A 144179-nucleotide genomic window follows, 5' to 3' on the forward strand; every position below is an offset into this window, starting at 1 on the left:
CGAATGAAAGCAATGTTTTTTTCGCGCTTTGCCCGATTAGACCGGTTTGCGCTGCATTTTGCGTTCGATCGAGAACGAATTTATGACGTAATTCCTAAAACTTTAAATCCCCCAATAAAAATCCTGGATCCGTCCTATTAAGGCTTTTTTTCCATACTCTAATAGTCTAATTAACCTCCCAAAATATCTTAATCTCGCGCGCAAGTTCCATAAATATCGCCAAAAACTGGCGTGCAGCGATTTTGTCATGAATTATTTCCGAAGCGCGTTTTTGAGATTTCCCGAATCCCGAAGCGCGCCAGGTATCGATTTAGCTCGCAACGTGTGCCGTGATTCAGACGAGCTGCCGTCGGCCAAGTAGCTCCAAAATAAGCAGCACTTTCCAATTTGGCAGGCGTCCGACGTGTTTCTCCCGGCGTTTCGCGAGCTGATTGGGGGAAATGGAGGATCACCTTTGCCTGCACGCTAATTGGCAGCCAAGTTTCGCGCAGAATTGCAAACTTTGTTGAAGGCAGGGCAGACAAACAAAGCGCTTTGCCGGAAACGCGCAGCGACAGCTACGTGACTTGCACCTAAACTGCCATAGTCACATTTAAACGAACACCACAATACAATAAATATTCCACCCGCCATTAACAAAATGACCTGATTGTGTTTACATTTTCAAAGCGACCTATTGTTTTCTATGAATTGACGATCATAGCTAAAAACAAGCAGTCTGTATTCTTTATAATTTATTGTTGACTTTCCAAGATTCCAACTGGGGGCTGTTATATGTTTTGTGGTTTTGCTCTTTACTTGTTGAACGAACTTCGTTTTAAGACTGACTTGTTTTACCAGTTATCGGGGGGCATTTATTAATTAACAAGTTTGCTACATAACTAGGCCAACATATTTTTGCTTTTGTATTAGAACTTAATTACGTAAGTTGGGGACTTGCAGATACGTTTCAAGTCAGGTGTCCCACTGTCGACCCTATGTTCATGACGGTATTGCTTTTTCATATATTAGTCAAAGCAGGATTTCGTGGTAAATACAATTCAAGTAACACTTAAAAGTTTAGAGTAAATTCACTTTGGAAGTAGCACATTATCTTAAACCAGAAGTGTTGGCATAAGTTTGAACTTTCTGACTTTTTGCCAATTTTTGCAAACTAGGCTACAGCCTGGAGATGCTTGGTAGAAATCAGATTAGACGAAAGCGTGTATTGACATACAAAAGCTTAATAAACTCTATAAATAACCCATGGTTATAATTCCTCTTCAGCAAGACTAACAAAACAAAACTAGAAAAAATCACATAACATCGGGATCTTGACCGAGCGGTGGCTGGGCTGGGGGTAATATGTGACCGCCTTTTCTCGAAAGAAGGCCAATTTCTTCTTTAAGTGCCTGCAAGGTAATAATAAAAAAATTAGACGAGACTTTTATTTAACAAATATAAAACTTTGTAAGACCGCTTACTCTTAGCTTGAACTTAACTGTATTTTTCCATTCAAACATTGTTGGTTTCAAACGGAAAGTTACATAGGTATATAAGGCCTAATACTGCTGCCGTCAGCAAAGTCAGGGTTAAAAGGTGGTACATTTATAATAAATAGACTGAGTTAAACCAGCTGTGAAGCAAACCCTTACCTGAATTTCTTGAGCTTGCAATTGAACGAGCTGAACCAATCGATGTTGCTCTCTTACCTCGCTTGTTTTCTTACCACTTTCTTCCAATTTCTAAGAAGCAGAATAGTATGATTGTTTTTTCAAGGTACAAAACAACAACAACATAAGGATTAATGTCACCAAAAAGCAAAATTAAATAATGTTTTGTTTTCATTTTCACTGTATAGATTTATGTTAGATATCCAAGGCAATAATTTTTAAACCATTGTTGGGAACAGGAAATGTACTACAAAGCTGCTTGTTTTGCGTGCTAACACAAATAATCTCAAAACGTAGATTTAATAGCCTAAGTAAGGGGTGTCCAACTCAAACTTGCCGACGTGCCAATTTTTATCTTATAACTTCTTCCTGTGTCAAAGTTTACCAACTACTTTTTTTTCTAATATTAAAAGCGCTTTTTATACAAAAAATAAAACAGTATAAAGTTATAATATCAGAAGTAATTGTTTGTTGTCGTAATTGCTGGGATTGTTTTATATTGTGAATAAACAATGACAATTTGCTATCTGACAAATTTGGCTTTTTTAACAAATGGGCTGTATTTTTGGGGGGGCTTGCGTGCCATTTTTTATTAGGTTGTGTGCCACATTTGGCACGCGTACCAAATGTTGGACTCCCCTTGGCTAAGTCATTGGTTCTCAACCTTTTGTGGGTGATGAACATTTTCATAGGCCATCAACAATTTGTGCCGTTGCTTACTTACAGAAAAAACGTCACGTAACGTCAGGCAGGTTTCAAAGTAATAATGGAAACTAACAATATGAGGTGAAATATTAAGGGGCAACTATAGGTTATGTATGCAGGCAACTATAGGTTATGTATGTGGGTTGGCGGCGCACCATAGTCTTCTGCCGGTGGTCCAGGTCCATCTCTAGGTTGTTGTTGTCGTTCATAAGCACGTTGAGTCGCTCCAGCCTTCGCGTGTTGTCTCTCGTCAGCTCCGTAATGCGGGACTTGAGGTTTTCGATGTGTTGCTGCGAGAAACATACGACGGGTTGGGTTGTTTGCCAATCACCATTTGTCAGTGTTGTGAGAAAGTAACTTCTATAGTACTTTTCACAGTATTGTAAACAAGTCAGTTTAAAATTAATCAAGTCCCATTCAAGTTTTTCGTAAACAAAACTTAAGTCAAAGTTTTTTCGAATAAAAGAAGTCAAGTCTTAGTACAATTCATCAGTTGCGCACGTCAGGTAATAATTAGAGAAAGTCATCTTCATAAAAGTAAAACTTTAAATTTTAAAACTGGTAACTTATTCCGATTATAAGCTCAAGTAAATAATATATAGCAAGCAAATTGCTCCAAGTGCAAAAATTAGGATAAATAACCCAATTATTATAAAAAAAATACTTAGAAAATACTTAATTTAAATAAAGAAAAATACTTAATTTAACCGAAGTGATTTGACCAAAGACTCAAGTCAAGTCATTTGTTCAAAAGACTTAAGTCAAGTCGAGTAGTTTTGCTCAAAGGACTTAAGAAAAGTTAAGTTATTTGAAAACATTGTCCTAAGTGCACAGTCATTAGAGCAACAACTTTTGAACAAACACCATGTTAAGTCCCATTTAAAGTCACCCTTCTATTCAAAGTCAACCTGTGCAAGTAAAGAACACTTCCAGCTCACGTCATTGAATTAAAACTGAGCGTTGAATAAAATTAACATAAAACTTAATTGTTTTCAAAAACAAATAGCAACAAAACATTTTTCATCTAAAAACTATGGTAAATACTTCCAATTTTAATGCAACATATTTAAACACCAAAAAAAGTAAATCAAGAAAGAGTTACGCCGTTTACACAAATAAAACTTAAGTTCTGGGTTTTTGCTTTAACGATCAAAATAAGAAACTCGTTAAAATAGCCTGAAGTCGATTGGGCTTGGCGTTATAGATATGTCGAACACATCAATTTATTTTTAAAGTGTAGGCTACACCCTAAAAGGGGCAGTATAGTTATTTTTTATTTTTTTATCGTGAAAAGTAAAATGGTATCTCACTATATTTTGGAAAGGAAGAATGGAATAGAAACTATAATATTGTTAATTCGCCATTCTGAATTTTTTTAAGTATTGATCGTAAAATAATAAACAGTGGTTCTTATATATATTAATACAGTGGTAACAAGATAAATGCACTAGTATAGCCAACTTCTCCAGTGACTTTACGGAATCATCGTTCGACGCACTTGTCAGATTAAAACCACGCACTATGGCGTTGCGACGCACAGTTTAAAAATCTCTATAACAATTCCCTTACCCGTGTCTGTATCAGGTGAGAAACCATCCCTAAATAGCTAGCGGCCCTTTTGTAACCACGGGAGTGTTTCTATCTGGAGTATTAATTTAAAATGGTCGATTCAAAAACGCTACGACGAGATTTGGAACTATCAGACTCATCGGTGTTTTCCTCTAAACAATTCAGTTCATAACTTGTATTGTTTTCTTACAATCAACTATAGGAAAATATAGGGCCCCTTTAATGTTACAAAGGGCCATTGATCCTTGATGAAACCGAGCATGTTATTGCTTTCTCCTGACAATAGGGGTTGGCGGTTTCTCGTGATTGCAAACTAAGACTGTGGCTTTCAGCAGCCCTTTGTATTACATTGCTGGGGCAAGCTATACTTAAAAATTTACAGACGTTTCAGCAACAACTCATGCCATCATCAGTGTAAAAGCAACACTTGTTTTTTTTGGCAGACAAAAGCTTAAAATCTGGAGCCAATGCCAACCATTTTTTGCTAGCGCCCGGTTAAAGGTTAAATTGGTGACGGTGCCACCTAATTTTGCGTTTTTTATACAGCGAGGTCACAGATATTTACTCAAATCTTCTTTCAATCGACCTCTTTTAGTAAGAATTTGTGTGTCTAAAATTTATTGAACCCTGCCCTTTTTCAAGTTTAACAAGCCAAGCTTCCCACCTGTAGCTTGGTGAGTCGGGAGGCGTTGCGGGATTCGTTGAGTCGAACTTGTTCCTTTAGTTCTTCCACGTTCTTGTTAACCGTCACCGAGTCGAGTTTGTCCAGGTCCACAACGCGGCCAAACTGCGGACAGAAGGCGACACGAGTTATAAGCGAATCTGACGTATTTCAACAACACATGTGAATATCACCGGGATATAAATGAATATCACTTGGATATCTTACACACGTTTATGCGAAATGTACAAGGGTATAATGTACATTGCACAATGTACATGTAGAAAATATGTCGAACATATAGTGGTTTAAAAAAGCCATGGTCAGTTCTTTTTACTTTTAAATCGAGGTGAAGTTTATTCATACTGAAAATATTTTGGGTGGTTGGTTAAACGCTTAACAGAACTGTTCATGTAGCCTTAAAAAATTAAAATCACACCACTTTGTCTCTTACTCATTGTGTGTCAGTCCAATTTGGCACGTAATAAAAGTCCGTGTCTCTTTTAGTAGCGCATAATGCTATCTGAACTTAAATATCGGATTGTAGGTGTGCTGGCAATGAAAACCTATAGCAGTTAATTTAGGTCGGTCCATAGCAGCGATTCCAATTGCCAAGTAAGCGCTAGGTTAGTTTATAGTCTGTTATACGCTTTCTAATTTAAATGTCGATGTAAATTTTAGTGTTATTTGTTCTACCACAAATAATTGCTCAACTCGTTTTTATTAGTGGACCAACATGCCTTTTTATAAAACTTTGCAAACTATGTTACAATAAAAAAATTAAAAAAAATCGGAAAAGAGGGTCCCAGGTAGCCATAATGTGCAAAGAGCCGTGTTTAGAAAATACGGAGGCATAAACACGCCACGCATATCTTTCACAGTTCGGTGTTAAATCCTATACGGGACGGAAAAAAATGCGGCGTGAAATCTTGCGCTTCTTACCTTAAGCAGCATGGCGTGCTCGCACTTTTCCTCCAGCTGCTCTATGCGCTCGTGCATCAGGCGTCCGCTCTTAATTAGGTGCACGTGCTGCTGACGAGCCTCCCTGCATTTACACAGCAGGTTATGAACTACCCTGGACAAGGTTATCAGAGCCGGATGAACAACGCGATTGTTTATTATGAGAGATTGTACCGACCAGGCTACACCTCGATTTAAAAAAAGCGTTTGCTCCTGCCTTTTACCGTCCTGTCACATTTCTCACCCCCTAAAGTCTAAACAGATTAGTAATTATATGTTTATTCACCATGTCAACTTTTTAAAATAGGACTTTTTCACCGCCCCTCTAGTTTAATGGTGCTGCCCCACACATGCTCGGTTAAGTGGCAACAGGCAAATGTATTCAATGGAAGAGCCATGTGCAGATATTACAAGTGCCACAGAGCCTCAAAATTATTTCAGTACAAAACGGTAAATATTGTTAGTTCAGCAAAAATAACAGAAATGTAATATAACAAAACGGTAATAATTAAAACAATAATAATAACGGTAATAACAAAATAACACGCACAATATTTATCAATATCAGACTTTTGTTTGATTTGCTAATCTCTGAAACCTTAGCAAAAAATTACATTGACTTGCTGTTAACTAACTTCTCGGATTCTATGTCTAGTGTTACGTCATAAACGAAATGCTGGCCTAAATAAAAAAAAAGAAAAAGAGAGAAACGTTCATAAACGGTATCTTGGTAGCTCTTACGATTTTTTTGAAATTTACATTTCGACTAGAAGAGCCACGAAAAACATGCCAGCGAGCCGCAGTTACCCCTGATATAAAGCGACACGCTACCTTTCGCAAAGTAAATTTTTTGACTCCTTTTTACAGTTGCGCTTCGAAAGTTTTTGGTCATTCGACGTAGTCGCTATAGTCATTCCAGTATTTATTTCTTCTGCCTTTTGTTATCACAAGGTGCTTTTTTAGCCTTGTCAAATTTATCTCAAAAATATTGATGGCTTTACAAGTCAAATTTTTTGTTGTAAAAAAAACATTCTTCCAAGGCTTTCTGTTATCCGTAAGGTTGAGGTACGACCACCAGAGAACCTAACTTAATCCGATCATGACAGAAGTGGGGATATTTTTTATTTGACAATTGTAACGTAAAACGTAAAAGTTCTTGCTTGCCCTGGTAAAACGCGATAGGCGCAGACTGCTTCGGGGGAGCATAAGCCAATATAGCATTAGGGTAGAAAATTTGGCACTGAGACGCAAGTGCGCCGCAACTTACTTGTACAACTTGCGCTGCTCGCTCTTTTCGTGCTGCAGCTCCTTGATGCGCCGCTGGAGGGCGGTAAGCGACGCGTTGGCGAACACGAGGCACTGGCTCAGGTCCGACGGGATCGTGGCGTTGTACACGTGCTCCACCTGGTGGAAGCGAAGCAGCACCACCACGTCCAGCTCGTTCAGCTTGCCCTGCTTCTCCACCTGTTGGTTAAGGGAAGCCGGTTAGTTTGGGCGCCATTTTGTGTCGAAATCGCAAAGCGTGTAAATTGATTGATTTGACTGAATCGCCTGGGCAAATAGTTTTTTAATGCACGACTAAAATGTTCTGCTTGAGAGCTATATATATTTATACCTCAGTAAAAATAATTTTAAACATATATATGTTCATTGCGAAGAGTTCAAAAGCGCTAAATTGCACACTTCATTGAATGATGGCGTATCAGTATAGATAAGAAAAACCTAATAACTAACGAACAACAATTGGCTTGAAATCTTTGATAGAATAAAAATCTTAAAGTAAAGCAGGGCTGCGGAGTCGGAGTCGGACTCGAGTAAGATCACGTAAAACTACCCGAGTCGCGAGTCCGACACGCGCATGCGCAGTACCAACTGTTTAAACTGGTATGGTCGCCAACTGGAAATTGTAAAGTGGAACAGCATATGGTGAAATATTTTCAAACCATGTATTGTGAGTGAATAAATTATAAGACCCCCTATAAGTGCATTGCTGAATATCCACGTTATTTTAGTTACGTAAATTGGCGGAATACAGGCTTTAGAGTCAGGGCCGGACTCGGGACTCGACGAAATCTCACATTTGACCGGAGTCGGACTCGGGTTATTTTTAACCGACTCCGCAGCCCTGAAACTGAGAAACTGCATGCTAGAGATTTAGAGCGGCACTTAACGGTAAATGTTATAACGCCAGTTTCAACAGGAATCAGTAGTCGTTATTAATTGAAAACGTTTTAATGAACTATTTTAAAACTTTTACTTGCCCTAACTGCAACGAATAAGTTCGTAAACTCGTAACACAAAATAAAAATGGTCATGACAACTGGTAAGTGATGTTTTACTAATAAAAAAACCCAATCATAATGGCATCTTGTATCAAAACGTCTGTTGCTTTCGAATTTAGGGAAATCAATTTTTCTAATAAATCAAGGCTTAATTACGCGTATTACAAAAAAGGTTCAATACGATAAGCAAAACATAAGACTCGCCTGGAATGCTTCTAGGTCGTCGAGCGCGTTCTTAAGCTGCGATTCCATGACCTTTGACTTCTTGTTCAGCGACTCAACGTCCTTTTTGAGTGCCTCGGCCAGTTTCTTCTCCTCTACGAGAGCTTCCTCCACGTCCAAACGCCGCTCGCGCAACACGAGGGTGGCGTCGTACAGTTGCTGAAAACAGCACCGTGTTACCTTGCCAGTTAATACTATCGACAGCAATTGGGATGACTTAGAGTATTTGTATTGTGACATAAATTTATCACGTCATCTCTAAAATTGCTTGCCTAGCCTGATCCACGCGAAGCAAAAATATTTTTAGGGGTCTGCGGTAAAAAAAGTCTAAGAACCCCTGCGATATACAAAAATGTTAAATTAAATAGAAGTCACCTGGTCGCATCCCGGAGGACACACAGAGTCGTCGAATCCTCCCTCCACTGAGTCGTCCTCGTCTTCCTCGCTCGACCAATCAGATTCGTCCGACGACGATTCGTCACTGTCCTCCTCGTCGCCCTCTGACGGAAAGTAAAATATTTAAAATTGCGACTAAACTTCTCGGCAAGAAAGTGTGTTAGGAAAACCTTGAAAGCGACAAACCGTATACTCTTTTTGTAACCATATATTTTTCTGGGCGGTTTGTATAGCCAGGTAAGTGGGATTACCGTCACCCTTAACCCGGCGAGTTAGGCAACAGTTTAAAACAAGGCTTGGCTTCCTTAACAGATAACTATGGCATTGAATTCATCGGGTAAGAAACTTCCCGACAGCAAGGATTTAAAACACAGAATTAAGAAAACATATTAGACTATTTTCCTTCGTAAAACCACTTCTAATCTTAATCAATTGATTGCTAATAAACAACGGTAGATCAAGTTTAAAATGTAACTTAACTTTGTAATACTCTGGTATTTCATTAAACTTAAATCGAGTACAAATCCATGTCGCACTAAAATCCTTTAAACAAATGGAGTTGACCAGGAACTAAATTATTCATTAGCTCATGATAGATTATCTAAGACTATAGATGTTATATATGTTTCTCTACATTATTTTGCTACAGATAGCTGCTTTTCTTGTTGACCGAGTTGTTTTTGAACGCAACGACTTGCCTTGGCCAAAGATTTGACTTGATAATTAAATTGACTGTTACATTTATAGGACTTGAACATGGATAGATGAATTGCCAGCAATAAGGTCATTTTTACTGCGCAATCTCATAGCAGTTAAATTGCAGCGAAAAATCACCTTTGGCGATCTTTTTCTTGGCTCGCTTGATCTTCTTCTTGAAGACCTTGTTGAGGAAGTCGGCGAACTTGTTGTTGTCGCCTAGTGACGTGGTGAAGGAGGCATAGAGCGCCTTCTCGCGGTCTAGAAGCCGATCAATGTCCCTCTTCTTCGACTCGAGCCGAACCTGCATCTCCGACACCTAAGTTCGAAAAAAAAACAGGTCGCTAAAGCATGTGATCTGAAAAAACAGTGTGGGAAACTCCTTCAAACTTGAAATTTCGCTTTAAAACGAGTTGTAAGAGTTTTATACGGAGGCAGCTTTTACTCATGCTTGGTCTACGTCTTGGCGACAAAACCACGGGGCGTTAGTATTAAGCAGTGGTTTACGAGCGACCAGCAAATTATTTAGCAGTAAATTACCTAATAAATTCCTATATAAGAATGATTTAACTTAGGACAAGACGACTTGACTTAAGTTCGATTGAGTGATTCGTTTCAAATGACTCGACTAGACGACAAAAAGCGAAACTACGCTAATTTAAGGTGGATTTAATGGATGATTTGACAAACTTGTTTTTTTAATTAATTAACATAAAATCGTGCGAATTCTGGGAAATTGCCCAACGTTATGGTTTTGGGCAAAATGACTCTGCCTAAAATACCTAGTGCTGTTTTGAATAATTGCTTAAAAAGCAATTCAAAGCAAAGTATTTTCAAGTAACTAAACACTGTCTTTTTGAATTTCCGTGTAACAATTCGATTACGACTTAGCATGGAAAGAAACTTACCCTTCCATTTATCTCGGTTAGCTCGTTTCTCTTGCCAGTCACTCGCCCAGAAAGATTTGTTTCGCGTTTCTCGTATTCCTTCAGCAGCAAAAGTTCCTCAAGCAAAGTGACTTGCCTGTGGTTGAACAAAATTATTTACTGTACTTATACGTTTGTGAAAATAAAGTGTCAAAATTTTGTCGACAATCAAAAACTACTGTACACGTGGTTTAAGTTTAAAACATACAACTATACCGAGTGACTCGACTTTGTATAGTTATAAACCAGGGGCTCTGAAACTGTGTGTCGCGACGCCCTGATGCATAGTTCAAATTAAAAGGGCGTCGCACAATATATCTGTATCGAAAGTTAACTGCAGTAATAAAATGCTTTCAGATATTATCATTCCCTGGTGTGATTATTTGAACTCATTATCACAAAACTATGCCAGTGGGAATTATGATTTAACAATTACATTTCCCTACTTTAATTCACTTCGACATGCCACAAAATATTGTAGGTACAACATGTTATAACGTATGTATATTGGCATTGGGTGTATAACTGTATATGGATAAAAACGCAAAGGTAATTTTGTTGCTAAAATGCAAATATACAAGTAAAGATGATGATCCTGCTAATAGGTAGTACAATGACTTTTAGCAAAAATCGTGGTTGACATTTGTCGTGAGAAATTGTGAGAAAACCCTTGCCTAATGTATTATTGGTATAGGCGATTAACAGGAATTACTACATTCGCAATTCGTAAATAAACCCAAAGTATTTTTTTTTGCTTTTTTTTGTACACAAATAGGTAAATGAAAATGATCGCGGGGTGCGACGCCAAATCATTAAACTTTTACAAGGACTCCACGATGAAAAAAGTTTAAGAACCACTGACCTATATACAGTGGGCTCAGTTCAATGAAACCCGGAACCAAATAAAACCAAGAGTCACCCCACCTAAGGTCGGCCATCTTCAGGTCGACGTCGATCTTCAGCTTGTCGTGACGTAGCAGACGCAGCTCGGCGTCGAATGACGTCATCTTTTCGGAGATGAGGCGCACCAAGCGGTCGCGTTGATAGCGTAGACGTACCTGGTCGATCTGGGACAGCTGGGACTCGAGGGTGGTCGGCGCTGAGGAGTCGGAACGGGCGAGCGCCTGGAGGAAGAAAAGCGAGAAGGTTGAGGACAGTGCTTTTTAACCGGGTGTACCACATTGATAGGGGAAAGTTGATGTCGACTGAAGTCTATCAGTTACTAGACAATAAACACAATGATGGTTACAAAAACCTTATTCAAATAAAATACAAAACAATGTTAACAAAACAGAATCAGTAATTGAACATCATTGCCAAACACTTAGACGTAACTAACAACATAAGCTCCTATCGCGACAAGTTAATAATACCAACTGCAGTAAGAACAAGTACAATGTCAAGGCACCATGTGCTCAGTGACCTTTGACCGCAAGTCATAGAATAATTACACATTTAAATAGGTCATAAAGCACTTACATCAAAATGCGCTTTAGCAAGCTCACTGTTAATCTTAACATTCTGGGGTGTACAAGATACCGCATTCCAATAAGCCTATGGTCAGGTATCATAATAAATAAAAATGTTATTACCAGACTGACTTGAGTGTACAATACATGACACATATATTCTATTTGTGACATCATAACCAAATATTTCTCTTGATAATTAATCTTTATTGTGAGGTACTAACTAGTTCTTCATAACGGTTAAAGGTTCTTTTTGCAGTACAACAGGGTTATGTTTTTATAAGTTCAGTGCGTTGAATAGACTGGGGTATAGAAGTTCTTCAGAAAACGTAAAAGGGTGTACTGTACTGTTCTAAAAAAGGTTGACAAGCACAGGAGTAAAGGATTTCCAATGGAACAACGTTTCAGAAAACTTATGGGTCCGATCTGATACTGAAGTCTTTATCAGTATGGAGGAATTTATTAACAACACGAAGGCTTAAACAAGTGGAAGCATATCTTAAATGAATTTTAAAACAACGTTATTAAAACAAAAACCAATAGTGTTAAGGCAACACCATTGCCAAACACTAACATATAACTAATAAGGCGAGATCCTATGGCGACAACGTAGTGACATCAACTGCTGTAAGGACAACTGCAATGTCAAGGCGCCATGTTTTCAATGTTCTCTAACTGTTTGACAGCAAGTAGTAGAATGCTTACACAATTAAATTGGTCATAATGCACGTACAACAACAGTTTGCCTTCTTTGGTGGACCAATTACGAAACCTGTCTTAGGACATTTTGACACTGTGCTTTTAGCTTGCACGCTATTTTGTTACAACAAATCGAAGGCATCTTAGACTTAAAAGATAGTCCAAAGTTCACCTTGTGCGTTTTGCTCCGGTCGCTGCTTGTGTAGCTGCTCGCGCTCTTGCGTCCTCCGCGCTTCAGATCCCTAACCGCTCCCGCTTCCTCCGGAGGAGGCGCCTGCAGAAGAAAACAGCAAGTTTATTATCTGATCCAAGACCAGCGCTATACCCTCAGTTAAACAAACAAACGTATATTCGAAAAAAGCTATCGACAAACTTGTAGGGTGATAGAAGAACGATTATTTCAAGTTAACATATGTTAACCAAGGTTACGCGCTGGGCTCACCTCGTCTCCGAATCCTCCGAAAAGTCCTCCGTCTCCCTTCCTCTTCTTCTGCGCCTCGGCGATCTCGCGTTCCTTCTCTTCTTCCTCGAAGCGCGCCAGCGTCTCGCGCGTGTACTCGTACTTCCTGCGCGAAATATGACGCAGTTTCCGGCAAATGACGTCATTTTCAAGGCCGTCAATCAAAGCAACAAAAAGTGCTGTTTTATAGCCGTAATTATTTTAGCTTTTTGACGCGGCCTTCCTAAAATTTAAACATCGCTTTCAATCAAGACAAAGCATTGGTACTTTTTTAAGGTTTTTAGAATAAACTGCATTATCAAGTTTTAAATGCAAAAAACTAATTAAAATTTTATTTTTGTTAGATATTTAAGGTTCTAATTATGATCTAAATACAGGATAAGTTTGCAAAAATAATGAGCATATCTCGACAAATACTTAAAAAGTCGGTAATAAAGATGTAGCATGTTCGTATTTGTGCTATGCGAAACCCGCGATGACAAAGTTTTTTTCGCATCTAATACAGGGGGACAGTTGTTACATAATTTCGGCTATTGGTCTCTAAATCCCAAAAAGTATAAAAAAGTATTAAAAAATGGCATCCGACCATAAGCTATTATTAATTTAAAACGGCGTAGGTTTAACTATTCAGACAGGTTTGTGATAAAAAAACATTAGATTCCTTTACGGTCAAATCGGTAAATCTTAACCGGAGCCCAGTAACCCAAGTTAAAGTTAACCCCAAAAGACCTACAGAAAAAAAATCCACCAACTTCCCCACTTTACTCACTTGTGCGGCTGCTCTTCTGGATGCGGGTTCGGGATGTTGGGAAGACGGATCCTATCCTCCTTGCCCATCCTGGTCTGGATGCCCTTGAGGTCCTGCGAGTAGCTCTTCATGGTTGTGATGAGGTCAAGCTTAGAGTCGCGAAGGTGCAACAGCTTCTGGTTGAACTCGGACTTGGCTCGATGGATCTAGAGAAAGACGTTGATAAACGATAAGGAAGCTTTGACTATAATTTGACTTCCATTGTGACAGGAAGATGTTAGAGCTATATTGGACCATAGTATGAAACTTTTCTGATTGATCTTCTGATTGACCCATAGTTGGTTTTAATTTTATTTTTTTAAAGAAAGAAGGGAAAACAATTGTTGTGGCTATGTGGATGCAACAGGCTTCCAGCTTCGTAGCATACGAAGCAAAAAATGTTGAACTGCTATTAACCATGATAACAGTACGAGTTCATATTGCGTTCCCAGTGATGTCAATTTTTCGGCATTTTTAATTGGTTATCCACAGTCAAATAAAAAAAAATTGTGCATTTTTTCACGATTTTAAATGTAAATTTTAAAGTCACAGCGAAAAAAAATAAGGGGAGTACGAACCAGGCCCTGAAGGATGAGGATCTGGTATCTCTTCTTCTCGGTGTCCATACGAAGATGCTCAGGCACCACGTAGTCGTCCGAGGTCTTGAGTTTGAAGTCGCCCATGTTGGCTTGCGCCTCCTTGATGGCGGCCACGTCCAGCGGGTCCTCGTACTTTTTGTCCGGTTTGCTCTTGTACAGGTTCTCCCACTGAGAAAAAGAGATAAAACAATGTTGAAAATAGTTGTTCAGAGCGAGGACCGGAAGGCAAAAAGCTCGACAATAATTGTAATATTTATTACAAATGTCTGACTATTTTTATGAACGCTTCGGAAAAATCTACCTTTCGTATCCTTATGTAATATAATACTGGAAATGAGCTAAGCGCATACCTTATTTTCCAATACCTTCACAGGGTTAACCCTTGATTGAAATTGATTTTTAAAGTTAATGGAATATTGCTCATTGAGGCCAACTTAATAGTTTTTTTTTCAAGGCGAGCGATATATATTTAAAAAACTGAACACCACCATTTTGGCGCATAAAATTGCCTTGGCGGTTTCAGCATACTAATTTGACAACAAATCGATCAGTTTAACAACAGGCCGCGGAACCAAAGGCAATTAAAATTCTTAACCTCTTTCTGTCGCTCAGCGTGTTTCTTCTTGGCCTCGTCCGCCTTCTTTATGGCTTTTGCCACCTTTTCAGCCTGCCTTCCGTGCAGGAGACTGGTTTTGGCCTTCAACTTGGTTTCCCCCAGGAACGACGCGTCATCATCTTTCTCTAAAAGCAACCGAAAAAGCTGTTAGTTTCTGTTTTCATTGCGTCCAGAGTTGTAAATACTAAGAGTCACGATGAGAGTGTTATAAATGGCAAGTATAGGCCTTCAGTTATTTGAAACAAAATGCTACATTAAACCCAAATTTTATCCGACTTGCTTTAAGCAAATATAAAAACCAATTCAAAACATTATCTGAATTGTACATTACTCAAACATGTGCGTGTAAAATCTTACAACATGTTTATCACTCGGAAAAGGGCCTGGAAAAGTTTTCGTAAACTAAAAGGGTTTAAAATGATGTTTAGTAAGTCCTGATAATGCCCATATGGGGTCTGTTTCCGGCCAAGAGCCAACGAATTATTTTCTTAGAGTTGGATACAAAAACAACGCTCATATTTTTATGTTTGATTGTAAGGTAAAATAAAAACGTGGTGACTCTGGTTTGCTTGTGTATATCTTTCTATGTCAAACCTATGGCAATTAAGTTTTGTCTCTCGGTTAGTACTCCGCTGACGCGTATATTACCAAGCAAAATTCTGAAAAAATCTGAAAAAATACAGTACACCTTTCTTTTAGGAAATTTAAGCGGTAACGTCTGACCTTGATTTTTAAGTTTCTCTTGTATACACTAAAATGTACAACTTGTTTTAAGTTTTTTCAGCATTTTTAAGTTAGATTAATAATGCACTAAAATCTCACCAATTATTTTTGATAAAATTAAAAAATGGAATGCCATGATTTTTTTTAGATTCACATTTCACCAGGGTAACTGAAAAATTCTGTTTAAAGTAGGGTAACTGGTATAAACGGAAATTAAATTAGAACAAGGGCAAGCGATTTACAAAAGATAATAAATGCAGAATTAGCGACATATCGCAGAGCTATAGTCAACTAGAATTAAATAGCTATCGAAATCTGCTTAAATGAGACATACCCGTGCCGCGATCGGAGGCTAGTGACGCGCTGAGGCCATCCATGGCGCCCTGGAAGCCGTCTGAGGCTAGGCTGGCCGCCCTGACCCTCTGTTCGACCGTGTTCTTGAGGGCAAAGTACTCGTCGGGGAGCTTGGCCACCCGGTAGGTGGCGACGGTGTGCGTAGAATCGAAGGCGTGGACAACGACGCGGTCGCACTCGAGCTGGGACCTGAAGCGATTCTGTAAGGCAGAGAAATTGTAAGGCGATTGTATGAATGCATAACTAGTTTGGTAGGTGACCGTTGTTAGCGATTTAAATTTGGCTAATTAAGCACGTTAGGTAAAATAGTTAAGGCGATTGCATACCAAACGAGTTTTTCGGTCAGACATTTTAACATAGTCTTATAATGGTAGAATTGTGGGAAATTATAAAAGTTAGGTTCGGGGTATAAAATTTGATACTACATTAGTCAAGGGCTGCGGTGGAAAATTTTATGCTTTCATGTTAATTGGGGGAAAATGTTAGGGGTCCGGTTCGGAGTAATGCTTTGGCGTGTTTCAGGGGATAACATTGAAGTATTGTTAATATCCGATTTTCAAAGGTTTTGATGGTACGGAATTAGTTAGGGAGTTACTTATAACTTCTTCGATTAAAAATAGTGCTGCGACGAAAGCACTAAGGTTTGGATTTTGGGTAGCGAGCTTCGTTATGTTAGGTTATGGGGGTAAATTAGGGGTCAGGGTAAAAAATAGATTTCTGTTACGGGTTGGGTAAGGCAGTAAATGGCGTGAGGTTGTGCAAATGGGTGCAGTTTTAGCATGAGCGTTCATTGCATGGGGTAAACCGTAACTGCATCTTGTTCCATTCAATGTTGTAATAGCTTTTTTAAACTACTTTTTTGGTAACTAAAGTATTAATTCATAAAAAAAATTGTAGACTTTTTTAATACAACACCATTAACTTCCGGGTACTTTAAACCCCTAGTGAGGAATCCCCGTTTAAACCTGTGTTGAAGATTTTGAATTGAAGTTTAGCAATTGTGTTAGTTTGGGGGTCAAATTAGGGATTGGTTTAAAATATATTTTTTACAGGAGGGGTTAGGTAGTAAGTGGCGGGGCACATGGGTTAAGCATGACTCCTCATGTTTAAACCTGTAATTGAGAAACCCCTAGTTAGGGCATGTGTTAGAGCTTTACTAATGATAGGGATTGCTATTGGATTGGTTTGGGAGTCAAATTAGGGGTTAAGTTTTGCGGCACTAATGGGTTTACCTCGATCTTGCGATGCTGGAGGGCGAGCTTCTCTTTGTCCCACTGCATCTCGAGTCGGACGCGCTCGATCCGGTCGTGAGTTTGCTTCACCATCTTCTCCCTGATCGAAGGATCAAGCTCGAACACCTAAAGGAAAATAAGAAAGGTTAAAACAGAGCGAGATGTCGTCCCGTGCTACTAAAGCGCATCTGTTTGGCTTGCTGAATCACCTTATCTAAGAGAGTGTTTTTTAACCGCTGGTATAATAGTGCACTTCCTTCTTTAAACGCATACAGTATGATTTTATTGTGATTGGAACCTTTTCAAAAAACTAAAGAACCTATCAAACTTAAAGAAAGAAAATCGATCAACCCGTTTTTTCACAAGAATTTTGTAAGTAAAATTATTTTCGCTACTATAGCAATTTCAAGGGGGTCCGATATAACGTGCTTGATTTAAATTTCATTTTCTCATTTACAAAATTTTTCACTTAACAAACTACAACATTTTTCCGCCGCGTCAAGATAAATGTCTTAAATTTTCCAAAAAAATCAACAAAAACATTTTTAGAAAACTAATATGTTTTTCGCGTTTCTGTCAAAAAGTCTAATGTTATTCGCGGTGGTACAAACTATAAGAAGATGAAAAAAAAATTTTGAACAAAAAAATAGGTTTTCGCCGACCTCTCGCTTGAGCTGCACGTGCTCCGGCAGCTCGTCGTTCTTCCGGAGCAGCTCAAGGAAAGTCCTCCTCAACTTGTTGATCCTCCGTCGTTCAGCGAGCTTTTTCGCCTCGGCGTCTCGCATTTTTTTGTCCTGCTCCGCCTTTAGTTTGGCATCCTCGATGCTGTAAGCGTTCGGGTCGTCGATGTCGTCGATAAGGCGCTCTTCGGCCGAGCGTTTCTGGTGAAAAGAAGGGGTTTAAGATCGATGAAAAATGCTACGCGAAAAATGAAAAACGATTGTTATGGATCAGAGTTTCTCAACCTTGTTTTCGCGGCGACCCCAAATATTAAGCGTCAATATGACAACGAAGCTTCGGCGAGCCGAATCTCTTCGCTAAACATTTTACGAAACTATCATAAATAACTTCGAATTATATTAATTAATATACAACATTTATATTGCTTTCTCAATTTTCTGAAATTTTGAAGCAATCTTTCTCAGAACGAATCTTGATAATTCTAACATACAAATTTTGTCGGCGACCCAACCAAATCAAGGAGGCCACCCAATTTGGGGTCGCGAGTCATAGATTGTCAAACACTGTTGTAGAAGGTAAAGCGCTAGAGGAAGAGAGGCTTGGCAAAAGAAGAGTGGAACGTTTGAAAACATTTTAAGGAAATCAGACTCGCTAGACAAACTAGGCATTTGTACTTTGACTTGATGAAGCACGGTTGTGCGAAAGCTTGTCGAGAATTCAAAACAATTCGTCGGCATAATTACCCTAGCTTGATAATGAATTTCAAAGCCAAAAATTGTCGAGTGAATCGACATCTTTTGAAAAAGTTTGGATATCTTACTTGTAAAGATAATCGCCATCAAGATGATGTCGATTTACTCGACCTATGGCTTTGAGATTCACTATCAATCTGCATTGCACATCCGTACATAGTATACCTAAAAATCAAACCATGAGATACAGAACTTCAAACATAAAATCAGCTGGTCTTCTTTTAGAAGCAATCAAAACACAAGATGGTTCATGACGCCTTCGGAACACCGTTAGGATTGCTGTTCCATATCGAAAGTTGTACTCCACAAAATAATTGTTTAAAAAGGTAAAAAGTGGTTAATCCTGCCCTGGCTTTATCGCCCTCTTCCTAAATGCATTTTTTTCTAATTAAATCCTAGGTCCGCCACTAGGGTCGTGATTAATACAAGTTATAATAAGATCCTTATAACAACACGTTTAAACAACAGAATTGTCAGTTAAAATGTATCACGGCCCGCCGAGACCTTTCTGAGTTTGCCCTTGGACCGCCACTGGAAAACGTAGCTAACTCCTGGTTTAAATATTCAAAAACCTTATTTAAACTTTGAAAAAAAATCAATCACCTTTGGTGTGGGAAGTTTCGCTCTCTTTCCTTCCATGCTCTTGATGATTTCCTCGTGAGCAAGCGAGTGAAAGCCAAATACGTTGCCATCTCCTCCGCTGCTAAAAACGTATCCTCCGTCGTGGCTCTCTTTGATGTCCGTCACTTGGCCTGGAGTAAAAATTGTGGCTTAAAATAACATCAAAATAGGTTTAATCAAAAATATATATTTTTTTTTTGTTTTTTGAAACGTACAACGTTAGTTATAAATGTATTTTAAGGCTAAACTAAAAACTTTGGTAAAACTAATTAACAGACTGATTGATATCAGTTTGCTCTAAAAGTGTTGGTGCACTGGTTTGTTGCCATTCGTTAACACATATTTAAGAAAGAAAACATTGGGCCTTAAATGAAATTTCCAAATACAATATATTGTAATTCAAGTTATTCTTTAAATACTGATCGAGATAGCATTTGAATTAGTGTGAAGATCGACGGCAATTAATCTGCTGTAAAAAACATGCCTGAAAAATAAAAATAAAAACATTAAAAAACTGATTTGCTATATTTTAATTTGGTATCGCAGCTTGGCTACTGCTGATATAATGATGTTACAGACATTAATTATACTCTACAAACGAAACGATTCATTTGCAGTTCACGAAAAAAAAAATTTCACCATAACATTTGTAGCACTCCCATTAAAATCACTAAATTAAGTCGACAAAAGTAGATTCTATAGTCTATACGGAATAAACCTTTTAGGCGATTTGTTAAATCGCGTACGACGCCGAATAATGATTTTACAAAAGCGAACGGTTTTATATTAACCTTTTAGCAAAAGACGATGCCACTCACCATATTGGTTGTCGTGCATGTTCAGGTTCCAATGCGTGGCCAGCATGTCGAGGTCAAAGGGCATCTCGGGGTCAGCTTCGAGCGGGTAGACTCGGAGCAGCCCGTCCTTAAAGCCGACAAAGAGTTTGTGGCGATCGGATGAGAAACGCATGGTGGTGATGGGAACATCAGGTGAATCTGAGAATAATCAAACATTATTTTATACAACGAAACTGTTAGGTTCAAGATAGATGGCTGTTGCAATAAAACGTACAAGAAACTACGAATCCCATCAAATGGAAATTCGGTAAACCTTTCGAACGTATCACTATATCACTAATTGAAAGGTAATTTTAATAAAACTGAATAACTGAATTTGTCAGTGATTCTATTTACATTTACACTATGGTTGAAGTATAGTTAAGGTCGACATCAATGCAAGCCTATTTCACTTGAAACAAGTATCAGTAATTTTTTAAATACAACGTCGCGTAATAATTTTACGTGTCTTCTATGTGCAGAAGCAGTTTGTACGTCGACATTTAAAGATTTTATTTCAAAATTATTTATGCTAAACGTTTAACAAGCAATGCGCTAACTGCTGTACAGGTGTAATGTGCGAAAACAGCCCAGCTTATTTCTCAACAGGCTTTAATGTACAGAAGAGTATTGTGACACACTTGCAAGCCAGCTAAACAACGAAGAACCATATAAATAAGGATGTCCGACACTACACATTTTATATAGATACGGATAGTCGATATTTTTGACTAAAAGTCAATGACGCCTCACTATGTTAAAACAATCAAAATAGTCAAAATTGAAACATTAAATATAGCAAAATTGCGTTAAGAACCCAGTTATCTCCATTTCCTTTTTTGAAAGTTACCTTTATAATTTTATAATCGCTTTGCTAAACCGAAAATCATGGCTTAAATTATTCTATTAATTTGGTATCGCATCGGCATGGATGTCACCCTAGTATCGTATGAGTGCCGATACTATGCCACTGGGCATCAGTATGAACATTGAACACCGATCTGATACTATCGGACATCGCTTAACATCACATGAACTCGGTAAAAACTTTAAGGTAGTAAACCTACATTGGGGAAGACGAAATCTTAGAATGCTTAATACAATTTTTTAGAGACTGGTCTGATAATATCAGGCACAGAATACTTATTTAATATAATATTTATCCCATTTTACATGTTAAAATTACTTAAGGCTCAACTAAAAGTATATTTCAATATTATCAGACCAGTCTCTAAATAAATGTGTTAAGCATTCTATGAATTTGTCTTCCCCATTTTTAGTTTAACCAAGTTAAAGTATTCACCTCCGAGAACTCACCTTTGACCGGGATCGCCCGAACCGGCTCCGTCGGATCTCCGTCCACCTCGGACTTTCCCTCCTCCGGGAAGACGCACTCGTACAGATACCCGGCGTCGTACTCGCCCATGGATACCGCGAACCTCCCCGGCGTCAGGTAGAAGGCCTGGAGGACCGCGTTTGGCTCCGGGGGAATGAAGAGTGGTTCCTCCTCCTCCTCGTTGTCAGCTTCCGGATCCTCGTCCAAGAAGGCGGCCGCGTCTTCGTCGCTGATCTCCTCTCCTGCGAAGCAACAATGAGTGTTGTAAGGTTACAAATCAATTGTTAAGTACCTACACGGCAGGGTTTTTTTTAACTTTTTTCACCGCGGACCCCCTGCTTCGCATGGGCCAGTGTGGCAAGAAACTTTTGAGATGACGTCATAGATTCACGTCGTAATACAAAAAGACTACAAAAATCTGGTGTTTCCGGTCCAAAAAATGTAAAAGTGAAATAAAGTCAAACTCTATTCATTGTTTTTTTTTAAGCTTTACTCTTTTCTTTGAAAAATTGATTACTTAAATATACACTAATAGTTGAATTAGGCCTTCATGGACCCCCTAAAACTAGTTCACGTACCTCCAAGGGTTCCATGAACCCAAGTTTAAAAGCCCCTGCTATACAGTATTCATAACGTCAAAATCGTTTACAAAATTAACAAAACCGTAGTGAGCTTTTTTTAATTATCGTTAAGTTAATTACTTAATCAAAATTTTGTTTCGATTTGCATTAAAAACATATATGCAGTATTATATTTTCTTTAGAGAAATATGCGGTATACACAAACTGGCAGAAATAACCACGCAGGCCTGTTTTTCGCATTAGGTTCAGATCGAACTTTGTTTTTGCTTCAGATATTTGTACAACTGTGATATTTAAAATGTATTGACCAGTATTTACTGTGGCGATTTGAAATCAGCCTATTTCCTATTTCAAACAATATTAGCAGTTTATGTTAATTTTTTGCAATTCTTTTGACCTGTTTACTCATCAGTTTCCGTATAAAATAGCGTTTTTTTTTCTTGTGCATTTGTATCGCTGTCTGAAACAATTATAAAAGTTATACAAAAGCCCCGCAAAATGACAGATTTGTGTTTCAGCCGTCATCAGTAATACCAAAAACAAGAGACTGGCGACGCGCGAAGATATCAGTGCAATACTTTATACACTTAAAACAATGTATTCCTAATAGGTCAAATTAAACAAAAAAAAATTGAGAAAATTTATTAAACTGGTAACTTCAAAGGTCGAAATTTCTCATTTTTTAGGTCAATAAATAATCGCCCTAGTAATTACATGACTACAAGTAAAGTAAATATATATTTTTGTTTTTGGATCTTAATGTCAATCGCTAACAAACCGAAAAAACAATTGGCCTTTAAGACAACTAATCTGATTAAGAAACATATAGTTACTGAGCCACCCCTTAAGGCAAACTTTATTAAATTAAAGTTTAAGTGTAGTTTGTAATATTTTTCTCATATTTGGGGGATGTATCCCTTTTTACCTTTTTCTTTTCTCCGTTTGAGCTCCTTCACTCTCGCCTGTCTGCGTTTCTGTCTAGCGATTTCCTTTTTCTCGCGTTGTTCGTTGCGACGCAGCTGCGACTTGATGCTCTGAAACGTGTAGTACCTATAGGAAAAGCATCAACGTAAGGTGACATTTAAGAACCTTACGCATGTGGCGCGTGACAAAGGGTCACGTTTTTTCGGAACAACGGCTCATTTAATCCCGGAGTTTCTCCCGGACTTGTGATAAACAAAGTTAAAAGTGCGGAGAGTAGAATAACAGAGCAGCTGCCTCTGCTACTTTTACCTGATGGTTAGCGAGAGCTTTACTGTGCTTATCACGTTTGTATTTTTTTCAAAAAAAATTCTTCTTTATAAACAATACCCATTCAGGAACTGGATCTCTAATACGAACTTGAATATCAAAAAAAGAAAAATGGTCGATGATTGTACAGCTTTTATTTGGGCTGTTTGCAATAAATGTTGCCTTATGTCGCGACCCTAGTTTAAAAAAAGATTGATCAAATTCAGCCTTTTCGAATCGATTGTTGCAGAAAGAAAATTATACCCACAAGTATAGTATTTAACGCCACGCGCAAAAATACAAAATAAGAGCAAGCAACGAAAATACCGTTGCTTTCTATTAGAACCCATGAAGCCTAGCAAAGGTGTGGAAACAGACTTGATGAAAACATTAAACTCGAAGCGAGGCTCACCTCATGGGAACGTCGGACAATTTGTAGGTGTGAGTTGTGTCCACGGAGTTGAGGTTCGGGGCCGTTATTTCCACGACCTTGCCGTTGCTGCACGAAACCAAAAGTGTGGTGTCCGGCTGTCAAATAAAAACAACCAGTTATTGATAGAGTTAAATTAAAAGCGCAAGATGTGCCACGCTTGATTTTATATCAGCCTTTTGTCGTTACGCGTTTAGTATGGGGTTGTAATCCAGCCGAAGTTTCAAATGCTTTGAACAAATTTGAATTTGATTTTACCGAATTTCGCTTTTACTTTATCTTGGACATTGTTTATTTTAGAATCGCACATTAGAAACACTGATATTTAGGGTAAAATCATATCTATTTTTTTACTCAAGATTTGACAGTAAACGCATAACAAAATTGAGACAGATTGACCGTTAGAGCCAAGTCCAAGTAAAATAATTTCTGACAAGTAATAAGTCGTAGTCCAAGTCAGGAGCCTATTTCATCAAAATTGCATTTAATTTATTTTTTAAAATTGCACTTAAAACACCAGTTTTTAAATCGGAGTGATTTGCCAAATTGACTTACGACCAAAAGTCTCATTTGTGCATCATTTGTAGAAAACATAAAGTCAAGTTGAGTAATGTGTTTCCGAAAAAAAAAATAACGCATTTTAGATACAACACTCGTAACATGTCGGTTGTTAGAAACAATAAAATTAATTCCGAAGTAATGAACTTAAGCCACCAAATCGCCGCAGGACACCCAACCCCACTTTACTTTCAGATATGCTCGAGCATTCCACTCACGAAATCTGGCGGCGACCACTCGATGCCGGTCGCCTCTCCCGGGATTGAGACGAAACCGATTGGCTCGTACACGTCATCACCGACAGCGAAGAAGAACACCGTCCTGTCCTTGCTGCAGGTGGCCAGCAAACCGCCGCTGTTGTCGAACGCCATCGCCGTGATGGCAGACGAGTGCGGCTTCAAAGCCTGAATGAAGATTGGGAAAAGTGGAAGATTAAGGTTAGGTTGGTGTTGAGTGTTTTTTTTTTTACTTCTGGCGATTTTTTTTCCTTTGCGCTATAATAACGACGTAGGTACGTATAATAAAAATAAAAAAGAACCATTTATATTCAACATAATAACGTTCGTATTTTCTATCAAACCAGTCAAAAAAGATTTATGGTAAAAAAGTTCTACTAGTGCTCGTGTGAGATTGGCAGGTAACCAAATAACAGGCATTTTCGCCGATCGAAGACAATTTTTTTATTGTTTATTATGTTAGCTTGTGCAGTGTATTACACTGTTTGCAAAACGTATAACATTATTTAAAAAAATATGTTTTAAGAAATCCATACAAAAATGCAGTAATACGAAATTAAGTTTCCAAAATGAAGTCATTTCATAGCGTTCGAACAGCTTAAAATGGTTGATTATGGTCAGCATCCAATAGGCAACCAAGATAATATGAATGAGAAACTAACTAAGCAACCTGCTTTAGCATGAGCTCATTCGTGTCATCAACATGCCGAAGGTTGAGAATTCTCATGATGCCGTCGGAGAATCCAGTCAAGACTGTAGTGCCTTTGGGGTCGACCTAATTTCAACAAGTAAATATTGACAAAAGTTTTAGGTCGTAACTATTGATACAAAGTAAAACAAAAAAGGCGAGTTTAATTGGCAATGCTTGCAGCAATTACAGACAAATAAAATATAAAAAATATACTTTTTAATTCTGACTGTAAGTCCAAATAAACAGTAAAATACAGCAAAGCGAAACAAATATATGAATACAGCAAAGCAAAACAAGGAGCGATAAAAATTGGTTATGTGCCAACCTAATTTTTAGGAACTCTTTATTCTTAGGACCATAAATCCCGCTTCTTTTTTTCCGTTTGGCTTATAGAGATTTGTGTTGTCACTTTCCACAAGAGTAAGCCAAGTGAACCGCGCCTCATAAGGTCAAATATAAAGTTCAACTGTGAAAACCTATTTACCACTTTCGATTCAGCAAAAAAGACCTAATACCATTCCAAATACAATTTATCTAAATTGCGCTCGTTTCTTGTCCGGCTCTAATCAGGCGGCGTTCTGCTTAAAAAAACTCCCAAACAAGCAAAAACAACGTACTACTTGCGAGGGCCATAAGAGTGAAGTTCCCTTGCTGAGAACAGTGGGCGCGCTGTATTCGCACACCAGCTCCTTCGTCAGGTAGTCGTGGATCTGCACGCGACTGTCGCCCGTCGTCGCCATCAAGTGGCTGGAAGGAGAGGGCGCCACCCCTGCCACGCCCCCCGCGGTGAACGAATGGAGCTTCTCCGGTGGCTTGGTCTGTCAAGGCAAAATGGTTAACTTGAGCTGACTTTAAACACAGGCGGAAATATCTTTTTAGTGACAATCCAACCAAGGGGGCAGTTTAATGTATTTGACAATTTATTTGAATTTTTTTATAATTTAAATAGTCAATGGAATAGCCGATAATAATGATTGGTGTGTTGGTTCAGGGTTTGTTTGGTCGAATTTAAACAGCCTTTCAACACCGTTAAAGCGATATTTTTTGTTCCGCTTTTTTTTCAGTTTAGATTTTTCCGTTAGCTTATTGACATCGTTAATGCAAAGTTGGTCCACATAAAATACCCTTTAGATGTTAACCAATTAAGTTTTCAAAAATTGAGCCTTTGTTTGCAACACAGTTTCAACACGCGTTTTTTTAAAGTATAGGCGGTAAACATATTTAAGCTAACTTGCACTAAAACGCACGAAATATTCATGTGTACCGTGTGTGAGAAGGAAAGGTCCAACTTCCAAATGCCTCCGTTTGAATCCTGTGCGTACCAAATCGACGAGCCCTCCTCAAGTGTGGGATCGTCATCGGTGCTGGCCTGGACAAGAAACAGCTTAAAGACAGAAAACATTTACTTTCAGTATTTCATGTTAGTATAGGGAAGTCTTAAAAAAAAATTGATTGGCCTTTATAACGATACCTGTGCACTGTGCACTACGCAGGCAATTAAAGATGAAGCAATGATTAATTCAAAGTGCTAAGCGGCTATAAAACAGTCTGAAGTTGTGGATTTGCCGGGACCAACAGAATATTTTATAAAGGATGGCATACTATGTACATCATCGCCTAGGCCAGAATGATAAAGTTTAACTAATTACTTAGCGGTTTGCATTATGTTTGTAAACTGTTTCTTTATTGTATTATACTTAAGACAATAATTTATATTTTGATGGCCTGACAAGCATGCATGCACAGAAGCAATTTGGGGACGTCAAACACTTAAGTATGTCAAACACTTAAATTGGTGTCGCTTTGTGAAGTGACACCGTCAAAAAAATGCTCTTTTTCAAAACACTTGGTATGAAAATGAAATACAGTTTGAAATAAATCTATTCCAGAACAAAACCACGGAACTCATATAATATATGGCCGCAAAATCTTGCTTGATTAACTGTTACAGTGAGTGATCCAAACACAAACGTATAGATTTTAGACCTGGTTTATGAAGGGATAAACGACTGAATGATAATCGCGCAGTTTAACGCGTTATTTTACCGACCTTAACCATGCAAGTAAGCTGAACATCGTTCCCGACTTTAAGCTCGTTCATAGGTTCCAGTTCGAAGTGGTCGGAGTCGTCGGTCGTGTCGGCCGAGTCGATTGCCTCCATTTCCCAAACCTGCGTTCGACGCAAAACGAGGAAAACGCGAATACTAAAATATTTTTTTTGATTTATATAATTCTAGTCAAGGCCTGCTATAGTGCAGTGGTTCTCAACCTTTTTAGGCTTACGGACCGGTAAAATTTCAAAACAAGTTTTGCGGACCGGTGGACCTTCAAAAATCAAAATCAATCCAAAATGTAATTACGACAAAAGTATACGCAACTTAAAAGCAAAGAATGGAAACGTCAATTTAACAAGCAATTTGCTTCTGTCTTTTTGATATCATACGTGCTTTACGTGGTTCATTGAAATTTTTCACCTAGAACTGGTTTTAAAGCTTAAGACAAACGAGTTCTAGCCTACTAGAACACTTGCACCATTGTGACAAACAATGAACCATTAACTCTATGTTGCGTCACAATGTAGCAAATTATGGAACTGACGAAGTTCAACATTTGATGGACAAGCTTTTTTTTCCATCTTGCATTTTGCAACTAAGATATAAAATTGTAAAATATTTGGCGGACCGGCAGGAAAGTTGATGCGGATCAATTATATAAAAACAAATCTTGGATGCATTGGCGCAGTGGTAACTTTTTTGATAAAACAAACGCATTCAGACATTTCGAAGGTTTTGTAGAACATTAAATAACGTCTTACCCTAACGTAACCGTCTATTCCGATAGTGATTAATTCCCCCTCGTCGATCACAAGCTGCTGAATAGAACCGGTGTGGCAAGGCTTCTTTCCCTTTCGACAAATCTCGACCTGGTAACAAGTATCGCTGTGTTACTAGAGAGTGAGTATAAGATTATCGAAAAAATGCATTTATTTAAGGAGCCAACTTTAGATGACTGAAATACGCTAATGAATACTATTGTAAACAAGCCGCTTCTTGGCATTAAAATGAAAGCACAATGACTTACAAAGTTAATTAAAATTATAACAAAATGGGGGGTAATGACACTAGTCTATGTCAACACCGTGGCCTCCAACTCTTCCGGTAACGATACACAATGGATATATTGTCATAAATAGTGTCAGGCCAAAGTCCATATATTCATTAATTATATTGGATCGACAGCGATTCCACCCTAGTACCGGACGAGTACCGATAATGCCGGTCATCCTTATAGATGCAGCCTTGGTGTAAAAAGGACTCCAGCCATAAGACCAAGACATGAACAACATCAACGTCAGAATAAAACACTATTCGGAATAGGACCAAAACAGGACTAATACTTAATAGACGTATAATAAAGCATAAATCGGGTTAAATCCTAAACCCGTCGGAATGACTAATCCCGAACCCCAACGCTAGGTACATTACAAACTCCTCTAAAAATTTCAACCGTAACTCATTTTATAACCCCACAAATTAACCACCAATAAACTTAAAAAGGGTTAAACATCCTTTCAAACTAGGGCGCCCAAACGTCGATACCAAAACGGCCAATGCCAGACCGAGGGCCCCTTTCGTTATTTTGGCAATTTAGGTCTTATTCCGATGAATTTAGGACGTATTTTGACAGGTTTATGTCTTATTTAGTCGATTAAATTAATATTCTGCCGTGGATATTACTGCGTTTTCGGCTTTATTATATGCTATTTTTCTGCTTAAGGTATTTATTGTTGCTTTGTAGGTCTTGTTGTGTGTTCCCTTAGAAAAACAAGTTACCTTGATTAGGCCTCCGTCCCATAGCAGCATGCTGCCCCAATCCGAACCGGACAGAACTTTGCCGTCTGGAAGCTGGATGTAACCTTCGATGTCGGACAGCGCGGTTTTGCCGAACCTACCCAGCTCCCCCTTCAGCTTCAGGCCGGTGAAGGTGAACGCCATTTTCCAAAACCTTGGTGTTGAAAGAGGTTTCTCGTTGAAAGTAATAACACAAAGTTGTATGAATTTACATCGTGTCGTTTTTCGTGACCCTTTCCTGTTAACGGTGATATATAGGCTACAAAAGTAAGTAAGCCGCGTGAACAGCTTATGCAAGGCTTTTTGGCGTACTTTGTCAAAGTAAGTAAGCCGACGCTGTGCATCATATTTTTGTTGGGCAATACAGCATTTTTATGAAATACTTAAATATCAAAATCTTGAACAGATTGCTGATTTTACGCAAAGTAATAAAATTAAAGATAGTAATAAAACCTATTTACCTTGTACAGAATCGCTATACGTTAAAATGTTGGGCCATTTCAAGTTTTACGGTTTTATCTTTAAACAGTTGAACCCACTCTCAGCAAAACGAACCTTATGTGAGTGGTTCCGCATGACGTCAGTTGACCTTCCTGTTCCGGTGAGAAGGTCACGCGATAAACTTCTTGGGAGAAGGCCTGATAAATTTAAGTAAACCTTAAACTATTAATTTACGAATAAAACATTTTCATCTTGGGTGGAGATCTCACTGGAGGTGTTTATTTTTTTGCAGTTTAATCTATCTCTGGATAATGGTCAAAAGAATAACACAATGCAACGATTTGCCAAATAAGTCTGCTATACTATTGCGCTTGTCATTCAACAGACTAATATTACCTGGATAATATTGGGCACATGAAGTCCTAACTACAAAGCCTCAATTACGACAAGATGATATGGACAGATTTTATCATGAATAGAATATATCTCGTCTAGAATTCTACCACAGCGTTCAAACAATCATTAAATCAGCGCACATTATTTGGGATAGGGTGCGGCTTAGCGTTTGGGTGTGGGTGGGCCATGTATTATTATTTAATAATAATTAATAATGCTTAACCCACCCAAACCCAACGCTAACCAGCACCCTAACCGAAATAATACGTGTTGTGGTAAAATTCTAGACCAGCGCCCGGGGTCTTAATACGTCGTGCACTGCAATAAAATACATCATCATTAAATAAAAGTTGATGTAATTTTTATGATAACTTGGTAGTGTCAGTCATTAACAAAAATAAAGCTGTTTGTCAAGAGCTAGTAATAACTACCTTGGATCTCAGTTGAATCTTTTCTTTTTCCCAAGCCCAAACTGTGAGCAGATAATCAGGGTACGAACCCACTGAAGCCAGAAGATCCCCACTAGGATTGAAATCAACAAAAGAGTACGCCCTCTCAGTACCACCTAAATTTTTTAATTGCCATTTTAATCCTAACATGGTGTGGTAAAAACATTACAAGTGTTTATTTAATCTTTTATATTCCCAAGTTCTAATTTTAAATAAAAATTCAATGAAATTTAATTACACAATTGATAAATAATCAAAAGTTAAAGACTGTTGTGGGTTATGAATTGGAATTCACCCATTTTGTAAAAGATGAATTTACTTTTTTAAATGTAATTATTTTTAATCAAAAAAGTGTAAACTTGCCTTTCAATATTCTGTAAAGCTTCAAGGAAGGAAACTCATAGACAAGGATGTTAGGTTTTGTGCCCTTTTCTGCAACCGTAAAGTACTTGCCTGATGGGTGAACCTGCACAGTAAATTAAGAGAAATGATTAATTTCTGTAAAATTGATTTTTTTTCATTTAAGTGCATTTATAAATGCTAAGATGTCACATTATGATTTTAGTATTTAAATTAACTCACAGTAAGTGCACCAATTCCACCTCCACTGCAACTTCGTAGATAAGTATGTTCACCAGTCGCAAGATTCAAAAGATGAACCTACAAGATAATTAGGACATACATTACCAAATGGCATATGTTAGGATTTTATATATCTAAAAATGGCATAAAACATTTTTAAAACCCGAAAAAAATATAATTATGAAAAATTTCTTCAATACGGTTTTGACAAAGAGTGACATTTGAAGAGCAATTAAGAGCATAATTGTCATAATTCTCACCAAATTTCCAGCAGCATAAAGCAAAGTAGGGCCATTGAGCAAATGTAGGTTAGATCTTTTGCAGCAATCATAGCCGAATGAATGGTAAAACTGAAGCAGGTTGTTTGGAATGCCAGAATCCTCACTCACCACAGAGGATGATTGGTATTTCTAAACAACATGAGTAAAATGTACAGCTGAATTCAGCTGGTGTACAAACAGAAACGCTAAATTTCAGCCACGAGAAATTTGTAATGATTTCATACAACTTGACAAATATTAAAGTGTAAAGATATCTAAAAAACATGCATGCTTACTTCTAGCTCGTAATAGAAATCCTTTGCGGGGCCATCACCTTCTGCAACAAATTAAAGCTGATTATTTCAATGCATTAAAATAAAAATATAATAATCCCAATGTTATCATTTCTATACATACTATATCAAATTTTAAAATTTTTATTTTACAAATTAAATTCCTTTTTGACATTTTATTCAAAAACATGTGTAATCACATTGCAAATAAGACAAAAAAGATAACTGGTTTAAAAAACATTGTTACTGGGAATTGGGAAATAACATGCTAACTAACTTTATGTATATGGTGCAAAGCAGTTTTTTAGTATGATATAAAAAACAATTGATTTGTTAGTACATGCAAATTAAATGTAAAAACTCATCATGATTCAAGATTTTTTTTGAAGCTATACACTGCAAAAAATACTACAGCTAACACACTACAACATCAGTCCAATAATTTTTATATACGACATATAAAAACAGCAGGAGTAAATTCTTAAAGGTAGTCATATATCATAAAGGTGTGTTTATTTGGGTTAAATAAAATTAATTTCGGCTATTTTAATGTAATCCAGGTTTAGAAAAATGTAAGGAAAGCTTTGTATTGACTGATGTCCTGTTAAAGGTTTTTGCTAATTTTCTTATTTACGAACATCATCAAATCTCCAAAATTTTAAACTATTTTAAACCTAAAGAAAGGCACATGCATTAAAATAAAAATAAAACACATTTTGACTATTTTTATATGTTTTATGTCAATCAAACAGCAAGACAAATATACATAATGAAAAAGCATAATGAAATAAATTAGCAAGGTTAAACGTGGATGTAAAGTTAATGTTTTTCAAAATTAAAATAAGTTAAAAGTGAATAGATTAAAGACACACACGACATGCAATGAAACTAGCAAATTTGGCAATGCAAATGAAGTAGCAACACTTGAGACAAGCAACACACAGCTACTGCAAGCATGCTGTTACCCTCATCTGCCTTGGCTTTTTTCTCAGGGATGGGGGATTCAACAATTGGAGGCTGGATTGCAGCTTCCCCTTCAGGCTTCTCAGCATCCTTATCTACTTTTTCCACTTCATCTGCAATCTTTTCTCCCTCCTCTACATTGATTTCAGTTGTTTCAACATCGTTTTCTGTAGAAACTTGAGCATTTTCGTCAGGCTTCTGTTCATCTACTGATGTTGTGTTTTCTCCTCCTTGTTCCTCTTCTATGCCATCAATCTTTTCAGCACCTTCATCTACTTGTTCAGAAATTTCTGTGTCACCTTCGCCTTGCTTTTCCGAATCTCCCTCTTTCATGCTTTCCTGTCCTTGTTCAGGAGAGCTTGCGTTTACATCCTGGTCAGGAGATGATTCAGGTTCTTTTTCAACTAGTGGAGGATTTTCTTGATCTTCTGTCATTGGTTTTGATGGTTGCTCATCAGCCACTTCAGTGACAGTTTCTTCTTTGCCATCTTTCTCCCCTGGTTTCTCATCAACTACATTTGTTGATTCTGTGGTGATTTGCTCTGCTTGTGCTTCATCAGAGTTAACTTGGACATCATCACTTGCTTCTTTTTCTTTTGGAGCCTCTGTTTCTGATATTTCATTCGGAGTTTCTTTAACTTCAACATTTTCTTCATTTTCTTTGGCTATCTCCGGTGCTAGTGTATTATCAGGAGTAACTTTAACTTCAGTATTATCTTCATCTGGAGTCAGGTGGACTTCACTAGTTTCTTCTTTTTCCTTTTCTACCTCACCTGCATTGCTAACAGAATTATCAGTGTTTTTCAAAGATGACTCTTCTGTTATTTCATCAACAGATTTTTCAACAGGGGTTTGATTGGTTTCTGTTGCATCTGAATCTTTCAAGTTTTCTTTTGATTGGGTTGGTAATGCTTCACTTGAAGATATATCTTCTGTAGGGGTCACATCTTTCTCTTCTTCAACACTTGAAGAAGGTACAATGCTTTCAACAAGAGAGGCATCGGGAGCTGAAAGCTCTTCTGTTGTTGCTTGCTCTCCATCTTCAGTTGCACCATCCACAGAAGAAGACAGTAATTCAGCTTCGCCAATTTTCCCTTCACCATTGGCACTTTTAAGATCAGAATCATCATGATTTTCTTTTTCAGCTTGCTCCACAATTGCTGGTGTACTTTCAGACTCGCCTATTGTATCTGGCGCATCACTATTTTCATCCTTACCTTTTATTAGTTCGGCATCAGGTTGCTCCATTGCAGACATGGTATGGGATTTATTGTGATCAGCACCTGTAATGCATAGTTGAAAATTTAAGTTGTTGCATGTTGTGACAGTTGCAAAACATATTGATAGATAACACATTTTTTTTTTAAATGCAGCCTTTACATTTTACAATGATAAATTTTTTTGATGCAAAACAATTATTTGAAATACAAAGATGGATGAAGAATGTTTTACATGCACATATGCTTACATATAATAATGTTTGTATACATTGTTATAATATTGTTTTGTTTTTGCTTGTGAAATAATTTTTTTCTTTTTATATATGAGGCAAACATGTGAAGAAAAATATAGTGCACGAATAATTAAATGCTCAGCATTCTCTTAAATTAACATAAAACTTTGTGCACATAAATGCATATGAACGGTAAATTAGCAGCAGAGTTAGAACAAAAGCAAATGGGAGCACATTTATGTACGAAGCAAATATGTAGGAGGAAATGCACAAAACAACAGCATACAAAGCAGCATGGCAAATTTGATAAAATTACAAAAATGTGGTTTTATTTGTGGCAAATAATGTGCAGCAGTCTATATTTACAGGTGCTGAAATACAAAGTGCCTAATGAATAAATTTAAAAATAATTAATTTTTGAGAACACTAGAGCAGTGGTTGTCAAACTTTAGGTTCAGTACTCTAATACCATTTATCAGCCATTTAAATAAAATATGTTCTGCTAACTCTTAAAACATCCTTATTTTTCTGAGGGGGCCAAGGTTGAGAACCATCTGTAGACTCAGCTAGTCCAAAAAACATCAATCATAAATAATTTGTAGAGTGTAGTGGATAAATAGTTTTATCGAATATTTCACTTGAAACTTGAATATTGAACAAAAAATAGTTTTGCTTTCGTAGTTTAAAACTAAATGTCAAGCTTCAATATACGCACAACTTTTGATTATTAACAACTGTGATCTATGTACCTCAGTTGGAAGAGAAATGGTCTTGGTATACCTGGAAGTTGTGAGTTTTATTCACAGCAGAGTGAGTTGTTTTTCTAGGATTTTTGGTGAACATGTAAAGCTTTACGAATAGGTTTTTGGAGTTTGTGTACATAACAACTGTAAATTTTATATAACTAAAACTACATTTAATGTTTTTCTCTTCTGAGTTTGTACAAAGTGAAAATTGTATGCGACGAGTACAACAGACATCATGCAAGTGTAATGAATACATTTACAAATGGTTGAAGGTATAAAGTAATTATTGGCATAACAATACAAATATCATAACAAATGGATTTTTGAGTGTTTAATTAACATTTAAACCAGGGATGGGCAGTCTTTTTCTAGTTATAGGCCAAAACCAACCTCAAAATAGTCTCTGAGAACCGTAATAAGTTTTAACTGAAAAGTGTTCATTCAGATACAATGAGTTGGCGATACTTTGATTGTTGATAGTTCCAATCCAAGGTAGACATTACGCTTTTAGGCTGACAAAAAAAGCATGTGCCTAGTTAAAATTGTCAAAAAATATGAGAATTGGCCTCTTACCCAGTTCATAAAGGAGGTGGTAGGCCGGATGATATTCATTGGTGGGCCGGATTTAGCCTGCGGTCCGTGGGTTGCCCACCCCTGATTTAAACGGAGGTAGTGAAATTAAGCAACAAATACATTCACAAAAGATAGCAGAAAGTCATGCATAACATGCAAATAGTTTGGTTCCATTAAAGTAATACCACTCTGAATGAAAAGCTTTGACATCTCTGCAACAGCAGCACTCTCTCCTAAAGAGATAGGAACTGTGATGGTTTTAGTATTCGTCTCATCCCCTGATGTTGTTTTAACATCTTTCTCATTTGTAGATTTTGAATAAAGATTCCTTTCATTGAAAGGTGTTGAGTTGATGTGCTCCAAATTGCTTGGTGCCGATTTTTTATTGAACACAGTAACATGACTATCAACATTTGTGGCTTGACCTTGAGTTTCAACAACAGCTCCATAATATTGAACATTGGTTTGTGCTTTTTTCACATCTTCATTGAGTACAGGGCCTCCGATAACCAAGCTTTTATCTTCTGCAGAAAGGTTTGACACTGAAGAGTGACTTTCAGTGTCTTCATCATGCTTGTGCCGTTCTGCATACTGCTCCAACGCTGCCTTTTTGAGCAGATGAGTAGCCGACACAAGATTACGCTTGGGTTTTAAAGCTTTATCGGATAACTTATCTTTCTCTGACATTTCTAATAATCTCAAAGCAAGTCTTTAGACTAGAATATAACAATCTGTTTATAAATAAGCAAATACACTGAGTTTATTGGGTAATTGTGGCGTTGATTAGCTTTGTTATAGCATGACAATGTTGTAATTTTTGACGCTAAAGTTCACATACCTCTGGAAAGCATTTATTTAATATTTAGGTGCTGAATTACCTTTAAGTTTGGAATAACTACATAATGTTTACAAACTATATTTATCCTGCACAAACAAAAGTCAATTCTTTTATTTGTTAACAATTTTAAAAACATTGTATTTTAGTTGTGTTGTTACCTTTGCTGTGACAGATATAAGATTTTACAGATTTCTGTAACACGTGTTGTAAGTAACGTCAGCACAACAATTACTTATTTAAACGCTTGTTCCACGGCGCAGTACTGCACCGGATGACTTCGTCGCGTCACAGCTTATCGCATACTTCAGCGACGTCTAGATTTATTAATTTTAATCTATAGTCTTTTTATGTTATACTTTTAGTATATAAGATGACCAGCGCACTCTCGTTTTAATTATTAACCCCGATGAGGTCAGCTGGTATCTGCTGCCGAAACGTTGGTTTATACTTTGTTAACACCAGAAGAGCGATTTCTATCTATTGATATGTTGCCTGGTGGAGCTAACTCTATTTTAAATCACTTATTTTGTTTGTTAAATCATTGTCTTTGTAACTAGCTGCATTTTAAGAAGACAATAGTGCAAAGGCAATGATAAATAATATACTATAAGTCATAGGACATAGCTGTCAAGCTATGCTTTTCCATGTTTAACCTCTGATGGCCTTAATTTCACAAGATAATATATTTAAAATCCAACTTTTCAAAACCCCAACATATGATTCTCTCTTCTGGTATGTTGAACAGAAAACACCAAAATTTATAATATGTGTCAAAACAGCCTCATCCGGCACTTTATGCTTGCCTTTTTGGGACCACTAATATTCAGCTAATGCAAAAAACTATGAAACCTGTGCACATGGTAAAAATTTACATATTTAGTTAATATTTATATGAGGCAGTTTGCACTTTGCATTATTAGTAGTGTTTTTGACTGATTTTTAAACATTTACATAGGGTTCCTCTCCGGGAATATTTCAACGGGAAATTCCTGGGATTTCTCGCAAATTAACAATCCCGAATCCCGGGAAATTTTTTTTATAATCCCGGGTATGCGGCAACATAGCAAAACTTTAAAAAAGATTGTCGTTTTTGAGTAATATATAGAAAAAGTAGTACCAACCATGTTAAAGTCGTTGCTTGAGTTGCTTTATTCGCGCTTAAGAGCGGAAAAACTTAATTAAATTTATTCTACCAATAAAAATGCATGCGCTTTTTTATAAAATAAAAACAAATAAGAGTCCTGACTTTAATACAAGCAGGTCTTGTAAGATTGCAGAAGCAATGCAACAGAACATAAATGGGCGCTTCTTCCATTATGAACGTATAAATTATTAAAAAAAACAGTCCTCAAATACCGCATACCACAAGGCATATTATTTGGGTTAGGGCGCGGGTTAGCGTTTGGGTGAGGGTTGGTCAAGCATTATTATTAATAATAAACATAATAATACTTGACCAACCATTGCCCAAACACTAACCCAAACAATATGAGTTGTGGTATGCAGTATTTTTTTGTTTTGTTTTTTGCATAACTTTCCACGTACATAAGTGAAAGAACGTCCATAAATGAGCTTAATTAGATGTTTGGAGCTAAAATAAAAAAATTTCAAACGTCATAGTGACGTAATTTTATGTATAATTTTTTGTCGGGATCCCGGGATTCCCGGGTAGTTACATTAAATCCGGGAAAAAGAGGAAACCCTAGATTCACAGTCATGGGAGCATTTGGTATTTGATTAATTTAAATTATTGGTGCTTGTGTCAATGATGCAAAGCATACTTTTTCTATTCAGTAAATATTTTATTATGTCATGTTGCTTGGCCTTTGCCTTATTCAACACTACTCATATAAGGTTTTTGTGTAGACCAACTTTGGTGGCGACAGTCACAAAGCCATGCTCCCCTTGATATTTGCCTAGATTCTCCAGGTATCAAGCAATATACTTATCTTTTTTGCCCAATGTTTCCAGTAAACTCCAAACTAAATTTACCCAAACAACGAAAAAAAGAACATTTTAGTTGGGCATGAAATTTTGCACATCTAGGAACTTCATTACAAGTTTTCAAAATCCAACCAGTGCACATTTTTTAGCATGCATGACAAAACCTATTACTGAAGTGTAGGTTACTTTTTATTTATTTGCAATGCATTCTGTTTGCTATATGTTCAATACCACAATCGCATATATTATTTTCTTGAAAATATTATTTAGCAAATTTATTACGGTACTAAGAATGGAATACTAATTAATAAAGGGTAAAAAAAATTGTTACAGGAATGAAACTAGTTGTCAAAATTATAATTGCAAGAAAGCAGTTTCGATGAATAAATATAATGATAATACTTGACCCACCCAAACCAAACCAAAACTCGCAATAGATGCCAAATAATGTTAGAAATGCTATATAAACTGAAAAATAAGGGTAACACTAATTTACGGAATGATGAATGGTCGGAGTGGTCGGGACGCTCACTAATTTACGGAATGGTCGGAATTTACGGAATGGAATGAATAGGGCTGAAACTAATTTGATGAATGGTCGGAACTAATTTGATGAATGGTCGGAACGGAATGAACTGTCGGAATAGACTGAACTATCGGAATGGAATGAATGACGCTGAAGGAGCAGAATGAACTGTCGGAATGAAATGAACGAAGCTGTAAGAACAGAATAAACTGTCAGAATAGAATGAACTGTCGGAATGATATGAATGACGCTGTAGGAGCAGAATGAACTGTCGGATTGAAATGAACGAAGCTGTAGGAACAGAATGAACTGTCGAAATAGAAAACGAAACCCTAACCCTAAAAGCTTCGTTCATTTCATTCCGACAGTTCATTCCTAAACCTAACCCTAACAGCTTCGTTCATCTCATTCCGACAGTTCATTCTATTCCGACAGTTCATTCTGTTCCTACAGCTTCATTTATTTCATTCCGACAGTTCATTCTGTTCCTACAGCTTCATTCATTTCATTCCGACAGTTCAATCTGTTCCTACAGCTTCGTTCATTTCATTCCGACAGTTCATTCTGTTCCTACAGCTTCGTTCATTTTATTCCGACAGTTCATTCTGTTCCTACAGCTTCGTTCATTTCATTCTGACAGTTCATTCTGTTCCTACAGCTTCGTTCATTTCATTCCGACAGTTCATTCTTTTCCTACAGCTTCGTTCATTTCATTCCGACAGTTCATTCTGTTCCTACAGCTTCGTTTATTTCATTCCGACAGTTCATTCCGTTCCGACCATTCATCAAATTAGTTTCGGCCCTATTCATTCCATTCCGACAATTCCGACCATTCCGTAAATTAGTGAGCGTTCCGACCATTCCGACCATTCATCATTCCGTAAATTAGTGTTACCCAAAAATAATGATAGAAATGCTATAAACAATGAAAATGTGGTGAGATTGTTGACTAGCACCTGTATTTCAGAAGAAGGGGTCGATTAACGTATTTTTCGGGGGTTAAAGTAGCTTTAAAAAGTGGTTAAAAGAACCCACGGGATGATAAAAGTTAATTGACTTATGAAAACTTAAAACATTATGTTATGACCTATATTAATAGTCTGCTGCATTGATACTTACTTGTATACTGTATTATTTGACTTCAAGCAGTTTACGCAGTCAGAAACTAATATTGTTATATTAGAATTTATAACAAAACAGAAAACCTTTATATGATTATCAGTTTTTGTCTTTTTACTTTGTCTCTCCAAAACAAATCAGAGTTTCAAACCAGTGCCTATCGTTGCCATGACAAATCTCATTTATCCGAAGCGCTACAGTATATAAAAAAACAATTTATTTAAATATCAATAAACCAGAAATAACCAATATCGGCCTTTTAGTTAACAAACTTTATCAATAATAAATTTCAAAGCCAAAAAGGTCGAGTAGATCGACAGCATCTTTGATTAAGAACGTCCTGAAATTTATTATTATGCTACATTACAGATCCGTGCATAGTGTACCCAAACTTTATCAAACTTTCAAGATAAAACACGCAACATGACTTTTTAAGGCCGGAGAAAAACACTGAAGAATTCTATAAGGCATATTTAACAGCAAATAAGATAATAATATGTTTTGTTTATTGGGCGAGTTAATTGTAATGGCATGAGCTTTTTTTCATTTCGATTTTTTGTTTTACGCCAGACTTTTACGTGTAATCCGAGTTTATGCGTGCTTTTATATTCGGTGGATATCGCATTTCTTTCCTTGCAGAAGTATTTAATCTTAGCACGCCAAAAATCTCGCGAATGAAACTATTTGAGTTCCTAAACGACAGGGGCGCCCGCAGAAAATTTTCCAGGGGGGGCAATCAGGGGCGTAACCAGAAAATCAAAAAGGGGGTCCTGAATTTTTAACTTAGGGAATTCCCCTATTTTTCGTCTGACGTTTATAAATAATGACGTCATAAACAGTGACAGCATGACGCCATAGAATGGTGATTGCAAAACGTGAAAAGAAAACTAATCAGAAACAGCCAAATACGTCCAGTAAAAGCGACCACGTCCGTCGTCGACAATCCTGTCAGGCGCCAGCTGCGAAATCACGGTGTGCAATCGTTCACATTAAGCAAAAAAACAAACCAAGGCAGTGAAATATATGTGATTAATTGTGGTAGAATCACACATATTTCGACTATCAGCAGCGCACTTTTCAAGTTACATGAACGGAACGAGCGCTAAATTACAAGCACGTATTTCACCACCTGCAATACTAAAACAAAGTTTGTTTTTTTTCGGGTGTTATTATGCCACGATTAGCGCAACATCTGCGCCAAGTTGTGTGCAAAGTCAGCTAAATTACAAGCTGCGGTTGAGGGGAAATAAGTTGTGTCCATTGCACACTTAGCACGTGGTCTTAGAGTACAGTATGCTAAAAGAGCATAATTTTGCGTTAAACATCATTACTTAAAAATGGAGACTTTTAAACGCGCACGACACTCACCATTATACCTCCTTTTAAGAATCTGCTTCTGTTAAATGTCGATGTTACACCCACATCGGATATTAGCGCAGAGACCGAACAGCGAGGAACTTAGTGCGTATAACTCGACGTTTTTTAGCAACAAAAAAGGGAAGAAGGTTTGACTTAGCGTTGTCAACTGTCGCTCGATGACAAATACAAACAAAAAACGATAATATCGCTTACAAAAAGTGGGTAAGAACTCCCGCCCACCTGAATACGCCAATGGGGGCAATGGATATTGGATAATATTTTTAACCTTCATAAGTAATACATCTTATAACTAATACTAATAATCGCATTTGGAAATTCCAGGGGGGGGGGGGGGCCTTTATACGTTCGTGTTCAATTACCCTTCGGTGTAATTGATTATTATTTTGTTTTTTATTTCGATAGTCTTTTATTTGTTTTATTTTTTGTTCATCTTTAATTTATTTTTACTGTTATTTCATTTTCCTTTGTCATTTGAGGTTATATTTAATTTTTTTCTGTCGCATTTTCATATTACCTATCTATGATAGTATTTCGTTTATAATCTTGCTTAAAGTATTTCGCAAATATTGCTGTTGGAGCTTAGGTTGCGCTTTACGTTTAACAATTTTCTATTCAACCATTTCCAACTTTGTATCTTACGATTATGGTTTTCGCCCTGTAGTGAGTATTTTTTGTTCCCTTAATTGTGTTTGCGCTATATGCGTGCCGTGACGCCTTCAATTCTCTGGTTTTATAAAATAATTTTGTGTTGAAGTTTTTTAAATTTACGCAATTATGGCCTGACTTAACCTTGTACAATCACTCATTTTATGTATTTCACAATAAAGAAAAATGCCTATATTTTATTTAAAATTCAGTGAATCAGACAGGTCGATCGAGCCACTAATTGCGAAGTTGTTTTTAGGAGTCATTGATCATTTAAAAAACAAACAATTCAAGCTGACGTATCGCTATTCAATGTTTAACTAATTCTAACAAACTTTTTTTTAAGTTAACAAAATTTAAATGCAATATTGCAGTTGACTTACATTTAAAATGGTCAAACATAAATCTTTAAATACAAGAAGTGTTGCCTTACGTTTAAAAGGTCCTATCAACATGCAATTGAGTAGGGGTGCCCAAAACTTGACATTTTATTCGATAACCAATATCGTGGACGACAAGTATCACAATCCGATATCCAATGATGCCTTAACCATGACCATATAAGCAAAGTAGATAAAAATCATGAACATTGAAAAATATTTTTCCCGTTTTTTCGCTAAATTTAGTTACCTCCAGTTGTTAACTTATTTTTTTAGTAAATTTATTCCTTATTATAGGAAATCTATAGAATTGGAACTCAATTAAAAAATATATAATAATAAAAATAATTGCACGAAAGATAACATACATTACTTGATCTTCTCAATACAATTATCATCATCGGAAAAATTGTTTAATATGAAGTTATTTCTTTTACTGTATAACGTGCATTGGTACATTGTAAGTTGCACATTCAGCGATCGCCACATATCGCAAGTATGCCACATTGTGCGCACAATGTGCACGTTTCGGTTCGCTTACATATCGTAAGTGCACAATGTGCGTTATTTAAATAACTAACACATTTCATACAAAGCAATAGTGGCTATATCGTCATTTTAAGACGCTCATATTCAAATAGTAAATTTTCTAGACAAAATTAAAAAAAATAGTAGTGGCATAATCTCAAACTGCTAAGTTAACTAATACACTGTTTATGAAATTGTCAAGATTTTTAGTTTTTAAACATTTAAATTAAGACTTTATGCTTGGTTGAATCCGTTGGTTCAAATAACTTCTTAAAAACTAGAATTTAAATGAAGTGTTTATTCATAAGAAAAAATGATTTGCATGTAAATTAGAAATGCATTTCGATAAAAAATATTGCAGCAAAATTAACAAAATGAAGCAGTTTTGTACACATCACCACAGACAAAAAATTATATTAAAGGTTAAATTAATGTTTACACGAGAAAAGTTTTACACAAGAAGTGTTTTTTTCTTAATTCAAACGTTAAATTTAATTTGCAATGAACTACGTTGATTTAAAATATTAAGAGACATTTTAAAAAGAAATAACTTAATGAAATTTTTAGATTCAATCATGTGAATCAGAGAAGTGACCATCCTCCATCAATGACATGTTCTCCACCAGTGACAAATGACGACTACAGAACAATTATGAAGGACTATTATTTTTTTCAAAAACTTCATTTTATATATACAATTGCCGAAATAATATACACAAATACAGTAAGTTCGTTAATTCGAAAATACAAACCTCAAAGTTGAACAGCCAGAGCATACTTAGGTTTCAATAAAGTAGATAAAACCCGAGAATTTAACTAAATCAAATACTATAACTAAAACCTTAAAGGCAATTGACAATTTAAAAATAGTCAACAAAAGTAAACATTTTTGACAGAAGGGTGCATTTGTCCTACTTCTAAACAAATTAATAGTAAAATATAAAGCTATCTTTGGTTGTAAAACATTTGACTTACTTCATCACTTGCAAGGTAAACGGCGAGCTTGGCAACTTCTTCAGGTCGACCGAATCTTCCAGCGGGATTCCTTGCTTCAAACATCTTTCGTGCCTAAATTTTAACAAAATTAAAAACAAGATTTCAACAATGAAACTTGAGAACAAACCTCAACAGGGTCCATTTTTTTGTTACTTGATATCCTGTCATTAAGCGAAGGAGTGTCAATTGTTCCCGGCTGAATACAGTTGCATCTTATACCTTTGGTGACAAAATCGGCTGCAACTGATTTGGTCAGGCCCACCACTGCAGCCTTTGAAGTTTGGTAGACACAGCGAACGAGCACACCTACCATGAAGAATCAGTCAAAATTAGGTGTTTTTACAAATTAGTTACACCTGTCTAACAATCTGATGCCATCTGTTGTTTTTATTCAAAAGTTAAGAAACATTTTATTTTAAGTAAAAAAGTTACCAACCCACATTAAATAATCAATGAAATTTGAAAAAAAGTCATGTAATAGAAATAAGTAAAACAATTCAATGGAAAGTATTTCGCTTGTACATTTTAAAGTGGCCAGTCTGCCTACAATGAATGTTCAGGATTAAGCTTCAGCAGATAGTTAACCTTTGGTTTGTTACCTAATCTATTGGATGCAACAGAAGACATGTTTATGATGCTGCCTCCTCCAACATCAATCATCTTAGGCAGAATGGCTTTGGTCATGAGGTACATGCTTTTCACATTTACACTCATTGTGAGGTCCCAGTCCTTTTCTTCACAATCAAGAACAGTGCCATGATGCACAATGCTAAATTTGGGATAAGACAAAAACAATTATAAAAAAAAATCGTAAAATCAATTATAAAAAAAATCAAAATTAGCAAGGTAAACTGTTTTTGTCAACACCAAATCTTTGAAAAAAAAATTGTTTTTATAAGGTTTTAGACAATCACATCCATGTTAATGATTTAAGTTTGACCTTAGTAGTCTTATATTTAAAAACTTATAATAATTTAAATAATTAGTATTAATACGTTTAAATGATTCTTGTGTTTGCTAATATATATTGTAAAAGGAGGCACCTTGACTGGTAAACCTGCTGGTTGTATCGGTGCCTCCTGGCAGATTAAATAATCGTATTGCTTTTGTTGTTGTATCAGCGTTATGTGCCAAAATAATAAAAATTGAACTGAATTATATATAACAACATTTTTGAGTGATAAGACCAAAATGCATCATGTGCAAGACAGCCTGATGAAGACTTGGCTAGATGACATTTAGGGGGCCTGAGGGCACCAGTTAAAAAGCCTTGGTCATACAATGCAAGATTATCTTTTTTATGTTCATCTAAAACAAAATTTTAATTTGTTTTTATACACTGGCAGGTCTATGTGACTTTAAGTTATTCACTGGTGCTTAGTTTTCAACCTCACAAGTAAAACCAAGAATCCTATCAATACTTACCCGGCAACATTGAACAGAACGTCAACGCGTGGCAGAGAGGCGGCAAATTCCTGAATTCCCTCTTTATCTGTGACATCCAGCTTGTAGACGAATATCGATCCGGGAACCTCGATTTCTTTTAGCTTTTCAAAGTTAATGTCAGCGGCATGGACGATGGCGCCTTCCTCGGCGAAAGCAAGAGCCGACGCACGGCCCATGCCCTGCGCCGCCGCAGTAACAACGCAAATCTTGCCATCTAAACGACCCATTGCCCCAAGTTCTTCAAAAATGTGTAGATGTATAGGTTGTAAGAGTAGGTAAACTCGTGGTGCCGCTAGTGCTGCATTGAATTTTTATCCTACTGTTACAGGTCCAAATTACTCATTGCTAAATGGGTAAACATTAACCGGCAAATTGCATTTGTTATTCTCCACATCCACAGCCTAAGTAAACATTAACAGTCATTTTTTTCTCTAGCACAACGTCACGCATGATAGGTTTGGCCGAATATGATTATTAAAATAGAAATAAACGCAATGTTGTGAAGCAGTTACTCAGAAATAAATTTTACAAATAAAGTTTTGCGACTATTAGAAGTGTAAAGGTTTGTTTCAAATTGGAACCCTAGGCTATGCCCATTTAACTTTATATTGTACGGTTTTCCTTTATATTGTGCGGTTTTAAAACGCAAGTAAATTCTCGAATTTTTAGCGTTTTTCTACAATGTTTTAACCAGGGAGTCGATTCGTAACCGAACCGGAACTTTTTTAACCGGTTTTGGGCGCTGAACCGAATATTTTGAGTCGAACCGAAACTGAACTGTATATTTGGAAACAACTCTAACCTTAACCGAACCCGAACCCAATCAATAAAGCGCTCCGGTATATGTTTTTTATATTTGATTTACGCACCAGTATCTTTGGTTTGCCCAACGACATATATTGTTTCTATGTCGTTGGTTTGGCGAAAGTCCTACCACTATGACATCATAAAAGTGATAGTCCAACTGATTTGAGAGAAAATTGTGCAACAAAGAAAACGAATCACAAAGGTGGGCTGATTATTATCAGAAGCAGCTTTGTGGAAAGTATGTCAACAAAACCAGCTTAGTAAAGAAGAGATCGTTTTTTAAATCAGATGGGGACTCAATTAAACTAGATGCGGAACTCGAAACGAATAGCTTATTTTTACTAGTTTTGTATAATAATTAATAATATATTTACATTAAATCGTTTACCTGTAATTTGCATGTACGTGGGATAACGAAGAGTTTTTCGGGACTGGACTTTAATACCACAACATTTTCGTCCATGGGTTCATATTGTTAACATTAGTTGAGTTAGGGTGATAGTTAGCGTTTGGGTGGGTCTAGTATTAATATTGTATTTATTCTTACATATTTATGCCTTCCTTGCTATTTTAACTTTGGAAACTCGTGTCGTTACCGTACTGTTAATATAAATGTACCGGTAGTAGGATTCTAGACGAGCGCCAGCTTTTCCAATATGGGTAACATTCGATACTATTTACAAACTATGGTGCGCACCAGGTGTTTTTTAAGGTTTGGTTTGGGTGACCGTTAAGTAGTTTTAAGAGACCGCAAGTATTTCATTTAAATACCAAAAAGTTGCAAGTCCAAAATTTGGGAAACCGCTGGAGAAATTTTCGGTCCCCCAAAACACCTTAAAAATACACTGGTGCGCGCTATTGTCAATCAAATACGAAAGTATTTTAACTATAACAAGAGGAACAACAAGTCTGTTTGTAAATTGGGAGAATGTCAAGCTGCCATTAAAGGCAACCATACTTCTAACCTGGACAGAGATGTTAAATAAGAGATTTCATGGGAATGAGTACAAAGAATTGATTGAAAACAAAGAAAGCAAACAACAACAATCAGCAGATTCAGGTGGCTTCAACGGACCCCAAAAGAAACGTAAGCGTGAAAGTTCCATGAATTCTTACAACATAAATTACAGTTAAAATGGACGAACAAACCTTAGAGAGAGCATGTTTAGAACTGGTGACAGTGAATGGTCGACCCTTTAAATTAATGGACGACTCGGGGTTTCGAAATTTTTTAAACCCATTGCTAGGTGGTCTGCGTAGCAATTTTACTATAGATGCGGAAAATATACGTGAAAAAATCACTAAGCGAGCGAATGAAGTGCGAAATAACATAAAGCTTGAAGTAAAAGGCAAGCTGCTATCGTTAAAGGTAGTATGCAGCTACTTGTCAAGATAGGTCGGTATTGGGCATAAACCTGTAAATCGTGGCAGATGGCAAAATTCAACTACGTACTTTGGCCGTCAAAGAATTGAAAGAGAGTCACACAGCAATTTATTTGAAAAATGTAATAAACGACACCATTGAGAAGGATGGCATTTCAAACACCCAAATATACAGCATTCCTGCAGACAATGGTGCCAATATGTTAAAGTCTGTACGTTGTTCTCTGTACCTAGAGTCCTAGACCCAAGGTACAAAATGTTCCTTTCAGAAAGCGACAAAAGTTAATTGCGACTAAGCATTTGCAAAGAACGTGGGATCGTCTAAATCAGCGGTTCCCAAACTGGGGTCCGTACAGCAGTTTCAGAGGGTCCACAAGGAGAATTAGTCTTTTAAGTTTTTAAACATTAGTCTATGTTTTAAACATTATCTGTCATCTTTATTGTCTTTAGTTATTATGCCTTATTATTCGATCATATAGCGTGTTTTATGATGTCTATTGTGACATCCCAAAATTAACAAAAATAGTAATAACATTATTATTATTTCATCAATCACTTTCCTAGAGTTTGCTAAAGTCAATATCACGGTCGCGGCAGATGACCTATCGGCACATCTTCTTTGTATGGCAATTTATTTTAATAACCGTTTAGACATGACATAGGCTACGTATAGACGTCATGAGAATTAAGGGAATTTACCTGGTAAGTTCTATAAAAGTTGGCAGACAATAAATTATAGTACTGAAGTACTATATTTAGTAATCCTCGCAAAATAGTGACCGTATAAACTCCAGGAGACACCTGGAGATCGAATTTGTAAAAAAAAAACATTCAATTTTTTTGCTGGCGCACTTCCGTTAAAAAAAATACGCAAGCGCGAAAAATATTCCTCAGCCGGGAACTCTGCTGTTTAACATTGAAAGCGTTTTTAGTGCCGCATGTGCAATAATGTTGAACAGAACTGCTATGAACCCTTTAATACGGTTTATTTCGGCGAGGAAAAACTTGCGGCCCAAATATGTCTGTACGTCTCTTTGTTAACGACGACGGGTGTGAGGGTGACGATTATAGAGAGATCATGTATCTATTTCAAGTTTGCAGAAACACTACATAAACTTACTATGACACGATTTTGCACATTCTTAACTGGACAAGTTTTGAGTTAGTCGTTAAAGCAAACGTGTATAGGAGTGTTCGGCAAACTGTGGGCCGCAGAGCCATTTTTAGTGGGTCGCAAGGCACTTTTCAATAGTTTAGTGTTATCATGTAGTTGTGGGCTACGTGATAGCCGTACATTCGTTGCGCTTTGTTATAAAAGTGCATGTGGCTTATAATTTTTATATTTTCTCAGCGTGGTTCAGACCCACGTGCCAAATGATGTAAACGCAAAATTTTCGCGCTTCGCGCGTAGATTCTTTGTTTTATAGTATGATTTACATTATGGCATGGCAGTTTTGGGCATCACGGTCCCGTGTAATATTTCACTGAAAAAAACAAATATCCTGAATCCGCCACTGTTTTCGTAGTGGTTTTACTTATGGGCCTTCAATAGCTCTGAAAAGAGTAGTTTGGGCCGCGACAAAAACATTTGCCGACCACTGGTGTAACGCGATATGGATATTATTAATTAGTCATTATTATTAAGTTATTGTTTTCTAGCCATCTTATGTCGTTTGGCTAAACAAGCGCAGTGTGTAATTTCTTTGTCGATAATATTGAATATTTCTACCTTTTGAAACATATTCTATACGTTATTAAAACAAGGGTTTGTTGTTGACGTAAACATAGGCCTAGCCCCGAACCGGATCTTTATAAACCGGTTTAAAAGCTATTTTTGCCGAACCGAAACCAAACCCGGAACATATAGAATGTTCCGAACCCAAACCGCAAATGCTCGAGAGCGACTTTTAGCAATTCGCTAATTAAAAAAACAGCTAACGTGGTTGGGTCCACAAGTTTGTGCTAATCGCAGTATGACATATTAACGGTTATTTCCGACTAAACATATTTAGTTGAATGTGGTTTTAGTACCATTACCGATATTTTCCAAAATAGAGGAACACTTGACATTTGCAAACGTGGAGATTTTCAGGCAAAACTGACCTGCTTTTCTCCTCAATATTTTTTTAAAACATGTAGCTCATGGTTCACATTTACAATCAATAACACTTTGTAAATACGTTATGTAAATTTCGTTCAGTAAATTTTTTTTTTGCATTTTTGTATTGTTTTTTAATTGAACCTTACTTTTGTAATGTTCACTGATATCTCTGAGATAAACCATAAAAACACGCTTTGCACGGCATATCCATTTACTGTGAAATTTTGGCGATATTTTTTTTTGTGATTTTTGTCGGGGAGGAATTAATAGTTTTCGAATCTTTAGGGGAGGAATACGAAAAAAACTTTTAGAACCACTGGGCTATAGCTTCAACATTTTCTGCAAACAAACGAAACGGTTTTCTGCGCTTCAGGCGAACATGTGCCGCATTTGTAATACAGTCATCGTTTTGCTTGTAACACCAACTCGACTTTTAAGATACACGCGCTGTATGTCATTTATGCTCGTATTTTGTGATTTTACATGGTTTCCGTGTAGCTTAATATCTGTGCAATGACAACCAAAACTTTTTTGTCGACGTATTTTCCGCTGCGCCCGCATTTCACCTCGGTGTTAGTTGCACCTGTGTAGCAGTTTGGTCGACAGCTGAGGGTTGCTTGACGTAATTTGTCTGAGATTTGGTATTATATTTCTATACAGATACACTTTAGGCAAAAAGCAACGCGATCCGACCTAATACCAAATGACGTCATAACGATGATTAAGTAGGTTATTAATCGTAATATTTTTTAGGGTATTAGACTGAAAATCGCTTTAAAATTGGCAAACCTTTATCGTCCATTTTTAGAGTAATATTTTCTCAGACATTTAACTTTAAGTGGAAAGTGGAAATTCTCCGTTTAACCACAAAAGCGAATTTACACAGGTAAAGATAAATTGTACCGCTGGGTGGTCTTCTTCCAGACTTTTTGGCATAAACCTTATTTATTCCGTTTATCCTTGGAAAGTTATTGTTATTGTGAGGTTTTTTTTTTAGTCGACGCAACAAAGTGCGGCCGATAAGCACATTTTGTTTACGGTAACTGTGAAGGTTACTTGTATACTTTGTAAAAAACATAAAGCATTTTCTAGCGCAACAAAATGCTATATTTAAGGCAAAGGAAAAATGTTATGTAATTTTAAACTACATTTTCCAGCAACTGATAAGTTGTCCTATTTTTTGTACTTTACCATAGATATAACACTTTTACGTATTACTAGTTTTGGGTTAAAACACCATTTTCTGATATCATCAGCTATATGATATGACTTTAGTTAAGGTCGTTGTATACCTTTATTATATCAGCCGGACGGTATAAGGTTAACAATGTTTTTTTTCATGGTCGCAATTAAAACGGCTAATCACGTACCGACGTACATAATGTGGAAACAACGATGTTTTAGTTATACATTATGTGATTTGAAGGCTTGTTCTTTAGCAACTTCATTGACGGAAACAGGCTTACGATTGATTAGTGACGAATTTCACGTTCTGTTTTAGTACTATAGTCTTTACTTGGATGCATTGAACAGCACAAACAACAAAAAACACGGCAGTGTTAGTAAAACGTGGGTTCAGATAAAAGCCTTGACAGTCACAGTTTGGAAAACATTGACCCACAAAAAAAGCATTTTGGGGGATTTGCGCTTGAATTATGTGAGCTGTATAGCCTGTTATGTTAAAAGGTAAAAAATATACCCAATGCATAATTTCGAGTGATAGTCGAAATCATTGCGACATTATTGAAAGCAAAAGTGATGAGCTAAACGAAAGACTAAAATGGTCTGAACTGCCAAATTCCTATCGTTATAGGGTTGAAGGCATAGAATAGGCTAGATTTTTACTCCAAGTCTAACTAGTCTAAGATATAGATTAAGCAAAAAAAAAGAAAAACAGAAAGCACGGTGGTACGCATGTAGTTATGGTTTAATTTAAACATTGTTGCTGTAATTTTATTTAGAAAAGTGGATGGCACTATACTTGTAAACTACCTCGGGTATGTCAATCAACCTTAAAAAGCAACACGTGGACTTTGTGGATTTTGTTTGAAGAGCGAAAGTAAACACCGAGGATGAATTGACGTAGCACCGCCAAACGCATGGTGATATATGCTAAACTGCTTGGTCAACTACATGGTTAGGCGTTACAGAATTAGCAAGCAGTAATTTAATTTAACATAGAATCGCGAAGCATTTTATAAAACGACTGACTTAGAAAAGTACTAAAGAATATTTGCATCAATTCAAAGTAATGGTCGTCATTTATTTACAAGGACGAGATATTGTTCAGTAAACATGTAGTTTGGCATTTACTTGATTGATGAATTTTAGTGGTTTCAAAAGTCTTACGGCTTTAACGAAACACATCGCTTATTTGCGCAAAAAATCCCAACGTTTTATATTGCCTAACCGCCGCAAACAATAAAATCTTCTTTTAGTTTGTTGCGAATCTGCGCTACGCAAACGATTCGTTTCTAAACCTCTACCGACGGGTGGCCGGTACGCGGCTCGACGAAAGTTGCTTTTCCCTGCTCGGACCTTTTGTGAGGTACGAAAACGGAGGCTTCAAGTGTATGTGCTGCGAAGAGAACGACAAAGAAAGCGACAGCGCCCCTGCTGGTTTCATTAAAGACGATACAGGCTCGTTCGATTTTTCGACTTTGAGAAAGTTTCTATGTTTCAACGCGGAAGCCCACACCCTTTCCGACTACGTATGCTGCAAAACCTTGCGGGACCAGGTGAAAGGCTGCCTGGGTCTGCTGTAGCCGCGTTGTTGGTGCCTTCCGTTTAAATTTTATTTGTTACACTCGCGAAGGTGCGCTGTTTTGGTCATCAAGCGTTTATCACAAATATAAAATTAAAATTCATATTTAATAAAGCAAATATCGTGAAATCGTCGCAGGATGGGCTATGGACTTTAACAGCCGTGTAAAACAAAGGTACCGAGTCCCAAAGTCAAAATCAAACAAAAACATGAGAAGATTTACATAAGACCGAAAAAAGAAACGCCATATAGTCTACAATTAGCGCAAAAACTATATATGAAATAGTTTTTGCGCTAATTTTACTTAGTTTTTTCTTTGGCATTTTTTACTTGTTTTTCTTTGGCATTTTTATAGTTGTTTGTCGACAAAAATATCAACCAAGCATGTTAATAAGTTTTGCATAAACCCGAAAAAATAAATGATTTGTGTTCGACCGGTAGTCAGTAAAACATCAAAAACGTGTGGTGGGCGACGCTCGGTTAGAAGCCAGGAAATTTGCCGTTAACCCTGGCAACGCGTTATGTGTGAACTGGACGACGTTAGCCGTTAGACGCCAGACGCTAAACCAGTGTTCCTCAACTTTTTTCACCCCAGGGCGCACTTGTAAACCTTTCAAAACGTGGTGGCGCACCTGACGAGCGAGTCGACTACTAACTTTGCTTGGATATTTTGTTTGTTGCTGGCAGTTTTTATTGCTTTAGGTTCCTAATTTTATTATTTATAAAAAACCTGCGGAGTCGGTTAAAAATAACCCGACTCAAACTCCCGAGTCCGACTCCGGCCAAATGCGCGATTTCGTTAAATTCCAAGTCCGGCTGCCACCCTACAGCATTTATTTCACCCATTTACGTAACGAAATTAAGGTGTATTTTTAACAATCCCCTCAAATTATGTATCTCAGCCACCCACAAACCATTGATGGGAAATATCCACCATATGCTATTCCGTCTTTTCATTTTGCAGTTGGCGGCATTTTATCAGTTTTAAAATTGGTACTGCGCACGTCAGACTTGGGACTCAGGCAGTCCGACATCAGCAAAACAAATCGACTACGGTACGTCGAGTCCCAAATCCGACTCCACAGCCCTGCTATAAAATACGATGTTATCGATAAGACAGGCCTAAAAAAAATAAAATAGGTTTTTCATGTTGTAAATTATGAAAACACACGGTATGTTTGTGTGAGTTCGATGGAAACACAGAATAAGCCCCCAAAGCAACAATAACTAACTGGGAATAAATCCAAAATTTAACGAAATAGGACCTAAATGGACAAAATAACGTCCAAAACTGTAAAAAACAGGGTATAATAAGGTAAAGGGACATATTTTGGTGTTTTGGTTTATGGTTCAAATTATCAGGGTAGTTAGTGTTGAAGTTATGGGTGGTGTTCGGAGTTAAAAGTAAAAGATTGTAAAGGCTTTATTTTTGCAATTTAGGTCTTATTTTGATTTAAACGTTATTACGAGTATTAGGTATTAGTCCGATTTTGGTCTTATTCCGAACTGTTTTAAAGCCGAATTGATGTTGTTTTAATTGCGGTCTTATAGCGGAAACCCCGCTAGATATGTTGCAATAGTTCCTCTTTCTTTGTTAGCGAACAGCCAACATTAACGATTGGGTCTTCAATAAGGGCTACGAATCCAATCATATTGCTCAGTGTTTATTTACAGCAAATAGTGACTAGAGTTTATTTACAGACATACTTTATTAAAAAAAAAATCTGAATGGTCATTTTTTTGACGAATCATCTCCAAACAGCCTGGTTTAACTTTCCCTCTCCAAATTCCTATTTTTTTCAAGAAAAGCATTAAGTTTATCTGTGGATGATTGTTTTCAATTTGATTCTGCATTGACAATTTTAAACTATACAAATGTTGGAATATTTAATTAAATTTTTAAAATTGAAGTCCAGAATTGACCAACGCCATAATAAAACCCAATATGTTTTCGGTAGAAGATCTAAGTGGCCTAAATAACATCCTCATCCGCACGAAGTAAAAATAAAACGATTAGGCGCCGCCACCGCTTACATGGGCCATGTTTTTTAAACGGCGACGTTTGTAGACGCTGTTTTGACACTGGACTGTTGGTCCGATAGGGGTTTGGGTATGTTTAATATCTATTGGTCCTTTCTCGATGTAATTCCGAACTGTGTTTTATTCCAACGTTAATGTTAGTTTAATTTTGGTCTTATTGCTGGAATCCACTTTCAGTCGCAAATTCTAAAAATAGTACAGAATTTTTGTAACTTTTTTTCCCAATTTCTCGCGGCGCACCGGTTGAGAAACGCTGCGCTAGACGTTAACGCGGCTAGTGTAAACCAGCCTTAATGCAGTACTTCAAACAACAATATGTTGTTTAAATCAATGTATTTTAATATGTCAAAAAAATCGCCCTAGTAATTAGTTTAAATTGTTAGATATTATCGCGCTTGAGTAATGAGAAAATAAAGCCAGTTATAAGAAATAACCGCCAAATAAAGTGATAATACCTAAAAATATTATCATAAAGTTCATGTTTTCTTTTGCCTGTTTAACTTGTAATGCATTTGTTCTTCGCATGGAAGTAACACGTTAATATTTAGTAGTCAAAAAAGTAACATCCGGCGTCATATACCAAAGAAACCACACTAATAGCGACTCCAACCGGTGCATAAGGAGTTGCCATTATCAGACCCGTAGCTGCACAATCCATCCCACACATGAGGCATTCATTGAAATTTTCGTCTGGCCTAAACAAAATATGAGTATGCAACTAAACATTTTTTAAATTGAGTTAAACAGCACGACTTAATATTTAAACGAAACCATACAAAAGTATTCAAATTTTAACCTTATTTTCTTACTCCGTTTCTTGGTTGATAGAAAACTATAATAATTATTAAATTAATATTATTCAATCAATAAAACATTAGGCCACAAAAGCAGTTAGTTTCGAATTTAAATAGACAAACTTATAGTTATATAATGCAAATGTATGTGAATGTTCTTACTGGTTTTGTGTTGGTTCTTGATTTGCCTGTTGAGTTGATTGGATAAGCCCAAATGCACAATTTGTCGCACACCAAACGCAAGTTACTGGACCGATTGCATCAGTTACTACCGAGGCTGTTCTTCCTAAAACTGAAACAGAGTTAGCTGCCAGTGTTGCAGCTTTGGTGGTTTCAGCTGCAGTTTTGGTAATTTTAGCAGCATTGGCAGCAGTTTTTGTAGCCTTGACAGCTTTTGAAACCTTAGCTGCAGTTTGGGTTATCTTGGCAGTATTAGCCGCAGTTTGTGTGATCTTGGTAGCTTTTGAAACCTTACCGGCAGTTTGCATTATTTTAGCAGCATTAGCTGCTGTTCTGGTGGCCTTGGCAGCATTTGCAGCAGTTTTTGTGACTTTGGCAGCTTTAGAAACCTTAGCTACAGTTTGGGTTAGCTTAGCAGTCTTAGCTGCAGTTTGTGTAATCTTGGCAGCTTTTGATACCTTAGCTGTAGTTTGCATCATCTTAGCAGCACGGGCTGCAGTTCTGGTTGCCTTGGCACCTTTTGATACCTTTATTACAGTTTTGGTAACCTTGGCAGCATTAGCAGCAGTTTTTGTGGCCTTGGCAGCTTTTGAAACCCTAATTACATTTTTAGTAATCTTAGCAGCATTTGCAGCAGTTTTTGTGGCCTTGGCAGCTTTAGAAACCTTAGCTACAGTTTGGGTTATCTTGGCAGTATTAGCCGCAGTTTGTGTGATCTTGGTAGCTTTTGAAACCTTACCGGCAGTTTGCATTATTTTAGCAGCATTAGCTACAGTTCTGGTGGCCTTGGTAGCTTTCGAAACTTTCGCTGCGGTTTTGGTAAACTTGACAGCATTGGCAGTATTAGCTGCTGTTTTGGGGGTCTTGGCGGCTTTTGAAACCTTGGCTGCAATTTTGGTAAACTTGACAGTATTAGATGTTGTTTTTGAGGCCTTGGCGGCTTTTGAAACCTTACCTGCAGTTTGTGTAATCTTTTCAGCATTGGCTATGGTTTTGGTGGCCTTGACAGCCTTGGGAACTTTTGCTGCAGTTTTGGTAAACTTGGCAGCATTGAAAGCATTAGATGCTGTTTTTGAAGCCTTTGCGGCTTTTAAACCCTTAGCTCCAGTTTGTGTCATCTTGGCAGCCGTAACTTTCGCTGCAGTTTTTGTAAACATGGCAGCACTATCAGCGTTTGCTGCTGTTTTCGTGGCCTTAGCAACTTTTGAAACCTTAGCTGCATTTTGCGTACTCTTGGCAGCATAAGCAGCATTAGCTGTAGCTTTGGTGGTCTTGGCAGCGTTGTTGGGTTTTGAAACTCTATCGATAGTTTTGGAAACTGTCGCAGTTTTTGAAGCACTACCTCCGGTCGATCTTAAAACTTTGTCTGTCGACGTAGATTTTTCACAATGATCGCCGCCATAGTAAACTTCGGCGATATCCCAGGCTACTCCTAAGAAGTGAGAGAATAACGCCCTTCGTTTTGCATTAGTTTTCTCAGCCAGTGCCTTTTTTGTAAATCTGTTTTCAGTTTCCGTTTCTTTCTGCTCTAATGGAATGGCAGGCCCAGCCACCAAGACTTTGTCGCATTGATCTTTCGTTGTACTTGCTACAAAAAAGATTAAATCGTAAGTAGCTATACCTGATAGTCCAGGAGTTCTTAAACATGTTTTGGCCGCGCCACCCTTTATCGAGTTAATAAAACTCGCGCCTTTACCGTATTATGTTTTATAACACATAGATGCGCTTAAAATGTTAGACTGTGGAATTATATTGTTTTTAGATATACCTGGTTTGCTTTAGCAAAACGTAAATTAGAATCTGTAGCACATAAAAGTAGTTTGTTATGTGATGCGTTGCAGACAAATATTTATGCAAAAGACAAATAAATTATTAGGTAAAAATATATTTCAATCCAATCTGTTAAGTTGGTCGCCGCTAGGCCCTGAGGTTGCATTATTTTTGGGGATTTGATATCACAATGTTTAGTCATGCCTTGAAGTCAAAACTAATAAAAAACTACTGTTCTTATATAAACTCTAAAAAAAATATTTCTTATAGGCTGAAAATATATTTTGCCGCCATATGTTCGCCGGTAGGCCGCTGTCATGTGGTCTTAAATAGAAAGACAGAGTAACGTCGACTATACGCTCCACCTTAGGCGAGAAGCCGGGAGATAACATAAAAAGAAAGTCATGTGCTCCCAGACAGAAAAAAAAACTCTTTCTATGAGAGGAAGTCGTGCATCTCAAGCGAGCGTCGTCGCAAACAAGGTCACGTGTAAGCTACTTTTATCTTCAAGGTTTTTTTCCTACGACGCCGTTTGATAACAAGATGAACACGCTAACGTAAACACACATCCCAGTCGGAAATTTTTCCCCGTTTATCCCCGGGCCATCACGGAAAATATTTATATTAAGGTATATAACCCTGACAATAATCGGTGATATATGACATATTTTTCTGGGTTATTTCTGTCGAAGCTTCATAATCATCGGCGCTTCCCAGAATTTTGGTGATAAATGTGGTTTTCGTAACTTATTCGGCGATTACCATATTTTCTGGGAAAAATCGAACCTAACCACAAAGTTGTTTTTTTTTACTTTGTAGACTGGCCTTTTTTAACAGTTTCTTTGCTAAACCAAAATTTTAACCTATATCATACACATATGTAATAATGTTTTTGGGGTTACTATTTTTACTTGGGTATAAGTTAGCCGTTATAATCTTTATAGTTTTCTTGTTTAGGCAACATATTTAGCAAAGTTAAGAAGGTATATTTAGATATGCTGAAAAAAAAGATGTTAATTGATAAAATTTATTACATTAGTAAAGGTTAAGTTGCCTGAACACAAATCTTTTGGCAACAATACTGGCTAGGTTACCCGCTGATTCAACTTCGCGCCGACCTTTCCCCGCTCTGTCATTGCAATTTATTATATTGCGTTTCTTTTTATTTACGAACGGTGCGCATATTTTTAAACTCCAGACTTCCGATTGGCCGATATGCGGATGACATCACAATCGAGTTTGAACGTTTATTGTTAAGACAATTGAAATCACAAATCAGTTGAAAGCTATAGGGCAGCTGAGTGTTAGACTTTTTCGTCAGTTGTTGTTTTCTTTTTTTACCTGCCCTAAAATTTTTACCTTAGCCCTAAAGATCAGGTTAGCTATCAAATATATGTTTAGGATAGTGTAGGCTAAGCTATATTTGTAATTATATTTGAAGTTTTATATCAGAATAAAAAAATAAATTCATTGAATAAAATAACTTTTAGCAAGAACTAAATTTGTATCTAGACAAAGTAGGAAACAAGCTCCATTTTACATCTGACAAGTTTATTTCTGTGGCAGGTGCACATCCCAGATTTTTTACGCAATCTAAAGTCACATCTAAATATTTGTATTAAGTGAGCATAAAATCCTGACTAAATACCTGGAAATCTTAAAAAACTAAAGATATCGACATAAAGTGCCAATAAATGCCAACAACAACATGGCCTCTGGGATTAAAAGCTGATAGATGTTAAAGATTTTCCTAATTGGGGCGGCTGCTTATCAAAATTTGCAGGTAAGTTAGTTAAATATCATACTGTATAAGGCGCATGTGATTTTTATTTATTATTTCATATGTTGGGCTCTAATGTTTTGCCAATAGTTTTTTTTTAATTTTGTAAACGAATTATGTGTATTTTTGACTGATTTTAACTTAAAATAATTTTGCTTGTCAACAAATAATAATCGTCCTACTTATTAGTTACAAGCTATTTTTTAGGCGTTCTCCTGTTCATAGGTCACAAAGACCAAACTCTATCTGTTATCGACTACAAGGTGCAATAGACTGGGATGGTGGCATAGGTGCAAGAAGACAAGCCAATACCATTGCTAATAAAGAAAACACAGAACCTGTGATGACCACTCCCTGCGAATCAAGTCCGATATAGCTGAACCTGTGTTGACTGACTCTTCAGAATCTATATTTCTGACAGTGAATAAATCATACAAAAGGAACCTTCAGACAATTATTGATGTCTTTTTAAACTGCAGTTTGTTATTGCCTTGTACAGTTTCTATTTCTGTGTTTCTTTTTGTTTCTTTCCATATTTTTAACGTGCATGAATAAAAGCTCAATGTAAATTTACCCATGGTGTTTTGCAGATTTATAGTCGTAATTTGACAGGATGCCCAACCATATTTATACCTTATGGCCATAACTGGGCCATGTACCTGCCGGTGTTGAATTTCCGTGCTTACATAACCGATTTATCACTGAACATATGTAGTTGGCCCTTGCAAGGCGAGGGGATAAAACAGGCATGGCACATAAATAATTTTCCGACTGGGATCACATGTTATGACATTTATTGTTACCGAACATGTAGTGCAACGTTCCAAGTCAAGACTTAACTTTAAAACTTCTTGCAGTATGTTTTAAACACGAAAAAAATGAGGCAAGGGACATAGTTTGATTAAACATCAGAAAACCTACACAGAGATCGTAAAACAAACCATGCCAAGAATAATTTAATAGTGATTGTAATGTCTTTAACAGTAAGCAATTTTCAGGGTAAACAAAATTCAGGTAAACTTCGTACAAGATCGTGGTTATTGAAGGTAAAATTAATTTGCGTTGCCGTTCCTACTACATTAGTCCTTTACCAGTTAGAATTAAACTGGTAAATATTTGTTTGTTTGACCTGGGCAACGCCGTGTATTTTATCTAGTAACATACTAAAATGTAAAAAACGTTACCACAAAAGCTACAAAAATTGCGTTTATATATAGTAAAAGTTGGCAAAAGATAAAGTTTGGGGGACATGTACAGTGAATATAGTAAGTATTAAAACATATACAAACAAATGCAGCAGCCTATACTTACCCTCCGTAGGAAGAGCTGTAGTTGTTATAATCAACACTAACAAACTCAACTGTTTGGCGAATTCCATTGTAACATGCAGCCCTTGTGGGCATAAATTTACTCGCCGTCACACAAACTTCAGCACTGATTTTTTGAAATCACTGTTGCGGAAAATGGTGACGGTTACTTGATCGCGTACGCCCGAAATTTGCCTCGCGTACCCCTGGCTGTACGCTATTCACCCGATTTGATAATCCCTGACCTAAACCAATAAAGGCATTATTTCGCGATTGTAGCGTCATCTCAGAAAAAAGTTTTCATGACAGTCCAAACAGGACGCTTTTGCAGTCTACCATGTGCGGTTTACCTACAACAAATGAAGTAGGCTACCGGTAGTTTGTTTGTCACATTAAAATGTATAAATTGTCGCCCTTATTTTCGTAAGCCAGCTTTCATTTTGATATCAGAACTGCAAAGAAGACGTGCTAATCTCATTACACTTCCTTTATCTATTCTAAACTCATCGTTAAGATGAAGTTTATTTGAAGTGACGCCTCAAATTGTTATGTTAGCACAGCAAACCTGCATACAAGTAAATAACAGCTTTCGCTAGACTATATGCATGCTGTTCTTTAGATTCACAGCACATAAGTGTTATATTACTTGAAATAAATTCAAGTAGGTGCGCTGCTGTGCATAACGTTTTAATTTATTTTTTCGTTAAGGTAATTGTCACTATATTAAAGTTAGACGACATTAGACATAATCGAACATGCTGGGATATTGATGTACATTATATTTGTAATCTAGTTAACAGCGAAAAAGCCTACCTCGTCCTGCAATAATGTTAAGCTTATCTTACAGTCTGTTGTATATGACCAACTCGTTAGCTATATATAGGCTAGTACGCTCATAAGATATATGTAATGTATCCAAAAGAGAAAAAGGCAAACATAGCTTATGCCAACGAAACTAAAGTTTCGCTTGACGAATTCTGTTCGGCGTGCGTTACTGCCAGCTAACGGCATTACGTGACAAAATAAAGGCAACTTCAGATTGGTGTTTAAAAACGTGTTTTATTTAAAAGGTTTTATTATTGCGTCATACGACATACAATCGAATCGTTAGTTTGAGCCTTTTTATACCAACTCTAATGTAGTAAAATGAACAAACTTCCAAAATTGATAAGTATAAAAGGTAACAACGGATTGCGCTAGACGTTGAGGCGTAGCTAAGGGGGCGGTTGGGTACATACGTTCCCGGGCGCCAAGCGACAGGGGCGCAAAAATGCTTTAAACACGATGTTCGATTGAAATTTGAATTGTTTTTCAATATAAAGTAAGAAGGTATGATATGTTAATGCAATAGAAAATGTGATTAACACGGAGGAGGAGGGTGCGCCAATGTTATAGTTTGACCCCGGGCGCAAAATACTCTAGCTACAGACGTATGCATGATGTAATTTTAAATGTTGGGAAAATCATGCAATAAAACATGTTACTAATTGCCTTTAAAGTTAGGTTTGCAAAGTGTTTTTGCAACTGTATGAAGATGTAACATAAATTGAAAAGTGTATAGCCAATAGCCATCGCCGCCTTTGTTTTAGGGGAAATCGTTCTTATCTTTTGTTTTTAGGTTAGTTACTTAAAGTTGTATATTATTGCTAAACGATGTCTAATCCCATTGAACAGAATCTTGGTTTTCATTTGTTTATACTGTATAAAACAAATCGAAGGTTTAGGGCGCAATTCATCTATTAGGCCAGTAAACAAACTGATTGCAACAAAAGGCTATTTTGTTGATACAAGCCGAATAGTTAACTTTCAAACAACAGTACCCGGAAAAACATTACTTCCAAGGCGTCATTATGGCGTCAACCATACTTGCTATGGGCTTCAAAATTCCAAATAATTTTAAACGCTCGAGCTTGGTATCATATTAAAGAAAAAACAAATCTTACAAAAAGTTTCTTGGACCAAAACGATTAACAATTTAGTACATCATTGCGGCGTCATTAACAAAAAGTGCCATAACTTATTTTTTTCAATTTAAAGTAGGCACTTCATAGTGACCACATGCGGAAGCTACATCCCATAAGCGTAAAACATTAAGTTGGTAACTTATAACACAATGTATAATGTCTCGCAAAAGCGCGAAAAAAATATAACCACGCCTTTTTAAAACTATTATTCTTTTTACCTATAATTAAAAAAAATATATAAAAAAATAATATATAGTCCATGTGTAAACTTAACTAAGTTTTTTATACTGAAATCGAAACTGTCTATCAAACCAAATTGACAATGTTCAGTGATAACGGAGATATTGTTCCATTAAAATATATGACTATATGGTATGGAATATCCAGTTGTTACAACTGGACAGGTGGGGTTTGTGATATCTTTTACAGGGGATCCTGAAAATTTTTTAAGCATGACGTCACAAAATTATGGCATAACAAGATATCTTAAAACACGTAACCTAAATAATTGTAATGTGTATATTAATAGTTTATCGCTCTCCGCTTCAAAATAGCAGTTATGCTCATTTTTATTACTTAATACTACCCTGGTTCTGATATTAAATTAGTTTATAACAGAAGGTTATGCAGGGGCGCCCGCATAAAATTTTCCAGGGGCGGTGCAATCAGGAGCGTAACCAGAAAATCAAAAAGGGGGGGTCCTGAATTTTTAACTTAGGGAATTCCCATATTTTTCGTCTGACGTTAATGAATGATGACGTCATAAAACAGTGACAGTGTGACGTCATAGAATGGTGATTTCAAGACGTGATAAAAAAACTAATTAGAAACAGCCAAATACGTCCAGCAAAAGCGACCGCGTGCGTCGTCGACAATCCTGTCAGGCGCCAGCTGCGAAATCACAGAGTGCGATCTTTAACTTGGGGCGAGAAAAACAAACACCGTGAAATATGTTTGACTAATTGTGGTAGAATCACACATAATTCGCGACTATCAGTAGCGCAGTTTTCAAGGTCCATGAACGGAACGAGCGCTAAATTACAAGCACGTGTTTCACCACCTGCAATAGTAAACGAAGATCGTTTTTTCCGGGTGTTGCCACGATTAGCGCAACATCTGCGCCGAGCTGTGTGCCAAGTCAGCTAAATTATAAGCTGCGGTTGAGGGTAAATAAGTTGTGTCTATTGCACACTTAGCACGTGGTCTTACAGTATGCTTAAAGAGCATAATTTTGCGTTAACCATTATTACTTAAAAATGGAGACTTTGAAACGCGCACGGCAGTCACCATTATACCTTCTTTTAAGAATCTGCTTCAGTTAAACAAATGTCGATGTTACACCAATATCGGATATTAGCGCAGAAACCGAACAGCAAGGAACATACTGCGTATAACTTCCAGCGTTTACGGTCAACCAAACAAAAGACGAAAAACGGCGTTTTGCGCTCGATTTTGGTTTCGCATTAGATTAAGACGCGTGATCCAATTACTTAAAAAGCATGCCGCTTCAAACAGTTTGTTAAACCATGACAAAAACGAACAAAAAACGATAATATCACTTACAAAAGGGGATAAGAACTCCCGCACCCCTGGGGGCAATGGATAATGTATAATACTTTTAACAATGTATAATATATTTATATTTTTCCCCCTTGCAGCTTTAACCTAAACATACAAAAACTTTAACCCTTTTGTAACCCAAACCATTACTTTAAACCAATTTGTAACCATTACCCGACCCAAACCCCAAACAGGAGCAAACAATCCGGAACTAAAACAGCGGCGCCTCACGACACCTTGAACCAGGGTTTCTCAACCGTGGCCCTCGGCCCCCCTGGGGGGGCACGGAGCTGTAATTGGGGGGCCACGAGCATAAATTTGTAACAATGTCGTGGTTTTGCAAAACCGTGTCACTATTTTCAATTTTTTCAGTTGAACTCAAACTTGTAGTTTAAAATCTACTTTTTTCTTGTAACGCATTTTTTCTTACATTTTACTACCTGCTGTTCGTGAGATGTTTTGCAACAGTTGACCTCAAGCTGGCAATTATTTGTCTGTCGCCTAATAGCCAAACATTGTTACGTCACTTACAACCAACATTTGTGTTTTTCTAGTTTACTCCGTATTTCTTTGAAACGTTTAACCAGCATTTTAAATAGTTTGTAAACGACAAGTTAGAATGATAGCAAAACTAATACAAACAAGTTGAAGATTTTTTTCACAAAACGTCAAATAACGATATTACCAGTTTGGCTCGTAGAGATAGATTTGTTGTTGTTCCATTGATAAATTTTGTTGTAAAATTAATTGTGTTAAACTAAAGCCAGTTAAAGAGGACAAAGAATAGTTGAATTGCACATTCTTTTACATGTTTACTATTAAAAATACGTTTTTACAGAAAGCTTAAACAAGGTTTCGTGTTATCAAATGTCGAAAATTCGCAAATCTGCACTGCTCGCTGGTGATGCTAAATGCGTCATTACGACCCTAAAAACTTATAAATCACCGTGATAAAAGCATTCTCGAAGAAAGAATGATGCCGCCACAAATTCTAACTAATTTTTTTATAATCGAGGGGGGCCACGAGGATTAAAAGCCTTTCTAAGGGGGTCACGAGACATAAAAGGTTGAGAACCGCTGCCTTAAACTATATGGAGCCGAAATCTCGACACCAAAACAGCCGATTCGAGATGGGTGGCACCAATAGACCTATAGCCTCTTCCTACGTTTTGAGCGGTATTTAGTCCATTTAAGCACTGTTGCGAAAATATAGGACTTATGCCGATAAATTTGACTCTTATTTACACGTTTTTATGTTCTTGCTTCGCCGGTCTTATCTTGTGTTCCAACGTACTCGGATTCATACGAATGCGATAAGGCAGTGGTTCCTAGCATGTTGTAGTTACGAACTCCTTAAAATTATAAGACTGGACCAAAACAAAATAATCATGAAACTACTGTCACAAATTTAATTATTGTAACCCTTTGAAGCATAACTAATGTGTTAGGCTGCGGGAACTGCCGTCTGGGTCGACTACCCGTCGCCACGGTTTCCCCTCAGGAATAGGACATTGTGTAAATTTCGCAGCCTCGGTTTTCTCGGCGCTGCGTGATATCTTTGTGTCGATTTCGTTTGCTATTGCGTGGTGTCGTTTTGATATGATTCGTCGGGTGGATACCGAGAGAATCGGACGCATTTTGAGCACAGTTTGCAATCTCGTTGGTTAGAGACAAGCTGTAGCCTTATGCGAGCACTTGGTGTGCATGGTTATTCGCCGTATACTGATTATCGTTCTGTCCAATAAACGTCTTGCTCGAGAAAGTAAAGTCATTCCTATCCTTAGCAGCTACTTTGGGGATCGTGTCCCGATCTAGTCTGCGACAATTGGGGGCTCGTCCGGGATTTTAAACAAGGTTTGACTTAAGAGACCTCTTCAAGACGTGGTAGAAATGGACAAGATAGTCGAGGCAGGAAAGAGCATGGGACTCACAGGTGATGACCTGGTGAAGTTCGTGCAGCAGGCCGCAGAACGCGAAGAACGTCGCTTGGATCGCGAAGCAGCGGCCGAAGAAAGGCGGGCTAGAGAAGAGGCCGCCGCCGAAGAAATGCGGGCCAGAGAAGCTCGGAGAGAAAACGAGTTTCGGTTAGAAATGAATCGGTTGGAAGTTGAAATAGCTCAACTTCAGCATCGGAGCCCAGTCCTATTAAAGCTGGTCGAATTCAAGAAAATAGAAAATAGGCCGGATACTTCCGATGGTAGTCAAGAGAAGACTACAAAACAAAAGTGGGGAGATCGACAAGTCAAAGTGGACCAGCTAGCAGAAGCGTTTGAAGAGGTGTCTACCACAGGGATATGTGACACAAGGATGCGATACACAGACGCTTTGCATCCGTCGCTTGTCGCGAAAAATGTGATGAACAACAAAGAAATTACCGCGCCGGGCAAGGACAGTTCGGGAAGCTTGGCTGACGAGAAAGTGACCGAGAAGAGTTCTACTGAGGAAGGTCAGTTGTACATCGAGGCATTGGAAACGTCAAACGAAAGGTGTTCTAAAAACGCTCAGTTGTACAGCGAGACTTCGGAAGCGGAAAACGATAGGCGTTGTGATGACGCCCAGTTGTACAGCGAGGCTTCGGAAGCGGAAAACGAAAGGCGTTGTGATGACGCCCAGTTGTACAGCGAGGCTTCGGAAGCGGAAAACGAAAGTCGTTGTGATGACGACCAGTTGTACAGCGAGGCTTTAGAAGCGACAAACGAACGTAGGGTTGAAGACGTTCAGTTGGGCTTCGAATCATTGGAAGCAGCCGACAATTCGAAGGTATTGGAGTGCGTAGAAGCGGATGATGTTCGAAAAGCAGGAAACTGGGTCACACTTTGCACCTCTTACTCTGAGGATGACGTGGAGCTGGAGTTCTTGTGCATTGCGGATGGTCTACGGGTGTTTTCGAAGGTGGTTCAGGTTGAAAGAAAGGTCATTACGCCGAACAACTTCAACAGGATGTTTGACATGTCACCGGTTGCGCAATATGTGCGGCCCTCACCGGACAGAGACAAAATTGAGCGACGCGCGTTAAAACGGGTCATGGCGATGACCCGAGTTGTTTAAAATTAAACGACTGTAAATGTGCATGCGATGTTTTCTCGTCTGTTGTTTTTCATTTCGTGATCTTTACAATTTGTGCTTTGAAGTGTATGTATCATGAGACAGCTTTAAAGAGAGGTAAATTTCTTCTCTCGTATGCGAATTTGCTAGTATGTTTGTCTTGATTTTGCTGTTTTTTTTAGTTTTGTGTCTGGCTAAAATGTAAACATAACAAAGTCGTCTTAAGTTGGGGTAAAGTGTGGACTGCAGTTTGTTTAATTTTTGCTGGCAATTTGTGTTATAAATGTACTGTGTTCCATCGCGAAGTTAACTTGGGCTAAAGTGTGTATTGTACTTTATTTTTACTTCGCTTTAAATTTGTGTTCCGTTAAATTAGCCAATCGCAAGGATTGTCTTTAAGAGGGGGTAAATGTCACAAATTTAATTATTGTAACCCTTTGAAGCATAACTAATGTGTTAGGCTGCGGGAACTGCCGTCTGGGTCGACTACCCGTCGCCACGGTTTCCCCTCAGGAATAGGACATTGTGTAAATTTCGCAGCCTCGGTTTTCTCGGCGCTGCGTGATATCTTTGTGTCGATTTCGTTTGCTATTGCGTGGTGTCGTTTTGATATGATTCGTCGGGTGGATACCGAGAGAATCGGACGCATTTTGAGCACAGTTTGCAATCTCGTTGGTTAGAGACAAGCTGTAGCCTTATGCGAGCACTTGGTGTGCATGGTTATTCGCCGTATACTGATTATCGTTCTGTCCAATAAACGTCTTGCTCGAGAAAGTAAAGTCATTCCTATCCTTAGCAGCTACTTTGGGGATCGTGTCCCGATCAAGTCTGCGACAACTACACATTTACATTTAATACCTTAGCTCGAAAATCAAATATGATTAGGGTCGGAAATCAAATATGAGAAGCGCTGTTCTAGGTCAAATCGATATAAGTTTGTAATTTTTAACAGTTTATATGCTGCGAGATTTTATACCTCTGTACCAACCTAATTAATATTGACGCTATCTTAGAAATTTTACAATTTTGTTAAAACATTACCAAAAAGTGTTGATCATTTTGAAGTAGATACAACGACATTAGGAAAAGAAAACATTTATGTAATCCGAGTTAAGCAGTCAAAATAAATTTAGGTATTGTTAATGGTTTCATAGCTTACACTTTGTGAACAATATTATTTCGAATTTACACTTCGCAAAGAGTTACAGGTATTTAAAATAACTTTAGCACTAAGATACGTGCAAATTTAACACAAGTCTGCATCAATTTTCCTTAATTTACAGCAAACGAACACTAAACACAGATCTGTTCATAATCTTCAGCATAAAGAGAGTGGCCCAAATATTAGATAAAAGATTCATTCTTTTATTAGCAAACGTTTCGGTAAGTGAGGCTAAGATAAAAACAAGTCACTATATAGACGCTAGGACGTTTTAGAACGCTATATAAAGAGAAAAAAGGAAGTCGCGAAGTAACGGTGATAAGAACTGCAACGGAAAGTATAGGTACTTAAAATAACTTTTAGCAAAAAGACATGTGCAAATTTAACACAAGTCTGCATCAATTTTCCTTAATTTACAGTAAAAATGCATTTCGATAAAAAATATTGCAACAAAATCAATAGAACAAACAGTTTTCTACACATCATCACAGACAAAAAATTATATTAAAGGTTAAATTAAAGTAAGTTTTTATACATGAAGTGTCTTTTTTTCAATTCAAACTTTAATTTAATTTGCAATGAACTAAGTTGATCAAAAATATTAACAGACATTTTAGAAAGAAATAACATGGTTGAAACTTTCCAGATGAATTTTTTTACACTATCCTGTGAATCAAAGAAGTGACCATCCTCCATCAATGACATATTCTCCACCAGTGACAAATTACGACTACAGAACAATCGAGGAGGACTAATTTTTTTCCAAAACTTGTTTTATATATACAATTGCCGAAATAATATACACAAATACAGTAAGTTCGTTAATTCGAAAATACAAACCTCAAAGTTGAACAGCCAGAGCATACTTAGGTTTCAGTAAAGTAGATTAACCCCAAGAATTTAACTAAATCAAATACTATAACTAAAACCTGAAAGGCAATTGACTATTTAAAAATAGTTAACAAAAGCAAACATTTTTGACAGAAGGGTGCATTTGTCCTACTTCTAAATAAATTAATAGTAAAATATAAAACTATCTTTGGTTGTAAACATTTGACATACTTCATCACTTGCAAGGTAAACAGCGAGCTTGGCACTTTCTTCAGATCGACCAAATCTTCTAGCGGGGTTCCTTGCTTCAAAATCTTTCGTGCCTCAATTTTAAAAAAATTAAAAACAAGATTTCAACAATAAAACTTGACAACAAACCTCAACAGGGTCCATTTTTTTGTTGCTATATCCTGTCATTAAGCGAAGGAGTGTCAATTGTTTCCGGCTGAATACACTTGCATCTTATACCTTTGGTAACAAAATCGGCTGCAACTGATTTGGTCAGGCCCACCACTGCAGCCTTTGAAGTTTGGTAGACACAGCGAACGAGCACACCTACCATCAAGAATCAGTCAAAATTAGGTGTTTTTTACAAATTAGTTACACCTTTCTAGCAATCTGATGCCATCTGTTGTTTTTATTCAAAAGTTAGGAAACATTTTATTTTAAGTAAAAAAGTTACCAAGACACATTAAATAATCAATGAAATTAAAAAAAAAATTTAAGTCATTTAATTACAAATATTATTAAAGTAAAATAATTCGATGGAAAGTATTCTTTGTACATTTTGAAGTGGCCAGTCTGCCTGCAATGAATGTTCAGGATGAAGCTTCAGCAGATAGTTAACCTTTGGTCTGTTACCTAAGCAAATCTTGCCATCTAAACGACCCATTGCCCCAAGTTCTTCAAAAATGTGTAGATGTATAGGTTGTAGGAGTAGGTAAACTCGTGGTGTCGCTAGTGCTGCATTGAACTTTTATCCTACTGTTACATTAGGTCCAAATTACTCATTGCTGAATGGGTAATTTGAACCGGCAAATTGCAGATTTGTTCACAGCCTAAGTAAACACTAAACAGTAAGTTCATTTTCTAGCACAACGTCACGCATGATAGGTTTGGGCGAACATGATTAATAAAATACAAATAAACCCAATGTTGTGAAGCAGTCGGTAGATGTTAAAACACCATAAATATATTCCAAGTCATAAAAACATAAAAATCTTATATCGCCAATAAAAATAGAAATCTTATTAGTATTTGTTTAACGGATTTTGTACAAGGCTGACTGTGGGCTTACCATTTTTGCCCGGGCCTTTCCGACACATTTAGAACCGGTTAGAACTACCTGTCGCGCCACCAATTATATTTGAATTTACGCTCAACTGAATTCAATTAATTACGCTCAAATTGACCTTGGTGAAATATCACTGACAGAAGGCATGACACTATAATTACGAATATTGCGATCCAATCTGTTTAATCCAAGTAGGGGGTACGTATACAGCCTGCATAATAGTAGACGGTGTAATTCTACTATGGTTAAATAACTAACATTAATAAATATTGCGTCAAGGGATACGACTAGTTAAAGCGAGATGCATTTGTAGAGGTTTGTACATTAACTGGTAAATAAAATAATTGCGAAATAATATTGGGGAATGTCGTTCAAAAAATCCATTCACAAATATTTTTCATGATTTGCTTTGGCATTCGTTTTTTTAGGTTGGCGGTAGAACTTGGAACACTTGTGATAATAGTTAAATTATCATAATTTGAAAAAATGTATCTTAGAAGATTTCTATTTTTATTGGCGATATAAGATTTTTATGTTTTTGTGACTTGGAATATATTTATGGTGTTTTTTTGTTTTTTTGTTTGTAACACCAACTCGAATGAAACCCAGCAGGGGCGTTGTTTTGCTTGTAACACCAACTCGACTTTTAAGATACACGCGCTGTATGTCATTTATGCTTGGATTTTGTGAGTTTACATGGTTTCCGTGCAGCTTAATATCTGTGCAATGACAACCAAAACTTTTTTGTCGACGTATTTTCCGCTGCGCCCGCATTTCACCTCGGTGTTAGTTGCACCTGTGTAGCAGTTTGGTCGACAGCTGAGGGTTGCTTGACGTAATTTGTCTGAGATTTGGTATTATATTTCTATACAGATACACTTTAGGCAAAAAGCAACGCGATCCGATCTAATACCAAATGACGTCATAACGATGATTAAGTAGGTTATTAATCGTAATATTTTTAGGGTATTAGACTGAATATCGCTTTAAAATTGGCAAACCTTTATCGTCCATTTTTAGAGTAATTTTTTCTCAGACAATTAACTTAAAGTGGAAAGTGGAAACTCTCCGTTTAATCACAAAAGCGAATTTACACAGGTAAAGATAAATTGTACCGCTGGGTGCTTTTCTTCCTTTGGCATGAAGAAACAAGACTTGTTACAAGACGTAATGGAACACTAAGGAATATTCTTAATGCCAAGAACGTCTCTGTTAAGACCTTGCCTTCAATAGATGTTGGAGTATGACTTGATCGCCACACGAACACGTCTCCTGGTTCGTTGTTGGCTTGCAGAGAATGCACAGCCACAATTCCAAGATTGTCTATATTGCTGATATGCCGGAATTCTCTGATGCTAGGAATAGCAAAATGGTCAAAGGCCGTCCTCTTGATAATGGCCTCAAAAGATCCGTTTTGAAGTCTGATTTGTTGGGTAGTTACTGCACGAGCTTTGAAATAAGAATCGACAAAAGGGCAAGATTCCTGATTTTCAAGTAGCCGATCGGAAGCAATTTACTCTCTTGATGTGCCTGCACTAAACGGGACGTGGATTCGCCACGAAGGTCTTGGAGCTGGCGGGAGATACAGTTCGTAAGAATCTTCGGATTCCGGGGAACGTTCGTGGCTATTTCTTCTGTAATTGTTTCTTCTTTCCGATGGATATCTTCTTATTGGTGATCTTCTGCTTGATTGTGATCTTCTGCTTGATGGTGATCTAGATCTTATGGGCGATCTGGATCCTGAAATTCGTCTAATCAAAGGTGGAGTTCTTGGACCTCGAGATGGCTTGCTCAATTGTATTTTCGCTGTATGATTAGCAGCTGCTGAAGTAGATGCTTGAAGTCTATCAAGATTAACGAAGGGTTTACGTACCTTCTGGGCAGGAGAATTTCTGCTTGAATCTGAGCTTGCAGAACTGATTGGCGAGAACTCTGGTTCTCGGCGTACAAACCCTGTTCTGTCCGCTTGCTGCGGTTCGGGTGAGTAGCCTCTATCTGGTTCAGTCACAAAAGCACTCGAGTTTGCTGTCTGAGTAGTAGCTATAAAAGCCATTTTATATTGATTGAACACGCTATTTATAGACGAGAATCAGTTAAGAAAATTTCTGCGATAAAGAAAGATTTACGTCATTAATTCTTATAATACTTAACAAAATATCACGTGATAACAAGGCGTGGTTTAAACCTTTTTCACACTTATTTCTGACGCGAAACATACAAATTTTACGTCAAAATGCGATTGCGAAACAGCCTCTGTCTGCAGTTAAAATGTCAACAGTTTAAAAATCACACAACCGGGGAAACCGACTAATGTTCAGACCGCGGTGTTTTGAAACATATACAAAAAAACGGATGTAAATAACTTGACGCATAAAAATTGGTGTCAACAATTTGAATTTTGCAAATTCGCTGCAAATATTATGTGGTTGCAAGAAATCTACGTAACGGAATTTTACCGAAAACTTTCCGCTTATCGTTTGCACATTGGCTGCAAGGAGTAACGTAAACATTAGAATATGGTTACAAAGAATTTAGGCCATAGATTTTTACTGAAAATTTTCCGTTACGACACATCGATTAAAACAAAAATTCTCTGTGTAAACACAATATGACAAAATGGCTTCTACAAATATTCCCACGCTAGATTTTGGAACAGCTTGCATATTAAAAGCTGGTTATTTGTTTGTGAAATGTGTGTGGACACGTGGACGCGAAAATTGTTCGATCACATAACGCATTTGCGCAATTGTTTTAGTCAGATTCCTGATTCCTCGAGAAAGTTTTCTCTTTGGTGCCTGAATTAGCAACCGAGGACTTTGATGTCAGCGTTCGCTGAGTTGCTCGAAATTGTTGTGTGCTTGACACACCATTGCATTGCTGTGGATTGAGCTTTTCAGGCGATCTGTGCGGCAGCAGGGGAAACTCCCTGTTTGGTGCGTTGTAATTTTGACGTCACCGGAAAGCCATTCATTGTGCGCTGCGCTGTGCTGTGACCTTTCGCTGTCCAACGTGCTTTTGTATTCTGAAAAATGCGAAATATTTTTCGGCAGATGTGTGTTCGAAATTATCTGTAGCAACACTCAGTATTCAAGTTATTTATATTTTGGTTATAGACACACATATTTTCTATACTTATATATATATATAGGCGCGACAGGTTACACTTAAAGTTTGAGACAATTAATTACTGCAATTTGTAATTACTCACGTTACATCTTTTGCGATTCAATACAAAATTAAATTCTATTGAATTTTAACATTGAGCAACATTTCCTTAAAAATTTGCATTTTTTTTTTTTAGTTTGCACAATTCGTTCAATGTAAGTTTTAAAATAACGACGCATCACAAGAAAATACGCTTTGAAGTTGCTGCTTATTCACTATTGCTTTCAACAAAAGGCAGGAAATGGGGTGTTCCTAAAGTTGTGATTTGAAAGCTAATGTTTCGCGTGTGGATAAATCATTATGCTTTTTGATACGAGGTATTTAAACTCGTGTGTAAACGCGGCTGCGTGATGAGAGAAAAACAGACAAAAACCCAAAACGTACCAAATGTTTTAAAGAATTCGGAAATTTAACACGAAATTATTTCGTGCACAACAAAATTAAGTCGTGATTCACAAGTTTAACGCGTTGATTTCAAACTATTGAGCTCCAAGCACAAAAATTAAGCTCTTTTAACATTTATCAAAATATCGTGCGATCGATGTTTAAGCTTAGACTTCATAGATATAGACTATACATAATTTGCGAAATGCGATACATAATGGTTTAATAAAAAGTCGCACTAAAACAATTTACAGACCTTTCGGTCGGTATTTTAATAATTATACATATATATATTAAAAGTATAAGATTTTCACCTGATAAACTAGGCAGAATCAGTTATTGTGAAATCCATAATTCCGTTTCGTTTTCCATGATTCCAAACGGTGGTGATGTCTTTATCGACAACGCTTGTTTGTATTTCGTGTTTCGAATTCCAAGCAAATGCTTTGCTGACGCTATGGAGCGTCTCTTCACGTATCTTTCGATGAGATTATTTTCTTCTAAAGCTGGCTTCTTGCAAGTTCCAAACATGACAGTTTTTAGGCGGCCGTTTGTAGGTGGTCCATACAGATTAAGGCACATATTTTTTCTTTGAGCTTCGTTTCTTCAGTCTTCTTGGGAAAGTAGTTTGCAGGTGGTTCGTTCCTCACTCGCGGGCATCAATTGTGGGGTTATGGGTCCGAATTAATGGGTCTACTTTTATATAATTGCCAAGATGAATCGACCACACTCCTACAAGATTTGAGATGGCCTGTCTTCGTGAGGCCATTCAGGTCCAATTCTTTCCTTTAGTTCAGATACATGAACAGTCAATTTTGCTGTCTTCAGTCAAAGCTGTAAAAGCCTCTCTCTGGTTCAGTCACAAAAGCACTCGAGTTTGCTGTCTGAGTAGTAGCTATAAAAGCCATTTTATATTGATTGAACACGCTATTTATAGACGAGAATCAGTTAAGAAAATTTCTGCGATAAAGAAAGATTTACGTCATTAATTCTTATAATACTTAACAAAATATCACGTGATAACAAGGCGTGGTTTAAACCTTTTTCACACTTATTTCTGACGCGAAACATACAAATTTTACGTCAAAATGCGATTGCGAAACAGCCTCTGTCTGCAGTTAAAATGTCAACAGTTTAAAAATCACACAACCGGGGAAACCGACTAATGTTCAGACCGCGGTGTTTTGAAACATATACAAAAAAACGGATGTAAATAACTTGACGCATAAAAATTGGTGTCAACAATTTGAATTTTGCAAATTCGCTGCAAATATTATGTGGTTGCAAGAAATCTACGTAACGGAATTTTACCGAAAACTTTCCGCTTATCGTTTGCACATTGGCTGCAAGGAGTAACGTAAACATTAGAATATGGTTACAAAGAATTTAGGCCATAGATTTTTACTGAAAATTTTCCGTTACGACACATCGATTAAAACAAAAATTCTCTGTGTAAACACAATATGACAAAATGGCTTCTACAGGCATAAACCTTATTTATTCCGTTTATCCTTGGAAAGTGTCATTGTAATTGTGAGTTTTTTTTTTAGTCGACGTAACAAAGTGCGGCCGATAAGCACATTTTGTTTACGGTAACTGTGTAGGCTACTTGTACGCTTTGTAAAAAACATAAAGCATTCTCTAGCGCAACAAAATGCTATATTTAAGGCAAAGGAAAAATGTTATGTAATTTTAAACTACATTTTCCAGCAACTGATAAGTCGGCCTATTTTTTGTACTTTACCATAGATATAACACTTTTGCGTATTACTAGTTTTGGTTTAAAACACCATTTTCTAATATGATCAGCTATATGTTTTGACTTTAGTTAAGGTCGTTGTATACCTTTATTATACCATCCGGACGGTATAAGGTTTCCAATGTTTTTTTTCGTGATCGCAATTAAAAGGGCTAATCACGTACCGACGTACAACGATGTTTTAGTTATACATTATGTGATTTGAAGGCTTGCGCTGGTTATTCATCTCTGTATAACTCTTTTATAGTGTATGCAAATCTAGCCTAGATAATTTAGATTCCGTCTCGATAAAACTGTTCTTTAGCAACTTCATTGACGGAAACAGGCTTACGATTGATTAGTGACGAATTTCACGTTCTGTTTTAGTACTATCGTCTTTACTTGGATGCATTGAACAGCACAAACAACAAAAAAACACGGCAGTGTTAGTAAAACGTGGGTTCAGATAAAAGCCTTGACAGTCACAGTTTGGAAAACATTGACCCACAAAAAAAGCAATTTGGGGGATTTGCGTTTGAATTATGTGAGCTGTATAGCCTGTTATGTTGAAAGGTAAAAATATACCCAATGCATAATTTCGAGTGATAGTCGAAATCATTGCGACATTATTAAAAGCAAAAGTGATTAACTAAACGAAAGACTAAAATGGTCTGAACTGCCAAATTCCTATCGTTATAAGTCTAACTATAGTCTAAGATATAGTTTAAGCAAAAAAACAAAGAAAAACAGAAAGCATGGTACGCATGTAGTTATGGTTTAATTTAAACATTGTTGCTGTAATTTTATTTAGAAAAGTGGATGACACTATACTTGTAAACTACCTCGGGTATGTCAATCAACCTTAAAGAGCAACATATGGACTTTGCTTTTGTAGATTTTGTTTGACGAGCGAAAGTAAACACCGAGGATGAATTGACGTAGCACCGCCAAACGTATGGTGAAAGATGCTAAACTGCTTGGTCAACTACATGGTTAGGCGTTACAGAATTAGCAAGCAGTAATTTAATCGCGAAGCCCTATTTGTCATTTTTCTAACGAAGTTATACGTATTTACCTCGAACGAATGCTTGGAATGTCTTTTGTGAAATTAATTTTGTGGAAGTTTTAGTGAGGAGTTATCTGATCGCTGACTTCTTTTTTGTCGTTGCGCATTAAAATATACCATTTTTATCCTAGTTTTTTTGTACAAACCTGGCAATTTCAACATTTTTCACATAGCTATTACTCAGTAAAGGCGAGCGCTTAGCATTAGTCTTGAAGGTCTTTGCAACCTTTTCGACAGGCAATTTATAAAGGCTAAACGATTAAGTTTTACAATCCTCCTGATTTTTTGTTTTGGCATATCGCAGGAGAAAAGTTAAATTCAGTAGACGATGTAAGAAAAAAGCATGAACGACCCCAACCTAAACAAACTGTGCCCCAAATTAAAAGGGTACACTGTCAGAACGGTGTTTAAATTTGAACACCAAAACGGTCTATACACGTTTAAAATCTAAACACTTAAACACCTAATTTAAACACCTTTGTGTTTAATTTTAGTTTTAGTGTTTAAATTATAAACACCTGAACGATTTTATGTTAAACACCTGATATTTTGACGTGTTTAACAACGATTATTGGGTGATTTTAAGCACAATTGACGAATTTAAACATGTTTACGATTAAACACTTCATAATTTAACACGTCAATTATTAGACATGTTTAATTCGATACATTCTTGTAAAGCAATAGCTCAAGCCATTTATGTTGAAGTTATAAGATGTTGATTAGGGGTATTGGTATTTTAAAGCACTGAACAGTTGTTTTATGTACGATTTCGTCAAATATTTAACTATACAAGTTTGCATGTATAATCGATTGATCGTAACAGATCACAATAAACGGAATGACTTAATTCATGGTTTCACTTAACATCTGTACGGCTTATTAGGCGTCATTTCATTTTTAAATATAACGACAATCATGAAAATACGGGTTTGTGTTCTTGACGTGCCATTAAATTCAATATTTGATTTCATTATGTAGCTTGCGAATAACTTTGTATCACCCAAGTAAAAAGCGAAGCTGTGCGGTCTTGCGCCGCCATGACCTACTTAAATTGCGCCAGCAATAAAATACGCGTGACGAAAACAATCATTGGGAAGGATTTTTTTCTAGGGCAATGCTGTATCGCCGTGAGCTTATATATTTTTCAAATTTAAATTGTTTAACGTATGACGAATAGTAAGTATTATTTATTAAATATTTGATTTACGATATATTTTAACTATTTATAGTAAATTTTGTTTTGTTATAAAACAAGTTTTTGTCATATTGTACATATTGAGTACATTCAATAAATCAACTCATGATTGAAATTATTTGAAATTGATTCGGTCCGATGAACATCAACAAAGCATATCCACTGGTCTGTGACTGTGACCAACGCGGGAATTCAAAATGCCGAAAAAAAGTTTGACTTTTAACCAGTACAAGTTATACATTACAGTTAAAGACGGTTTTGCGTATTTTTTGGCTTTCGAGTTACTAAGATTGAGGTAAAACAAATACTAATGTGTATAGTGGTGATTTATATATATATATATTATTTATTTTAATTTGCTTTTTCATAAATGTGTAGTGATAATGTTTTATTAGCTGTGCAAGACGCTTGAAGACAGGCAGGTCTAGAGTGTGAAATTTATGTTTAAAAAAAGTTTTCCAAGCGAAAACGAAATGTCTGAAATTGGATTTTTGTTTCAGAATTTTAGGTATTTTATTCATAAATCCAAAAGCAATGAAAGTTGTAAAGGACTACTTCATAATAGTTTGGTGCCATACACATGTAGACATGGAAAATTAAACGAAACAGGTTTGTAAGCTATTTCTTGTCTAAAGTAGCACTTTAATTATTCTGTTAACAATCAAGTATGCTTTTATTAAATCATTATTTTTAAAGGTATTTAGATAACACTGCTTTGTTTCAGGGCAATCAATGACAGCAAACCATTTGCTCTTTTCAACTTCAGAAAAACTTGGTTCACAGGAGATTAGGTTAAAAATGTAAGTACATTTTACTTACATGTTTTACATTAATATAGTTTATTCCCATTTGGCTTTTATTTTGTTAGTAGCAGCCAGCAAATTATTTTTTTTATCTCTGTAAATTTTCTGAAGTACTTTAATATGTGTTTTAGTTTTAATTTATCATTTCCATAGTTTAAATCTTACATTGAAGCTTTAAATGTAAAATTTAATATGTAGTACTTTTGGTATGCTACTGACGCTTTAATAAAATGATATAGTTTACATAATTAGAGTTTTTATTTATTTACAGGAATTTTATCTGCAGTGTAAGATGGTAAAATAAAAGTCTGTGACAAAGTTCAAGTGGAAAACAACAAAAGAGTATAGATCTACTAAAATTGATACACAAGGTAAACAAACTAAAATTTTCTTCTTCCCAAGTTCATTTATCGAACCTTAAAATTTGTGGTAAATACATATAATTGAATAGATATTTAATTTATGTGTTGTGTTCCATAAATTGTGTATAATGTTTGGTCTGCATGTCCCAGTAATGGGCGACTTTTTTTGGTCAGATTGTTTATCACTAGTTTAAGCAATATGGCCAATGCAATATTCTGGCTCACATATTTACTTTTTATCTGAAATTATTTAATGATTTAATTGGGTTTTCATAGTAGGGTGAACCTTTTTTTTTAATTTTAGTGGGTCATAAAGATATTAAAACAATAAAAATGAACTTGTTTTGTAATTATTGCGATGTCTTTAAGGTTATAGTGTAACATAAATAATACATTTTCTAATGCTGTGCTCAAAGAGTACATTGCCACCAAACCTAGTACATGTCATAATAATATGCTTTTGTAGTGATTGGTGACAAACTAAAACATATTTTTATGACATGACATGTAGTGGTTCTGGTGAATAACTTGAAAAATTTACTATGAGCAAATGAATAAAGAGTTGTTCAGTGATAGTGTATAATTTAATCACTGCAGTGTATTATATTGATCTAAATTTTATTTCTTAGGCAGCCATGCTCAACTCGTCTTCTAAAAAGAAAAGCTCTTCGAGGCCTTTATTGGGCAAACCTTTGGAGTGGACGGCACAGCAGCTTTTCTGCATTGGTATATTAGTGGATGGAATGGACATTAAATTTGTGGAAGAACAACACTTGTTGAACAAATTGTTAAATTATATTTCATTGATATTCGAGCCTGTTAATATACACGGGATTTAAGTTATCCATCCTACTGCTCTGTGTTTTTATATGTTTTTAAACAATGTATGAAAGGCCCCACCTTGAAAATTTGCCAAACATAGCAATTATAAATATTAAAAAAAGGTTTCAAATTTGTAAAATATCTTCTTTTTCTCTGTTTTTCTTTCTATCACATACGCATTTTTGTTTGCATAAACACCTGCATTGTATTAAAAATGCGATATTTATATTATTATTCGTTTTGTTTGGTGTAATAAAATTGTATACCTCATAATATATTGTGAAATTTGTTTGGAAACACTGAATACTAGCATTAAACACCTGGCAGAATAAACGGCAAAAGCCTAAACACCTGGAATTTAAACATGTTTAATTTTAAACGTGCTGACATTTCGCCCCTTTCAGGTGTTTAATTTTGGTGTTTAATCGAATGACAGTGTATTTTCTTACCGGAATAAGATCGGTTAGCGGCAACCCGAAGAAGTGCGCAGAGGTTACGAAGGCGTACAACTTTATTCAATCGTGGCTTGGCATTCCTGAACACCGCTTCATAGAAATCTGCACCAATTTCATTTACATTGGGTCGCGAACATACAATATTCTGAAAAGGGCGCCGCGACCGCTATGTCAATTTGCGGAATGCACCGCGCAGCACAGCGTGGCAAGAGTTGTTATGGAATTGCAAAGACAAGGGGCCGAATGCAAATGTGGAAAGATTACTTCGGTTTTCTTTGCTCACATCATTGGATCTATGGCGTTGAGCGTTGCTATCCAAAACTTAAGCGACAATTTGCAAGTCGACGATAAGCGTTTACTGGGGCAAACTGCGATCTTCAACCATCGTGATTTCCCCAAAAAACAGCTAAGGTACGTGTTCGTTGCATTAAAAATACATCTTTTTTGGTAAAACTTTTTTACTAGCACATACCCTGTGGTCTGAATTTTAGGAAAATACGCTTTGGTTATTATCTCTATATATATATTATTTCATTGATCATAACGGCGAGATCCCATTTGAAATCGAAAATATATTTTGCTTTATCTTGCATGGAAACAAAATTGGTTTAACCAGTATAAATTATTTGATTACGGCTTATATTGCTTTTACAATGAGTGATTGGGACTATTTGTGGCCCATTTTACTTTGATTTAAGATTAAGTGCTTCTGCAAATGACTTGATTCGACATTAGTATCACTTTTCTATCCTAGTCAAAGTCGATTATTTTTTGAATTGTTAAGAGAAATAAACTTCGCTTAAAATTTACCTATAGTCTTATAAAGATAGTGATTTTATTTACGAGAATAAAAATATGGCTTTTTGGAAAAAAACATTTCTCTTCGCAGCTTATAGAATTACTGACTTAAAAAAGTACTAAAAAATATTTGCATCAATTCAAATTAATGGTCGTCAGTGGCTTCAAAAGTCTTACGGCTTTAACGAAACGCATCGCTTATTTGCGCGAAAAATCCTGACGTTCTATATTGCCCAACCGCCGCAAACAATAAAATCTTCTTTTAGTTTGTTGCGAATCTGCGCTACGCAAACGATTCGTTTCTAAACTTCTACCGGCGGGTGGCCGGCACGCGGCTCAACGAAAGCTGCTTTTCCCTGCTCGGGCTTTTTGTGCGGTACGAAAACGTTTTTTTTTACGTTGTTTATCGACTGTTTACAAAACATTTTTCTAAAATAACCGGTGTCTTGTTTTCCTATGGCATTTTTATAGTTGCTTGTCGACAAAAATATCAACTAAGCATGTTTATACAACAATATGTTGTTTAAATCAATGTATTTCTAAAGGTCAAAATTTGTCAAAATTTCAACCTTTTAGGTCAAAAAATAATCGCCCTAGTAATTAGTTTAAATTGTTAGATATTGTCGCGCTTGAGTAATGCGAAAATAGAGCCAGTTATAAGAAATAACCGCCAAATAAAGTGATAATACCTAAAAATATTATCATAAAGTTCATGTTTTCTTTTGCTTGTTTAACTTGTAATGACTTTGTTCTTCGCATGGAAGTAACACGTTAGTATTTAGTAGTCAAAAAAGTAACATCCGGCGTCATATACCAGAGAACCCACACTAAGAGCGAACCCAATCGGTGCATAAGGAGTTGCCATTATCAGACCCGTCGCTGCACAATCCATCCCACATTTGAAGCATTCATTGGAATTTTCGTCTGGCCTAAACAAAATATGAGTATGCAACTAAACATTTTTTAAATTGTGTTAAACAGCACGACTTAATATTTAAACGAAACCATACAAAAGTATTCACATTGTAACCTTATTTTCTTACTACTTTTTTTAATAAAAATAAAGATGGTTGATATAAAAATATAATAATTATCAAATTAATATTATTCAATCAATAAAATATTAGGCCGAAAAAACAGGTAATTTGAAATTTGAATAGACGAACTTAAAGTTACATAATGCCAATGAGAGTGAATGTTCTTACTGGTTTCGTGTTTGGTCTTGACTTGCGTGTTTAGTTGTTTGGGTAAGCTTAAATGCACAATTTGCCGCACACCAAACGCAAGTTACTGGACCGATTTTATCAGTAACCGCCGAGAATGTTCTCCCTAAAACTGAAAGAGAGTTAGCTGCTAGTGTCGCAGCTTTTGTTGTTTCAGCTACAGTTTTGGTGATTTTAGCAGCAGTTTTTGTAGCCTTGACAGCTTTTGATACTTTAGCTGCAGTTTGTGTTATCTTGGCAGCATTTGCTGCAGTTCTGGTGGCCTTAGCAGCTTTTGATACCTTTATTGCAGTTTTGGTAACTTTGGCAGCATTAGCAGCAGTTTTTGTGGCCTTGGCAGCTTTCGAAACCTTAGCTACAGTTTGGGTTAGCTTGGCAGCATTTACTGCGGTTCTGGTGGCCTTAGCAGCTTTTGATACCTTTATTGCAGTTTTGGTAACTTTGGCAGCAATAGCAGCAGTTTTTGTGGCCTTGGCAGCTTTCGAAACCTTAGCTACAGTTTGGGTTAGCTTGGCAGCATTTGCTGCGGTTCTGGTGGCCTTAGCAGCTTTTGATACCTTTATTGCAGTTTTGGTAACTTTGGCAGCATTAGCAGCAGTTTTTGTGGCCTTGGCAGCTTTCGAAACCTTAGCTACAGTTTGGGTTAGCTTGGCAGCATTTGCTGCGGTTCTGGTGGCCTTGGCAGCTTTTGATACCTTTATTGCAGTTTTGGTAACTTTGGCAGCATTAGCAGCAGTTTTTGTGGCCTTGGCAGCTTTCGAAACCTTGTGTGCGGTTTGCGTCATCTTAGCAGCATTTGCAGCAGTTCTGGTGGCCTTGGCAGCTTTCGAAACCTTAGCTACAGTTTGTGTTATCTTGGCAGTATTAGCTGCAGTTTGTGTAATCATGGCAGCTTTTGAAACCTTGTGTGCAGTTTGCGTCATCTTAGCAGCATTAGCTACAGTTCTGGTGGCCTTGGTAGCTTTCGAAACTTTCGCTGCGGCTTTGGTAAACTTGACAGCATTGGCAGTATTAGCTGCTGTTTTTGAGGCTTTGGCGGCTTTTGAAACCTTACCTGCAGTTTGTGTAATCTTTGCAGCATTGGCTGCTGTTTTGGTGGCCTTGACAGCCTTTGGAACTTTCGCTGCAGTTTTTGTAAACATGGCAGCATTATCAGCATTTGCTGCTGTTTTGGTGGCCTTAGCAACTTTTGAAACCTTAGCTGCATTTTGCGTACTCTTGGCAGCATGAGCAGCATTAGCTGTAGTTTTGGTGGTCTTGGCAGCGTTGTTAGCTTTTGATACTTTATCGGTAATTTTGGAAACTATCGCAGTTTTTGAAGCATTACCTCCAGCCGATACTAAAACCTTGCCTGTCGTCGTTGATTTTTCACCTTGATCGCCGCTATAGTAAACTTCGGCGATATCCCGGGCAACTTCTAAGAAATCGTAGAAAAACTTCACCGTTCGCTGGAAATTAGTTTTCTCGGCCATTGCCTTTTTTGTAAATCTGTTTTCAGTTTCCGTTTCTTTCTGCTTAAATTGCACAGCAGAGCCATGCGCCGTGAAGGGATTAACTTTGTCGCATTGATTTTTCGTTGTACTTGCTGCAAGCAAAAATATTATATCGTAAGTAGGTATACCCAGGGGCGCCCGCAGAAAATTTTCCAGGGGGGGCAACCAGGGGCGTAATCAGAAAATCAAAAATGGGGGGGTGAATTTTCAACTTAGGGAATTACCCTGTTTTTTGTCTGATGTTAATGAATAATGACGTAATAAACAGTGACAGTATAACGTCATAGAATGGTGATTGCAAGATGTGATAAAAAAAAATAATTAGAAACAGCAAAAGCGGCCGTGCGTTGTCGGCAATCTTGTCAGGCGCCAGCTGCGAAATCACGGTGTGCAATCGTTAACTTGAAGCAAAAAAAAAAAAACCAAGACCGTGAAATATGTGTGATTAATTTTGGTAGAATCACACATAATTGGACTATCGGCAGCGCAGTTTTCAAGTTTCATGAACGGAACGTGCGCTAAATTACAAGCACGTTCACCACCTGCAATACTAAACGAAGATCGTTTTTTCCGGGTGTTATTATGCCACGATTAGCGCAACATCTGCGCCGAGCTGTGTGCCAAGTCAGCTAAATTACAAGCTGCGGTTGAGGGGAAATAAGTTGTGTCCATTGCACACTTAACACGTGGTCTTAGAGCAGGGGCGGGCAACGTGCGGCCCGCGGGCCGCATGCGGCCCTTTTCCATTTTTTGTGCGGCCCTTCACCTTCTTCCAGCTATTTTTCCCTTAATAAGGCTATAAGTGTGCACCATGTTGGGACTTTTGCTCTATCAGTTTCCTGTTTGAAGTGCAATGTAACCCGTAGGCTGCATCGCTACACTAATGCAGGTGAACTCGAATGGGAAGCATCTATTACAAAACAATCTTCATTCATTAAGTTTTCGTTGTTATGATAAAGAATTGTTTTGCAACAACTTCACTTGTCTGGTACGTTCAAGGTGTAACAGACTTTTGCCACGCATATTGACTGAGATGCTATGTTTAACACCTGGTTTTGAATTAAGGCTGTTAATTAAATTGTACTGAGCCGATCAGTACGAGAAAGGCGTCATTGGAATTGTAGGAAAAGTTATTTCCGAATCCGCAAGTAGACAGCACTGACAAAACGCTGTAGTTGCAGCCTAGTAGCTCATTAGTTTTTCTTGTAAAAGCTGAAAATATGAATTAGTGTTTATTTGATGTGCGGCCCTCCTGTAAGCATTACATTTCTTAACTGGCCCTTGTGTTAAAAAGGTTGCCCACCCCTGTCTTAGAGTATGCTTAAAGAGTATAGAGACTTTGAAACGCGCACGACAGTCACCATTATACTTCCTTTTAAAAATCTGCTTCAGTTAAACAAATGTCGATGTTACACCAACATCGGATATTAGCGCAGAGACCGAACAGCGAGAAACATACTGCGTATAACTCGACGTTTTTCAGCGAGAAAAAAAGAAAGAAGGCTTGGCTTAGCGTTGTCAATTGTCGAATACACACTTGCTAATCAGTGAAACAACTAACGAAAGAGAAAAACTTCCAGCGTTTACGGTCGACCAAACTTTTGGACTCGATTTTGGTTTCGCATTAGATTAAAACGCGTGACCCAATTACAAAAAGCACGCCGCTTCGAACAGTTTGTTAAACAATGACCGAAACAAACAAAAAACGATAATATCACTTACAAAAAGGGGGTAAGAACTCCCGCCCCCTGGATACGCCACTGGGGGCAATGAATAATGTATAATATTTCTAACCTTCATAAGTAATACATATTACACTTATAAATAATACTAATAATCGCATTTTGAAATTCCAGGGGGGGGTCACGTTCGCACAAAGGCGACAAAAAAATGCGTTTCTATAGTAAAAGTTGACAAAAGGTAAAGTTTTGAGGACATGTGCAGTGTATATAGTAAATATCAAAACACATAAACAAATGCAGCAGCCTATACTTACCCTCCGTAGGAAGAGCTGTAGTTGTTATAATCAACAATAACAAACTCAACTGTTTGGCAAATTCCATTGTAACATGAACGAGAGATACTTTCCTTGAATTTTCAATATTTTATAACTTAAGTACATAAACAGACAACATGTAATTGAAATGAATTCTGGGTTACAACATAGAATGGCATACCTAATCGCCTACGCAGCGCATGTATCGGTCAATATTTTGCCAAGAAAGTTATTTGTTTAAACACAGAATAACAATGCTTTTTAAAGTCGTGAATCAGCTTCCTATATTTTAAACTTACTCGGGCCTAATATTCAATTGTGCGTTATTCACCATATATCAACTGCAAATAAGCTATAGAAAATGTTCTCAAACTGTGGTGCCCGATCTTGATTGCAGTAATACGGGCACTAAATTATAGGTCATCTCGAGGGGCGGATCCAGGACCAAGCCTCCCCCACACTATGGAAGGTTGTGCCGTGTGACTCAAACTCTACACAGCACAATTTACTTTAGTGTTACCATTGAAACAAACCAAAAGGCTGTGATATCTAGCAAATGGCGACACTCTATACCAGGGCTGGGCAAACTGCTGCTCGCGAGCCGCATGCGGCTCTCCGGCTTTTGTAGCTCTTCTAGTTGAATCGAAAAATTTAAAAAAATTGTTACCAAGAGTACCGTTTATAAACGTTTCTCTCTTTTCTTTATTTAGGCTAGCATTTCGTTTATGACGTAACACTAGACATAGAGTCGGAACAGTTAGTTGACAAAAGACTGGTATTAATAAGTATTGTGCTATTTTACTATTATTGGTATTATTGTGTTGATTATTACCGTTTTGTTATATTACAATTCTGTTATTATTGCGGCTGGCCTTATTTATCGCTTTTTTTTTTTAAATTGAGGCTCTTTGGAGCTTGTATTTTCTGCAAATGGATCTTCCATTGAATACATTTGCCCACCCCTGCTCTATTATGTCTTTAAGTCTAAAGCGTCACGTCTTAAAATTTAAAAGTTTTCCCAGTTTTAACCAAATAAACGCTTCTTTTCGCTTCAAAGCGATTAGATTTGCTTGTTTTCGGGCATCTCTCTATGACATGACTTAGTGACATTACCCCTGGGAAATTGCATTAACCTAGCTATAAAAAGTACGAAAGTTTCACACAACCATTGTACAATATCATCTATGATTTTTTAAATAAGTTTGTAAACCAAAACCTGCTCACAAAATTCTAAAAAGAACCAAAGTTTTTCTCCCAAGTATACCCTAACTTGATTTGCCCTGAACGGGACATGGAATACCATTTATATTCCCTTAGGTTTCCAGCTTAGTTTTAATTACAGAAATATAGTAAATTGGAAAAATTTAAACGTTTGTTTAAAATCCAAATTTCTAGCTTTTGGACGTAAGAAGGCCAAAATGGTAACCTTGGTAGATGAACTGAAATTAAAAAAGTCCTTGTATTGTGTTGTGGCGAGGAGCGTCAGAAAGTAATGTAAAAGCTTATTTGCCGCCCAAAACACAGAATAATAACTTTCAAGAGCAGTGGTTCTCAACCTTTATTGTTTCGTGGCCCCCGTTTAAAGGCTCTCAACCCTTGTGGCCCCCTTGGAAAGGCTCTCAATCCCCGTGGCCCCCTGCTTATAAAAAATACCTAGCATTCTATTTAACGTGTTTTCACTTGTTTTACTTCTTCACGCATATAACAAGTACAGCCATTAACCAACAAATAAATGCACTTACTTTCTAAAAATTTATTAAAACAGTCATTTAGGCCTAAATAAACTTAGTTAGTCACTAAAAAGCTTGTTCTTGGCTCCGCCAAAGTAGTTTTATATTCGGCTCTGTTTTGTGCTGAGCCAAGCGACGTCACAACATTCGTCGATGATTTCTCGATTTTCGTTTTATTAATGCTGTACTATTACTTGACGAATGAACATAACCTCGCTAAAATATTGGCCTAAATTTGACATTGAGAAACCCTGCAGCTGCAGCGTACTTTATGCGTTTTACGATGGAATATTTCATTTTCAACTTACCGCCCTTTCCTTGCAAAACTTGCAAAACCTCTATACCTTGCATTACACGTTAGTTGCTCAGCTAACAGCACAAATAAAAAGCATCTAATATTCTACTTTAACATCCCTACTGACGTGTCCCAAAACGTGCCGGAAATTGGTTTAAAAAACGTTACAAGAAAGGTTAACATTCATGAGAGTTATGCCCTTCGCCCCCCAATGACCGCTCCGTAGCCCCCCGGGAGGCTGTGGGCCAGGGTTGAGAACCCCTACTTAAGAGTGAGAAATAGTGTCAATCATGCATTAGTTATCGAGGAAATATTTAATAATTTGCTCCTTACATACCTATTCCAAAAACAGTGTTTGTTGATGTCTTACAGCAAGTCATTAAGATGTGCAGCATTTAAACATTATAACTGATTTTTTTGAAATCACTGTTGCAGAAAACGGTGACGGTTACGGCAAAATAAACTTGATCGCGTACGCCCGAAATTTGCTCGCGTACCCCTGACTGTACGCTATTCACCCGATTTTATAATCCCTGACCTAAACCATTAAAGGCATTATTTCGCGATTGTAACGTCATCGCAGAAAAAAGTTTTCATGACACGCCAAACAGGACGCGTTTGCAGTCTACTATGTGCGGTTTACCTACAACAAATGAAGTAGGCTACCGGTAGTTTATTTGTCACATTAAAATGTATAAATTGTCGCCCTTATTTTCGTAAGCCAGCTTTCATTTTAATATCAGAACTGCAAAGAAGACGTGCTAATCTCATTACATTTCCTTTATCTATTCTAAACTCATCGTTAAGATGAAGTTTATTTGAAGTGACGCCTCGAATTGTTATGTTAGCACAGCAAGCCTGTATAAAAGTAAATAACAGCTTTCGCTAGACTTATGCATGCTGTTCTTTAGGTTCACAGCACAAAAGTGTTATATTACTTGAAATAACTTTAAGTAGGTGCGCTGCATTCATTTTTTTCGTCAAGGTAATTGTCACTATATTAGAGTTAGACGACATTAGCCATAATCAAACATGCTTGGATATGGATGTACATTATATTTTTAATCTAGTTAACAGCGAAAAAGCCTAATTAATTGAAAGCTAATTTAACTAATACCTCGTCCTGCAATGATGTTAAGCTATCTTACAGTCTGTTGTATATGACCAACTCGTTAGCTATATAGGCTAGTATGCTCACAAGATATATGTAATGTTTCCAAAAAAGAAAAAGGCAAATATAGCTTATACCAACGAAACTGCAGTTTCGCTTGACGAATTATGTTCGAGGTGCGTTACTGCCAGCTAACGGCACCATTACGTGACAATATAAAGGCAACTTCAGTTTGGTGTTTAAAAACATGTCTTATTTAAAAGGTTTCATTGCCTCATACGACATAGAATCGAATCGGTAGTTTGAGCCTTTTTATACGACCTCTAAATGTAGTAAAATGAACAAACTTCAAAAATTGATTAAGTATAAAAGTGAACAACGGATTGCGCTTGACGTAGAGGCGTAGCTAAGGTTAGCGGTTGGGTATATATGTCCCCGCGGGCGCCAAAATGAGGCTGCTTCTTCTTTAAACACGATGTTCTATTGAAATTTGAATTGTTTTCCAATATAAAGTCAGGTATGATATGTTAATGCAATAGAGAATGTGCTTAACATAAAGGAGGGGGCCAATGTTATAGTTTGCCCCCGGGCGCAAAATACTCTGGCTAGACGTATGCATGATGTATTTTTAAATGTATCGGGAAAATTGAGCAATAAAATATGTTACTAATTGCCTCTAAAATTAGGTGTTTTTGCAACTGTATGACAATGTAATATAAAATTGAAAACTGTAATGCCATCGCCGCCTTTGTTTTAGGGGAAAATCGTATGCTGTATAAACCAAATCGAAGGTTTAGGGCGCAATTCATCTATTAGGCCAGTAAACAAACTAATTGCAACAAAAGGCTAGTTTGTTGATACAAGCCGAAAGGTGAACTTTCGAACAAAAGTACGCGGAAAAACATTACTTCCAGGGCGTCATTATGACGTCAACCATACTTGATTTTAAACGCTCGATCTTGGTATCATATTAAAGAAAAAATAAATCTTATAAAAAGTTTTTGGACTAAAACGATTAACAATTTAGTACATCATTGCGGCGTCATTAACAAAAAATGCTATGACTTAATTTTTTTTAATTTAAAGTATAGGCACTTCATAGTGACCACATGCGGAAGCTACATCCCATAAGCGTAAAACATTAAGTTGGTAACTTATAACACAATGTATAATGTCTCGCAAAAGCGCGAAAAAAATATAACCACGCCTTTTTAAAACTATTATTCTTTTTACCTATAATTAAAAAAATATATAAAAAAATAAAATAAAAAAGTGGCTAAAAAACATCAGTGTGGTTCAACTACAGGTGCGCGGACAAATTAAATAAATAACCCTACATAATATAGTCCATGTGTAAACTTAACCAAGTTTTTATGCTGAGATCGAAACTGCCTATCAAACCAAATTGACAATATTCAGTGATAACGGAGCTATTGTTCCATAAAAATATATGACTATATGGTATGAAATATCCAGTTGTGATACAACTGGACAGGTAGGGTTTGTGATATTTTTTGACAGGGGATCCTGAAAAGTTTTTAAGCATGATGTCACAAAATTATGGCATAACAAGATATCTTTAAACACGTAACCTAAATAATTGTAATGTGTATACTAATAGTTTATCGCTCTCCGCTTCAAAATAGCAGTTATGCTCGTTTTATTACTTAATACTACCCTGGTTATGCTATTAAATTAGATTATAACAGAAGGTACGTATGTGTTTACATCAATTTGTAAATTCAAATTGCACTTCCACTGAACGCACAACCCTGGCAAGCCTTCAACAGGAAACGTGTATAGCGATTGAAATACGTTGCATTTCGTGACTGATCTGTGTGTGTGCTATTGATAACAAGGGTTGGTTATTTGTGCAGACCTTCACGTGTAATCAAGTGCAGAGACAGAACACTTTAACAAACATTAAAATACAAAATATTTATCTTTGATTTTTTTTATAAATGTATAGCATTCAGTTGGCATATATGTTATCATTAACAGTAACGAAGTACCTATATGATTGTGTATTATCCTATTATGTTGCGTTTTTTATAGATGCTGTGCATTCTGTGGATCATTTTGGCAATGTTTTTGGTAATGTTTGATTTGTTACTTTATTTCATGTTGTTAATTCGAAGGAGTTTGGTGTACACCAAATCAACCTAAATATTGGCAGTTTGCAGAATTAATGAAACAAAGTGTTTTATTTAATTCATATTTTTACTTTAAAGTTGTACGAACCACTATCTTCTTTGCCTCGTTGTAACCACACATTGCTGTTTTAATTGTTTAAAAAATAATGCCCCAAAACTAAGATTACCCGTTTATAAACATTTTATCTTAATTACTTCACTCTTGTAATACAACTAAATATGCTCTTGTTGTTTGTTGAGTTTTAGTCATCTAGCCAGTAGCGGATACTTACGTTTGTCACGACTAGGTTTAGATTTTTATGATAATTTTATTGGTTAAACATGTAGATTTGAAAAGGGATTTGACACTGACGAATATTGTTAGAAAACAATGCGTAGAATATATTACAACAAAACGCTCGAAAATAGCTTCGTGAGCCATAAGACCTACATTAGAATGTCATGTACTTCGAAATTAAAAGAAACAGTTCGAAATAAGACCAAAATAGGACAAAAAATAACGTCTAAATCAGAATAAGACTTTTCCGGTAAAATAAGACCTAAATGGCAAGAATAAGGCCTTTATATCCTTTTACCTAATCCAACATCCCACCTTTAACCTCAACATACAAAAACTTTAACCCTTTCCCAATTTGTAACCCAACCCATTAACCGACCCAAACCCCAAACAGTTAGGAGCAAACAATCCGGAGCCAAAACAGCGGCGCCTCACGGCACCTTAAACTATGGAGCCGAAATCTCGACACCAAAACAGCCGATTCGAGATGGGTGGCCCCAAAAGACCTATACCCTCTTCTTACGTTTTGGGCGGTATTTAGTCCATTTAAGTTTAAGCACTGTTGCGAAAATGTAGGACCTGTGCCAATAAATTTGACTCTTATTTACACGTTTTTTATTCTTGCTCCGTAGGTTTTATCGTGTGTTCCAACGTACTCGGATTCATACGAGTGCGATAAGGCAGAGGTTCACAGTATGTTTTAGTTACAAACTCCTTAAAATTATAAGACTGGACCAAAACAAAATAATCATGAAACTACACATTTACATTTAATACCTTAGCTCGAAAATCAAATATGAGAAGCGCTGTTCTAGGTCAAATCGATATAAGTTTGTAATTTTTAACAGTTTATATGCTGCGAGATTTTATACCTCTGTACCAACCTAATTAATATTGACGCTATCTTAGAAATTTTATAATTTTGTTAAAACATTACCAAAAAGTGTTGATCATTTTGAAGTAGATACAACCACATTAGGAAAAGAAAACATTTATGTAATCCGAGTTAAGCAGTCAAAATAAATTTAGGTATTGTTAATGGTTTCATAGCTTACACTTTGTGAACAATATTATTTCGAATTTGCACTTCACAAAGAGTTACAGGTATTTAAAATAACTTTAGCACTAAGATACGTGCAAATTTAACACAAGTCTGCATCAATTTTCCTTAATTTACAGTATATTACTGAATTTAGTTTTGTAAAAACTTGAGATCTTTTTCGAAAATCAGCATCGTAAAATTAAAAGTACTTTTGTAATCAACATGAATTCCTTTTTGCAGATCAATAAAACGGCTTCTTCAAGGTTTTTTACTAGCATATCATGAAATGGATAAACACCAAATGTATGTTTACGTTACTTTGATTTTTACGACCAACACAACATAGGTGTTGACCAGGTGGAACTGGCTGATACAAATAATGATCCTTAGGGTCATTTGGTGGCTTCTATGGAAATCGCACAAGCAAGGTAATAAACCAATTATAAAGGGAAGTTGTCATTTTACCCACGATTCAAGCCTTAGCAAAAGAGGTCTTTTGTGCGGAAAAAGTTACTGTAAAACACGGAGCGCACATGTCGGACAATCAGTTGTGTGAAATTGACTTAAGTAAGCTTATAAAGAATGTTAGAAGTCCACTTCAATTAACTGCACGTTATTAAAAAAAAACTTTTTGTTTAAAACAAAGTCACTCACATTAGCAACTTTTTATTTAATATTTGGGTAACAGAAAGATATTTTTTTAAATAAAACAGTTTTGGTAACACAGATTCACACCAAGTATATTCTTATAAAGACGGACGAAATATACAAACTAAAAAATTAATAATATATTTTATTGACTCTGTTTACGACCACAGGCTTTCGTAATCGCATTTCTAGAACTGGAATTTAAAATAACTCTAACATTCGACGTTATGTTAGACCTCTATAAGTTCGTATGGTGTAAAGTGGTTGTCGGCAAACTGAGGCGAGCGGCACAGATATGGGCCATTTACCCTTTTTAGTAGGCCGCGATATTTTAATAGTTTATCATATAATTGTGGGCCGCGTGACAGCGGTACATTCATTGTACTGTGTTTTAAAAGTTTGTGTGGCTAAAACTTATCCGGCGGATGCTGGAAATATCTTTTTAAGGAAGGTAAGCGATCGCCGTCCCAAACCGGTCACCGTTAAGCAATTTTTATTTTCAAGGATTTTTTCACGTATCACGCAGTTTGGTGCTGGCATTTTTTGCTTGAATATTACGCAAGTCTAAACAATTTCTGTTACAAGTTTAACGTTTGTTAGTAATTCTGGATCGATAAATGTCGCGGGTTTTCAGCATTAATAATTAATCAAATTGAAGTCATAACATACTGATTGCCTTAATAAAAATAAGTTTTAATGTTTCCAACTTAAGACTTATATCAATATGTAGAAATCGCTCTTCTGGTGTTAACGAAGTATAAACCGACTTTTTAGCAGATACCAGCTGACCTCATCAGGGTTAATAATAAAAACGAGAAATTAAAAAGGCGTTAGCATTATATAGCCTACCAAAAGTATAAAATAAAAAGACTATAGATTAAAATTAATAAATCTAGACGTCACGTAAGTATGCGATAAGCTGTAACGCGACGAAGTCATCCGGTGCAGTACTGCGCCGTCGGACAACGAACGTTTATCAGCTAAGGCGTTAGCTACAACGACGAGTAGATTGCCGGATATCACGAATTACTTTTGTTCATGGTGTTAGGACATTTGTCAATCCGGAATGATTCAATGAACCGTCTTTTGTAATAGTGCGGTTCCCAGTCCAGAATTTTACAATTATCCCAATCTATTCCGTGTTGAAGTTCAACCGTATGCTCTGCCAGAGCTGACCGGGATGCCCTTTCATGGCGGACATCAGGTATATGTTCAAGTTTCCTGGTGTGAAAGGAACGTTTAGTTTCCCCTATCTATGTTGCTGAACAAGCTCCCCAGGGAATCTCATAAACAGCCCCTTGACGTTTTTTCTGGTTTAACTGGATCTTTAGGTAAAGGTAAAATGTTTCCACTTTTCCTGGCCGGGTTAAAAGCTGTAGAAATGTCGTTGCTTTTCAAAATACGTTTTAGTTTTTCTACCATACCTGGAATGTAAGGAATAATGGCCAGACCTTTAGGTTCTAGTTTAGCTGTTAAATGGTTAGTTTTGTTTTGCGGTTTAAACAACCAGTCAGGGCAGCCGTTTATTCTCATGGCCTTTTAAACACATTTCATTTTGTTGGCTTCGTCTTTATTGTTAGTGCGAAGTTTTGGAGCTCGGTGTAGCAGGGTGTTCACAACCAAGCGTTTGTGCTGTAGAGGGTGGACCGATCTGAAATTCAAGTAGCGATCTGAATGCGTTACTTTTCTAAATACCTTGGAAGATAGTTTACCTGACCTGTTTCGAGCGATTGATGTGTCCAGAAATGAAATCGAGCATTTGTTCTCTGTTTCCATTGTAAATTTTATGGTTGGTTTCAAGCTGTTTAAGTGGTCCAGGAACTGCTGTATCAGGTTGTTTTTTATTATAACAAACGTGTCATCCACGTATCTTCGCCAAATTCGCGGGGGGGGGGGGGGGGTATGGAATGAATTCATGGTGCGTTGCTCGATGTCTTCCATAACCAAGTTTGCCACAGTTACTGAAACCGGTGATCCCATTGCTGTTCCAAAAATCTGTTTGTAATGTTTTCCTTTGAATTTAAGGTATGTTGATGCTAGACATATTGTTAATCTTCAAATATTTCATTAATATTAAACTTAGTCCTGTTTTGCAGTGTGTTGTCTTGGTTAAGACGTTCTTTAGCTACTTGTATAGCCAGGTGAGCAGGAACTTTTGTGAACAGGGAGACAACGTCAAACAAGACCATGCTTTCATCTTCTTGTATTTAAATACTTTCAATCGAGTTTTTAACGTGATTTTTTGGTTTCACCTGAAATTCCGCTTAGGCCTATTGTTTCATTCATTGGGTCTTCCACTTATAACTTGGCTAAACGTATTTATTTAATTTGATTTCCTCGTTTAGGTCAAACAGAATATCACGTTAAAATCTCGATTGATTTTGTTAGAGAAATTAAATCTCGATTGATTTTGTTAGAGAAATTAAATCTTCAAATACAAGAAGATGACCGCGTCTAGTGTGAACCAACCTATACGTATATACGTATGGTAAGGAAAATGTAATTTTAAATATAGGCTAGGGGGCGGGCATAACTCTCTAGCTAGGTCGTAGTTTGCAAAACCCAACTACACACTACGTGTCTTTATTTATAAAATTTGCCTGTTTTTTAATTATGTGATTTTAATTATGACCTTTCTTGTAACGTATTGTAGCACATTTTTTTTGACTCAGAGATGTTCTAAGTAGAATATTGCATCCTTTTATAACGCTTTATCGTAAAGGTTTACGGCTTACGCATAATCGTACGTTTGCGAGTGGCAAGGTTGGATAAACCCTGTCGCTGTGGCGAAACAATTATACTGTGCTGCTTTATATAGTAGCCATGTGGTGCGGCGTCAGCGTTTTTTCGTGCGGCCAAACTTGACGATAACCTTCGCCTGAGTTTTCGTCAAATGCTATTGGGCAAGTTACTAACTTGTAATGCCTGGTGCAGAGATTTCCCAATTTCCTTAAGAGCTTGCAACTGAACATTTCATCGCGAAACGCGCAAGGTATGCTACGGGGTTACTTAAGGTAAACTTTTAGACAAATATTTAGCTAGGTTATGCACAGCGTATTTGGCAAATCATAGTAACGCATTATTAAAATAAAAATCTAGGAATCATGTCGACGAATGTAGTGACAAAACATAGTCGAATACAAAAAATACCTCGGCGGAGTCCAAAAACAAGCTTTGCAATGACTAACTAAGTGAGTTTAATTTAAAACGACAGATTTGTTAAATAATTAGAAAGTATAGGTGCATTTCAACTTTTCTCTTCTTACATTTTGAATTAAATGCTGTGGTATGTTGAAGGGCAGATTAAACTTCACAACACGTCATCCGATTGAATGCTGCTTCCACACAGGCTAAAGAATGTGACTCCATTTGTGGGGAAGCATTTAGTTAACCCATTTTAGGCACAATAAGCAAAAAAAATAGGCAAGGGACTACCAATATACATGCCGGATAAAAATTAACGATTAGAGAAACTAAAATATTTTAGTTAGAAATAATTAAATGTTTACCACTTTACACACTATTTAGCACTCAAGCTAGGATATTACGCTAGCCGTAAAATTACTTTTTAGTAATATGGTAAATTACCTTTTTAAATCATCGGCAATAACACGCGGCTCAAGCAAATGACGCAAAGTACAACATTATATGTAATAATTTGTAGAGGCCAGCTTAATGGAATGTTACATTTTGTTTAACCTATTGTTGAGAATGATTTGATCCGGGGAATACGAATTTGTTATGGACACAGCGCCTTTGCCAACATGTACGGACTAATATTGTTGCTGCTTTCACGAGTGCCGCATCCTACTTTAATTGTAGTAAGTATTCACCCGACTCATTTTTTTAAACAATACAGAAAATTACTTTCGGTTACAATTTAAATTACTTAGACAAACCACCCTTAAAAATAGGGCCCTGAAAATACCCCCTGACAAATATAAAACAACCGCAACACCGTTAAGTTAATTAAGTCGTATTAAGTTCTTTTGTATTAGGTCTACATTAAGTTTATTTACAGTTTTCAATATGCGTCCCGGATTTACGTTTCTGAAAATGCCTACAGAAGGAAAAACAATTCATTAAGCCTACAGAAGGAAACAATTCATTTTGTTTGTGAAACCTATATTTTCTGCATTGTCCTCGATGTTTAGTTAAAGAACATCTAAAAGCAAAAGTTATGCCAAACAAAGGTGTAAACGAAATAGCTTTTGACACAGTGAGGGATGAAATTGTTGCGATGAATTTGTTGTCACAATGAAGGGATGAATTTGTTGCGTAAAAAGAAGGAAACTAATAGTAAATGAAATGTTTGGTATATACTGTTTCTAAACAGCGCTTCAACTTAACATATGTTCTCTTCAACCTTTTATTGCTTTGTACACCGTTAACAACCTTGTGTCAATATACATATATATAGGCCTATATGTACTCTTTCAGGAGGATTTGTCCTCTTTTCTCAAGAAAAGTAAATGGTCCTACGAGGACGCTCAACAATGCCAAATGGCTCTCCTGTTTCGCATTTTTGTTAGTTGCTTATACTTTCAACAAGACTTTTAGGCAAGACGTTGTAGGCTATTTATTTCCAAAAACTTGCTGTAGCCATGAAACATGCTGAATTGCTGGTTAAAAAAGGTGATCCAAAAATTTGTCCTGCCTTCTTGATTGTTATTGCAAACATTGCGACAGAGAAATGCAACCGAACCTCACATGTAAAAATAACCATTAATAGAACAAATGTGTGTGATTATTCACTTTAAAACGATGGATTTTAAATCGTTACTTGACTCTCTTCGCAGCCACCAACAGCAAAACCATCGCGCTCGCAACAAATAGATCAATATTTGCGCTCGAGTCGGCCAGCAACACTAAATTTCCTATCGAAAATTAATGCTATAATCCCAAAACAACCAAACATCCCGAAAATCAGCATAAAACATTTAAACTCAAACGTAACAATTCGATTTTCGTTTTACTTGCCGGCAAAAATTGTCCCCTTTTTGGGTGCTGAAAATATGGGTGGTAGCCCTACATATATAGGTTGCGGAGTCGGACCCGAGACTCAACGGTGTAAATGCCATATTAGAAATTTTGTGGCATTTGTTTTTGAAAACTGCTTTCAATGGTTTAGGCGACGGATATACGAAACTGTACTGGTGATAAACACTCTGTCATAAAATTCCTTCATATTACAACATTTAACATAAACGACACAAATACGTCGCAATATTTTGTTGATTAAGAGCGAGGTGTTAAATAATAATTGAAACGCGTAATTCAGCCTAGTCTTTTTCAATGTTAACTTGTTAAAACTGCCAAAAAACCTTAATTGGTACTGATAAAGGTTTACTTAAATTGTCATAACTAATTAACTGAAGAGTTTGATTCAGGTCAATTTTAGCTCATCCGACTCGACGTTGCATATGAATGGAAGTGCTTTTATTGCTTTCTGTTAAGCAACTTTCATCTTTACATCTCTTAATGTTTGCAAGACCTAAGAATACCGAACATCTATAGTTATGGGTATATTTTCATTAAAGTTAAACAGTGAAACACAAATATTATTAAAGGTAATACCACTATGTATCAATAAATTGTAGCCTTTATACATCGTAAAAACTCAATTTGTGGATCTCACAATGATAACATATTTGTTTGAGATGGATTAAATATACTTTTAAGACATGTGCTCCAAACAACTTATTAAGCATATTGGCCAGGGAGGCAAATGGTGATTGTCTGCAAATTAGTAAACTAATCTAAGGAATTTTCTAATCAGTTTTAATTAATAGCGCTTGCCCGATTAGCGTATATGTTTTTTTAATCATTAGCTTAAGGTCAAACCTAAAATGTCAATTATATATTGTTTATTTACTTGGAAATATTATTACCACTGGGTAACTGGCCATTTTGAAAGGAATACGGGTTGCCTGGTCTCTCAATTTCTGAGTACAATTGAAACATTATTTAGTATCCCTGTATAAACGAGAAAAAAATCGATTAATTTATTTTTAGCGAGTCGAACAACCGCTATATAATAGGTTAAAATTTCGTACTGGACACTATTGATTTGCTACATACAGCACTTAAAGGTAAGTTTTGCGTGGCCAGTACAGACAAACTTTTAACTTCGTGATAAAAACGGCAGTTGTCAACATAAAAAGCTAATTTAAAGCCATCGCTGTAAACAAATAAATGTTTAATTATTGTGTACATTATGTTTTTAGATGAACAAGTTCTTCTTGCTTTTGGTATTATTGTTCATTGTCTCTACCGCAAATGTTGACGCATGGTGGGCGAGTCGGCGGCGAAGAGCCCCTGTTCCGAAGACAAAGAAGGTCGTTCACGCTAATAAAAATCCGAGCTGGGAAAAATATCACGATGTTGCAAGTAAGTGTAGGTTGAATATATTTCTTTTATGTCTTATTTTTATCTTGTGTCAGAAACTGTGGTTTGGTCCATCTCCAAAGTACTAGGTAAAAAAGCTGATTTATAATTCCTTTAAAGTTTACCGCTATATCCCTTTAATTTTAATAGGGCCTACTCCAATTTATTTACGACACCTTCTCAAAATCAAAGGTGCTTTGCATTATTCGCAGACAATTACTACAAAAGCGAAGGTGTAAATAAGGAGGATGCAGAAAACGTGGCCGAGATGTTCGAGGAGGCACACCAACTCTTTGAGATGGTCAATGAGATGGACCTAATCTTTTTTGCTGTCCATTGTGAAATACAGCAAAAATAGCAGTTACATATAGTTTTTTTTTTTCATTCTACAAGCGTTCAATTTTATTCTACAAAGCGTTCGTCGAACCCCCTATTTTCGCTCAGTAGTCGTTTTTTTTCTAGCAGCTGATACTGAGCATATTTGAATTATAAACTTGAATTCACATAGGTTAAGTTAGTCATACCTTTGACTTACACCTTGGTACATAAAAGAGATTCGAATATAGCTTGAAATAACAGCATTTATGTTTCAGAGGACATTCTCGCCGAACCCTTGAAACAGCTGCGTCGAACCCCAAGGGTTCGATCGAACCCTGGTTAAGAGCCACTGTCCTTAACCGAACAGCGATCAACTCTATTTTGGGAGTTTAATAAAATCCGACAAAAAAAATATTTTTTACAAAAACTAAACACGATTAACAAACTGTTTTGAATATTCGCAGAGAATCGCACAGCCTGGTTAATTACCTCAAACAAAACTGTATTTAGTTTTTAGGTGCTTAAACAAACAGCGTTTGCCTCTAGGCCTTTGTACAAACAATTTCTTTTTGGTATACCAAATTAACGCTTTCGGTGCTTGAAATCCAGTTATAACAGTAAAACTGTTTACGGGTTACAGCAGGGGTCCGCAAATACTTTTTGACGCGACCCAAATACTTTAAGTTGCTTTTAAAAAATAACTTTGCTAAAAAAAACAGTAACTTAATTGTGTTTCTATTTATTAAGACAATTCTGTGTTATGCGTTTTGTTCATTTCAAAAGAGAAAGGGTTCTGTAACACAATTGAAAGAAAATTGCATTTTACAGAATTTCAAGCTACGATAAATGTCCTACTTACACTTGTCACCTTTGGTCTGAGAAGACTCCATCAAAACGCAAATATAATTTAAAGTCAAACTAGATACGCGCGGGGCGCGAACATTTTGTGCATTTTCGTATAGTTAAAAATATTAGGCATGGCCTTGTCTACAGTTTTTGCGGGCCGGATGATTTTCACTGGATCCGGCCCGCGGGCAGTAGGTTGCCGACCTCTGTTTTAAGACATGGTGTTACAAAATTAAACCAAAAGGCGACATCTTAACACAACGACGTTAAACACCCTGCTTTGTCCTGCCTAACTGAATGCGCCAAGCGCAACCAGATTGCCTGCATCTGGTTTTGGTAAGCAAAACTTTTCATTTAAAAAGATGGACGACGCTTGACGAAATAAAATATATATTTCCGCAAACATAAAGATTCGGGTAAAGCGTGCTATAACAGCTTGTTAATATCGTTGAAGTTCGTGAAAAACTGCATAACCTAGTTAAGCAAAATAAGTATTTATCTAATCTAAGTTTGCATATTTTAAATCTAAGAGAATAACGTGCTCACGACGCTTTATTACACAAAACGGACTAAAAAAACACATGCTAGGAAGTAAACCCAGATTCCGGCTCAGCAGATCAGTTTGGTGTTTTGTGAATGACCTTAAGCCCTAAATAGTGTTGGATTGCAAGCGCTTTTTCACCCACCTCGATCGAACGAAGCTCTCGCAACATTTCACGGGTCTTAGTGTAGGCCTATATATTTTCCGCGTGACAATACTAGTCGCGCTCAAAGCAAAGGCGGCTCTCTTCAAGAGAATTCAGTGTACTAATGGAAACAATTAAATATATTCCAAATATAGACTGTTATTAAAATATGTTCAGGCTTTCGCGACACAAACTGAATGGTTCTGCGACCCCCTATTTGCGGACCCCTGGATTACAGAATGCAGAATGACTTCGGCTTTTTACAGATAAAAAAAGAGTTGACCGAACGTGAAAACGTAACATCGAAATGTAAGATTACCAGAGATGTTGTAGGTTAGTCTCTGTGTCAGGTAACGGACAACTCAGTTGGTGTTGCTGGGAACGATCGTTCTTGGTGAGACTGGATTAAGTAACAATAAGGCATGACGTTGAACAGCGATTATTTCGGTCAGTATGTGATAACTTCATTAAGATTTTTACGGTTACGCAAAATCTGCGCCCAACGTTATTATGTTGTAATCTGCGTGACTGTAAAGGAACAAATTCAATTCTTCGTCTTGCAAGATTAAACTACTAGTTTTGCAAAGTTTTTATACAATTCAACAAAGTATGTAACCAAAAGAAAAAAATCAATTCATAGGCTTGTTAGATTTAATTACTATCGCCGGATTAAATGTCAAATTTTGCGAACTCTACCTAAATTTTACGCGGTAACAGACATCAATAAGCTCCTAAACATAAAATTTTATTTAAGGAAATATACTTAATTTGATTTTTTATGTCCAGGCAAGTAATTGCGCTTGAAAAAAGTTTTGCCCGGATTGGTTAAACTTGGACTATCTTTTACGTGATTAAACAAACTGCAAAAAGCTATTAAACATAAAAGTATAAACTTTGTACGTTGCTTGATGTTTATTCAAAGTATGTGTTGTATACAGTGTTTGTTACGTCTGCACTAAACGCCAAATTAAGCTGCGTCCAACGTCAGACAAACCCGTAACCCGTTAAAAATATAAATTGCTTACCGTTCAATACGTAATTTGATTTACAACGCAGGTAATTGTGCTTGAAAAAAAGGTTGTGCGCGGTTCCGTTAAAAGGTTTACGGTGTGTCGCGCGCGTGCCGGGCACACGACGGGGAGTGCCGGTCCTTTTTTAGTCGACGACGACGTTGCTCTGCCAGCGACCGACCAGGCGAACATGTTGCCACAAACAGATTATAATCTCTCTCTTTTATATATATGAAGATATTAACATTAGGCCGATGTAGGTTATATAAGAAATAATGTAAACCGTTAAATCAGCAGTCTCAAAACTGTTCATCGTGGAGTCCTGATCACGCACTTCGGAGGTAAATTTATTGTGTCGTAAGTACACCTATTCTTGTTTGTTCATTTGTAATTAATATTCTTTCTTTGTGACTCGCACCCACAATTTGGACACGCGCGACTGATTTGAACACGCATAATACCTTCCGACTTACTAGTAATCTAAAACAATTTATATTAACCTATTGTTTTGATTAAATATATTTTAACCTACGCTTTTGCATCTATTTTAGTGTTATTTATCCGTGTATTATTCTTTTTAAATCTTTATGTCGAAGAATATTTCTTCTTCGTTGTTTTTAATATTTTCTTCTTCGTTTTTTTTAAGGTTTCAAGCAAACTAAAAGCTGCAACGGTAAAACTTCGACTCGTCTAGCAGCCATGTTATAAACCATTTATATTGTTAAACAAAAAAAAATGGATTTTATTAGTAATGCGGTGCAATATCCCATGATATACAAAGGGAGACTAAAACACAATACAACTGATAGAAGTTCGCGCTTGCCAAAAAAATACTTTTTCGGAGGCATGGCCAGGTGCCACCTCTGTATCCACCCCTGCTCACATTCCTTTAACCAATCTGATGACCAGCAATGGTGGACGGATGTCTGACTGGCCTATAACATAAAAAACCCGTCTAATTTTAGACCTGTCTCAAAATTCCAATTTCAGCATCAGGTAAAACGCAAGTTTGTATGGCGCTTGAGGTACTCTAGGCTATTCCGGAGGGGGAATGACAGGTTGTTTCTCTCTTTGTATTCTTTTCGTACGTTCGCAGCTACGTTCCGAAGTTTAGCTTTAGCCAGTTTCTCGTAAATAACTGTTTCCAAATCTAATTGGTCTCTGTGGGGTCTGGAAAACTTGGGGCTTTTCAATTTGTTTGGTGGTATAAAAATATTGGTAGAATCTTCCTTATCTTTGAATACTTTGAATGTGCGATTGGAATCCATTCTTTGTCCCTTATTGCATGGGGAACTGACAATGCCACTTGGCGAAATATATTTTCCTTCTAAACAAAACGTCTGATCCTGTTTTTACTTATGTTTTTAATTATGAGTTTTACTTGTTAATGAGCAGTGATCGACTGGCTAAAACCTGCCGCCGATGGTTCTGGATTGTATAAAAATACACCCTAACATTTAAACAAATTTGTTATATTCGGTTTACATAATACATTAATGATATATAAAAAGGACACAAATCTAAAAGCTTGGTTTTGCAATATTCTGCAGTCTAAATGTACAAAAATATTCGGTTTCCCGTGTTAGGGCGTTGCAAAAATGTTGATTTATTTTATATTTGGAGGATAATTTTGTGCTGTGTAGGCTACGCCAGTTTTGATTCGTGTGAAATGCAGTAGCATGTTATGGTTTGATGAAAATATTTTGTTAACAGATTTGTGTAATGTCAATATAATACATCTTGTTTAGCGATAATTATTAACGCTCATCTCTTATACATAGCACAATATATTCTGAAGTAATAAAATTGTGGTGATTATTTTTCTTAAGGACAGAATTGCATTTATATTTACCCGAATATAGAACTCACAGCGACTTTAGTGATATGAACATACTATACGAATAGGATATAAAAATAGGTGACCAAAATATACTTCGATCTCTTTGTGATGTCCTTCCTTAGGGGGTCATGGCCCACAGGTTGGAAACTCCTGCTGTACACTATGGGGATTTTTTCCAGTAACTGGATTTTTGTCATTTTCGTCAATATCAGTTGATGACTGAGCACTTGTTTTTGAAACTAAATTTACGTTTCTGGTGCAAATTATTGCGTTTATTAGCACTTACTTTCACAAAAAACTCGTCTATTGCTATATTTGAAAATTTGACTAGCAAGTGTTCAGTTCTTCGCTATATTAGAGCGAAAATGGCTTATTTATCCTACTATATATAGTTGTGGGGTGAAGAAAATCGAACGTCTTTCTGTCGTTTCCCTGGAGATAAGATCGTACGATACTGGCTCCGTTCCTGGTCCAAATAATGGGTCAAATTACCCCTGAAATTTCTTCTGGCTTCGTCGAAATAGTAGTTTGTATGCTCTTCTGAAATATGTTTAATTTAAGCTGTTCGGATCTCGATACTTTCTGACGAACGAGGAGGTCACCAATTTAGCTATAAAAGGGCTGTAGTTACGGGTAAGAAGGTGCTGGCTCTTAGGACGAGAGCCGACGGCTGCTTATAGTCTCTTACACGTTCTCAGTCAAGACTGTCTCCAAATAATAGGCGCTAAATTACTTATTCTTAACCACTTATTGTACTCTAGACAGTGTCACTTCACTCAGATGTTGCTTGTTGAATATATTCACAAATCTCAGCAGTCCACAGCACACGATAAGGTAACGCGGAAATTCAAGCCGCTAGTCTATAAAAAGTATTTGATAGAATCCTCGCGAAAGACCGCCAGCACTCCTATCGGCGCTAGGTCACGCGTCAGTGGACAACGGCGACGTGCATAGTGACGTCAAATTGGGCAAATGTAAAAGCGAAAAGTAGGAAAACAAATTCCAAACGCTACAAGATCTAGGATATTTTTGGGAGAACAATTGTTTTCAGAGATGACGACATTGAGTTTTTTGAAATGAATACAAACAGGGAGGTGGTATTTCGACGCACTGTGTTAAAAACTATTTTGTTCACTAGCGTGTTTAGGGGGGTGGGGCGGGCATCGTGCGAGGTAATAAAATAAACGCATATTTTTTGCCAAAACGTAAAATAGCCTTGGAAAATTTAGAAACAGAAATAGCCTCGACACCACTGGAAGCGCCAAGAAGTCAAACCAATAAATATCATTGATGTGTTGAAAGCAGCAAGTGAACTGCAGACATTTCCCTGTATTTCGAAATTGCTACATATATTTGCGACTTTTCCACGTTCATTCAGTACATTAAAATACATCAAAAACCTGCGTTCTACTATGGGTGAACCTCGATTAAATGGCCTTGCCTCTTTATTTATTCACCGCGATATTAAATTAAATTACGACGACGTATCTGTGGAATTTTCGAAAAAAATAGACTTATATTCTTCATGTAGATAGTGTATATTCCCTGTGTCGTATTACGTAAGTGTATATTTTCTATTTCTTCCATTGTTCATTCGTTTCCGTTTAAAAAACATACGAAGTATTACATGTATGCGATCGAATCGTGACTATAACGTTCATTATACTTACAGCAACAGTAAAGGCATTAGCACTTGTTGTACATGTTGCTCCAACCAACATATTAACACCAGGTCTAAACAAATAAAATTATACAAGGACCGCAGAAAGCAAAATGCTAAATTTGAATGTATTTTTAGCGACGACGTTAAGCTGCGTCATAACATGGCTTCATACAAAATTAAATCTTTAAATACACTGCGTTTATTAGGGTTAAATTCGCAAAACTTGAAACAACAGATTCAAAGTATGTTTTAACAATAATTACACAGATCAAGGCGTGGTAAACATTTACCAAGTAAAATTGGCAAAAATATAGCAAACCATAGACGTTAAATTATTTTCAAAGAATGATTATATTTGCTTTGCAAAATGTCACCTGGCCCAAATTTAATAACATGGCCGTACGCATTATTTACGTAAATTTTATTTATCAAATATATTTTTCGGTCATTTCCCAAATACCTTGCCGCATTTGAATTTATTATCGCGGTATCACATGAAGAGGCAAGCCAGTATGTAATAAAGTTTCACCCATCGTAAAGCAGGGAAGCATTGCTAGAAGCTTTATTTATATGACGTTCGTGAACTATGTCGCCAGATTGTATCATAAGTTAAAACAGGCCTAAAAATTTTCGCGAAGGTAAAGCTTTTAGGCGTCAAGTGCCAGTTTGTCACTGTCTCTGGAAATGGAATTTTTGTTTTGAAGCGATAAAAATAAAAATATATAAATAAATAAAATATTTTGATTGCAAAACGATTCTAAAATTAATTTTGCATAGTCTTTACGAAACTAATGTATAAGAAAATTAAACCCTGGCAACTACCCCTTTCGCACCTAAGACATAGTTAAGGCTTGAAACCCATATCTGTTTTTGCTTGCAGAGGAAGCAATAGAACAGGCAACGTTTATACTAAATCACAAACCAAAGTCAAATTATTAATATTTGAAAGTAACCCTGATAAGTAACGCTATTTATAACGGTCCACAATCCCCCCCCCCCCACCCCCCCAAAAAAAAAAACAATTAAAAAAAATTTAAATTTAAAAATATACACTAAAACCTGAAAATATACCCTCCGATAAAATGTGCAACAACCGCACCCCCGTCTAGTTGAGTTATTGCTTATATTTAAACGAATTTACCAATAAATAGCTTAATGTTATTTATATATCGGTGATTTGACTTGAGTTGACTTGGACAACTGGTGACTTGGATTAAGACTGGTCATTTATTGAAAAAGACTAGACTTTAACTTAGTTATTTCGCATATGACTTTGCCATTCTAATAGCCTTAACAGTCGCACACTGCAAACGCGTTTTAGCGTTTTAGGCAGTTGTAGTTTTAATCATAGTGCTTCATATTCTACGAGCAGTACCACAAAAAGGGTAATGTTAAGTCAGAGGTTCTTAAACTTTGGGTAATGCCCATGTGTTCAAATTCAAATTCAAAGTATTTATTTTGCCATATGCATTTTTTCAAAAAAAATGTTGATCAAACTAGGAGAAAAATTAAACATGCGCTTTGGCAAGGTGACACCGAATAACCCGGTAGGGTTTACGAGTCTGATGCCGCCTTGGTATGAAATAAGTACCGGTGAATTAAAAATAGAATAACGAATAATTTAGATTTTTTTTACGTAAGGTTAAGAACAAAAGAAGAATCAATGCGACAAACGAAAGAAACAAAACACAAAGATGATCACAAACCGTAACAAAGAAAACATAAAAAACATATTAACTTGCAGTCGTTACGGCTCGTTGGTTTAGAGCAAGATGGGTTTGTTTACTAACAAAACATTTACTGCACGTGTTTTACGTCCCAAGAATGTTAATTTTGGTAAGCCAATTAGTACATTTCCAAAAACATGGCTTTGTACTTTTTTTGGCGCTGGTCTAGAATCCTACCACAATGAAACACCATTTGGGTTAGGGTGCAGGTTAGCGTTTGGGTTAAGGTAAGTCAAGTATTATTATTAAACAAAGAATATAATAATACTTGACCCACCCACACCCAAACGCTAACCCGCAACCTAACTCAAATTTTGTGCGTTGATTTTAGAACTGTGGTAGGATTCTAGACCAGCGCCCTTTTTTTTTAATATTTGCGAACCCAGTTCCTTTAACATGGCCGGTGTTTCATTCCATATTTTTGGGCCTCTATAATGAAGGGATCGTTGGCCTAGCTTGGTATTGCACCTTGGAATGAAAAAATGTCTCCCATCAGCCTTTCTGGTGAAATTAGAATGAATTTCGGAGACCTCAGTGAAGAAGTCTTCGTATGACGAAGGTAACTTCTACTGATAGAATTTGTGCGTAAGTAAGTAAGTAATGTTTATTTTTCCGTTAGCGCTTAAATTAAAATACTCAAGTAAGCTATAACAAAAAACAAATTCACGCGCGATACGGCCGGAGCAGCGAAGGGTCCAATGGACCTTCCAGTCAGCTGCACGGTAAAGGTAAAGGTAAAATTAAATTAACTTAAAATCAGGCAAACTTTTTAACAAATATATAAATAGAGCACATAAAAATGTGAAAACAGTACATGCGTTTTCTACGTATGAAAATAACAACGAACGTTGTGAACATAACAACTCAGCAACACGAGGTTTGAGAGACAAGGTCCAGAAGCATAACAATAAATCGAAGCAATCAATGGCTATCATAAGCAGGAAAAAAGACAAGAAATCAGTGGCGGCTTATCAGTTGTCTTACAGGCAACAATAATGATTAGTCTTATCATATAAAAAAAGTGGACGCAACAAGAAAAGTAGACCGGCAGTAAACGGAGAGAGTAATTAAATCAGCTGGTGTTTACAAACAAATATAACACGTGCGAATATTGACCACCTCTTAAACTTCCATTTATGGACTCATGGCATATTTTTCAAGGTAATATTTTTTCAATTTACGTTTGAAGCTCCACGTATTACAAGTTTTAATTTCATCAGGTAATTCATTCCAGGTTTTAACTCCTTTGAACCGTAGTGATTGTTGCGATCTCATGCTTTTTGCCTTCGGTAAACAATAGTTGTTACCAGTGGCAAATCTAGTTTGGTGAGTATGAGTTATTACGTTGAAATAATTGTTGAATGTCCTGGGCAAATCATTCTGATAATATTTGTGGACAAATTTGGCAATTTGAGTAAGTAGGACGTCTTTAACTTTTAAAATATTTGTTTTTATGTAGAGTGGAGCTGGGGATGAAAAGAATGAACTACCAGTTATCAACTTTACTATGCGGTTTTGAAGAGAAATAATTGGTTTTAGAACGTAATCACATGCAAATCCCCAACATAAAATGCCATAGAGTAAATGGGGATGTACCAGGGCATAATATAGTGTGGTAAGAACTTGAGACTTCGCAAATAATTTAATCCTAAACATAATTCCTGCCGCTCTAGCAATTTTACCTGATATTTGCTTAATGTGGCAATCCCATTTTAGTCTATTGTCTACAATTACCCCCAGATATTTTGTGGAATTTGTTTGGTCAATGGTGAAAGTACCCATTTGCAATTTGAAATTTGAATATTGGCTACTTTTGGAGTTAAAAATGAGGTATTTTGTTTTAGAATAATTTAAGGATAACTTGTTTGCCTGTAACCACATTTCAATTTTAATAACTTCTTGGTTTACCTGCAATTCTAACAATTGAAGTGATTTATTAGACATCCAAAGGCAAGTATCGTCAGCAAAGAGCCTCGTGTTTAAGTTCGAGGCATTGGGTAAATCATTTATATACAATAAAAACAACAAAGGCCCAAGAATGGAACCTTGTGGAACGCCACATGACAAGTTTTCCCATGATGATTCCTTTTGGTTGACAACAGTATACTGACGTCGATTCGACAAGTAACTTTAAAAAAAATCATTTATATGACCACGGAATCCATAAAAATGTAGCTTATTCAGCAATATGTCATGATTCACAGAATCAAAAGCTTTAGCAAGGTCAAGGAAGATTGCACAAGTGTTTAACTTTGCATTATTCATTGCCCTGAGTTGATCACAGATTTCAGCTAATGCCAAATTGGTAGAATGTTTAGCTCTAAATCCATATTGAAATTTATTGATAATTTGAAATTTCTCACGATATTCCTGAATTATTCCATGCAAAAGCCGTTCAAAAACTTTGGCTATGATGGGCAAAAGTGAAATTGGGCGATAATTGGTTAGTAATGTGGTGTCACCACCTTTAAATATGGGTATCACTTTTGCCTTTTTTAGACAATCAGGAAAAACACCAACTTTAATACAATTATTGAATAAGCTACATAAGATAGGGGATAAGGTGAATGCTGCAATCTTTATCATTCGTATTGGCATATCATAAGGCCCTGTTGCTTTTTTTTCAGACAGCATTGTGATACTATTTAGTACCTCCGTTTCATCAAATGGCATGATAACAAAGGAGTTTGGTAAAGAGTTCTTTAAGAAACAGCTATAAGAAATGTTGGATTTGGCAATTTTTTGTGCCATCTTTTGGCCAATCTGGGAAAAATAAGAGTTCAGGACATTTGCTTGGTCAAGTTTATTGACTATTACCCTGTTGTTATACGCCAATTTATCAATTTCGTGTGGTTGGGATTTTTTTTGTGTTGTTAATTCTCCTATTAATTTCCAAGTAGCTCTTGGGTTTGATGATGATGATTTGAAGGCCCGTTGATAATAATTTTGTTTTGCAATTTTTATTACCTTTTTAAGGAGTTGTGTATACTTTTTGTACTTTGTTATTGCGGCTAAATTTGTCATCCTAAAGCTTTGCTTGTATAGCTTGTTTTTAGTTTTAATTGATTTTAATATGCCGTGATCCAGGGATTAATGTGTTGTTTATTTTTTGCTCGTGAAAGTTTAATGTATGGTGCATGTTCATCTATTGTATTTTGTAAACTGGTCATAAACTTTTCAAATTGTTTATCTATTTCAAGATTTTCAGTGTTTTCTACAATACCTTGACACTTTATTTCTAAATCACACAGGTACTGTTCTATATTTAAATTCTTATAATTCCGAATGTATCGGAAGGTTGGTTTAATACAAGGAAGAGCATTTTTTGACAGCACAAATGATGGAAGATGGTCGGACATGTCAAAAGTGATTAGACCAGGTGTGCTGTTTGTTGTATTGCTGTAAATGTGATCAAGGGCTGTTGCAGTAGTTGATGATGCTATTCTTGATGGTAGCGATATTAAATTGTTTACACTTAAACTTTTTAGCATTAAACTGTACTGTTGTATTTGATGTCTGGTGTCCAAAATATTTATGTTGAAGTCCCCAAGTATGTAGTATTTATTATTAGTTCTGTTTAGCTCAAAGACACAGTTTTCAAAATCTATAGAGAAGTTATCAACGTTTTGAGTGGGATGTCGATAAATTACTCCAACTATCATTTTTTTCCGCAATGAGTTGATATCTTTATCCATAAGCTTTCACAATTTGGCGACGCAAATATGCTGGAGGTGATATTATGGAAGTTTAGACAGGATTTGACATAAAATGCAACACCACCAGCTTGGGTAAGTGAATTTTCATTTATAAACTTAAATCCTTCAATGGAGATATTGGCAACTGTGTCAGACTTAAGTTTCGTTTCAGTTATGGCAATTACATCTGGCTTTTTTGGCAGTAAGTCCAAAAAATCTACGAGCTTGTTATGGTTTTTAGTCAGACTTCTAACGTTAAAATGCATAAGTAGTAAATCATTCGGATTTGATAAGCTGATTATTGCTTTAAATTCCTGGACGGAGTAATATTTAGCCAGTATCATTTAATTTGTAAAGATCATAAAAATAAATATATAGTTTAATTTTAACAACATATTGACATTTAATATTAAAATACACAACAGACATATATATATACATACAGATTGTTAAGTTGACATCAGACCAAGGAGCACTTAGTGAAAGTCAACTTGCTTGTCTTGTGGCACTGGAATGTTGTGTTTCCGGAGGTCTTCGATACTCCGGATCGATACAGACCTGGAATCATCATCCTTTCTTAAAAGTGATGCACCGTTTCTTGTCCATAAATACTTAAAGGAATTCTCTTTGTATTTTAAACAAATGTTGAAGAGGTTTCTGTTGTATCTTGTTAAACTTTCATTGATGTATATGGTGTTTTTTTTGTATGTTCCTGTTTTTGTTTGTTCTGGAGTGACACGAAGTTTGGATTTGTTGTCAAATATTATATTTCTGATTCTTCTGCTTATAAATTTTGCGATTATTGCTGGTGGTGTTTTCTTCGCTTGCTGTAGATGGTTTGCCTGTAGTCGGTGCGAAATGCTAATATCAGCCCTGGAGATGGTTATGCCAACACGTTTAGCAACCGCAACCACAATATCATCAGTGCATTCATTGTCCTGAACTGAAACACCTCTGATTTCCAAACATTCCCTTCTACTATATTGTTCTAAATCATTTATTTCTCTTCTTTGAACTTCAACCATTTGTTCCATTTTTTTTGCATTTTCTTTCAGTAACTCATTTTCTTTTCTTGTTGCCTTAAGTTCTTTAATCGTTTCTGTTAGCTTTTTTCCCACTGCATCATATTTTTCAGCCAAAAAGTCTTGGCTTGCTTTTATCTCTTTTAAAACTGCATTTATTTTGCTGTGCATTGCTTCTTTGAAATCGTTAATTTGTTCTGGTAAAGAGTCGACCTTTGTTGCCAGAGCAGTTGTAGCAGATCTTTTCGAGTGCTAGGTGACATATTGTTTAGTTTATATTAGTTTTCCTTAATCTTATTCAAATAGAACCTTAATTCGAATGAAAAGTAATTTCAGCTGTTTGGAGTGTGTTAATTCAATAATTTTAGGTCTTTGTAGATGGGTGTAATATGGCAACTTCTTCTATTAAAGGTTATAATTAAAATGTTGTTGTGTGGACATTAAGTTGGTAAAGGCCAGATTCGGACGCTGGTCTAGAATCCTACCACAACAAACATTATTTGGGTTAGGGCACGGGTTAGCGTTTGGGTTAGGGTGGGTTAAGTATTAGTATTAAATAAAGAATATTATAATACTTCACCCAGCCACACCCAAACGCTAACTCGCACCCTAACTCAAATTTTGTGTCTTGATTTCATAACTGTGGTAGGATTCTAGACCAGCGCCCAGATTCGTTCTCATTTCCCCAGCAGGTGATGGTGTATTGTAATTTTGAATAAATACAACTGTAGTATGTAGTTATCAGTGTTTGTAGGTTAACAAATTTACTTAGTTTATACATCAGACCACAATATTTTGCAAGGTGGTTTTGTAAATGAATGATGTGTTGGGACCAATTGTTCAGACCACAATTGTTCATTCATTGTAACACCTAAATATTTAACATTAGATTTTCTTGATATTTTGCTTTGGCCTTAGTATGTTGAAAAGTTTTTACTTTGGTTTTGTTGTTTAGTCAAGCATATATGATGTTTAATGTTAATTTGTTGCTTTGCAGCCAAGAGCTTACTTTTTTAGTTCAATATTTGTTTTGTTCTGCAGGTTCTCAAGTTTTGTGTCTGCCATTATAAAGTGTGAGTCATCTTCCACATGTGACTTGGTTCATTTTTGATTTGGTACCATCAATAATGTTGTATTGGAAGCGATTGTTTAAGCAAGATGTAAATAGTTGTAAAGGTAATCCCCGGCTGCCAAAAACAATCTCCATTTTGTTCAATAGTATGTTATGGTCCACATTGTCAAATGCTTTTGAGAGATCGAGTGAAATACAACAGGTATTTAATCCCTTATCAGCATTCAGTAATAATTCATCTTGTATTTTATTTAATGCAAGACCAGTGGAGTGACCGCTTCTAAATGCGTATTGGTGTTCATACAGAAATTATATTTTTCAAGCTGTAGAGCCTAATGTGAATCATTTTTTCAAATACCTTACTAAATGTGGAAAGTAGAGATATAGGTCTGTAATTTGTGCATTCATCCTTTGAGCCAGATTTATGAATTGGAATGATTTCGGCTATTTACAGCTTATCTGGGTAAATTCCCTGTGGTAAACAGTTGTTGAATATGTCACTTAACGATGGTGCAATAATTTCAACAGCCATTTTAATAAACTTAACTGATATGTCATTGTATTGAGTTGCTTTTTTACATTCTATTGAACTTACAATTGCAGAAATTTCATTAGGTTTTACTGGAGCTAAATAGAAGGAATTTTGTGGAATAAAAGGAATTACATTTATTTGACTTGGTTGCTGTGGTGAAGGTATCTTGTCAGCTAATTTCTTGCCTATTTCAGAAAAGAAATTGTTGAATGTTTCAGCAATTTTTTGATGATCATAGGTTAAGGTATTAGTGGGAGATTTTATTTTGGAAATATGATTGTGTACCCTGCACTTTATATTGATTATGTCCTTTATTATTTTCCATGTTTTATTGTTATTGTTATTTGATAGAATTTTCTGATAATAGTTCCTTTTTGATGCAAGTATCACACGACTTAATGTATTTCAATAGCGTTTGCATTGATATGCTTCAGAAAACTCCTTGTTTCGATGCATCTTAGAAAACATTTTATGCTTTGTTTTGATTGACTTTATTATCCCGTGGGTAATCCATGGCTTTCTAAGCATCCTTCTTTCTTTTCTAGTTTTTTTTCGAATAGGGGCATATTTATTAACAACAGATTCAAGAGTTGTGCAAAAGTTTACAAGGCATTGTTTGGTGATCTAGGCTGAACAGTTTTCAATTATAAAGACCAATTATAGGTTGCTTCACAGCAAAATTTTGACCTTCAACTCAAAATAATTAACCCATGGGGGAAAATATTTAACCAAAAATATAGAAATTAAAGTGATTTTTTGATGGAATAAAAATTGCAAACAGAGTGGTGTACAGTGCCTGGCAGATTTTTCATTTAAACTTGCGTCGGTAAAATATGTTGTTTTGTAAAAGCAATAAGTTAATTTACTAAGAGAAGCCTCTTTCTAAAAGGCAAGTCGCACGCGCTTAGTTTCACTGAGATGAGACACTTTGCACGATGAATGTTGCACGCGCTGGACAAAATAAGCACAGCAGGGAGCCAGCCGCTCGCGGCTAGCATAAAGCAAGCGATATGAACAAATTCTGTATTAAAGGTTTTCTGCCGCTAGATTGGAGTAGATAGCTGTAAGAACTAAATCGATTACGTCACACTATTGACTTTTGTCCCCAATTAGAGGCGTATAGGGGTGCAAGAAAAAATTGTCAAATATTTATTAATTATAAAGACAAGTTATAGGTTTGCTTCGCACAAAATTTATATTAAGACCACTGGCAATCTATCTTGTAAAAGTGCACCATGTCCAACCTATAACACGCAACTTCGGGCCACATCCGCTTTTGCCTGCTAAAGCACCGAAACTGGAAGCACAACATTGGGAGTATATGGACACTGACAAATAAGACCCGTTTAAAGAATATAGAATAACTATGTAACACCCGTGGAACTGCGCTATAACCCCTTAGCAAAATATACAAAAACCGCACACCCTGTCTAGTTTCTTATGTTTTTATCACTTACAAAAAGCTAGCTAAAAAAATGGGTCGCCAAAGCATTGCTGTTATAGATACTTAAGGTCAGTACTCGGGTCGCCGCAAAAAAAGGTTGAGAAAAACTGCTCTCCTACCATGAGTTTAACTGTAAGGCAACGCAATTGCTGCAAACTGTACGAATCAATATGAGAAAGTTTGACTGGATTTTTTATCCTTAAAATTTTGGTGTAATATAGCGCGCACCATGATTAACTTAATGCTGTCGCCTAATTGAGGTGTAGTAAGTCAAATTGGCAGTATGCATTTATTTTATAAAGTTAGAATGAACTTTAAAAAGGGAAAAATGCAGATCTAAGTTGGTTTATTTCCAATCGGGCCTAATGTGATTTAATGTTGCTGACGCGAATATTTTCTAATATAGGAAAATAAACTATTTATATTAGTCGTATGCACGCATCCACGCAGCCAAGCATGTGATACTTAAATGTGCACTACTAGATAACTGACAAAATAATGGTATTTACTCATGGCTTGCCGTTTAATTCGGGTGATTGTTACAGTATAATTGTATGCCTTTGTAAAAAAGCGAAGTGCTAATCTGGTTTTATGTTTTCAGTGTGCCGCAGGCTAAAAAAGTTTAAGAAACAGTGCTGTAGATTGAGTTGATTTCATGACTGGAAAATGCAGTTCTAGTGTCGATTTTGTGTACGGACGTTTTCTGATTTAGTGATAGGCCTTATTTAGGCATCGACGTTTGATCTAATTGCTAAAGATTAAGTTGCCTTTACAGCTATTTAATACAACTATATGGAATTTTCCTTCATACTTAGTAAAAGCCCAAGGTAGTTACAAGATAGTCTGACATTTAAATTGTTTTTAACTTTTGCTCTCAAAACATGGTGGATTGATGGTGTACTTTGCTAAACTGCTGTTGTCTTAAGTAAGCATTGGTATTCAGCGTTTCCAGTTAATTTTAGTCAAGTGAGATTATTAACAACAATAGTTCGGCACATTAATACTAATAACTTGACCCTGACGATAGCAGTTACGTAAGCCTAGGATTGGCTGTTTGTTAGAAAAATGACTTGGACTTTAGTTGTTTTGTAAATAACTTTGTTGAGACCTTAGTCAGTTCAAAATGACGTGTATGCAGCACTGGTGCTCCGTGTTACATTTTTCGAGGCAGGTAATTCACATTGTTTGTGCCACGTATAGGCAGGGCCGGATTATCCAATAGGCTAATAGGGCTATAGCCTTAGGCCCTGGAAAAATTCTGCCCTCAATTTTATAAGATTATTTTTTTCTATGGCTGATAGTGATACAAATCCAGTATCGGTACAGTACAGTTTTTACTTGAAAAATGAGTCAATATGTGCCTTGTGTGTGAGTAGAGAAATAAATCGTTTTATTCATGCTGCAAACGAATTAAGAACTATCTACGTTCTGTGCTATCACTTTTAAGGGGAACACACAATAAAACTAAAAAAGCAATAATAACTAAAGCAGAAAAATCTATCAACCCATAAGTATTAAGACCAATTACACAATAAAGCCAAATACGCAGATTACTGCCCAGTACGGAATAAGATCAAAATCGTCTCAATAAGACCTAAATCTGCCAAAATACGTCCTAAATTCATCGTAGTAATATTGCCTGGCATTTGGTGTCGGTTTGGTGCTGTTTTGGGCCCTGTTTGGGGTTATTGGTGGGTTTATTAGGCCAGTGCTTCTTAAACTATTTTAGTCTCGTTCACCCCTAGCATCTATCTCCAGATTTCATTCACCCTTGTCTCATGATATGATAAAACTATCTCGTCTATACATAACAGCACAAAATGACTTAGGTTGTTTCGATTTTTGTTAAAATCAACTCAAGCTAAGTTTTACCATTGTAAATCTACAATAGAGTCCAGGAATATAAAGCTAAAAAAAGCACAAAACAAAGTCACCAAATTGTTGTACTTCTACTGGGGCTACCACCATATTTTTAGCACCCAAAAAGAGGACATTTTTTGCCTGCAAGTAAAGCGAAAATAGAATTGTTGCGTTTGAGAAGTACGTGCCATATCCACAACTTTTTTCAGCAGCGGCACCCTTTGTAATTTTCCTATGACTTGCACCCCCACGAAAAAAAAAATTTTTAATTAAATATCACTGAGACAACTTAAAAAAATAGTGTAGTTTGTTGTCGGTCGCGAAGCGCGAAAAAAATTGGTTGAATTGACGCTAAACTGTAAAATCAGGAGGCTTTTCGCAAAACATTTCGTCCCCCTGTTGCTAGCCTGTTATCCAATCATATAAAATATGGATAAAAAATAGTTCGAACGGTGGATGACTTTTATCGTTTATTTATAAGTTAGAAAAATTATAATTAAATAGGGCCGTTATACCTTCGATGATATGAAAACATGGAATGGCACTCAAAGAGACTTTGTGCTCAACAAAGTAAACAAAATTAGATAACAGAAGATTCGCAAATTTTTTTTTGGAAGTTTTAATGCTAAAGTTGGCAAAAACAGAGTTTGCACAGCGCTGTAGGAGTGGTGTACAACCAAAACGAAAACGATACCATTAGAATCATAGCAAAAAATTTAAATATTAACTTAGAGCTCGCCCCCCCCCCCCCCCCCCCCCCTCTACGAATTGCTTGGAGCCCCCCTAGAAACCCTTTTTAAACCAGCAATTCAGCATATTTATTTCATGGCTTAAGTATTTTTGGAAATAAATACAACCTCTCGCCTAATAAAAGTCTTGTTAGAAGTATTAGCAACTAACTCGAGATGCAAAAAAGAGGACATTTGGGCATTTTTGAGCGTCCTCGGAGGACCATTCAGTTTTCTTAAGAAAAGGGGACAAATCCTTCTAAAAGAGACGACATATGGTAGGCCTAACTCATACACTCAGTGCAAACAAACTTAACTATTACAATAAGCAAAAAAAACACTAAAAAAACAACAGGTTTTAGTCGATTTACTTCAGAAAGTTGTTTACTATGGTGACTATAGGATGCTCCTGAACTTTCCTTCACCCTTATTCACCCGTTTTGGTTGGTTCACCCCTGCAAAAAATTTGTTCACCCTGGGGTGAACCATTCACCACTTTAAGAAACACTGGTGTAGGCTACTTAGAGGTGAGGTTTGAGGTTAGGTAAATGGTTGTTTAGGCCTGATTCTGGCCATTTAGGTCTATTTCTGACGGGTTTGTGACTTATTTCAATTTAGAGTAGACAGTACTAGGACTTTTAGTTATTGGTCCTATTTTGGTCTTATTGAGAAGTGTGTTTTATTGCGACGTTGATGTTATTCTTATTTCGGTCTTATGCCTGGAGTCCCTTTTAAGCATAGATAGTGATGTTGTTAAAGGTTTAAATGTTGATGGCATCAATCATAAGGTTGGTTCACACTAGACGCGTCTGGCGTCAACGTAAACCGTTTTCAAAATAAATTTCGGTTGCGGAATTTGAAACAGTTCAACTTTGACGCTTTCGGTTAGAAGCGAGGAAATTTGCCGTTAACGCTGGCAACCCTTTAAGTTTAAACCAACCTATAATACGTATGCTAGCTGTAAGGCAAGGAAGATGTAATTTTATGTATACAATACGGGAGATGTGGGAACAGTGACTTGGGAGCTTTTTTCCTATTTCCATTTAAAATAGATATTTAAAGATTTGAGACAATAAAACAATTTTTAAGGCAAAACAGTAAAATTATGTCATCTAATAGAGAACAGGGTTTCTCAACCGTGGCCCTCGGCCCTTTTGGGGGGCCACGGTGAGGTCATTGGCGGGACACCGGCATAACTCTCTAGCTAGGTCGTATAGTTTGCAAAACCCAGCTACACAACTGTCTTTGTTTATAAAATTTGCCTGGTACCCTAAATTTTTTATTTTAATTATGACGTTTCTTGTAACGTATAGTAACTCATTTTTCTGACAAGTTCTTTGATTTACTCGCAAGTAGGGATGTTTAAAGTAGAATATTGTATCCTTTAATTAGGCCCACGTTTTATTGCAAAGTTTTACGAATAATCGCACGTTTGCAAGTGGCAAGATTGGATTTATTACATGATTTTATGTTATGTTTGTGTTATTTTGCAGTGAGTAATATCTATTTTTCATGTATGTGTTTTTACTACTTTTTGTAGCTTCGTTTGCAAAATTAGGCCCTTTCCTGGTAAATAGCCTTGGGCCTGCAGTACCCTTAATCCGGCCCTGCGTATAGGGAATCACGTGCCAGCTATAGGCCGGCTCTAAATAGACAAATAAGTTCGCAAGCTTTGGCGCCCGCGCATAACATTGTTCAGATTGGTAAGTACAAGGCCCTGCTAGTGGCTAAACCAGTACGCCGTTAGTGACTTCTGTCTACTCCATTCGCCACACGCCGACCCCGTAGGCTACAAAACATAAATGCAGTCTGTTCAGGCATTTTCTGCTGGCTCGTTGCCTGTCAAATCAGGCATAACAAAAATAGACTGTGAAGTTTAAGCGGCCTTTAAAATTTGAACTGCGACTTTTGAGATTTTCGTGCCATTTTAGCTATTGTGTTTAACCACAACTATAGTGCTTGAAGTCCAAAGCGTGGCGATTTTACGAAAAAAAAACAGACAAAACATTGTTTGATTTGCAGCAAACATGAACGAACGCTTGTTGCACAGTTTAGCATGCAGATCGCTGTAAGAAGTTTAGCTGAAATTAATAACTTCCTGTTTTTATACCAGGCTAGCAGAGGCGGATCTAGAGGAGGGTGATATAGCCATGGCCCCACTAAACTAAAAAAAATCAACATTTTTATTTTCGCGCTTCCCTACGTAGTATGGCCTATTTTCGCCAAAATAGGATATATTTTTAAGCGTTGTAGTGGTGTACGGCCTCATGGCGCCATATAGTGTATATTTTAAAAAAATTGTAAAATTCGTTCGCGAACTCGCGCAAAGCGGCGTTTTTCAGATTTAGCAGCAACGGCATAAAAACAGCTTCTAAAATTCCAGCCACCCAATATAATAAACACCCTTACATGTTATTCACTGACAGCCTAAAATAAGTACAATACATTTGTGTTTCTCTCGAAAAGCTAATGTGTCTCCCGAGCGCTCTTGAAAAAAAACTTCTAAAATTCCAGCTTCCCAACATATATCAAAGCCAAAACGCATCGTTAGATATATGATTTTGCAGCGACGGCCGTGCGCTGACCTCGACTAAATAATAAACGAACTTAAATCCAAGTAAACTTGAAAGCTTTTTTGGGTTAATGCAAATCTGTATCAGAACCATCCCGCCAATATAATTCATCCGGCCCGCCGACAAATTAGACACGTGTCCATTTCAAATACTTTTTTGACTATTTTAAGTGTGTAAATGCGAAACATTTTGATGCTCTTTTTGAACTAGATCATTGCTTCATTACCCGCCGTGGAAGGCTGCCAAGTGGGTCGCGGACAAACGGAAAACGTATTAAAAAATAATTGACAATTATTTTTTAACCATTTTTTTTTAAATATTAATATACCGGTATACCAAACAAATCGCGCTCGCTTCGCTTGCCTGGCGTTCCCGGAATAGTTAACAATCACTGAAATAGATTAACTATTAAACTTATCGCGTTTCCTCAAGGTAGTTTTATTACACTTTTTTAATAGTAGTATGGATGACGACGTGTGGACTTTTAAATCAAGTAAAAGCTTTTGTTTAGCGCTTTACTGCCTCCTTAAAAGTAAATTATCCGAGGCCCACCTGATTCACAGTTGTTCTAAAGTTGTAATAACACAAAATCTCAGTTAACACATGTTGTGCGGCCCGCAGAGACCTTTCTGAGTTTGGTTTTGGCCCGCGACTACAAAAAGGTTGCTGACCCCTGTGTAAGGATTTTAATAACCTATCCAATGTTAGGATTAAGTCTGCATAGAGTTTTGCTCATTTCAGCAACCTTATTTGGCAAAAACCAAATACAGTAACTTAAAAATTGAGAGAAGTGTCATGAAAGAAGCACAGCCGACCGCTGCAGACAACGCTATGGTTTTATTGCGACGTGGTCTCGGCCCTTTTTCGGGGGGAGGCCTTTTCAGGAAAAAGCCAGATGTGTAGACAATAGATACCGGGTCACACTAGGAAACCGGCCAACTGTAGAGGCTGCTAACTTTATTACTTTTTCGTACTTTCAAAAGGTCTGTTTGTCGCGCTACGCGGAATGAGTTGTTTAACAACCTGAATAATGTTATTTTGCACGAGTTCGTCTGTTCGGACAGCCGATTTGATTTTTACCTGAATTATGACGTCACGCAATGACATACTTTTGTGACGTCATATCTGAAAAAATTGTGACGTCATATCATAAAAAAAATTGTCATGCCAAAAATTTAAATTAATAGTCCAATAGTTACCTGTGAGCCAAGGGCGAATACAGGATTTCAGTTTGGGGACATGGCAGTTTTAAAGATGACGTCGCAAAACATCTAACCTTAAAAAAAACTTTTTTGCTCAAACGGCACGTGTGCAAATTTACAAGTGAATCTGAGAATGAACGCACAAAAAATGTTTAATCGCATACATTTAATTTAAAACGAAACTAGACGTATGCGGCTTAGAGTTTATGAGCTCACATTGCAGAACAAGTTATGGGTTACATAGCGCTATTGAATTGTACAGATTTCCTTAAAACTGTCGAAAACATACTAATAACAGAAATAATTTTGCGTGGCATTTACACAGTATAAATTTGCAAAAATATAGGTTATCGTTTTTCAGCTTTTTATGTTTAGTGCCTCCAAAGAAAAAAAACATTCACATTTTTTACACGGCACAACATGCCATGGTATGCACGGCGCCTTTAGGCTAAAAAGATTCGCTTTATAACCGCCAAAATATAGTGTTAAACAGTCAGTCGCGCGAAGTGCAGAAAACTTACATTTGCAACGTAAAAGTGTTGTGCCACGTTTTATTCTATGCTTGACGGCCTGTCACTGACATTACCAGGGAAAATTTTACATAATTGATATTACCACTGATTTTTGAGAATATAGTATGCATGAGAAGTTTTCGTTAAAGGTTGCATAAGTGACTATTTGATAACTAATACAGTAATCTCCCGTTTAAGTCCGAATAACAAAAAAAATCTTAAAAAATCGGGATTCAAGTTTATGCTCGAAATGGTTTTCTTTTACTTTCTTCTGACATCTGAGTAGATCAGTTTCGAATAGCTTCTCTATTTTCCCTTAATTATTATGACTTAAAGAGTTTATTGTGCTAAGAAGTAGCCTATTTTCTTTGCGATACCTACTGCAGTGTACCCGAAAAAAAAACAGTAAAACGTTAAGTCCGCACAAGCTTATGAGATTCAATTTGCGGACTTCACCAGGAGATTACATTTATTGCTAGAATAAGAATTGTGTAAAGGCAAGGGCAAACAAGGTATATAAAAGAAACTACAACGTTTTATATAGGTAGAGTTATGCCTTTTTACCTAGTTAACTAAGTGCTGATGTCGCACTCCAATTGAACATTCGTCTTTATTGTCAGAATGACCGTGTGGCGCGAACGCTAGGCTCAGTCTGTAGCATAGCGGCTAGCGCGTACGCTTGCTCATAAAACCAACTGCGTGTACCACAAATCGCCCAAAACCACACTGAAAAAACTAAAAAATGCGCTTTAGCATTAAAACAAAAGCGGAAACAATTAGTGGTCATAAGTGGAAAATGCAAAAGTAGAAATGCAACAAAACAAACCAAGTGAGGTGAAGTTAACTAAACAAAATAAGACAAAGTGACATAACGCAAACTAAAATTTATAATTTTGCATTACGAAAGTTGACCAAATATAAAGTCTTAGGCCTAGGGGGTCCTCTTGGTAATTGCCGTTCGAGGCTCAATAATTATAATAGGTAAGTAAATACAGTAGGGTAAGCAGTTAATCAATGATTCATCTGATTGAGTTTTTTGTGTTTTTTAAACTGATTTAAAACATTTTTAAACTGTCTACTTTGACAAGGGCCGTTGTTCACTTTGTTGAGTTCATAATAAAAGTTAGACATTTTATAGATCTACAAAATATCTATAAAACTGGAATCTACCCTTTAAAGTTTATGTTGCCAGATCAGTTTCGAGGGTCAAACATATGAAACTAAATAGAGGTTGTGCAAGCAGTCAATTAATGATTTAGTCGAAAGAGTTTTCATTTTTTCTAATAAGTTTTTAAAATGTCTACTCTCTGGCAAGCAGACTTGGACAACTAGATAATTCTAGTTTTCTAATTCATTGAATTAGAGCAAAATGCGGCTAATTCTACTTCTAATCTAATTTGTGAATTGCTTGTTTGCTCTAATTCTAATCTAATTTGGATTTTACCAAAAATGCTACTTTGTCCAACGGCATTTTTAGTCTTTCAGTTCAAACACAGAATTTCAATTAAAATTTTCTGGTTGGAACGACTTGGATGTAATTTATACAGGCTAAAAAGCATACAAATTAGCACACACATATTTACCATTCACGTTCTTATAAGAAAAAATTGTGATTAAATTAAATTGGTTGTAAAAACTAAACGTGATTCTAGTTCAAATTCTAGTTCAAATTTGATTTTTTAGGAATTCGGTAATTCTAATTCTAATCTAATTTGGAAAAACTAAAATGCTCTAATTTTAATTCTAATCTAATTTTAAAAAGCTAAAATAAATCTAGTTGTCCAAGTCTGCTGGCAAGGGCCGTGAGAGAAATATCACGATATGTGAGTAATATCCGTTAGCGTGTGTTTTAAGTTGTGTGTTTGTCGCCAAAATGTACGGTTATGCCTAGCAAAGCCGTGTGAGATTAACTACCAACATTTGATGTGGAAACTTACAGAACTGGCACAAAGATAGATAGATGATATTTTATTTGCACGTTTGTAATGGTTTGAACGAAAAACCAAATCAAAACGGCAACATCAGTGATTTAAACACAGTTACGTGAGAATATAAAAGTTATGACTAAACCTTTTTAACAGGATATAAACCGGAAACTTATTTTGTGCATTTGTTTCAAGCTGTTTTTCTTATGCCAATACTTAAAAAAATCATTTTGATAAAGTTCCGCTTCGTTATAACATTGATCGATTTATTTTTCTGATTTTGCGTTGAAGCACATAGCAGATTGGTTTAACTTTATTAGCTGAGGGCAATGTCAAGTGAATCAAATTCAAACAACACAGAGTAGGTAACCTACAGAGTTTTAATCAGGGTAAGTGAAGTGGAGTTGTACTGCAGAAAGAAATACAAATTAAACAAGAGGTCTGTCAATTAGGGTTCATGTGGACCAATGGTATTATGACTAAAATCAACGTTTGTCAACACATTATTTGTAAAGTTTAGCTTTTCAATACGTTTTTACATTAGAACGATACCGTGCTGTAATGACTTAAGTCAATAATTTGAATTAAGTGCATTTAAGTCACTGTTTTTAAATGACTTTACTTGATGACGTTTTCTTGGAACAATGACTTGACTTGACACAGGTCATTAGGACTAGGACAAATGACTTGGGTTAAAATAAAAAATTTTATTTGAGCATTTTTTTTTTATATAATTTGGTTATTTATCTTAATACTTGCCTTATGTGACATTTAAGAAGTTTTTCCCATTTTAGTAGTTTACCGTTTTATTTTTATGACAAGGAATTGACTTGGAATTGGCTTGCTCTAATTACTAGCCTTAATTAAAAATGACTTGACTTGGACTTAAGTTATTTTACAAATGAATTGGCTGGGACTAAAAATGTATTAAAATAAATGACTTGTTTACAACACTTCTAGTTTTTTCATTATTATGACTGTAAAACTTTCCACATTTTTTCTGACACGTTCACGCTCTTCAGTAGGTTTGTTCTATTGACTATTTTTAATCGTTTCTTTGCGGAAAGTTACCCTCAATCGTACGTACGCGAGTTGAACGTTTGGATGAAGGCTTATTACTGTGCTGCTTCATGTTTGTAGCCATGTAGTGCAGCGTCGGCGTTAACCTTCGCTTACTCAGTGTCCGTCAAATGCTATTGGGCGAGTAACTATACTATATACAGCGTGTAACAGGTGCAGAAACTTCGCAATTTGTCTAAAGGGCGTTAAGTTGCAAAAGAAACATTCCATCGTTAAACGCATAAAGTACGCTGCAGGGTTCTGAAAGTCAATTTCAGGCCAATATTCAGCGAAGTTATGCACGTCGTATTTGTAAAGGAATAGTAACGCTTAACAAAACGAAAATTAAGAAACCATGACTAAATTTAATTTAAACTAAAATGACTGAGTCGTTAATTTTTTAGAAAAATGCATTTATTTGTTGATTAATGGCTGTATTTGTTATTAACGTGAAGAAGTGAAACACGCGAAAATATAGACACAGCACTAAGTATAGACAATGCAGATAAAAAATGCATCATCGTTTTATAGCAAAGACCCAATATTTAGCTTTTTTATCTTAACATTTTTATAAACAGGATCGTATATTGAAATTAAATCGTAAGGACCGCCACAACTCTTACAGGAAAACCTTAACACATTGTTGTCAAGGCGATAATTCAATACATGTCAAAACTACAAAAAACAAGCAGAGCTTTATATTATTATTTATTTGTTGTTTGAGATTACAGGTATCCAGAAAACTTATTCCGTAAAACCTTTATGTTTTATAGATCCAGTTTCCGACACTAGGTAGTGCGCGGACCGACTCATAGGAAGGCGCAGATTTTTATAATGTAAGAGAACGGTGTTCAACCTACGGCCGTCGATGAACTATTATGCGACCGTTTACACGTATTGTAATAAGCATGTGGTGGCGGCCGTGCCCGTGCTGGCATGCGTTAATAAATGATATGCAAAATACAGATTAGAATATTTTTACGACTTTAGGGAGTGCAGTTAAATTAATGATCTAAGTTTTTCGCTACATTCTCAGTGAACAGATTTATCATGTGCGCTAAAATAAGTTGATTTAATTGAATGATTAATGCACAAAAAATCAGTGACCAAAATTAGTAAGCATGTGTTATGCAAGTTGGGAATACGATTAGGGCAAAACTGTGGGACAGGTCGAGCAGTAGTTATATAGGGAGGTCTAAAGAGTTATTCGAAACGTTGAAAATGCAACCTATGCTGTATGGGCTGATATTCTTACTACGTTTAGCTTCAACTTCCAGCCATTTCCGGACGTAGATTGACAGAAATGTGCGTTAAATGATCTTATATTTTCCGGCGTTAGCGCGCTCTATTTCAATAGCATTGTGTTGTACGCTTGGAATAAGAAATACATTGCGTATCGAGCCTGACTAAGTCTTGAGAAATACAGTTTATGAAATGTTTGCGATACTTGTAAGTTTAGTTAGGCACCATAGTAGCTTTTAATAACTTATAAAAAATAGAGCCTGACTAAGTCTTGAGAAATACAGTTTATGAAATGTTTGCGATACTTGTAAGTTTAGTTAGGCACCATAGTAGCTTTTAATAACTTATAAAAAATAGAGCCTGACTAAGTCTTGAGAAATACAGTTTATGAAATGTTTGCGATACTTGTAAGTTTAGTTAGGCACCATAGTAGCTTTTAATAACTTATAAAAAATAGAGCCTGACTAAGTTTTAAGAAATACAGTTTATTGAAATGTTTGCGATACGTTTAGTTACCATAGTGGCTTATTTAATAAATTATAATATGACAATACCATAAGAGAAAGATTATTGTTTTTTTTGTAGCTTAATAATGAACTGCAAAGCCAAAAAGGTCGATTTACTCGACTTTTTTGTTTTGCATTCATTATCAAGCTACATTACAGATCCGTGCATTGTGTACCCAAATTAAAAACTTTATATTTTATCATTTTTTTTTGAAAATATTTCCTTCAATTTTGGTTCATTAGATCACTTTTTTCCGAACCGTATTCCAAATATTTTGACAGAAGCTGAACCTTAACCGAACCCGCCGAACCTGTCAATAAAAACGGTTCGCTCCAGCATGACGTCAGTCAAGTTATGCGGCGTTCCAAGGTCTATTTAAAATGAAAATGAAATAAATAAAACGTTACTTTCTTATTTTTGAAATATTTCAATAATAATGACCTGCTTGTTTTTATACGTCGCGAAATTTTAAATTCGGGTAACAATTCAATAATTATTCTCTACGTTTTTTGACCCACATTTTAGAGTGTAGCGCATCTCATATTGTATCCGAACCGATTTTAAAAATAAATTTAGCTGAACCAGAGCTGAACCGGAACTTAACCATTTTTCGAAAAAAATAATACTTGAACCCGAACCGAACCTGGCTCAGAAAAGTTAAACGGTTCTTCTCCCATATTAAGCCATGACAAACGGCCGTCTAGTTATTTCCACACTGCTAACTGTCCTAGCAATCACTTTAATCGCCAATTACTACCACATTTGGAATAGACGTTTTGCCTCCAAACCCTTTTATAAGATCTCTGAAGAACGTGGCTCAAACGATGACGTCATGAATATGACGCTCGATCAGCTGACCACGGCCAGCCAATCAGAATGCAGCCGTCCCGTGACGCACTTCGTGTATATAAAAACGCACAAAACAGGAAGCACAACAATTTGGGGACTTGTAAAAAGATTCCTCAAAGATCGGCCATCGTTAAAGGTAGATGATTGAACGAAATATAACTTGATTTTAACAAATTTTGCTTTATAAAAACTTCGAAGGACCCTTGGTATAATCAATGCCAGTTGTATGTATTATACTGAAAGCAAACTGCTCATACGTTGAGAAAAAAGCTAATTGCAATCAGTCACTCTGTTTTGTGCAATTACTGAAAATAATCACGGATAACAGTTAAAATGGCGTTCTGCCATTGAAAATGCAGATGAAATAAATAATAAAATAAATCGATTCAACACTGTGTATTTTTAAGCTTTTGCTTTATAGTTGTAGTAATTTTTCTAAGGTCTACAAACTTTTAAAGATAACAAACCATTTTGTCAGGTTTTGTTCAGGAGCGATTCGTGTTAGAACTGATTTAAATGATTATACTGTGCAGAATCCTGTTATTATTCTACATGTTTTTTAAAAATCGTTCGGCTCTAGATTATTTCGAGGAGACAAGACGCCCCCCAAAGTAAAAAAGTTTGATAAATCATTGATCTGTATATTTCACTATTTAAACGCCATTTTTATGGTTATGGAGACACACCTAATTTATGAATCTGGGATGGCTGTATAGTCGCCACCAGATGCGGGACTCAAAAGTAGGGCTCGGGTTATTTCAACCGACTACGCAGCCCTGAATGAAAATCTAGAAAGTTTTAAAGTTATTGTTGGCGTTATCTCAATGCTAACAGCTATATCCAAGCCTTTGAATATGAATGATTAACCAAAAAAGGGTTTACCAGGGGTTCCCAACTTTTTTTACACCGTGGCCCCCTTTAACAATTTTTTTAAAAAGTCAGCCGCGCATGTCATATTCAATATCCAAGACACTGCGCTGCTTTATCTTCAGAAGTAGCATTGCTGAAAACCCACATTCACAACGATATGTTTATGAAAAAGGCAACTGAAATTGCATGACAATTTCAATTGGAAAGCTTAGGGTACGATTTGCTTTGCCCAAAATGTGATTATTTTTCAAATTTTTTTATGGCTTCCTTGAAAAAGACTGGGCCTCCGGTTGGAAACACCTGGTTTAAACGAAACTAAATTAAATTTAAATATTTCCAGACCAACTCGATGCTAGAAGCCGGCGCAGTAGGGGGTTATCCGGGTCGGTTCAGGTTCTGGGGTTCCCAAGGTGTCCCGGATGTTGTCCAAGGACACCTGAGGTTCGACGCCAAAAAGCTCGCGCGCCTGATGCCGCCCCAAACAAAGTAAGCACTGTTAGGTCACTATACGGAATTGTATAAAAGAGAGTATCTTTATGGAATCAGAAACAATTGGAAGCAAATTTCTCCAATAGTGCATTGATATAGACCAGGGGTGTCCAACACGCGGCACGCGTGCTCACACGACCTTAAAAAAATGGCACACAAGCCTCCCAAAATACTAAATTTTTTAAGCTATTTGTCAAAAATCCTAAATTTGGTTTCAGTCAATTACCATTGTGTATTCGCAATTTTTTTTTTTTTTAATTTATGCTTCCTGCTTGATTTCCCATAATGTGTCACATAAAAATCAGTTTCACAAGTTTTCAAAACAATTGGACAACATTAAGGGACTCCGCAGGCACCCCAAAGTTATCACACTAAAATTGCTAAAATCCGGGACTTCCCTTAACACGATACTGTACGTTTTTCTTTAAAAACAAAGAAACCTTGTAATTTTTGTATTAAACAATGGCAAGAAAGTATAACTAATCTATTTTCCGGTTTTATGTAACTTGAAATGTATTCTTAAAGCCCCCAAAGCTCTACTTTACCCCATTTTTAGTTGAGCGTATCAAAGATCTGCGTTAGGTCGGAGCATGAAGTGTTTAAAGATGACGGCACAAAGCATTGTCAAAAAGTAACTATCGAAAGATAGATAAGCTGCACAAACTTTCTGCTATCATAAAATTGTGCACAAATAAAATCGAGCGATGATAATCAGACTGACAGAAAGTGAACACAAATATAACTTGCAGCCATTTTAGAAAGTTCCATATAGGACGACGCACTGCGACTTTTAAACCTGTCTGACACATATAAAAAATTAGGCTTTTTTGCCAAGTCATAGTAAACTGGTTTATTTAATGGTGTAATTAGAAAAATGTAACCCTAACCAAACCATTGCAGTATGCTCGCTGATTGTTGGTCACTTATATTTATTTGAAATAAATTCTGTACGCATTACAATAATTCAACAAACAGTGCTTCGCGGGCCACAAAGAATGATGTCGGGTCTGGGTTTTGGACCACCCTGCCTTAAGTAATCAATCCCTGTTAAAAATGTCATTATTTTCCTACTTACACACCTTATATGCGCAAACTCAGGCAAGCAAAACAAAATAATGTTTATTTAAAAAAATTTATTTGGTTAAACATGGTAAGAATTAATCAATTTAAAGCATAAATAAAGTTCTTTATTGACACCAGATTTCAGAGGCCACTTCAGTATTATATTCTTTTGTGTAGTACCTGGTAAACAGCGTCTGTAAGAAAACAATTTATCGGCCAATATATTACAAATGTTTTTTATAATTTTATTAAATTATCTCTTTGCACTAATTTATTTTATTTATATTTCAAAGTGTGTATTACAAGGTAAATGTTTTGCATAATATGAATAAAATATTTATAAATTTTTACTTTGTTGTCAAAAGAGTTGTTGAGTTATTACTTATTCTGAATAAATTTCAGGAAATAAATTATAGACAGTGGATAGCTGAATGTCCATGTTATCTTGGTTACGTAAATTGGTGGAATACAGGCTGTTTAGTCAGGGTCGGACTCGAAAATGCCACATTTAACCAGAGTCGGACTCCGGTTATTTTTAACCGACTCCGAAGCCCTGTTTGAAATATATTTTTTTGTCATTTTCAATGTAAGTTTTCGAAAAGTATTTTTTACCTTTAGTGCTTCTCATCTTTTCTCCCTAATAGCCGATAATAAAAGTTTGGAGCTTAGAAGTTTTAAGATAAAATTTGGCACGCCTGTAAGTTCGAGTTGGAGGCCCCTGATATAGACAATTAAAATCCAATGTTTAAAACCTTGATAATATTTTTATCGATTGAAGTTTATTTAAAAATTAACCTCTTAAGGTCCCGGGTGTATTGTGATAGGTATGCCGTTATTGTTAGTCGACTTCTTATAGGTACTTTACAGTGATCCGAAAACCTTTCAGTCTCTTTGAATCCGCCTTCAACTACTACAGCCAGCTCCCAAAGTACACTTTTGAGTGCTGTGGCTTCCCCTTTGCTGCAGTTCCACCATACAAAAATGCAACCGATTTCATCGTGAAGTGGAACTCAGTGCCAAACAAATCACAGATACCTTACTACTTCAGGTAGACCACAGTGTTTCGCAACCTTTTATCGTCGTGACCCAAATACTAAGCGCAAGTTATCAGCGAAGTTGTGTCGTCGCAAATCGATTTAATGAAGGTTTGGTAAGCGAGCAATACATGAGATATTAGCCCAGTGGTTCTCAACCTTTTTTTTCGTGGCCCATTTACGTTGCAAAAAAAATCTGTGGCTCAATACATTTTTATAACAAAAACTGTAAAATAGGTTTACAACAAAACACATCAGAACATATTTCAAAACAGATGATTTATTCAACCGCGCGTTGGTGAGATACTTGAAGCTGAACAATAAAGTTACATTCCTTTTTAATTCCTCCCCAAGCCATTATTTCTGTAAAATTAAATATAGTGACAACAAATGAAACTAAATTTAGCTTTTTAAAGTTGGTCTGTGGTCCACCTGAAATGTTCTTATGGCCCACCGGGTTGAGAACCGCTGTATTAGCCTAAACAGGATCGTAATTAGTTGATATGAATTTTTTTTAATTGCTGTAGAAATCTTGCTTAGAACCAATCTCAATAAATCTAACCATATATAAACTATTGCAGTCGCATGAACAACAAAATCAAACGGCGACTCAATATTGGGTTGAGAAACACTGGAATAAACTTTGACTGATTTGAACAATATATTTCCTATTTAAAAGAACAAGTTTAAGTCGAATACATTATTTAGTAAAGAAAAAGTTGAACAATGTAATTTACTATGCAAGCAATTTAAAGTCAAAGGATTTAGAAATTTAATCATAAGTTTAACGGCTAAAACTACAAGATGGCAAAGTCAAGAACTTATGAGATGACAGTTGATGACGAGAGAGGCAATCTAGAACTAGTACCCAATGTAAAAAGTAGCCAAGCCCTATGTGACCAATTTATAACTTAATTTTGCGACGTACAGTAAGTATATTGCGGCAATGATACGATTTAGGAAATTAATCGTGGGCGATTTGGGGGCTTTAAGATAGATAAAGTACAGAGTAAACCGGCTATTGTTTATATTTGATTGTATTTTGATGACATCTGTGTAAAACGTTTAAAATCGCGAGTTTAACAATAAAAAGTGTCGCAATATTTCTTCCTAGTTATTATTTAAACTTTAACTTCAATGTATGGTAAAAACATTAGTGCCCTTAGAAAAGTAGGTATAATTTTGAACGTTTCGAATATCTCTTTTATGTTAATATTGAAAATGACTAAAGAGATATTCGAACAATTCAAAATGAAACGTACTTTTGTATGGGCTTTAACATTCTTACTTCGTACAATTTTGATATTCTAGGTTTAAGAATTACCAGTCTCACGATCTTGGCTTGGATCCAATGTTGGAAGACAACACTAAGCTTTACCGCCATCTTGCGGAACTCGAAAAAAGCATCGACCTTGTTATGATTGCTGAGCATTTAGACGAATCCATCGTTCTTTTAAAGGTCAGAAAATTTAATAGCAATTTTGATTTTAGGTTCATCTATCTTATAAATGGAACTGATTTCGGCAAGCACTATAGTAAGTAATAAGGATGCTGTTGCTAATGTATATACTCAAATGTGGTAGTTATTTATTTGTTGGTCCGACGATTCGGCTACCTAAACAAGAAGCCTTCATCAGGGAATAAAACACAGCACCCCATACAGAACGCAGTAAAATGATAAAATGTCACAAAAAAAGGGCAAAAACGGTGCTATTTGTTTTTCGACGTGCTCCCTTTGAAGGCTGTAACTCAGTTGGTAGAGCGAAGGTCCCCGTAATGACCGAGGTCGTGAGTTCGAACCTTACCACAGGCTAGTTTTACGAAAAGGATGCAACAGACTACGGTGCTGTGGTTGGTTCTCGAATTACTCCCTTTTATTCCGTATGGTTGATATCGCAATGGTATTGTTGTGTTTTCAATCACGTTTGCGCCTTGCTTCTTTACAGAGTCCAAATAAGCACAGTTTGTTGTAACTTTGGTTGTATTTAGTCGAAATCAGTAAAATGGAATGGTAACGTAGTAGTAAGTGAACAGCCTTTTATAGGCTCACGAAGTAATTGCAAACACACCAATTACATTCCTGCAGTAGGCACAAATCAAGCGCGTACACACAAACAACGCATAGCAATTAAAATAACACAAGAATGCCTCGAGCCGCATGCTCGGGAATGGCGCGGTTGCGTTCCACAACAGATATGATTTCAATTTCCCCCTATTTATCTTTTACTAAGATTCCACCTTTAGTTTTATACACTCCTTATTTTAGACGAAGTATAAGAATATCAAAACTCATACAAAAGTAGGTAGCGTTTTGTAAACGTTTTTAATAAATCTTAAGTTAATTGAGCTTGTAGTAAGACGTATTAAGAACATCAAAGACCATACGGAGATTGGTAGCCTTTTAAACGTTTCGTATGTCTTTTTATTCATTTTGAACATCTGTTTGTTTAAATAGGAGCTTCTGTGCTGGGATTGGGAGATGGTGAAATATAAGTCACTGAATGTTCAGAATTACAACAAGAGTGCTCTCAGCGATCCAAAGACCAAGAAAGCTTTACAAGAAGCTTACAACCTTGTGAGTGTAACTAAATCAAAACTGAAATATTCCAACAAATTCATTTTGTAAAATGTTACAGCATTAGTATCTTAATATAAATGAAGTCACTCCTTAACTGAAACTAAATTCAGTCGTTTTACAGAATACATTAAATAAATGTTAAATTTATTCTTCCGTGAATTCTCTTTATTATTTTTTTTAAACTGTAAATACGTATAATTCTAAATTAATCCACTGACTTATTTAAAAAAAGAACAAAATGTTATGTTTACGTAAATTTAGAAAGCTTTAAACTGTATTTCTACCAGGACATCATCTTGTACGATTTCTTCAACAACACATTGTGGCGTAAAGTGGAGGCCTATGGTCGGAAAAGAATGGCAAGGGATGTAAAATACCTTAAGATTTTAAGGGGTGAAAGCGTTAAATACACACCCTTTAAAAAGGTAAACAACGTCAACCAGCAGATGCAATGGGAAGGAATGAAACCTGGAGATGAAGAGGCTTATGTGAAAATACTTAAAGCAAAAATCAGTCTTAAGGAACCACTTAAGACTGAAGTTGCAAAGTACATGGTTGAAAACGCTGGAGGTTGTCCAAGATAGCTTCGTTGAATATCAAAGGTTCATCCCGTGTAGAAATCTATAAACGGAAAACTATACTTATGTAGCCCTTATCAAGCATTATTACTCTCTGCATGGCTTAATTTGACGTCACTATGCACGTAACCGGTGTCCACTGTGGCGTGTGACCAAAAGTCAAACTGACTCTGTCTAGAGTTCAACAAAGGACAGCGACCTGTTCTTTAGAGTCAGATACCTACAAGGAACGTGTGGGTGACTTAGGCAGCCATCGGCTCCCGCCTAAGGAGCCAACGCCATTCTATACCCTCACAAATTCAGCTCTTGATCGTTAAAATTAAATTTGGTAACTGTTCCGGTATGACCGGAGGGCGCAGGCTAGTAGCCTGGCTGTGCCTGCACTATATAATCCTGATCAGACTAACTGATTTCGCCATTTCGTTAATTCCAATTCAAAATCTTGTGTAGCCTATTTACATTTCGGTTACATCCCTGCAAAACAATATTTTAAAGAAAGCTAATTTATTGTACAATGAAAACATTTATAAATTAATTAGTTTTGTTGATTTGTTTTATTGATTTATTACATTACTGATTAGAATTGATTTGATTGCTAATTTTTGGATTAATCCACTATGTGCCTGTTTATGAAAACGTTTCACAACTTATGCCATTTATTACAGTGTTTCTTAAAGTGGTGAATGGTTCACCCCAGGGTGAATAAAATCCAGTTATATCTACACCACTCCTACGGCGCTGTTCAAACTCTGTTTTTGCCCACTTTAACATTAAAACTACCACAAAAAATTTGCGAATCTTCTGTTATCTAATTTTGTTTACTTTGTTAAGCATAAAGTCTCTTTGAGTGCCATTGCATGTTTTCATATCATCGAAGGCATAAAGGCCCTATTTAATTATAATTTTTCTTATAGATAAACGATAAAAGTCATCCACCGTTGGAACTATTTTTTATCCATATTTTATATAATTGGATAACAGGCTAGCGCAACAGGGGGACGAAATGTTTTGCGAAAAGCCTTCTGATTTTTCAGTTTAGCGCCAATTCAACCAATTAAATCCAATGTTTTTCGCGCTTCGCGCGACCGACAACAAACTACACTATTTTTTTAAGTTGTTTCAGGGATATTTAATTTAAAATTCTTTTTTTCGTAGGGGTGCAAGTCATAGGAACATTACAAAGGGTGCCGCTGCTGAAAAAAGTTGTGGATATGGCACGTATTTCTCAAACGTAACAATTCTAATTTCGTTTTAATTGCAGGCAAAAAAATGTCCTCTTTTTGGGTGCTAAAAATATAATAGCCATAGTACATGGGTTTTCAACCTTTTTTTGCTCATGGCCCACTAATTTAGTAAAAAAATGGCGTTGGCCCATTATTAACTTTTAATGAAAAACACCAAGTTTCAACAACACAATAAATTATTAAAGCTTGTGCATTATTTCAAATGTGTTACGTCCCCAATACTAAAAATGGCGAGCGCCATGCGAGTAGCTCTATAAATGAAGTGGGGAAGAAAATATCAAGGGCAGCCATTAAAAAAGGAGCAGTACATAATGAAATGCGCCGAAGGCGCCGAAAATTTTACGTATTACATTCCTGTATCTTCTGATTTTGCGGTTTTACAGATTTTCTGAAAACTTTGAAGCCAGTCAAAGTCCTAAAAATTGTACATTTCTCGCGTTAATTCGACTGATTAAAAAGTAAAAATTTAAACACAAGTAACACGGCACACCGGTTGCAGAGCAGTGGGAGCACTGTGTCCTAAACCAGGCAAAATTACTGCTCGCAAACAAAACAATAAACGTAACAAAGAATAATACGTAAGCAAGGCGCTTGCTACGTTTGAACAACCTTCCCGGCTTCCGTACCACACGTTGGGTGGCGAGAAACCTAACATATTGTAAAAAGAAATTATGTCACAAAGATAACAATAGGTCGAGGTGTTTGGTATTTATCTTTTGTGATCATAGTGACATGATTTCTGATATCACTTTTTGCCAAGCTCTGTGGCCCACTCAAATGGGCCGGCCCATAGGTTGAAAACACCTCTGCCCTAGTATAAGTACAACAATTTGCTGACTTTGTTTTTTGCTTTTTTAGCTTTATATTCCTGGACTCGAGAAATTGTAGATCAACAATGGTAAAACTTAGCTTGAGTTAATCTTAACAAAAATCGAAAGGGTGAAATGAAATCTAGAGATAGATGCTAGGGGTGAACGAAACTAAAAAAGTTTAAGAAGCACTGATTTATTACACTACAATATACGTGGATTTGATTTGAACTTACAAAATTTGGCACAGTAACTAACGAAACACATTGTTTAATCAAGATTATGCAAACACTTGTATTTGGGCTTCTTTGAGGATACTTTATTATTTTGGTCGGCAAAATTAGCTTCGATAAACGTTTCGTCAAAGCAGAAATAATCTCACATATAAAACGTGCGTATTAAGTACAATGAAGAAAAGCAGTTTTTCATTGTTGTGTCACGTTTTTTGGCGTCAAATGCTCTCTAACATTACATTCGAGAAAGATTCCACAAATCGCGTTATAGTTTCCGGGATATTACAACGCAATAATAATAATAATCATTCAAAAAATAAGTTAAATTTTACCCGAAGCTGACTAGCTTAATAAAAACGTTGAAAGTATATGCATGTGCTTTATATATTTTGTGAGCAATCTGTGTAGTTCGTTTGTTGCAAAACCAACTGAACCACTATAAACTGTTGAGTACCTTGAGTAGGTATTTGGTCCCTTCTTATTGATTAATATTGCTTTGGCAAACACTGATTTACGAGATAATTTATTCAGTCGTGAAAAAATTACAAACACGTAGAGTCACACAAAAATACTAGTTTTGGTTGAATAATCAATTATTCTTCCTAAAAGGCGGTCACCAGCATAAGTTTACGCGCGGCGCGAAATTCCAGGTTGATTGCGATCAGCTGATCGAGGAAAGCGCCGTTGACTTTCTGGAAACGCCTCACAAGGAAACTGAATAACTTTAAGTTGGACGTGGCTAGAAAGTTGTCGGTTTGGAGCATTTTCGTGCGTTTTGTTTCGATGATCGCGTTTCATACTCAACTGGAGCGTACAACTATTACGAGATGCTGTAACAACTATAGTGTCTGTCACGGAACCTTGCTTGATCTTGATTGTACAACCTAGTTGTGGTGCCAACATTTTCTATTGGCTTCAATAATGTTTTGTATGTTTAATAAAATATTTAGTAAGCTTTATGAAAACTGCCGTTAAGTTAAAATTTTATCAACATGCTGATGATGCTCGTAGCAGCGATAAAACAAATAGAAAACGGTGAAAACGTAAGTGCGTTTTGTTTTTTTATTTCACATGCAAATAAATGTAGAGTTTACAAATCCCAAACATATTGCGTTTTTCGAACAGCATTGCCTTTACACCTCCACCCAATTACGACATGTGTCGATGCTTGAGGCTGCCGTCACGTGACCTTACGAGTAATCAGCGCGGATGAAAATTCTATTTTTCGGCAGATGGCAGAAAGAAAACTAAAACTTGTCAGTGTTTGAATCTGCTGTCAAGGTGGAAAGGGTCATTCTTGTTGAACCGCTGCTCCGTCACTTAAGTTTGTTGCATTTTGAAGAAGGTTGTCAACTATATTTTGTGTTAAATCGTAGGATCGCTTTATTATATCCGTACTGATTTTTTAAATACCGTCATTTCATACGAAAGTCTAAAATATAAATTTAATCCGGCCCGGGCTTGTTTTTTCTAAAATGGATAAACAAGGTTCTTGAATATCACTAATTTTTATCTTATTTACATTTTTTTCATCTTTTGATAATTAAATGATACGAAGGACATCTTGATGTATTAATAGTGCTCTTTAGTTACAGGGCACATTGGGTGAATCTACATAATAAAAGAAAATATTTGTGAGATGTGTGTGTGTGTGTGGCAAGATGTTCGCCCGGTCCGTCGATTAACAGTCGCTGGCAGTGCAAGGGGTCGTCGGCTAACAAAAGGAGCGGCGACTATCCGCCGTGTGCTTGCCTCTCTCTCCGTGCCCGCGAGCGACATAACACGTGTTATAAATTTATGTTAACAAACGTATGCAACTATCGAAGTAGAGACTTTTAAGTTCAACAGTGCCAAATTTAGGCAGAGTTCGCAAAATATCGCGTTTAGTGCCGTAGTACGGAAAAGATAGTCTTACCTGTCTGGACATAAAAAACAAATTAAGTATATTGGTTTAATTTTAGTTCGCAAAATTGCGAAAAATTGAATTTCTTACTTTACAGTCACGCAGATTAGAACATCATAATGTTGGGCGCAGATTTTGCGTAACCGTTAAAATCAAATTAAAGTCATCACACACTGACCTAAATAATCGCTATTCAGCGTCAAGCCTTATTGTTACCTAATCAAGTCTCGCCCATAACAATTGTTCCCAGCAATACTTACAATGACTTGACTTGACTTGACTTAAGTCATTTGGACAAATGACCTGGGTTAAAATAAATTGTTTTAATTAAGCAATTATTTATAAAATTGCGTTATTTACAATTTGCTTATAATATGTTGCTTTTATTTTATTTTTTACTTGATTTGCTCATAATGATCGGAGGAGTTCGCCGGTTTTCATAATTTAAAGTTATTTTTTTTTAACAAGGGCTGGACTTGACTTGGACTTAAATAACTTAAGTCATTTCAAAATGACTTACTTGTTTACAACACTGGTTTTCCGTTACCTGACACAGAGACTAACCTACAACATCGCTGGATATCTTACATTTCGATGCTACGCTAAAGGCGCTTCCGCGCGGTTCACAGTTATCTTTTTTTTATCTGTAATTTATAAAAGCCACAGTCATTCTGTAAACCATAAACAGTTTTACTGTTATTGGCATACCAAAAACCTATTATTTGTACTACGACTGTTTTCAATTTGCGAAATCGGGTGTTTTTTGCAAAAGCAAACGGTGTTGTTTTGTTTGGTAATTGACTGCGGTGTGCGATTCTCTGCGAATTTCTAAAACAATTTGTTAATCGTGTTTGATCTTTGTAAAAAAGATCTTTTGTAAAAAGAATTTTTTGTCGGATATTATTAAACTTTAAATCAAGGTTAATCGCTGTTCGGCTAAGAACTGTAAAACTCTACCAAACGTCATCCTAAAGAACACTAACAAGTAGGTTTACCTCAAATGTTTATTTTAATTTTTTTTTAACTGTGAAACTTTTTCGCATGCCTTTCAATTTAAAAATGTTTCTCTAATCGGTCAGCTTTTCTTACAATTCCAAAAATACATTTAACTAAATTATAAACGCTGTTGGCGTACTGTGAGTTGCAGTAATCCCGGGTACTTACTCTCTAAATAACAAATCTGTTTAAAAAATCTTATTAAGATAACACATAGTTTTTAAATTCTGTCCACAACAACCTTACTCCTGATCGCTTTTGTACACAATAATTGTTTAGATTTTGTTACGTAACGGTGTATCAAACGATATAAGTTTTTTGCAAATAGTAGGTTACTAAAAAATCACACTTTTTTCGTCGGTAAATTAACAACTAACAATATAAACGACATAAATTCAAACGATTCCCTCAGCGGTATCATAAAGCATTTTTTTAACAAGGGTTTCGTTTTCACATTTGTAGAGACCTTAAATAACAACTTCTTTATCATATTGTTATGTAGAAACTGATTATTGCATGTCGGTAATACAGACAATCATACCGACTCGGTTTAATACAAACAGTTTGACTCATAATCGTGCTTAAGGCGTTACGTACCTTTCAAAAGAAACCCACATATTTCGTATAATGCGCAACTAGACTTAATATTATTACCTGCGTGTTATTCAAATTGATGGTTTTATAACGTAACTTTGTGAAGTTATCTCCAAAACTTTTAAATCAGAGTAACACCCAGCAGCCTGTGTGAAAGTGGCATTAATGGAATGGCGTGTGGGGGGGGGGGAATTCTTGGTCTCCGTCAACTCTTATTAACTTTTGCATTTGGATAAAACAGTGTAAAAATGAAAAAATAACGTATAAATAGAGCAGTTTAGTGTCTGAAATAGGTCACTAAAGAAAAGTTTTCTGCTTGATTTCCCATTATGTGTCATATAAAAATGAGTTTCGTAAGTTTTCAAAACAATTGAACAACATTTAGGGGCTCCGCAGACACCCCCCAAAGTTAAAAACCACACTAAAATTGCTAAAATCTAGGACTTCCCCTAAAACACGATACTGTGAATTTTTATATTATTAAACAATGTCAAGAAAAAAAGCATCACTAATCTATTTTCCAGTTTACGTAACTTAAAATGTATTCCTAATGTGCCTAAATCCCTACTTTACCCTATTTTTAGAGTTGTCATTTAATTTATCACATATACAATAAAATACATTTGATCGAATTACCTATTGCTACTACATTTAATCACACCATATAGTCCATACTGGTGTTGAATGTTTTGTGCTTTTTTGTTGATTTTTATGTGGCCCGAAAAAAAAAAATTTTTTTTGGACACATGTTGTTTTTGTCCGAATTATTATTTTTTTTTTTTTCAGTCAATTTTTTATGGCTCACTTTTGACAAGGAAAAAAACATAGTACAACTGTTAAATACCCTCCCAAAGTTGTTTCTAATATAAAAAAAATTGCCTAGGTTCTAAGGGGTGGTGGTTTTTAGGGGGGTAAAACTGTCATTTTTTGTTAATTTTGGTTTTCGGCACTTTTCAGAGATGAAAAAATGTAAAAAAAATCTGATATATTATTTATGGATGATGGATAGAGATATATGACATATACAATGCTAAGTAACAAAATTTTAAACATTAGCCCTGAACTGTTTATCCGGGGGTCAAAATGCACAACACTTTAGGAAATTTCAATGATATATTTACACTAGAAGGAAATGACATAAAAATCTGAAAATTTCACAAATGTTAGAGAACGAACCATTTAAAGCTGATGTTAAAATAAACATTTTACCTCTTGAAAATAGGGGAGTATTTTAGGGGGGCAAAATTAAAATTCGGCCATTTTTGTGTTTAGAGGTGTCTAAAAAACTAAAGAAAACATAAAAATTTTGACCTTCAACTCAAAATAATTAACCCATGGGGGAAAATAATTAACCAAAAATATAGAAATTAAAGTGATTTTTTGATGGAAAAAAAATTGCAAACAAAGTGGTGTACACTGCCTGGCAGATTTTTTATTTAAACTTGAGCCGGTAAAATATGTTGTTTTGTAAGAGCAATAAGTTAATTCATTAAGACGAGACACTTTGCACAATGGATGTTGCACGCGCTGGACAAAAAAAGCACAGCAGGGAGCCAGCCGCTTCGCGGCCAGAATAAGGCAAGCGATATGGATTGGAGTAGGCTGTAAAGAACTAAATCGAACACGCAAGAAAAAATTGTCAAATATTTTCAATTATAAAGACAAGTTTATAGGTTTGCTTCGCAGCCAAATTTATATATAGACCACTGGCAATCAATCTTGTAAAAGTGCACCATGTCCAACCTATAACACGCAACTTCGGGCCACATCCGCTTTTGCCTGCTAAAGCACCGAAACTGGAAGCACAACATTGGGAGTATATGGACTGACAAATAAGACCCGTTGAAAGAATATAGAATAACCAAGGAATAACACCCTGGTAAAAAAGTATAGTGGAACTGCGCTATACCCCCCCTGGTATAATATAGTAGAACCGCGCTATAACCCCCTAGCAAAATATACAAAAACCGCACACCCTGTCTAGTTTTTATTAGTTTTGTGACTGCCGAATGTTTAATATTACTGCTTAAAATCGCATTGCACTGTTCAAGTTTTTTTCAGGCTGTTTGACCTTAATGATTATTTTAGTCCGTTAAAAATGCATTTGGTTATTTTCAACGAGCCCGTAAAATAAAACAACTCACTCAAATTTTTGAAATTAACAATAAATATATTCCAGTTTGGGTTCCCACGCTCCAATTTTGCTTATGAACGTGGGTTTTCTTATGGATTAACAAAAAAGAAAACCTGAACGATGGGCAGCCCCTTGACGCGGGGTTTCCACTAAGACTGCCCGGCTACGTCTTACTGTATATATATACCCTCCTTAACCTGGACAACGTCGGGTATTTAGTCTAGTTTTAATTAGTTTATTGAACACAAGTTTTTGTCTATAGGTACACAATATAATGCAAAAACTCGTGCGGTGAAACAAGATTACAATGTGAATGGGTTTAATAATCTCTTTATTACGTTACCGATCCACAACCTTGCTTCTGTTGTAGTTGGAGGTTATCTTGTCCCAATAATAGCCAAAGAATGAGGCTTCAGCTTCTTTTTTAGCGGCAGTCAGTCTGCAACCAGGGCCAGATTAAGGGTACTATAGGCCTAAGCTGTACACCTGAGAAGGGCCTAAATTACCAGAAAAGGGCATAATTTTCATAACTTCCATCAGCCTAGAGCCCCCTAGACCTAGTTGAAAAAACTCTTCTAACTCAGTGGTTCTTAATGAAAAACTTTAAACTGTCTAATTAGCGCAACAATCTGCATTTAATAAGGGCGGATATAAAGTATATAAAATTTTCCCACTGTAATGCCAACCAAACTTTATCTTCATGAAGATCGCGAGCGTTGTTTTTGATTGAAAAACTGCAGGTAGAACCCTAAATATTATATAGTTACCGACCACGATTTTTATTAAAACGCAAGGTGACTAGATTGGCCCTTTTCTGTCATTTTTTCTTTTGGGGAAAGGTGCCTGGCTGCAGAATTTTGGCGGCTTTTTATGGTTTATTACTGATGATAGACTGAGTTCTTAGGTTATCTAGTTTTTTTTTAACTCAACGGTTTACCAAAAATCTCCAATTGAAGCCTGCAGTAATTCCACTTAAGCTGCATCAACATCAGAAAATATCAGCTTTTTAACAACCTATGCAGAATTTAACAATGCGTTTTGTTTGTAACTGGTCAAAGAGATTACAACCCTGAGGACAAACTTTCACTTTTGCCTTTAAGCAATGCATTCTACTTTCGACAGCCGTCACGGTCTGATTCATAATAAGAAAAACATCATCTTTTCCATTTAAGCCTGTTATAAAAATGTACGCTTTCGGCGTAATTTGTTGTTTAATGACCTAGTTAAACCGTTTTCTGTTTACAAAATAGATTTGGTAGGACAGGCAAGGTTAGCACAAGTTGCATGACACTTTCTTAGGACCGTACTGTACATTTTTTAAAGGTGTATTACTGTTAAAATGAACGCGATTGAGCTATTGTTGTTGATTTCGGGGCTCTTTCCATTTGGTACGTAGAAAGTAACGCAAAAAACGTTCTACAAATGCCGCATAACGCGCAACGCACATCATTATTTTATTATTAATAATAATGTGCGTTGCGGTATTTGTTGACCTTTTTTGCATTACTTTCTACGTACCAAATCGATGGAGCGCCTTGGTTTCCCACTTCTAGGCGTTAAGATTTATGTGAGGAATAATTACCTTATGAATTAAATTAATACCACTTAGTTCAGTGGTTCTCAACCTTTTTTCTTTCGTGGCCCAATAAATGCTGATGAAAAAAACAACTATAAAATAGGTTTAGAACAAAAAATAGCAGAACATGTTTCAAAACAGATTATTTCTTTAACCGTGCATTAGTGAGATAGCAGCTGCTGAACAATAAATTTACATTCCTTCTAAATTCCTTCTCAAGCCATTATTTCTGTAAAATTAAGTGTAGTGACACAAATAAAACTGGATTCTTCATTAAATCTAGCTTTATAAATTTGGTCTGTGGCCCACTGGTTGAGAACCGCTGACTTAGTTTGTTGTAAATAAATCTCCAGGTGCCGAACTCATTAAACTGAACTGCATGGCGGTGTTAATGTTTAGCTTCTTAGGTAAATATTATAGGTATTTCGCATTGTACAGAGCCTATTACAGAAAAAGAAACTTTTGGTAAACCGAACCCATACATGATGAATTATTGGCTTTAGTGTACAAATTTTAGTAAAAATTAGTAGAATTCCAAATTGATAAGTGTGGCGCAAATCAAAATTCTTTTACGAGAGCGTAGCAAACAAAGTTTGCGTACCACTGCCTTAACAGTACTACTGGAATACAAATGTATCTATTTCTATACTACTGTTTAAGATCCCAAATTTAGCGGAAATAAGTGTTTTAATGCAAAATTTAACTATTTGCTTAGGTCTAATTTACAAGTAGGTTGGAACATTTTCATTGTATGTTCTGTAAGCACTTGAGGATCGTTATATATATATATATTTTTTTTTTAAAGTTATTTTCGACATACCTAAAATAGTAAAATACCAAAGATTTAACACATACATGTAATTTTAACTTAAAATTTGGACTCCGACTACTCTACCTTTGTTTGGCATGTGGTAAAAAATCCTTGTGCAAAATCGCATGTGGCACTCTTTTAAAATTCGATTTTGCCTTTCCACAAACCATTGTTGGTTCGTATAAGAACTCTCAATTTGTCAGCTCGATAAAGCCATACCCATCGCTAACAAAAAGTAATACAATCAAGAACTACTAAC

At 36.3% G+C, this 144179-nt stretch overlaps 6 protein-coding genes across 9 annotated transcripts; 1 reads left to right on the forward strand and 5 right to left on the reverse strand.

The window, feature by feature from the left end:
• Positions 1–1214: 1214 nt before the first annotated feature.
• On the reverse strand, positions 1215–33551 carry LOC146137963 (cilia- and flagella-associated protein 44-like). Its single transcript, XM_083393381.1, has 38 exons — positions 32198–33551; positions 31236–31276; positions 30940–31089; positions 30680–30757; positions 30461–30563; positions 30080–30213; positions 29367–29449; positions 28794–28965; positions 27776–27883; positions 27011–27130; positions 26225–26329; positions 25578–25778; positions 24940–25044; positions 24252–24437; positions 23458–23573; positions 22741–22865; positions 21216–21476; positions 19881–20057; positions 19045–19193; positions 17671–17889; positions 17009–17134; positions 15757–15976; positions 14679–14824; positions 14063–14251; positions 13467–13651; positions 12680–12803; positions 12410–12511; positions 10994–11193; positions 10052–10166; positions 9282–9462; positions 8427–8551; positions 8034–8210; positions 6815–7011; positions 5530–5632; positions 4591–4713; positions 2513–2647; positions 1635–1724; positions 1215–1391 (listed from the first exon to the last, which is right to left on the reverse strand). Exons 1-38 carry the CDS (start codon positions 33549–33551, stop codon positions 1296–1298), a joined length of 6621 nt encoding a protein of 2206 aa, XP_083249507.1. The 3' UTR covers positions 1215–1295.
• Positions 33552–41889: 8338 nt separating this feature from the next.
• Positions 41890–45191, reverse strand: LOC146137964 (dehydrogenase/reductase SDR family member 6-like). The gene is made up of 5 exons (XM_083393358.1): positions 44749–45191; positions 43923–44092; positions 43451–43629; positions 43303–43395; positions 41890–42966 (listed from the first exon to the last, which is right to left on the reverse strand). The coding sequence occupies exons 1-5, from the start codon at positions 44994–44996 to the stop codon at positions 42910–42912; spliced, it is 747 nt and encodes a 248-aa protein (XP_083249484.1). The 5' UTR covers positions 44997–45191; the 3' UTR covers positions 41890–42909.
• An 8991-nt stretch (positions 45192–54182) lies between these two features.
• On the reverse strand, positions 54183–60528 carry LOC146137965 (uncharacterized). Its single transcript, XM_083394056.1, has 4 exons — positions 60509–60528; positions 59700–59940; positions 54821–56426; positions 54183–54559 (listed from the first exon to the last, which is right to left on the reverse strand). The coding sequence occupies exons 2-4, from the start codon at positions 59764–59766 to the stop codon at positions 54409–54411; spliced, it is 1824 nt and encodes a 607-aa protein (XP_083250182.1). The 5' UTR covers positions 59767–59940; positions 60509–60528; the 3' UTR covers positions 54183–54408.
• A 20408-nt stretch (positions 60529–80936) lies between these two features.
• LOC146137966 (uncharacterized) lies at positions 80937–85170 on the reverse strand. The gene is made up of 3 exons (XM_083394131.1): positions 85055–85170; positions 81548–83150; positions 80937–81271 (listed from the first exon to the last, which is right to left on the reverse strand). Exons 1-3 carry the CDS (start codon positions 85119–85121, stop codon positions 81121–81123), a joined length of 1821 nt encoding a protein of 606 aa, XP_083250257.1. The 5' UTR covers positions 85122–85170; the 3' UTR covers positions 80937–81120.
• A 25788-nt stretch (positions 85171–110958) lies between these two features.
• LOC146137967 (uncharacterized) lies at positions 110959–111675 on the reverse strand. The gene has a single exon (XM_083393718.1). It carries the CDS (start codon positions 111673–111675, stop codon positions 110959–110961), a length of 717 nt encoding a protein of 238 aa, XP_083249844.1.
• Positions 111676–115251: 3576 nt separating this feature from the next.
• Positions 115252–134413, forward strand: LOC146137968 (galactosylceramide sulfotransferase-like). Of its 4 annotated transcripts, XM_083394878.1 has the most exons (7): positions 115252–123717; positions 126442–127145; positions 128220–128365; positions 130287–130478; positions 131776–131923; positions 132920–133039; positions 133330–134413. In XM_083394878.1, the coding sequence occupies exons 2-7, from the start codon at positions 126846–126848 to the stop codon at positions 133624–133626; spliced, it is 1203 nt and encodes a 400-aa protein (XP_083251004.1). In that variant the 5' UTR covers positions 115252–123717; positions 126442–126845; the 3' UTR covers positions 133627–134413. The 4 variants fall into 4 exon arrangements, with proteins under 4 accessions (XP_083251004.1, XP_083251007.1, XP_083251005.1 ...); XM_083394881.1 differs by having other exon boundaries at positions 115252–127620; XM_083394879.1 differs by having other exon boundaries at positions 115252–127145; positions 130317–130478.
• Positions 134414–144179: the final 9766 nt, after the last annotated feature.

Source organism: Ascidiella aspersa, chromosome 7 (genome assembly GCF_963924565.1).
Source record: "Ascidiella aspersa chromosome 7, kaAscAspe10.2, whole genome shotgun sequence".
Taxonomy (NCBI): domain Eukaryota; kingdom Metazoa; phylum Chordata; class Ascidiacea; order Phlebobranchia; family Ascidiidae; genus Ascidiella; species Ascidiella aspersa.

Coding starts and splice junctions, on each gene's coding strand:
- LOC146137963 (XM_083393381.1), bottom strand. CDS start 33,551: ATGTGTTATCTATCAATATGTTTTGCAACTGTCACAACATGCAACAAC. Junction 5,633..6,814: donor GAGCAGCGCAAGTTGTACAA/GTAAGTTGCGGC, acceptor GTGTAAATGCAG/GGAGGCTCGTCAGCAGCACG. Junction 1,392..1,634: donor TGCAAGCTCAAGAAATTCAG/GTAAGGGTTTGC, acceptor ATTACCTTGCAG/GCACTTAAAGAAGAAATTGG.
- LOC146137964 (XM_083393358.1), bottom strand. CDS start 44,996: ATGGGTCGTTTAGATGGCAAGATTTGCGTTGTTACTGCGGCGGCGCAG. Junction 43,630..43,922: donor TGTTGCATCCAATAGATTAG/GTAACAAACCAA, acceptor TCTTCATGGTAG/GTGTGCTCGTTCGCTGTGTC. Junction 42,967..43,302: donor TTTACCTTGCAAGTGATGAA/GTAAGTCAAATG, acceptor ATTGTTCTGTAG/TCGTCATTTGTCACTGGTGG.
- LOC146137965 (XM_083394056.1), bottom strand. CDS start 59,766: ATGGAATTCGCCAAACAGTTGAGTTTGTTAGTGTTGATTATAACAACT. Junction 56,427..59,699: donor TACAGCTCTTCCTACGGAGG/GTAAGTATAGGC, acceptor TCTTTTTTGTAG/CAAGTACAACGAAAGATCAA. Junction 54,560..54,820: donor CAAGAACCAACACAAAACCA/GTAAGAACATTC, acceptor TATTTTGTTTAG/GCCAGACGAAAATTTCAATG.
- LOC146137966 (XM_083394131.1), bottom strand. CDS start 85,121: ATGGAATTTGCCAAACAGTTGAGTTTGTTATTGTTGATTATAACAACT. Junction 83,151..85,054: donor TACAGCTCTTCCTACGGAGG/GTAAGTATAGGC, acceptor TTTTGCTTGCAG/CAAGTACAACGAAAAATCAA. Junction 81,272..81,547: donor CAAGACCAAACACGAAACCA/GTAAGAACATTC, acceptor TATTTTGTTTAG/GCCAGACGAAAATTCCAATG.
- LOC146137967 (XM_083393718.1), bottom strand. CDS start 111,675: ATGCACAGCAAAATAAATGCAGTTTTAAAAGAGATAAAAGCAAGCCAA.
- LOC146137968 (XM_083394878.1), top strand. CDS start 126,846: ATGACAAACGGCCGTCTAGTTATTTCCACACTGCTAACTGTCCTAGCA. Junction 127,146..128,219: donor AAGATCGGCCATCGTTAAAG/GTAGATGATTGA, acceptor AAATATTTCCAG/ACCAACTCGATGCTAGAAGC. Junction 128,366..130,286: donor CTGATGCCGCCCCAAACAAA/GTAAGCACTGTT, acceptor GACTTCTTATAG/GTACTTTACAGTGATCCGAA.